We start from the raw sequence: 144,179 nt of genomic DNA on the forward strand, positions 1-144,179 counted from the left end.
AGAAACAGCAGAAGTGCCAAGACAGTGCCTTGGGGCACTGAGCTTTTGACCTCGCTGATGCTGGATCTTGCCCTGTTCACTACTACGTTTTGTGTTGTGTTAGGAACCCGAAAATCCATCTGCCTACCTTCCCCGTAATGCCATGACACTCATTTTGTGCGATATCACTCCATGATCGCATTTGTCAAACGCCTTTGCAAAATCCGTGTAAATAACATCTGCGTTTTGGTCGTCTTCCAGTGCCTCCGTAATTCTGTCATAATGGTTCAGCAGCTGTGACAGGCATTATCGTCCTGCTCTAAAACCATGATGATTCGGGTTATGCTGGTATTTGTAATCTGCCGTCTCTTTACTTTCGAAGATTTTTATGATGTGAGAGATTAGGGCTACTGGTCTAATTTTTAGCTAGTGCTACCTTCCTTATGCAAAGGAGCTATGTCTGCACTCTAAGGCCTCCGGTAACTCACCTCCAAAGAATGCTGAGTGCTCGTGCTAATGGTACTTTGCACTTCTTTATAAATAGAACATTCCATGAATCTTGTCCAGGTGCTGAGTGGGCATGTTGTCCATTTCTTGTTCGAAATCAATGGGATTTATACTAATGTCAGTCTGCGAGGCCTTCTGCTGGAGTGAAATTTTTTTCTGCATTTTCTACCTTGCTGTCATTTAGTGGGTTGCTGAACACCTACTTTTCAGGATTTCACTCGCTTCCTTTTCATCGTCAATATATGAATCTCCTCTCAATAATGGTCCAATTCTACAGGTAGTTCTTAGCTTGGATTTTACATATGAATAGAAATATTTTGGGGTTTTTGCAATTTCCTGTATGGCCTTTTGTTCCCTTTGTACTTCTGTGAGGTGTGACATCCTAAGTTTTTGCTCTAATTCAGTGATCTCTCGGCAAAGCCTATCTTTCCTCTGTTGCAACATGTGTGTTTTTAAGCAATTCAGTAACCAGTTTTCCTTTTCTGTACCATCTCCTACGCTCTCTATCTATCTAATCTTCTGGGTTTCCTCAATGGTAGGTGCTTCATACATACTTTGTATGTTTCTGTATTCAGCTTCTCTAGGCACTCGTGGAAATTTAAGGCGCTCATGTCTGATTCCCAGGATACGTCTGATAGCTCTTGGTTTATTTTTTCCCAGTCAATTCTATGGTTGTTAAAATTAAACTTCTGAACATCCCGTCTCTAACATTAGTGACGCAGTTTCCTAACCCTGAGTTAATACTCGTTTGAACTTCTATGATGTTATTATCCGAGTATATTGTTTTTGTAACTTGTGTCTGATTAGTTCCTCGTTATTTGTGAACATCAAATCCAGGGTATTTTCATTCCTAGTGGGATCAATTATACCTGTTGGTTCAACGAGTACTTTTCAAAGCCTCATTGGTTCCCTGGCATGTGCCTGTTGAGCCAGGGTGCTTCCCGAGGATACTTCTGGTATAACACTATGTTGCGCCATCTTCCATTTTAAATGAGGGAGATTAAAATTTCCAAGGAATAAAATATTTAGCGTGGGATTTTCTAGCCTATCCACACAACTATCTATGTTCCTTAGCGGATCTGTGAATTCCTCAGCAGTTGCTGATGGAGGTTTGTATACTAGGATAATTACCAAATTCCTATTTTCAACTTTAATGCATAGGATTTCTACTATATCATTCGTAGAGTTCAGCACTTCTATGCAACAAGTATCTTTTACATAGAGCCCTACTCCTCCCTGTGACCTATTAATTCTATCATATTTATACATGCTATAGTTTTCTATCTGTATGTCTACGTCCAAAACATCCCTTGTGTGTGCTTCTGTAAATGCTCCAAACATGGCCTTCGCTTCCTATAGGAGCCCACTGACATAACTAACTTTGTCGTTCTTATTTTATTTCAGACCCTGAATATTTGCAAATATGAAGCAGGAATTACCATTTTGGATGTTTTGTCTTGCTTTGTGTTTCGTTAGTACCACTGGTGGTGAACCATTTGGTATGTCCCCTGATGTACATACCCTTGGTTTCTCCAGTGCTGACTGCATTTGATTGTTCATTCGGCCCTGATGGGCTGATGCTTGGTTTGGTATGTCCCACTGTGCTGCCCACATGTTCCCTCTGTACCATTCCCCCTTTTTGTATCATTGGTCCGATCGTTTCTCTATGTCTAAAAAAGATTGCTGTTCATTTTCCCTTTCTCTGCTTTCTCTGTAGCGCCGCGTTCCTTTCATACGATGGTCTGGGCAGCTCAGGTCAAAACATTCTCTGGACTGAGTGGAAGTACCTGCACTCTGTCAAAGCAACACTTTCCCTTTCTCATGTTCACACATTTTTTGTTGCGTTTATTCCAGCAAGCTCTGCCATATAAGCACATACCTTTTGCATAGTATCTGCAAATGTTCTGACTACCTATATTTACTGATTTTGTGTCTTTCCCAAGTTCTGCCACCTGATCAGAGTTCTGTTCTTTCATCTAGGCGTATTTCTTCCTATTTTTTCATTTTCGTTTGTCCCTGCTCCAGCTTTCTCTTCCTCTCTTTCCCTTTTCTCTATGTTATGTACCCATGTTTTGTTCTTTTCCGACTTGCTGTGAATGACGTTCTCCACTCTATTTCCATTCCTTGGTTTTCACCTTTATCGGCGCTTTCCTCCTTCCCATAAACAACTGATCAGCCAGGTTGTGAAGGCTATACGGGCCTGCATGCCACTAGTACCAATAGCCTGGATGACTAGGTAGTCAATAGGAAAGCCACGTAGAATTGTCAAATCGATCACAGGTAGGCATGAAGAATGAGGCACTTGTGCAACGTTAGGAAATCTCTGTTGAGGACACGTTTCGCCACACAGTGGCTTCATCAGTCCAGTACTAAGAATGGTGGAAAAGAGTATGATGTAATCAGTCCCTCAGCCTGGAATCGATGTATTCAGTCCAAAGGGGTGTGGTGGGGGGCATTGAAAGGCTACAGGTAGGTAGACCGTAAGCGTGATCCGGTCTCAGACCTGCCTCAAGTGGAAAGTAAATTACACAAAGATATTAAAAAAACACGAAAGTGAAGGTAGCTAAGTGTATGCTAAATGTAAGTAAGAGTTAAGAGCGTGAGTTGCCATCTTGCATGTTCATGAGCCGTAAAGAGCAGCAATCCTGTCAGTGTAAAACATTAATAACACCATTCACTTTAATATTTGCTGCATATGAAGGTAGTACCCGTCAGTGTCTCCTCGCCTATATATATTAGCTCCCTCACTCTTGTCTGTTAGTGTGACTTAAATGGTCACAGGTCGGACCGAAACGTTGCCATAAGTTTCTCCACTATGTGCAAGTTATTTGTGCATGGTAGGACCTTCATTGTACGGTTGCTACCTACCAACCTACACATGACGAAGACTAATATTTGAAAGCATGGTTGTTATGCCTGGGGTATACTTGAAGGACGTTTCCGGGGGGTCAATGGCCCTCCAGCGGCCCGGTCCCATATCAGACCTCCTGGAGGATCAAGACCTGATCAACCAAGCTCTTGCTGCTGGTCGCACGCAGTCCAACGTACGAACCACGGTCCGGCTGGTCAAGCAGTGATTTGAGAAACTTGTCCAGTTCCTTCTTGAAGACTAACCTACTACCTATATTTCACTCAAATGGCAGGAGGGTAATACCTTCATGGAGAGTCGCTTTCTACACGCCTACATACTACGTAATGGGGTAAGATGAGGTAGTAAATGCTACAACCACAAGTACAGAATGACGTGGGTGTATAAGGAAAGTACTGGCAGAGGTAGTAGCAAGTGTTACCTCACGATGTGCTCACGTGATGCACACACATACACCACAGTTAACCACACCTGCACCTGTGATGCTAGGGAAGGGGAGGGAGGCGGGAGGGAGGCGGGAGGGAGGCGGGAGGGAGGCGGGAGGGAGGCGGGAGGGAGGCGGGAGGGAGGCGGGAGGGAGGCGGGAGGGAGGCGGGAGGGAGGCGGGAGGGAGGCGAGAGGGAGGGGAGGGAGGCGGGAGGGAGGGGAGGGAGGCGGGAGGGAGGGGAGGGAGGCGGGAGGGAGGGGAGGAAGGCGAAAGGGTGGGGGGAAGGGAAGGGAAGATAAAGATATACCTTTGTGTTTGTGTTCGAGTCACTACTCTCTGAACACAAACCGACTGTATTATTTAGAGTCCAGGAGAGATAAAGGAAGCAAATTCATAAATGAAATTAGAATAAATCCATATACTAATACTACGATGCAAAATCCAGGCTGATAACCACATCTAATATAGGATAGTTACTTCAAGACAGAACATACACTGATGGCAATAAAGCAAAGAGTGTAATACTGAGGCCACAGTACAAATGTGTTCTGCGAACCTCTCATCATTCTGCAGATCGAGGACCCAAACAAATTTTTCAAGAAGACTCAAAGCGCTGCCAACATTTCCACAATTTCTGGTGTAGCCTTCTCTACAGTTGACTTTGAAAAAGCCATCGACAGCATGCCCATGCATTCTGCTCTAGGTCCAAACTCGTAGAATTCCATATTTATCAAAAATTGTAAGAAACCACTATCTCAGACCTTAAGTACTTTATGGAGCAGCAGCCTGGAACACAGGCGTCATCTCACGGTCCATCTCACTGATGCTGCCCCACTTCACAAAGGTGGCAGTAGAGCAATTGCAAGAAACTAGACTAATTGCTCCTAACCTCCCGTATTATCAAAATCTTCGAACTGGTCCTAAGCAGCAAGAATGCCAATCACGTTGAATCACAACTGCACAATGCAGAGCAGCATGGGTTTAGGGCAGGTCTGTCCTGTTTTTCACAACTGCTAGATCATTACGCTTGTCCTGGGTGCTCTGGAAAACAAGCTAAAAACTGTTAAAAGGACACGTGAAACTAATGATGACTTTATTGTGGCAACGTTTCGCTCTCCAGGAGGGCGAAAGGTTGTCAAAAAAATGTCGCATTAGTTGCATGTATGTCCTTATACCTAACATTGTCGGTAATTATCCCAACACTGTTATAAGCTAAAAGCTGATGATGGGTACACTGATTTTGCTAGTGTTCGATATGTGCGGCTATGGTGTGATTGCGAAAAAAGGGGTTCGAAAGGAATAAAGGGAAGAGTGGGCAGATGGATATTTAACTTCTTAATACACAGAACCCATAGTAGTAAACAGCGAAGTCTGAGATGCCACAATGAAGAGCGCTGTTCAATGCACGATACTCTGCCCACTTGTTTCTCGTTCTTATAGCTGACAGACAAGGACATACACTATAGCACCGCAATATTCTTTGCTCCTGACGCCAGAATCTCAATAAAAGTGGCGTACTAAACATCTCTCGGCCTGCTTTTAATTTCCAGCTGTGCCCTTGGGTTCCCCCCCCCCAATCTCTCTAACAATCTCCCTCTCTGTTTTGTATGTTATCACCCCTAGTCCTTCTGTCCTTCAATGTCATCACGTTTAGCTCTCTTAATCTCTCCTCACAGTACAACCCCCACCCCACTTTAGGACTAATCTCGTTGCAAACTTTCTCCAATGTCATGAAATGTTTCAGCAGGTGTAGGTTCCAGCCTGGTGCTGCATACTTCAATATGGGCCTAACTACCTTCAAAATTATTCTCATCTGATTTGAAAAAAATCCCCTTAGACTTTTAAATCATTAGATAGCGCAAATCAAGAAACAAAATTCTCCACATACTCATAAGAGAAATCACGGTACGGGCGGGAATTGAACTCGTGGCGAGCTCAATTCCCGCCCCCCGCCTGTACTGTGGTTTGCTTGCAAATTGTGTTGTTATGAATTCGCGAGTCATAACAGAGAATATCACATTAGCCACACCACAGTTAAAAACATCCTCACAGAATACAAGAAAATACTCAACAGAGAACATACTACCCACAACACAGGTAACAACATCCTCACAAAATACAAGTTAAGAAACAATACTCACAATAGAGGACATCATATTGGCCATCGAAGGCAGACCCAGAGCTGTGAAGGGATGCTGGGACCTGGCCCGCTGCGTCCTGGCGGAGGCCCCCGCCGCAACCAAGGCGTTGGAGTTGAGGGCGTTAACGGCACTGAGTGCGTTAACGGCAGGCCCGGCGGTGAGGGCGGGGAACCCAGCCAACAGACCACCACAGCCACCACCACCTCCGCCGCCACCAGCACCGCCCCCCGTGCCGAAGAAGGGGTCTTCCTCGAAAGGGTCACGGATCATGGAAGCCATCATCTGGTCCACCTGTCGCATGATGCTGCGGTGACCCCTGTTGAAAACACGACATTACATTTCAAAAAAAAAAAATTATTATTATTATTATTAAGTAAAACGTTAAGGCAGTGTCTTGCAGCAGTGGAGGTTCAAACCTCCGTCCGCTAATAGCTAGACAAAGTAATGTGGCAGCCAGCTTGTGTACCTGGAATATAAAAGATTCCAACATCCTCCTTTGCTTCAGTTGTGTTTTGTACTTCATTTATTCTAACTTTTTCATTGCGAAATAACTGAGTATATGCACTCGATGAACAAGTTTTATGGTACAATAACAAAAAAATTTATTCTCATACCAATTATGTTCTTGTCTGCTACGGGAAAGAACTTTTTTTTTTTATCAGATATGACAGTGAAAACTCTAATGTTGAAAATGGTATTGAATACCGACAAGTTGACGATTAAGACGTGTGCAACACGTAACTTTATTGTTGAAACGTTTCGCCTACACGGTAGGCTTCTTCAGTCAAATACAGAGGCAGCAGTGTAGTAGTGAAGTGAAGATGATGTACTCAGTCCAACCTTGGAAAAAAATGAGTTGAAGTACACCACCACGGCACTGCTAACACCACCGTCACCACCACGGCACTGCTAGCACCACCGTGGCACTGCTAACACCACCGTCACCACCACGGCACTGCTAGCACCACCGTCACCACCACGGCACTGCTAACACCACCGTCACCACCACGGCACTGCTAGCACCACCGTGGCACTGCTAACACCACCGTCACCACCACGGCACTGCTAGCACCACCGTCACCACCACGGCACTGCTAACACCACCGTGGCACTGCTAACACCACCGTCACCACCACGGCACTGCTAGCACCACCGTCACCACCACGGCACTGCTAACACCACCGTCACCACCACGGCACTGCTAGCACCACCGTGGCACTGCTAACACCACCGTCACCACCACGGCACTGCTAGCACCACCGTCACCACCACGGCACTGCTAACACCACCGTGGCACTGCTAACACCACCGTCACCACCACGGCACTGCTAGCACCACCGTCACCACCACGGCACTGCTAACACCACCGTCACCACCACGGCACTGCTAACACCACCGTCACCACCACGGCACTGCTAACACCACCGTCACCACCACGGCACTGCTAGCACCACCGTCACCACCACGGCACTAACACCACCGTCACCACCACGGCACTGCTAACACCACCGTCACCACCACGGCACTGCTAACACCACCGTCACCACCACGGCACTGCTAACACCACCGTCACCACCACGGCACTGCTAACACCACCGTCACCACCACGGCACTGCTAGCACCACCGTCACCACCACGGCACTGCTAGCACCACCGTCACCACCACGGCACTGCTAGCACCACCGTCACCACCACGGCACTGCTAGCACCACCGTCACCACCACGGCACTGCTAGCACCACCGTCACCACCACGGCACTGCTAGCACCACCGTCACCACCACGGCACTGCTAGCACCACCGTCACCACCACGGCACTGCTAGCACCACCGTCACCACCACGGCACTGCTAGCACCACCGTCACCACCACGGCACTGCTAACACCACCGTCACCACCACGGCACTGCTAGCACCACCGTCACCACCACGGCACTGCTAGCACCACCGTCACCACCACGGCACTGCTAACGCCACAGTCACCACCACGGCACTGCTAGCACCACCGTCACCACCACGGCACTGCTAACACCACCGTCACCACCACGGCACTGCTAACACCACCGTCACCACCACGGCACTGCTAGCACCACCGTCACCACCACGGCACTGCTAGCACCACCGTCACCACCACGGCACTGCTAGCACCACCGTCACCACCACGGCACTGCTAGCACCACCGTCACCACCACGGCACTGCTAGCACCACCGTCACCACCACGGCGCTGCTAGCACCACCGTCACCACCACGGCATCGCTACCACCACCGTCACCACCACGGCACCGCTAATACCACGGCACTGCTAGCACCACCGTCACCACCACGGCACCGCTAACACCACCGTCACCACCACGGCACCGCTACCACCACCCCGACGGCACAGCTAACACCACCGTCACCACCACAGCACCACTAACACCATCGTCACCACCACTAACACCATCGTCACCACCACGGCACTGCTAGCACCACCGTGGCACTGCTAGCACCACCGTCACCACCACGGCACTGCTAGCACCACCGTCACCACCACGGCACTGCTAACACCACCGTCACCACCACGGCACTGCTACCACCACCGTCACCACCACGGCACTGCTACCACCACCGTCACCACCACGGCACTGCTAGCACCACCGTCACCACCACGGCACTGCTACCACCACCGTCACCACCACGGCACTGCTAACACCACCGTCACCACCACGGCACTGCTAGCACCACCGTCACCACCACGGCACTGCTAACACCACCGTCACCACCACGGCACTGGTAGCACCACCGTCACCACCACGGCACTGCTACCACCGTCACCACCACGGCACTGCTAGCACCACCGTCACCACCACGGCACTGCTAGCACCACCGTCACCACCACGGCACTGCTAGCAACACCGTCACCACCACGGCACTGCTAGCAACACCGTCACCACCACGGCACTGCTAGCACCACCGTCACCACCACGGCACTGCTAACACCACCGTCACCACCACGGCACTGCTAGCACCACCGTCACCACCACGGCACTGCTAACACCACCGTCACCACCACGGCACTGCTAGCACCACCGTCACCACCACGGCACTGCTAACACCACCGTCACCACCACGGCACTGCTAGCACCACCGTCACCACCACGGCACTGCTACCACCGTCACCACCACGGCACTGCTAGCACCACCGTCACCACCACGGCACTGCTAGCGCCACAGTCACCACCACGGCACTGCTAGCACCACCGTCACCACCACGGCACTGCTAGCACCACCGTCACCACCACGGCACTGCTAGCACAACCGTCACCACCACGGCACTGCTAGCACCACCGTCACCACCACGGCACTGCTAGCACCACCGTCACCACCACGGCATCGCTACCACCACCGTCACCACCACGGCACCGCTAATACCACGGCACTGCTAGCACCACCGTCACCACCACGGCACCGCTAACACCACCGTCACCACCACGGCACCGCTACCACCACCCCGACGGCACAGCTAACACCACCGTCACCACCACAGCACCACTAACACCACCGTCACCACCACTAACACCATCGTCACCACCACGGCACTGCTAGCACCACCGTGGCACTGCTAGCACCACCGTCACCATCGCACTGTTAGCACCACCGTCACCACGGCACTGCTAGCACCACCGTCACCACCACGTCACTGCTACCACCACGGCACTGGTACCACCACCGTCACCACCACGGCACTGCTAACACCACCGTTACCACCACGGCACTGCTAACACCACCGTTACCACCACGGCACTGCTAACACCACCGTCACCACCACGGCACTGCTAACACCGTCACCACCACGGCACTGCTACCACCACCACCACCACCACGGCACTGCTAACACCGTCACCACCACGGCACAGCTAACACCACCGTCACCACCACGGCACTGCTAACACCACCGTCACCACCACGGCACTGCTAACACCACCGTCACCACCACGGCACTGCTAACACCACCGTCACCACCACGGCACTGCTAGCACCACCGTCACCACCACGGCACTGCTAGCACCACCGTCACCATCACGGCACTGCTAACACCACAGTCGCCACCACGGCACTGCTAGCACCACCGTCACCACAACGGCATTGCTAACACCACGGCATTGCTAACACCACCGTCACCACCACGGCACTAACACTACAGTACTAACACCACTATCAGCATCAAAGTACTGCTAACACCACTATCACCACCCCAGTACAGCTAACACCACTATCACCACCATAGTACTGCTAACACCACTATCACCACCACAGTACAGCTAACACCACTATCACCACCACAGTACAGCTAACACCACTATCACCACCACAGTGCAGCTAACACCACTATCACCACCACAGTGCAGCTAACACCACTATCACCACCACAGTGCAGCTAATACCACTATCACCACCACAGTGCAGCTAACACCACTATCACCACCACAGTACTGCTAACACCACTATCACCACCACAGTGCAGCTAACACCACTATCACCACCACAGTGCAGCTAACACCACTATCACCACCACAGTGCAGCTAACACCACTATCACCACCACAGTACAGCTAACACCACTATCACCATCACAGTACAGCTAACACCACTATCACCACCACAGTACTGCTAACACCACTATCACCACCACAGTACTGCTAACACCACTATCACCACCACAGTACTGCTAACACCACTATCACCACCACAGTACTGCTAACACCACTATCACCACCACAGTACTGCTAACACCACTATCACCACCTACTGTGAACTGTCATTCCTAATATTGATTTCCTATACGTGTGCAATATGCATGTTGCGAGTCACACCAAACCACGGGAGGCGGGGCGGAGTGCGGCGGGGAAGGGTCTGGAGCGGTGAAGGGGCGCGGTTTGAAAGGGTCTAGGGTGGTGAAGGGGAGCCGTGGGGAAGGGGCGGTAAAGAGGCTGGGGAAGGGTCACAGACAATATACTGGTAATACACCTGTGATCAGTTTTGAGTTTTGTTCCGCCCTGGTACCGACATGGGTGGAACACTTCTGCTGATTATCTGTTCAACCAGACTGTTGCTCTTGCTGTTAGCAGCCACTGGCCCCCGCACACTCACGGGTAAGTGAGAGGAGAGCAAGGAGACGAAGAGGGAGGGGGACGGAGGGAAGAGCTAGGGGAAGGGAGGGAAGAGGGAGGGAGGAGAGAGGAGGGGGAAATGTGATGGGTGAACAGGGGAAAGGAATGATAATAGGGGAGGATGAGATTTGGAATGGAAATATTAGGAGGCGACATTATGGTAGGAGGGGGGTGAGGGAAGGGGTGAGGGAAGGGGTGAGGGAGGGGGGAAGGGGTGAGGGAGGGGGGAAGGGGTGAGGGAGGGGGGAAGGGGTGAGGGAGGGGGGAAGGGGAAGGAGGCTAGAGGTCGGGGGAAAAGCAGCTGAAAGGGCATCCTCAAGACAAGCCTCGAGATGAAGTATCAACACTATCTTGACGCTCCAGCAGCAGCACACAGCTGTGAGAGCGAGAGACAACAGAGAGAGAACCGTCAGAGCGCGAGAGAACCGTCACAGAGCGAGAGCACGAGAGGAAACAAGAGCGAGAGAAAATAGAGAAAGCGAATGAAAAAAGTGAGAGCAAGAGCGCGGGATAAATGCTGGAACTATATTGTTGGAACTTAAGACGAGGAAGATGATCCATAATTCACACCTGGAAAATGCAGTACATCTAACTCACTGGGTATAAAAATGCAAAAGCTAACATACAGTGCCAAGTACCTACAATAAAAAGCAGTTACGAGTAACAATTACATTAAAGTACCATATTTTCCCACCCCCTCTTGTGAACAATGGGAATTACCAATAAACCTCTTACTGTGTTGAAGGAGTAAACTTGATGGGTTCCTCACATCAGCTCCTGATCAGCCGGGCTGTGGTGCATACGTTGGATCGAGTGCAACATACGGAAAAAGTCTAGTCGATTAGGCCAGTAATCGCGAGGGCTGGTCTAGGAATGGGACGTGGGGAGGGGGATGACCCCTACAAAGCGGCATAAGCTAAATACAGGGTAATTAACATCATTTGTGAATTATCAGTTTATGACGACTCGCTGGACCCAGAGTCATACTGCGACTTCAATACTTCACTTGTTTCTTCGATGTTGTCAGTGCAAGTTCAGTCTCCTTGAAGCAATTAGTCGATACATGTTTTCGCCCAAGATTCTGCATGAGAACGTGACTTGCAAGGCGTTCCTGGTACACAATACACTCACCAGAGTGCTCATGCTGACAGACCTTCCTCGTGTGACCTAGACTTATTTCTGTGAGCTTTACTACTGTTGCGACCCTTTCCCCCTCTTCCCCCCCCCCCAGAATAAAAAAAATGTAATCTGAAAAACTGAACGAGGTGGTCAATAATGTTATGATCTTAGAAGACCATTAACTAGGGGGGGGGAGGGAACAAACGAACTAAGCAGCGACAGGACAAGGAGATGAATAATATATATATAACCATCCAAAGAAATGTCGAATTGCTCGGGTCCTACAGGCTCAACCAAAACAAGTGTCGTAGTTCAGTAAATGAAGGATAATGATACGATTTAAACTGTACTGACAGCCAGAGGAAGGGTACGAGGACTACAAAGTCATGAACGTCAATATGACCATGCGATGGAGATAGACGGTATAAAATACCGATACAATGAAAAAATAGTGTTTGTGACTTAAAGCTCACTGTGTTGGCGAAACGTAGTCAATAAATGATAGCGTTACTTTACATTTGTATGTATTTGTCCATGACCCTGCAAACTTTAATCAAACAGGGATCATTTAATATCGGGAAGCAAAACAAAATGGCAAGAAATTTTAAGCATGTATCACAGTTTAGGAGCCATGCTGGACTGGAAGTGAAGCCAGTGGCTGGCTCATCACAGCCACAAATACTGAGTCCAACCAACAGGTCCCCAGCACAACTAGCATGCATCATCTTTTTCATTTGCAAAAGGACAAGGTTTCAATCCGAGGACGCGAATGCCTTCACGAAGATTTGCGTAATAGACTATTCTGATAATAAAATATGAACTCCAGAGTACATCCTATTTAGATGCGACTGAAAAAGGCGGGCAACAAGAGGGATACCGGTCTGTATGTGGAGTCGCTCATGTGCATTAAGTTACTGATCAAAGTTTTGGCAGTCAAAATCGAAAAACCTGAACCTAAATGTGTTGGATATGTAACGTCAGTACCAGTTATTAGAGGTCGATCATTGTCTTTATAACCCATCAAACTCGCCCCCAAATATCCAGATAACTGGAGACTTAATTTGAGACATCTTATATTATAAACTTCAGCCATGACTGATTTCACTAATTGCAGTATGTTCCTGGAGCTAGCCTGGAGGCAGTCTCGCATAAATACAAATAATTTTCCTCCTTTTCTGCAGTATACAGATACTGCAGTTTACTTATAATAAAATATTGTTAGGCACAAAGTCACTAGCATGCGGTGCACTTCGGGCAGACAGAACTATTAAATCTCTGTACTAAATTCCCCTTAAGCCAGCAGACTGCTGAAAAACCAGACTGGGGAAATGCCCTTTTATCCTTACAAACAATGAGGACCTAGACCTTAACGTAACTATCGAAGACTGCGATCTCAGACCACAACAATCTAGTTACAAACCTGCGTGCACAGTGGTGAAACACGATCAGGAAGGAGAGTATAACAAATGATACTTCAACTGGGACCAAATAAATAGTAAACTTAACGAGACATGATGGTATGACATGACCACCCAAGCTCTAATCCAGTTTCTCCGGAGGATGAACTCTTTGGCACTAAGTACTATACAGGTCCAAACACTATGATAAGCTCCAGAGTGGCGCTCCCTCTACTGGTGAAGGTGACCAATAACATATCTTCATAAAGGCAGCAGACTTTCTTTCTAAACTTTACCTAGATAAATGGAGAACATCAAACAAATTGACTGCATCCTAGTCCAGGAAAGGCGGGGAACAAAAAATAAATGAAATTATTAGAAACCCCAATACTTCCAGGGAGAAAATCACATCCAGTATAGAGCCTTTACCTAGAAGTGACGAAACATACATTAATGACAATAAGGAAACTAATGAAATGCTTAAGTCACAATACGACTTAGTGTTCAGTGAACCACTCTTATCAGTCTACAGACCGATAGCCTAAACGAGTTTTTTATGAACAGATGTAACCTGCCCAGGAGGCCAAGGGCTATGGCACTGTACATACCATTACTGCTTATATCAAAGCCTATGAACTGACCCCTGCAAGACCTAGTGAGCACTTTTAAAACCACGACGACCCATTATACTACTGCTACCTACATACACACACACACACACACACACACTGTGGTTACCTGGAGATTATTCCGGGGATCAACGCCCCCGTGGCTCGGTCCATGACCAGGCCTCCCGATGGATCAGGGCCTGATCAACTAGGCTGTTACTGCTGGCCGCACGCAGTCCAACATACGAGCCACAGCCCGGCTGATCCGGCACTGACTTTAGGTATCTGTCCAGCTCTCTCTTGAAGGCAGCCAGGGGTTTATTGGCAATTCCCCTAATGCTTGATGGGAGGCTGTTGAACAGTCTTGGGCCCCGGACACTTATGGTGTTTTCCCTTAGTGTACCAATGGCGCCCCTACTTTTAATTGGGGGCATTTTGCATCGCCTGCCCAGTCTTTTACTTTCGTAGGGAGTGATTTCTGTGTGCAGATTTGGGACCATTCCTTCCAGGATTTTCCAAGTGTAGATTATGTTATATCTCTCCCTCCTGCGTTCCAACGAGTACAAGTCAAGTGCTTCCACGCGTTCCCAGTAGTTCAGGTGCTTGACAGAACTTATACGTGCAGTAAAGGATCTCTGTACACTCTCTAGATCTGCGATTTCACCTGCTTTGAATGGAGATGTTAATGTACAGCAGTATTCCAGCCTAGAGAGAACAAGTGATTTGAAAAGGATCATCATTGGCTTGGCATCTCTCGTTTTGAACGTTCTCATTATCCATCCTATCATTTTCTTTGCACGTGCGATCGTGGCACTGTTGTGATCCTTGAAAGCGAGATCCTCAGACATTACTACTCCCAGGTCCCTTACATTATTTTTCCGCTCTATTGTATGGTCAGAGTCTGTAGTATACTCTGTTCTAGTTATTATATCCTCCAGTTTTCTATAACGTAGTAGTTGGAATTTGTCCTCATTGAACATCATATTGTTTGCCGTTGCCCATTGGAAAACTTTGTTTATATCTTCTTGGAGGTTAACCGCGTCCTCACCAGATGACAGCCTCATGCAGATCCTAGTATCATCCGCAAAGGATGATACGGTGCTGTGATGTATATTTCTGTCTATGTTTGATATGAGGATGAGGAATAAGATGGGGGCAAGTACTGTGCCTTGTGGAACAGAGCTCTTCACTATGGCAGTCTCCGATTTAACTCTGTTCGATTTGTTAGGAAGTTGAAGATCCATCTCCCCACTTTCCCAGTTATTCCTTTAGCACGTATTTTATGGGCTATTACGCCATGATTGCATTTGTCAAATGCTTTTGCAAAGTCTGTGTATATTACAACTACATTCTGATTTTCTTCCAGTGCATCCAAGGCCATATCATAGTGATCCAGTAGTTGTGAGGCAGGAGCAATCTGCCCTGAACCCATGTTGCCCTGGATTGTGCAGATTTTGGGAATCCAGGTGATTTGCAATCCTGCTTCTTAGTACTCTTTCAAAGATTTTTATGATGTGGGACGTCAGAGCTATTGGTCTATAGTTCTTAGTTAATGCTTTGCTGCCACCTTTATGGAGTGGGGCTATATCCGTTGTTTTAAGTGACTGGAATTTCACCCATGTCCAAGCTCCTCCTCCATAGTGTACTTAGGGCACATGAGAGGGGTTTCTTGCAGTTCTTAGTGAAAACAGAGTTCCACGAGTCTGGGCCCGGGGCTGAGTGCATGGGCATGTTGTCAATGGCTTTTTCGAAATCTATCGGAGTTAGGGTAATGTCGGAAATCTGGCATACATTTATGGAGTTTTGAGGCTCATTCATGAAGAAATAATTTGGGTCGTAGATCCTCAGACTGATTAGTGGTTCACTAAACACAGAGTCGTACTGGGATTTCAATATTTCACTCATTTCCTTGTTGTCATCTGTGTAAGTCCCATCCTGTGAGTAAGGGCCCGATACTAGATGTGGTATTTGCCTTGTTTTTGGCATATGAAAAGAAATATTTTGAATTTCTTTCAATTTCACTAATAGCTTTAAGCTCCTCCTGTCTCTCCTGGTTCCTGTAAGAGTCATTTAGCTTAAGTTCGATAGTTTCCACTTCCCTGGTCAGCGCCTCCTTTCGTGTATCAGATATTCTAGCACTCCTGAGGAGCTCAGTGACTCTTCGTCGTCTTCTGTAGAGGGACAGTCTCTCTCTCTCCAGTTTACTCCTGCTCCCCTTCTTTCTTAGGGGAATATGCCTAGAACATGCTTCAGCTGCCAGGAAGTTGATCCTTTCAAGGCACTGGCTTGGATCCATGTCATTTAAGATATCTTCCCAACATGTTCCGTTTATGACATGGTTTACCTGGTCCCAGTTGATGTTCTTGTTGTTGAAGTTGTATTTTGTGAAGACACCTTCACAGGTACATGCATTCTGCTGATCAGGACCCCTATGCATGTACGTCTGGACTTCGATCAGGTTGTGATCAGAATTAGTTGTTTTTTATATTGTTATGTCTCTTATTTTCACAAATAATGAGGACTTGATAAGGTCAAGTGTGTTTTCTAGTCTTGTTGGCTCCACTATCTGCTGGCTTTAGGTGTGTTTTTCGCAGAGACTTAATAGCTCGTGTGTGTGACTTTTCATCTGCGCTACCTCCGGGGATTGTTTCAGCTATAACATTATTTGCTACATTCTTCCATTTTCTATGCCTTAGGTTGAAATCACCAAGCAGTAAGATGTTTGGGGGTGGAGCTGGAAGGCTTTCCAGACAGTAATCAATTTTCAGTAGTTGTTCCTTGAACTGTTGGGAGGTTGCATCTGGTGGCTTATATACAACCACAATGACTAGGTGTTGGTTCTCGATCTTTACTGATAGAACTTCAACTACCTCATTTGTGGTGTTCAGCAACTCCGTGCAGATGAGGGACTGACATACAGGCCAACCCCCCTCCCCTTGTTGCCTGTTCTTTCTGTCGCATCTAAAAAGGTTGTACCCACTTATCCATATTTCACTGCCAAAGTGATCTTTTGAGTCTCTGTGAAGGCTGCAAACATTGCATTAGACTCCTCTAGAAGTCCACCGATAAAAGGTATTTTGTTGTTGGTGGATGGCTTAAGGCCCTATATATTAGGTTGTATTCTGTGTTTGTTGGGTTGATTTTGTTATTGGCATCAGTAGTTGTAATTCTGGAGGGCCATGGGTGGCCAACAAGGCTCCAAGGTGGTGGACTATTTTTGTTATTTCCTTCCATTTTCTTTTTCCGTTTCCTGCCACTAAAAAATCACCTGGAGTTGGGTTGTCGTAGCTACTATTGTTTGTCTTGTGGGGTCTGTGCCTCCTGGTCCCTTTTAGATGGTATGCAGGGCAGTCGATGTTGTAACTGCTTCTGGAGGCCCGAGGAGTGACACATTTTTGGGTGAAAAAAAAGTACAGGAAGAAGAACGACACACTCCTTTAGACAGTATTTTTTCAGCCGGAGAGTTGTCAGTAAGTGAAATAGTCTGGGAAGTGATGTAGTAGAGGCAGAAGGCAGGATGCATACATAGCTTTAAGAAGAGGAATGAGAAAGCTTAAGGAGCAGGAAGAGTGACCTAGTAGCGGCCAGTGAAGAGGCGGGGCCAGGAGCTGTGAATCGACCCCTGCAACCACAACTAGGTGAGTACACACACAGGTTCTTTTAAGAAAAGTTATGGAAGTGATGTCGAATGGCAGCAAATTTAAACCAAAGGATACACATAAGAACATAAGAAAGGAGGAACACTGCAGGAGGCCTGTTGGCCCATACTAGGCAGGTTCTTTACAATTCATCCCACTAACAAAACATTTGCCCAACCCAATTTTCAATGCCACCCAAGAAATAAGCTCTGATGTGAAAGTCCCACTCAAATCCAACCCCTCCCACTCATGTACTTATCCAACCTAGATTTGAAACTACCCAAAGTCCCAGCCTCAATAACCCAACTAGGTAGACTGTTCCACTCATCAACTACCATATTTCCAAACAAATACTTTCCTATGTCCTTTCTAAATCTAAACTTATCTAATTTAAATCCATTACTGCGGGTTCTCTCTTGGAGAGACATCCTCAAGACCTTATTAATATCCCCTTTATTAATACCTATCTTCCACTTATACACTTCGATCAGGTCTCCCCTCATTCTTCGTCTAACAAGTGAATGTAACTTAAGAGTCTTCAATCTTTCTTCATAAGGAAGATTTCTAATGCTATGTATTATTTTAGTCATCCTACGCTGAATGTTTTCTAACGAATTTATGTCCATTCTGTAATATGGAGACCAGAACTGAGCTGCATAATCTAGGTGAGGCCTTACTAATGATGTATAAAGCTGCAGTATGACCTCTGGACTTCTGTTGCTTACACTTCTTGATATAAATCCCAGTAATCTATTTGCCTTATTACGTACGCTTAGGCATTGCTGTCTTGGTTTAAGGTTGCTGCTCACCATAACCCCCAAGTCCTTTTCGCAATCTGTATGGCTAAGTTCTACATAATTTAACTTATAAGTACTAGGGTTATGGGCACTCCCAAGCTTCAGAACCTTGCATTTATCAACATTGAACTGCATCTGCCACTTTTCTGACCAAGAATAGAGTTTGTTTAAATCCTCCTGAAGTTCCATAACATCTACGTTTGAATCAATTATCCTACCCATCTTTGTGTCATCGGCGAATTTGCTCATATCACTAGTAATTCCCTCATCAAGATCATTGATATATATTATAAAAAACAACGGGCCCAAGACTGATCCCTGTGGAACGCCACTTGTTACAGATCCCCACTCGGATTTAACCCCATTTATGGACACACACTGCTTCCTGTCATTGAGCCATGACTCGATCCACGAGAGCACTTTTCCCCCAATGCCATGAGCTGCCACTTTCTTTAACAGTCTATGGTGCGGAACTGTATCAAAAGCCTTACTAAAATCTAAGTAAATAATATCAAATTCTTTATCGTGGTCAACAGCCTCAAAAGCTTTACTGAAGAAAGTTAATAAATTAGTTAGACAAGACCGGCCTCTTGTGAATCCATGCTGAGTATCATTAATCAAGCTATGCTTATCGAGATGGCTTCTTATAATCTCAGCTATAATTGACTCTAGTAATTGCCTACAATTGAGGTCAGGCTTATTGGGCGGTAATTTGACGGTAACGACTTGTCCCCTGTTTTAAAAATAGGAATTACATTAGCCATTTTCCACATATCTGACACTACACCTGTTTGAAGAGATAAATTAAAAATATTAGTTAATGGTTCACAGAGTTCCATTTTGCATTCCTTAAGAACCCTTGAAAAAACCTCATCAGGACCCGGCGACTTATTTTGCTTCAGTCTGTCTATCTGCTTCACAACCATATCACTAGTGACTGTGATGTTACATAATTTATCTTCTAGCCCACTATAAAAATTAATTACTGGAATATTGTTAGTGTCTTCCTGTGTAAAAACTGAGAAAATAATTATTTAAAATCGAGCACATTTCATTCTCTCTGTCAGTAAGGTGCCCATAGTTATTTTTAAGGGGACCTATCGTATCTCTAACTTTTGTTCTATAGAACTGGAAAAAACTTTTTGGGTTAGTTTTAGAATCCCTAGCAACTTTAATTTCATAGTCCCTTTTAGCTTTTCTTATCCCCTTTTTAATGTCCCTCTTAATGTCAATATACTGATTCATAAGATGACCCCTCACCTCTTTTGATACTCCTATAAATTCCTTTCTTATGCCCTAGTAGATATTTGAGCCTATTATTCATCCATTTTGGGTCATTTCTATTTGATCTAATTTCTTTATATGGGATAAACGTTCTTTGAGCAGCATGTATAGTGTTCAGAAAACTGTCATATTGATAGCTCTCTTCGTTACCCCAGTCAACAGGTAAGTGTTCTCTAAGCCCATCGTAATCTGTTAAGCGAAAATCTGGGACTGTTACTGAGTTATCGCTACTATCGTACTTCCATTCAATGCTAAATGTAATTGATTTGTGGTCGCTAGCACCCAGTTCCTCTGAAATTTCTAAATTATTAACAAGGGATTCATTGTTTGCCATAACTAAGTCAAGCAGGTTATTTCCCCTTGTAGGTTCTGTCACAAACTGCTTCAAAAAACAATCCTGAACTACTTCCAAGAAGTCGTATGATTCTAAATTCCCAGTCAAGAAATTCCAATCAATATGACTAAAGTTAAAGTCTCCTAGAATTACTACATTATCGTGCCTTGTGGCCTTAACAATTTCCTCCCATAGTAGTCTCCCTTGGTCCCTATCTAAGTTTGGGGGACGGTACATCACTCCTAAAATCAGTTTTTCATGCCCCTCTGAAAATTCTATCCAAACTCTGTATGTGTTACTTCAGACTTAATACCCGTTTTTATGCAACAGTTCAAGCGATCTCGGACATGCAATGCCACCCCACCCCCCTTCCCGATACTTCTATCTACTTGGAACAATTTAAAGCCATTTACACCGTGAGAGATGCTGGTTTCTTATGTAAATACACTGTGGGCAAAAACTGGCACAGAAAGAGATCCATACTCTTAAGCATCAACCAGTTAAAATTTACAGCGTTAAGATGACCCGGTGTCTGGGAGGAAGGTATGGGGAGAGCGGAATGAAAGCTCCCTCATTGCTGGCGAAATATTCCCATGTCCCCAGGGCCTGTACAACCCCTACGGGTTTAGCGAACTGCGTTTCTCATCATGCTCATCTATTTTCAACCTTTCTTACCATACATACGCTTCTAAAACAATTCTAAAATTAACTCAAATGGCGAATTGGTATCCAACGTCCTCTATTGAGGTGCTCGTACTCAATTGGTAGCGGCCCTAACTCGCGCACGGAGGGACAAGGACTCGACCCCAGACGAGTGGAAACCTTGGGCATATTTCCTCGCACCTGTTACCCCTGTTTACCTAGCAGCAAGTAGGAGCCCCGAGTGTTTGCCGACTGGTATGGGCGGCAACCTGGATGAGAGGATTAAAGGATCTCCGTGGCAGTCAGTCAGTCTGATGACATGGCATTACTGGTTTTTCCCGGATGTGCCAAAGTATGGCTATTGGTGGGTATCAGTTAATTTAATGCCATCGGTATCGGGTTAAAATAAAGTATCAATATCGGGAAAAGTTTTGGAATCGCCCCATCACTATTACCAGCCCTAAGGGTTAATAATGCCAACAAAATCATCTACGAGAGGAATTACCAATAGACTTGTGTTTTAGGCGCAACATTCGAGTTTTCCCAGACCATTCCTGCTCAGCCGGGTTGTCCAAGCCAAACTGCGTGCCGCGAGTACCAACACCTTGACAAAGTCACCACGAACGAGGCGGCGGCCTGCTTTGAAGACCTAGTAAGGGGGGGATGGCAATGATTCCAGCAGTGGCGCCGTCAAGGGGACTAACCCATCCCCTTCCATAATCTTCCCGGGCCCCCAAATAGAAATAATCATGCTCCGCCAGGCATCTCTCTCAGTTTCCTCGAGGCCTAGGGACATGCAGACGGATAGACTGGGATCTACCATGTATTACCAATACATCACCTCAACAACTTACCATCGGTATACTTATAACCTTAATTTTTATAGTAGTGGACCTGTAAGCCAGCGGAAAGCTTTGGTCAGATGACCAAAAGCTCCAACGGCGGATCATCATATAGCTAAGACCCGCGTCGGGAAACACGTTTCCCGTTTCCTGATAAATCTTACCTAACCTAACCTAGACCATAGGTGTTTTCCTTGCCACCATCTCCCGTTTACAACTCCAGCTTCAAGCCAAGTCCCCACAGCTCTGAAAGTTAAGACACATGTGCAACATCTGGATATCTTTATTGTAGTAGACGTTTCGCCATCCAGTGGCTTTATCAATACAGATTCTAGGACATAATAGGAAGACAGTAGAACTATATACAAAAGATGAGGTAATCAGTCCCTCGGCCTTGGAGTTAGTGTTCACAGCATCGTGGTGGAGGAGAGTCTGGAGCAAAGGCAAGAAGACTGGCGCTTTTTATAGGCGTCAGTGAATGGGACGGGCAGCAGACGAGGGCAGTCACTGGTAGGTGGGATTCCCCAGTGGAAGTAGGTCCTTCCCAAAGAGATGGGTTAGTTGCAGCAGCCGTGAAGAAGGTCTTGTAGATGTCCTCTGAACCAAGATTCCATGATGTTGCAGTGTCTGACAAGTTGTGCAAGAAAGGTATAAAATACCGACAATATGAAAGTTAAGACACATGTGCAACATCTGGATATCTTTATTGTAGTAGACGTTTCGCCATCCAGTGGCTTTATCAATACAGATTCTAGGACATAATAGGAAGACAGTAGAACTATATACAAAAGATGAGGTAATCAGTCCCTCGGCCTTGGAGTTAGTGTTCACAGCATCGTGGTGGAGGAGAGTCTGGAGCAAAGGCAAGAAGACTGGCGCTTTTTATAGGCGTCAGTGAATGGGACGGGCAGCAGACGAGGGCAGTCACTGGTAGGTGGGATTCCCCAGTGGAAGTAGGTCCTTCCCAAAGAGATGGGTTAGTTGCAGCAGCCGTGAAGAAGGTCTTGTAGATGTCCTCTGAACCAAGATTCCATGATGTTGCAGTGTCTGACAAGTTGTGCAAGAAAGGTATAAAATACCGACAATATGAAAGTTAAGACACATGTGCAACATCTGGATATCTTTATTGTAGTAGACGTTTCGCCATCCAGTGGCTTTATCAATACAGATTCTAGGACATAATAGGAAGACAGTAGAACTATATACAAAAGATGAGGTAATCAGTCCCTCGGCCTTGGAGTTAGTGTTCACAGCATCGTGGTGGAGGAGAGTCTGGAGCAAAGGCAAGAAGACTGGCGCTTTTTATAGGCGTCAGTGAATGGGACGGGCAGCAGACGAGGGCAGTCACTGGTAGGTGGGATTCCCCAGTGGAAGTAGGTCCTTCCCAAAGAGATGGGTTAGTTGCAGCAGCCGTGAAGAAGGTCTTGTAGATGTCCTCTGAACCAAGATTCCATGATGTTGCAGTGTCTGACAAGTTGTGCAAGAAAGGTATAAAATACCGACAATATGAAAGTTAAGACACATGTGCAACATCTGGATATCTTTATTGTAGTAGACGTTTCGCCATCCAGTGGCTTTATCAATACAGATTCTAGGACATAATAGGAAGACAGTAGAACTATATACAAAAGATGAGGTAATCAGTCCCTCGGCCTTGGAGTTAGTGTTCACAGCATCGTGGTGGAGGAGAGTCTGGAGCAAAGGCAAGAAGACTGGCGCTTTTTATAGGCGTCAGTGAATGGGACGGGCAGCAGACGAGGGCAGTCACTGGTAGGTGGGATTCCCCAGTGGAAGTAGGTCCTTCCCAAAGAGATGGGTTAGTTGCAGCAGCCGTGAAGAAGGTCTTGTAGATGTCCTCTGAACCAAGATTCCATGATGTTGCAGTGTCTGACAAGTTGTGCAAGAAAGGTATAAAATACCGACAATATGAAAGTTAAGACACATGTGCAACATCTGGATATCTTTATTGTAGTAGACGTTTCGCCATCCAGTGGCTTTATCAATACAGATTCTAGGACATAATAGGAAGACAGTAGAACTATATACAAAAGATGAGGTAATCAGTCCCTCGGCCTTGGAGTTAGTGTTCACAGCATCGTGGTGGAGGAGAGTCTGGAGCAAAGGCAAGAAGACTGGCGCTTTTTATAGGCGTCAGTGAATGGGACGGGCAGCAGACGAGGGCAGTCACTGGTAGGTGGGATTCCCCAGTGGAAGTAGGTCCTTCCCAAAGAGATGGGTTAGTTGCAGCAGCCGTGAAGAAGGTCTTGTAGATGTCCTCTGAACCAAGATTCCATGATGTTGCAGTGTCTGACAAGTTGTGCAAGAAAGGTATAAAATACCGACAATATGATTATGGAAACATCTCAGTTCTGGGACCCTGCTCACTCCACACATAGGCAATGTGGATAAATGGTTCAGAGAACAAACAAGTTTATAAATTAGACAAGCGCAACATTACTGTGTAAGCGAAACGTTTCATAAATATACCCAACTGTTGCACATGTGCCTTAATCTTCAACCTAGCGGTATTTTATATCATTTTCAACAACACTTGGGTATCTTTTTTGAGACGACGTTTCGCCACACAGTGACTAATTAGTCCATCAATTTGGAAGTAAACAGTTTTGCTCCTATGTCCCCCTACAACTTGGTATCTCATACCAGGTTGTTGGCCCCTAGCTCCCAGGAACCATTACCAGATTGTAATAAAGTTGGTAGAATTACCGACAATATGTAAAGTAAAAGGACACAAGTGAAACTAATGTGACATTTTATTGTGGCAACGTTTCGCTCTCCAAGAGCTCTGTCCTGGAGAGCGAAATGCTTGATAAAACTTCTGGAGAACGAAACGTTGTCACAAAATGTCACATTAGTTGCACTTGTGTCCTTTTACTTTACACACAACCATTACCAGAGACAAGCTTTCGTTAGATAAATGGACACATGCAACTAATGTAACATTTTATCGAGACAGCGTTTCGCTCTCCAGGAGCTTTGTTAGTTGCATGTGTGTCCATTTACCTAACATGTTGTCGGTAATTCTACCATTATTACTAACAAACCTCTCACCCCTTCCCCTCCTACCTAGCAACTCTGGATACAATATCGGACATAACGGATCATTACCTTCCCTCGTTAAAGAGAGAAACTCTCAAACAAGAGTACACTAGCGCCTCTCAACATGTACACCGCACACTCAGGAGCTAGGACTCGACCCTCGCAACCAAAATTAGGTAACGGTGCACAACAGGGTATATGTATACGTGTATCTCTTACGTGTAAATATTTAAACATGTCAGTATATATACGAGTTATACATCAGTATATATGCACTTGATGCATCATGTGCAATACACTTGATACGCATCTCAGCTAGGTGCGTCTCTTAAGTGTATATGCAGTGAGGTGTGTAGTAATTATATATATATATATATATATATATATATATATATATATATATATATATATATATATATATATATATATATATTATATATATATAATATATATATATATATATATATATATATATATATATATATATATATATATATATATATATATATATATATATTTCCACTATGTATTCCTGTGTATATCTGTTCTACAGGTATAAACGCAATCTAGTTTAACACCTGTTTTAGAGATTATAATGTTGTTAAATGTTAGTACACAATTGATATGCAGCCTTACTGAAACACGTGCGGTTAGGCCTCATTTAGATTATGCTGCACAGTTCTGGTCACCGTATTATAGAATGGATATAAATGCACTGGAAAACGTACAGAGGAAGATGACAAAGTTGATCCCATTTATCAGAAATCTTCCCTGCCCTTTCTTGAAAGGCGTAGAATTAGGGATGATGTGATCGAGGTGTATAAATGGAAAACAAGAATAAATAAAGGGGATGTAAATAGCGTGCTGAAAATTTCCAGCCAAGACAGGACTCGCAGCAATGGTTGCAAGATGGAAAAATTTAAATTCAGGAAGGATATAGAGAGGTTTTGTGTGCGAGGGGCTTGGACTTCCAGCAGGCATGCGTGAGCGTGTTTGATAGGAGTGAATGGAGACAAATGGTTTTTAATACTTGACGTGCTGTTGGAGTGTGAGCAAAGTAACATTTATGAAGGGATTCAGGGAAACCGGCAGGCCGGACTTGAGTCCTGGAGATGGGAAGTACAGTGCCTGCACTCTGAAGGAGGGGTGTTAATGTCGCAGTTTAAAAACTGTAGTGTAAAGCACCCTTCTGGCAAGACAGTGATGGAGTGAATGATGGTGAAAGTTTTTCTTTTTCGGGCCACCCTGCCTTGGTGGGAATCGGCCGGTGTGATAATAAAAAAAAATAAAAATATAGAAAAGCACTGGTTTGGTAATAGAGTTGTGGATGAGTGGAACAAACTTCCGAGTACAGTTATAGAGGCTAAAACGTTGTGTAGTTCTAAAGATAGATTGGATAGATACACGAGTGAGTGTGGGTGGGTGTGAGTTGGACCTGATTAGCTTCTGCTACTAGGTCTGATGCCGTGCTCCTTCCTTAAGTGGCAGTGACCTGACTAGGTGGGTCATTGGGCTAAGCCAAAGGGTAACATGGACCTGCTTAGCATGGGTCAGTAGGCCTGCTGCAGTGTTCATTCTTTCTTATGTTAATTGTCAGTGTTTATTTAGTGGCGTGGAGGTGGAGTAGTAACTGCAATATGTTGTTCTAGTTCAACCTGATACCAGAAGACATCAAGCACTGACGATACAAGTTAAGAAGTCTTCAAGAGGAAACGAGGTGCTGGCACTGATGAGTGTAAAGAGGCTCCCCGACTCTTCAACGCGCCCTCTCCATGAATAAGGGGAACTGCCAACAAATCTCTGGCTGTCTTAAGTTAGAAGTAGCCAAGTTCCTCAAATAAGTGGCTGGCAAGCCGGGTTGTGGTTTGTACGTTAGACTGCGTGCCGCCAGCAATAATAGCCTGGATAATGAAGTCCTGATGCTCCAGAAGCCTGGTCAGGGACCGGCACGGGGGGGAAGGGGGAGATGATGCCAGGAGATGTCCTTCAGGTACCGTTACCTTGAAATCCCTGTCATTCTTCTTTCACTACCAAGTAAGGTGTGTGTTTTATATTGTCTTATTCCTTCACTTTTTCCCCATAGTGATGCATAACTGTTCTTGGTGACCCACTGGAAAAAAGTTTTCCTAAGCTTAGATATGTAAAGTAAAAGGACACGAGTGCAACTAATGTGACATTTTATTGTGGCAACGTTTCGCTCTCTCCTGGAGAGCGAAACGTTGCCACAATAAAATGTCACATTAGTTGCACTTGTGTCCTTTTACTTTACATATTGTCGGTAATTCTACCAACATTATTATAAGCTTAGATATTTGTGTGCTAGATAAAGACTACGCTCGTGTAAATTTTAATATGGTTTGCAATGAATGCTAGTTAGGTGATTTGCTGTATCTCATTAAATTCAGAAAACCTGTTAGATTTCCTTAACAAAATTCATCCCCACCTATTTCGTACATATTCACTGATTTGTGTTTGCAGGGGTCGAGTTTTAGTTTCTGGCCCTGATTCAGCATTGTCGACCGGTGTTTTTGGTTTCTGGTCTCTGAACCCTATCACACCTAATCTTAAAACTGCACGAAGTGCAGTTTTAAGATTAGGAATGGAATCTTAATTCTGAGGACATGTACATAACCTTCACGGCTACGACAATTACTACTACAACTAACCCATCTCTTTGGGAAGGACCTACTTCCACTGGGGAATCCCGCCTACCAGTGAATATGCCCTCGTCTGCTACACCTGACGTTACTATATAAGCGCCAGGATCCTGTCTTCTGCTTCAGAATCTCCACGACTATGGTGCTCTTCGCACCTACTCCTAGGTTGAGGGACTGATTACCTCATCTTCTGTACATAGTTCTATTGTCTTCAAGTTATGTCCTAGAATTTGTATTGATAAAGCCACTGGATGGCGAAACGTCTACAATAGATACCCAGATGTTGCATATGTGTCTTAATCTCATCATGTGTCTTAATCTCATCAAAACTGCACGAAGTTAGGCATCCACTACTTCCACAAAGATCCTTCCATGTAATTGCCACCCTCAAACTGAGAAAGAAAATACTTGCCAGCATACCTGCAACTTTTTATATTTAACTTCACTCTTTGCCTTATCCTTGGTCCTGTCATTTGAGCTATATCTATTAATATATGTTAATATCACACTCGTGTGGCCCGGTCTTAGACCAGGCTTCTTAAAATGAACTGAAACATTACAGGACTAAGAGACACTGATATACACACAGGAAATATATACTTAATGTAAGTAGAAATTTATAAGATTTACCAGACATCCTTGATTATAAACGAGACAGAAGACCAGCAATACCACCAGTGCGTACAGTGTTTAAAAGACTTTAGTTTCCCCATTCGTATAACAGGAGAGTACATAATACATATCCCTGGATGACTGCTGCTGTCTAGCTTACTTGTGTCCTTATCCGTCCTACCCGTGACCACATAGGTGCACTCGCTTGCTCTCATATTTGTGGCTGCTGGGGTCGAGTCAGTTCGTGACCTCAACTAGGTTCACTTTAGCAAAGAAATTTCCTAATGTGTTGTGCAAGGTATAAAATACCGACAATATGAAAGTTAAGACATGTGCAACATCTGGATATCTTTATTGTAGACGTTTCGCCATCCAGTGGCTTTATCAATACAGATTCTATTATGTCCTAGAATCTGTATTGATAAAGTCACTGGATGGCGAAACGTCTACAATAAAGATATCCAGATGTTGCACATGTGTCTTAACTTTCAAATTTCCTAATGTTCATCATGTAACTTGTCTATTTTTAACTTCCAGCTGTGCCCTAGTTAACCTGTTCCCCCGCTAAAACACTGTCCCTATCCACCTTATCAATTCCTCTCGGTATTTTTGAAAAATAACAGTACTCTTCTCCAGTTCTCTCATTTTTTATAACTGACCTAGACAGACTATGTAGCTTTTGAAGATGATATAGTAGAATACGTACGCGTGCAGCATCCACTGAGGGCACAGCAAGTCTACAGGATGAAATTAACCAGGTTTTCCAATGGGACAAAATATTTTGTTCAGCGAGGACAAATTTCAAATAATCCGCTATGGAAATCTGGAATTTAAGACGATACAAGTGTAAAGTAAATTTCAATCAGTCAATTCAGCGGAAGACGAATATAAGGGAGTTAGTGATAAAATCAGATCTTACTTGGGGAAATCTTACACAAGGAAACTGATAGGTTGCATAATTAGAACCTTCAAAGCAGATACACTATAATAATGGTGATATTCAACGTCACCTATGCTCTCTAGACTGGCATACTGATGTACACTAAAAGCCCCTTTTGTGGCTGACACAAGAGTACAAAGTACCTTTACTACTGTAAATTTAGTCAAGCACTTTAGGAATGATTAATTACCACGAACTATACATCTTGGAATGTAGGAGTGAAAGATGAGCTTGACAGACGGTGTTAAATGTCCCTTATGCAAAGCACAGGTGCAATTAGTATACCAAGAGAACTTAATACAAGTAACAAAAGGTGACAGACTTAAATATCCTATCTTCATACCCAAGTAAAATTATCAGTAGACCTCTACCTGGAGTCCACCTGGAGGCTATTCCGGGGATCAACGCCCCCGCGGCCCAGTCCACGACCAGGCCTCCCGGTGGATCAGGGCCTGATCAACCACGGCTGTTACTGCTGGCCGCACGTAGTCCAACGTACGATCAGCCCGGCTGATCCGGCACTGACTTTAGGTATCTGTCCAGCTCCCTCTTGAAGGCAGCCAGAGGCCTATTGGTAATTCCCCTTATGTTTGGTGGGAGGCTGTTGAACAGTCTTGGGCCCCGGACACTTATGGTGTTTTCTCTTACTGTACCAATGGCGCCTCTAATTGAGGGCATTTTGCATCGCCTGCCCAGTCTTTTACTTTCGTAGAGAGTGATTTCTGTGTGCAGATTAGGGACCATTCCTTCCAGGATTTTCCAAGTGTAGATTATGATCTCTCTATCTCTCTCTATATCTCTCTCTATATCTCTCTCTATATCTCTCTCTATATCTCTCTCTATATCTCTCTCTATATCTCTCTCTATATCTCTCTCTATATCTCTCTCTATATCTCTCTCTATATCTCTCTCTATATCTCTCTCTATATCTCTCTCTATATCTCTCTCTATATCTCTCTCTATATCTCTCTATATCTCTCTCTATATCTCTCTCTATATCTCTCTCTATATCTCTCTCTATATCTCTCTCTATATCTCTCTCTATATCTCTCTCTATATCTCTCTCTATATCTCTCTCTATATCTCTCTCTATATCTCTCTCTATATCTCTCTCTATATCTCTCTCTATATCTCTCTCTATATCTCTCTCTATATCTCTCTCTATATCTCTCTCTATATCTCTCTCTCTCTATATCTCTATCTCTCTCTATCTCTATCTCTCTCTATATATATCTCTATCTCTCTATATCTCTATCTCTCTCTCTCTATATCTCTATCTCTATCTCTCTATATCTCTATCTCTATCTCTCTATATCTCTATCTCTCTCTCTCTATATCTCTATCTCTCTCTCTCTATATCTCTATCTCTCTCTATATCTCTATCTATCTCTCTCTATATCTCTATCTCTCTCTATATCTCTATCTCTCTCTATATCTCTATCTCTCTCTATATCTCTATCTCTCTCTATATCTCTATCTCTCTCTATATCTCTATCTCCTCTATATATCTCTCTCTCTATATATCTCTCTCTCTATATATATCTCTCTCTCTATATATATATCTCTCTCTCTCTATATATCTCTCTCTCTATATATCTCTCTCTCTCTATATCTCTCTCTCTCTCTCTCTCTCTCTCTCTCTCTCTCTCTCTCTCTCTCTCTCTCTCTCTCTCTCTCTCTCTCTCTCTCTCTCCCCCCTGAGTTCCAACGAGTAAAAGTCAAGTGCTTCCAAGCGTTCCCAGTAGTTAAGGTGCTTGATATAACTTATACGTGCAGTAAAGGGTCTCTGTACACTCTCTAGATCTGCAATTTTACCTGCTTTGAATGGAGATGTTAATGTACATCAGTATTCCAGCCTAGAGAGAACATTTGAAAAGGATCATCATTGGCTTGGCATCTCTCGTTTTGAACGTTCTCATTATCCATCCTATCATTTTCTTTGCACTTGTGATCGTGGCACTGTTGTGATCCTTGAAAGTGAGATCCTCAGACATTACTACTCCCAGGTCCCTTACATTATTTTTCCGCTCTATTGTATGGCCAGAGTTTGTAGTATACTCTGTTCTAGTTATTATCTCATCCAGTTTTCCATAACGGAGTAGTTGGAATTTGTCCTCACTGATCATATTTTCCATTGCCCACTGGAAAACTTTGTTTATATCTTCTTGGAGGTTAACTGTGTCCTTAATAGACGAGTCTCATGAGAGAATTTGCTAATTTTCTAGTCACTTCCAGATGAGCTGGACTATGGTGCCTACGTTGGACTGTGTGGTTAACACCAACAGCCTCATTCATTAGGCCACCAACAAGGAGCTTTGTCAAGCCGTAATGGCGTGACAAAGCTCTTGGAGCGCGAAAGGTTGCCACATTAAATGTCGCATTAATTGCACTTGCGCCCTTTTACCTAACATTGTTAGTAATTCTACCATTATTATTACAAGGTGGTTTGGTCTGGGGCCGGGAATCATCTTCAGGTAGTTCTTACCTCTGGTACAAGTGTCATTACAAACCGCTGTATTTTTTCCCAGTTAACATACTTGATCAGATGAGTTGCATGTTGGTGCTGCACACTTCAAGATGAGCCTGAGTGCAGTATCGAGAATGATGTCAGTGTGTAGCATGTATACTTTGTATTCACATAACAGTTTGACTATGTTCACGTAACCACATGTTCAAACATTGCACAAGATGCTAGGCGCATCTCAGCCAACCAGTCTAGGCACGGCGGCAGAGCAGGACAGACGTACTGGGCACAGGCAGAGTTCTTCAATAAACTCATAACAGGCCAAGTATATTGTGTCTGCTACCCAAAATCACTCATCCGAACCCATCTCAACAATGACTTGACATTTCTGAAGGCTAATCTTGAATTTGTCAAACCCACATCTGCTACGGAGGTTATTCGACTAATCTGCGCTTCAGGCGACACGCTTGGTACTATGCTTACCCTAAGGTCCTTCTCCTTGATTGAGATTTGGAACCTTTGTCCCCTGTGCCTGTTCTTATAGTTAAGAATATGCAGTGCCCCCCCCTCTCCCTCGTGTCTCACTTCTGATACTGTCATTAAACTAAAGCAGTTTGGCGAGATGATTTATCATTTCTAAAATTGTGCTGGTCTTTGTTTCTGAACTTTAAGAACTTGATGTTGCCCAAGTTCTTCACCATTCTTAATTAATCTTTCACATTATACATGTCAATGTCACTGTCCTGTAGTTTAATGCTACCTGCGAGTCCACTGTCTTGAATACTGAGACTTACACACCTCTAGTAGTTGATATTATCAGTATACGGCACGAGTTTAGCTAGCAGTGTACAGTGCTGCTGCTGCTCCCTCATTCACAATAGTACATGGAGATGAATGGTGTGTGAGATAGGAGGGAGGGGAAGAGAAAGGGGAGAGGAGAGAACAGAGAGAAAGAGCATGAACGTACTTGAGAGAATGTGAGAGCGCCTGTACACTACTCTCTGCAGTATGATTGGTATCATTTAAGTGTTGTGTTTCCGGGTGAGGCAAGTGTTAACACTGCTACCATCTCTCCTCCAGCTGACCGTAGCCAACCATATAGCTAGTACAGTGTCTTCACCACACAACCCTATGATTATCTTTAACTACCTATCAGTCATACACTGCCCACACAAACCGCCACTCACTGCCATACCTTCACCACCCCCACTATAAACTACCGCCCACCAAATCGCCCTTGTCCTTGTGGTAGGTACAGTGGGCAGGAGGCAGAGTTATTAATAACTATGAGAAGATCAGCAAAACTAGACACAGTGCCATAGTGGATTCTATATTGGCACTATAGCAAGTGCCAGATGCACCACCACCACCACCTGTACAACCAAACATCGACATAACCATCCCATTACACCATCACATTCACTATGAAACACCTGCGTCACTACCACCACTACCACTGTCAACAATCTGCACCACCGCCATCACAGACACCTCTTCCCTCTCTTCAACCTCCTCTTACTAGTACTTCTATTCCTCTTGCTGCTTCTCCTCCCCACCTCAAGCTCGTGGTCACACTACTGGAGCAGTACAGCTCTAGCTCTTGGTTCCACTTCAACTCCCTACCCACTCACGTGAAACTACTATACCCAAACGAAAGAATGAAATAGTTTCCGAGTTTACCACCCTCTGCATATGGCCGGCGTTAGGAAGAAACAAGTCTAGTGTTCTCGCCAGACACCCAATGTCCCACGGCATGGTGATGCAGCGGTCTACGGAGTCGAGAGTAGATATCTTCCTTAGAGACTGCATAAACTACACGGGTGCTGGTAACAAATACTTGCCAAACAGTGGTGCTGGTAACAAGTCATAGTTGCCATACTCCAGGACTCCTGAAGGACCAAGACAACAACATAATGCAGCTGTCACATAACTAAGATAACATCTCACTGAATATTTATATTGTCCACAGCAGTTTTGATTCATTTTCCAGTGATGATAATCAAGCTTGTCCTCTAAAATCGGGCCGTGTTCGAGGGTTACCTTTGAAGGCTTACAGCTTTCCTACTCTCGCAGCCCGGCCAGGTTTGCCTGGTGCTTTCCTGGCAACCAGGCTGTTGCTGCTGGCATCCCCCCTGGCCCCCACATCCATCACAGCCGGCCGGTGAGGCGTCAGCCCCACCGGCCGGCCTCGGGCCAGGCTTTCCTGTTGACTACCTTGTTAACCAAGCTAATGGTGCCAGTGACCGCAAGGCCATACAGCAATCAATCCGGCTGATCGGACACTTGCAGCAGATATTGGAAATTTATGCAAGTTTCTCTTAAGAGCTCTAAACAAGGCAACACTACACCGTATGTTTACGAACGATGAGGACCTGGTCCAGGACAATGATGAAGGCTGCAATCTCAGACCACATTATAATAGATACAGACCTGCGTGTACAGATGTCTGGGGCAGATCAATCATGAGGATGATTTCAACAGATAAAACAACAAGAACATCAACAGCTGCTCTTACTACGACACCACGCACGTCTTGCTACGTCATAGTTACCAAAAACTTATCACTACGTCACACATGCCAGCAGCAGTTACTACACCTCTGATGAGGTGTAGTAACTTTTCTACTCTCGAAGCCCGGCCTTGGGCCAGGCTCGACTGGTGCTTGGCTGATCAACCAGGCTGTTGCTGATGGTGGCCCACTGGCCCATATATACATCATATCCTGGATGATATAGCATTTGAAGATACTTGTCAAATTTCCTCTTGAAGACTTCTGCACTTATCCCAGCAGTTTGATATAGTCTGGCAAGATGTTAAATAGTCTAGGACCACAGACACTGATACAGTGTTGTCTTATAGTGCCCAAGGAGCTTCTACTTTCCACTGGGTTAATTCTGCACGTCCTCCCGTTTCTCTCGCTCCAGTATGTTATGGTATTGTGAAGATTTGGGATTAGGCTTTCAATTTCTTTCCATATATCTCTTCCCCTCCTCTCCAGTGATACATATTTAGGACTGAGGGGTTCCAAGTACTGTAAATGCTTTATATATTCTATGCGGGCCGTAAATGATCTGTATTTGTTCCAGCTTTAATCTCTCTCCTGAATGGGGCCGTCAACACTGAATACTCCAAATGTGAGAACACAAGTGATTAGAATAGTGTCACCACTGGCACTATTTCCCTTGTTTTGAAAGTTTTCATTATCCACCCCGTCTTTCTGGGTTGTCGTGACATTTTCCTTATTGTATTCTTTGAAAAACGTTTAGATTATGTTCCTCTCGTTCTATTTCATCATCCTCTTGGGTTTTGTATATAGTGTCCCTTTGAGTTCCTCATTCTTTCCACATCTAAGCAGCTGGAATTCATCAATGAACATGATGCTCTCCACTGGAAAATCCTGATTATGCTTTCTTGCAATTTTTCAGTGTCTTCTGCCGAGGTGATTTTCATGCTTATTTTAATACCCGCAAATGTTACAAAACTGTGCTAAGCGTGTTTATCTGTATCTGCTATGAGGATAAACAGCAGAGGCGCCAAGACTGTGCTTTACATCTATATCACACAGTTGCCAAGAGCTGTTCTTAGTCCAACGGCACACAGCTGTCAAAAGACCATAATGTCACACCGTTGCTAACTGGTGTTGCCATCGGACATCACACCATTAACAGACCAAGACGAAGCACCGTTGCTAAGAGATACCTTCTGACATATCGAGGTCCTGCCACTACAGTTAACACTGCTTTTTCCCCACCTGGCCTGGACGGATGTCCTTTCATGAAACTGATATCACTTCCCCGTTAACTGTGCCCTCTACCTATTAATGGTTCCGGGAATAATCGCCCTTGCGGCCCGGTCTCTGACCAGGCCTACAATGGTAAGGAAATGTTGCCGCTTTTCTGTCCAGGTAGGACAGAAAAATTGTCAAAAGGTTCCTCTAAGTGCTTTTTTTGTGAATTCTCTTTTACCGGGTTCTCTTGAACGTAGTAGTGGTAACTTCTCGTATGTTGAAAGGTTGTAGAAAAGCCTTAGACACTGGGCATCTCTGCTCTAACTCTACCATTCTCACAAACTGGACACAGTGCCAAAGTGGATTCTATATTGGCAATATTGGCAGGTGCCAGATGCACGACCACCACCAGGACAACCAAACACCAACATAACCATCCAATTACACCATTACAGTCACTACGAAACTTGCGTCACTACCACCATCACTAACCCCTGGCTTGCCACAAGTTAGAACACCCTTTCCCCCCCCGTCCCTCCCCATCTGTTCAAGTGTTAAGAACGGTGTTATGACTCACGAGTCATCAGCTATCATCTCTACCGCCCAAAAATAAGGAATCTGCTAATACAAAAAAAAAATGATTATAATAATCATAATTTTTAAAGGGGCGGAGGGGTAAGCCAGCGGAAGGCCTCTGTCAGATGACCAATAGCTCCACTTGCAGATCATATGACCAAGACCCGCGTCAGGAAACACTTATCCTGTTTATTGACAAACCTTACCTAACCTAATCTACCGCCCTCCAGGAAGATATTCAAGCAGATTGGAAACCAGTCCTTCCATATCGTCCACCTGTACTTTCTAATACATCTTTCTCGCCTGCATTTCGGGAAGTACACTTTCAAGAACATTATATTTCCAAGAACTTAATGATTGACATAATTTGTGACACAAGGTTGGCATTGTATACATTCTCCCGATCTGCAATTTCGTCTACCATAAATGTTTAAGTGTGCAGTAGTATCACCGTCTAGGGTGCAGGTGATAGTAGCACTATCTAAGCATTGGTTTTAAGGATTCTTATCCAGAAAGGGTGAGGAAAAAAAAAGAAAGGAAAGAAATAAGGTAAGAAATATGGGAGAAATAAAAAAGGAGACAATAGAGTGAAATAAGAGAAAAGAGTAAAAAAATGAGGGTGGTGATGAAAAAGGAAACAAACAAAAAAAGGAAAATAAAGACAAGTAAAATAAGTAGAAGAGAGCCAGGAGAAAAATAGCTACGTCTAGAACAGTGTGGAGAAATACCAGAAGCCAACAATAGACCCCCAAGCCAGTTAGCCTTCACTGACCACCACCACTAACACCCCAACCATCGCCACCACTACAAGCACCACTACCTCCACATCCAGCAAGCAGGGATAGGGGTCAAATGCATACGTCGATTCTTTTTTAACACACCGACCATCGCCTACCGAGGTAGGGCGACCCGAAAAAAGAAGGCACACTTCACTTATTCAATCAGTGTCTTGCCAGACATCACAGTTCAGATGACCCTCTGAATTGAAATACCCCTCCCACCCTTACTTCAGAGTGCAGGCACTGTACTTCCCACTTCCAGGACGGTGCCTCCTTGAATGTCCTACCTGGAGTATACCTGGAGGGTGTTTCAGGGGGATCAATCCCCCAGCCCGGTCCATGACCAGGCCTTGCGGAGGATCAGGGCCTGATCAACCAAACTGTCACTGCTTGCCGCATGCAAATCGACGTACGAACCACAGCCCGGCTGGTCAGGTACCTGGATTACCTGGAGGTTATTCCGGGGATCAACGCCCCCGCGGCCCGGTCCACGACCAGGCCTCCCGATGGATCAGGGCCTGATCAACTAGGCTGTTATTGCTGGCCGCACGTAGTCCAACGTACGAGCCACAGCCCAGCTGATCCGGCACTGACTTTAGGTATTTGTCCAGCTCCCTCTTGAAGGCAGTCAGGGGCCTATTGGTAATTCCCCTAATGCTTGATGGGAGGCTGTTGAACAGTCTTGGGCCCCGGACACTTATGGTGTTTTCCCTTAGTGTACCAATGGCGCCCCTACTTTTAATTGGGGGTAATTTGCATCGCCTGCTCAGTCTTTTACTTTCGTAGGGAGTGGCTTCTGTGTGCAGATTTGGGACTATTCCTTCCAGGATTTTCCAAGTGTAGATTATGATATCTCTCTCTCTCTCCTGCGTTTCAACGAGTACAAGTCAAGTGCTTCCAAGCGTTCCCAGTAGTTAAGGTGCTTGATATAACTTATACGTGCAGTAAAGGATCTCTGTACACTCTCTAGATCTGCGACTTCACCTGCTTTGAATGGAGATGTTAATGTACAGCAGTATTCCAGCCTAGAGAGAACAAGTGATTTGAAAAGGATCATCATTGGCTTGGCATCTCTCGTTTTGAACGTTCTCATTATCCATCCTATCATTTTCTTTGCACTTGTGATCGTGGCACTGTTGTGATCCTTGAAAGTGAGATCCTCAGACATTACTACTCCCAGGTCCCTTACACTATTTTTCCGCTCTATCGTATGGCCAGAGTTTGTAGTATACTCTGTTCTAGTTATTATCTCATCCAGTTTTCCATAACGGAGTAGTTGGAATTTGTCCTCATTGATCATCATATTTTCCGTTGCCCACTGGAAAACTTTGTTTATATCTTCTTGGAGGTTTAAGTGCCTGCCCAGCTCCCTCTTGAGGGCAGCCAGCGGTCTACTGGTAATCCCCCTTATGTATATTGGTGTTACTCTGCTCACACAGCGCGATCCGGTCCCAAACCAGCGCTAACTTTAGCACTCTCTTCCTCCACCCTTGATTCATATATCCTCAGTCATCCTATTTTGATCCATCCTCTATAAATGCTCAAATCCTCTCCTCAGACCTCTCAATAACAGTTATGGTAACTCCACACGTTCTAAACTACAAACGTAGAATTCTATGCATAATATTCACATCACATGGTGCCCTGAACACTATACCTCACTGCAACGTTTAAAACCCATACCTAGAACCCAAACAGGCTCAGTATAAATTCCCACATCAAGACAGTTAACTTAGATATTATGCATATACTTATCATAAGTTGCCAAATTAAATGAAGGTCGGAGATAACCATATCTTGGATAAAGCAAAATAATTATGCGACTGTATTTAAATTTATCTGAAGCAAATATAGCAGATACATCAAATATAAATACCAATTTTTCTCTATTTACCAATAAAAATATGTATTTAGGCCCCTCCGTGTCAGCAACACCCCCTTCCCCCACACCGCTACCACCAGCACCACACCAGTCAACACCACGGTCACCACCAGCGTCAGCAACGTCTCTTACAGCAAGAAGAATACGAGGTACTTAGGAATGATAATGTCAGATCTTAAGTTCAAGGATCACAACAGTGTTGCAATCACATCAAGGAAACTGAAAAGCTAGTAAACTAGGACCTTCAAAATAAAAGATGCTTAGCCGGTGACTTTTCTTTAAGTCACATTCTCCCTAGATTGGAATAATTGCATACTAACAACTCCTTTTAAAGCAGGCTAAACCGTAGAACCGGAAAATAAGCATAACTTTCAATGCCCGTACAGATTGTCAAGCACCTAAATTATTGGGAACGCCTGAAGTTCGTTGACCAGTACTTCCTTCAACGTAAGCTAAGATTTATCGTAAGTTACACCAGGAAATTTTTTTGAGGCACTGCTCCAAAATAGGAGCACCAGCAGCAGTACTACAGGAGTAAGCAAGAAGCTCGGCAGACACTGTAAACAACCACCAATGAAAAACAGGTGCAATGAAGGCAGTGTAAAGGTACTTACGAACCCCTTACACCAGTGTACGGACATTCACCAACACACCCCCAGCGGCTTTCAAGAGAAAACTGGCAAGTTCCTCAAGTCAGTTCCTCATCAGCAGGGCAGTGGCGCATGTTGGACTGCATGCGGCTACGAGCAACACTCTCAATGATCAAATCATATACCAGGAGACCTGGTCTAGGACCAGACCGCAGAGACTAAAACTCCCCAGAATAGACTACTGGTAGAATGAACGCCATATCGGTGAACGGTTTGCTGCCTAAATGACGCTACCCCCAATCGAATTTCAATGAAAAAAAAAGACATTACTCGAATATATAGATGAAATTGCTATTATATGGAAACAAACCCCATCAAATATGAACTGACACACGAAACTTAATTTAAAATCATAATAATAATTATATTTTTATAAATACATGTTTAATAATATTTATTTCTCCAAGTACATGTACAGCATATTGACTCAGATGACATCAATGACAGGCAGGCCCGCTTTACAGTGTTTCGCTAATACAGCAGTTATTAATTATACCCATTCTTCATTTATTCAGACTTCCTACAATAAATATATTCACCACTCGCTAAGCTAAGGATGGAAATATTTTAAGGTAAGTAATGTGTGTGTACTGTATGTGCATTTTTTAGGCCTAGCTCTATTGCTCACTTAATATAGTAGTGTAAACATGTTATCAGGCTTTTATATGCATTTAATATGAATTTACAAGTGAAAAAGGCTATGGTTCACTTTACAGCAATTTTCTCTTTACAGTGGTAGCCTTGAACCTAACCTGCTGTATAAGCGGGGCCCTCTTTTACTATATAGAATGTAGTTTTGCAAATGTAACAAGTGCTTCTATACGAAGACTACACTACTGAACATAATGCGGCCAGCAGTAACAGCCTGGTTGATCAGGTCCTGATCCGCCACGAGGCCTGGTCACGGACCGGGCGTAGGGGCGCTTACTCCCCGAAACCCCCTCCAAGTATACCATGGTTGATGTCATCGCTGCCTCCACCATACCTTCCACCAGCACTACCATTGCAGTCACCCTCACCCCCGCCCTCTAGTAACTGCTGGCAGAAGGCTGTACTTTGAAATATGTAGCGACTTTGGAAGATGGAGACGGTGGAAGGGGTGCGGCAGTCTACAATTAAAGTCGAGTTTCCAGTGTGACCTTAAGGTGAGATGCATGTGGAAGCATGGAGAAGGGAGGTGGTGAAGCCAGAAGGGAGGTGGTGAAGCCAGAAGGGAGGTGGTGAAGCCAGAAGAGAGGTGGTGAAGCCAGAAGGGAGGTGGTGAAGCCAGAAGGGATGTGAAGAGAGAAGAGATGAAGAGAGATAAAGATAGGTGAAGTGGTGAGAATGGAGAACAAGCGAAAGTGTCAAGGTGAGAACAGGACTGTAAGGAGTAGGAAGGAGTAATAAAACAAGAATGTAGGGAGTAGGAAGAATTAATAAAACATGTAGGGAATAGGAAGGATTAACAGGAATGTGGGAAGCAGGAAGGAATAATAAAACAGGAATGTGGGAAGCAGGAAGGAATAATAAAACAGGAATGTGGGAAGCAGTAATAAACCACTGTTTATTTATTGTTGAAGTCAAAACAATCACAAGGGCTCCACACAGTGTACGATATATTAACCTGCCATGGAGGATCATCGCCCCCGCGACCCCGTCTCAGACCAGCCCTCAAACTGGCCAGGTCACATCACAGTAACAAGAACTATTACACGAAAGTGTCAGCTGAACGTATGACAGGAAAGTGTCAGCTGAACGTATGACAGGAAAGTGTCAGCTGAACGTATGACAGGAAAGTGTCAGCTGAACGTATGACAGGAAAGTGTCAGCTGAACGTATGACAGGAAAGTGTCAGCTGAACGTATGACAGGAAAGTGTCAGCTGAACGTATGACAGGAAAGTGTCAGCTGAACGTATGACAGGAAAGTGTCAGCTGAACGTATGACAGGAGAGTGTCAGCTGAACGTATGACAGGAAAGTGTCAGCTGAACGTATGACAGGAAAGTGTCAGCTGAACGTATGACAGGAAAGTGTCAGCTGAACGTATGACAGGAAAGTGTCAGCTGAACGTATGACAGGAAAGTGTCAGCTGAACGTATGACAGGAAAGTGTCAGCTGAACGTATGACAGGAAAGTGTCAGCTGAACGTATGACAGGAAAGTGTCAGCTGAACGTATGACAGGAAAGTGTCAGCTGAACGTATGACAGGAAAGTGTCAGCTGAACGTATGACAGGAAAGTGTCAGCTGAACGTATGACAGGAAAGTGTCAGCTGAACGTATGACAGGAAAGTGTCAGCTGAACGTATGACAGGAAAGTGTCAGCTGAACGTATGACAGGAAAGTGTCAGCTGAACGTATGACAGGAAAGTGTCAGCTGAACGTATGACAGGAAAGTGTCAGCTGAACGTATGACAGGAAAGTGTCAGCTGAACGTATGACAGGAAAGTGTCAGCTGAACGTATGACAGGAAAGTGTCAGCTGAACGTATGACAGGAAAGTGTCAGCTGAACGTATGACAGGAAAGTGTCAGCTGAACGTATGACAGGAAAGTGTCAGCTGAACGTATGACAGGAAAGTGTCAGCTGAACGTATGACAGGAAAGTGTCAGCTGAACGTATGACAGGAAAGTGTCAGCTGAACGTATGACAGGAAAGTGTCAGCTGAACGTATGACAGGAAAGTGTCAGCTGAACGTATGACAGGAAAGTGTCAGCTGAACGTATGACAGGAAAGTGTCAGCTGAACGTATGACAGGAAAGTGTCAGCTGAACGTATGACAGGAAAGTGTCAGCTGAACGTATGACAGGAAAGTGTCAGCTGAACGTATGACAGGAAAGTGTCAGCTGAACGTATGACAGGAAAGTGTCAGCTGAACGTATGACAGGAAAGTGTCAGCTGAACGTATGACAGGAAAGTGTCAGCTGAACGTATGACAGGAAAGTGTCAGCTGAACGTATGACAGGAAAGTGTCAGCTGAACGTATGACAGGAAAGTGTCAGCTGAACGTATGACAGGAAAGTGTCAGCTGAACGTATGACAGGAAAGTGTCAGCTGAACGTATGACAGGAAAGTGTCAGCTGAACGTATGACAGGAAAGTGTCAGCTGAACGTATGACAGGAAAGTGTCAGCTGAACGTATGACAGGAAAGTGTCAGCTGAACGTATGACAGGAAAGTGTCAGCTGAACGTATGACAGGAAAGTGTCAGCTGAACGTATGACAGGAAAGTGTCAGCTGAACGTATGACAGGAAAGTGTCAGCTGAACGTATGACAGGAAAGTGTCAGCTGAACGTATGACAGGAAAGTGTCAGCTGAACGTATGACAGGAAAGTGTCAGCTGAACGTATGACAGGAAAGTGTCAGCTGAACGTATGACAGGAAAGTGTCAGCTGAACGTATGACAGGAAAGTGTCAGCTGAACGTAAATGGAAGTGCAAAAAAAAATTGTGCACGAGACAAAACCACCATCATCCTGCCAGCCAAAGTACAAAACGTTTAGCAGCCTTCCGTTTCACACGCTCTTATGAGGAAGGTTCCCCTTTTTTTCCGCACAATTCAATTTCATAGGCCAAGAGCTGTTGTCTTAGCTCATTTCAAAGCCTAACACTATCTAGGATATACTACCCTCCCACCTACCTAGGATGTGATCCACAACAGTTAACACTCAGGTACCTACTTACTACTAAGTGAACAGGGACAGCAAGTGTAAAGAAACATGCCTGAAGTTTCCACCCGTGACGGGGATAGAATCTACCGACTATTAGCAGGAGGTACTGGAACTGTACTAGTCAAGAGGCACACATGACACCTGGTAACCCACTCTGCGTATTGAAGGCAAAACCAGAATTATACCTGAACAAAGAGATGTTACCGAGGGGTCAGTACTAGCGCTTGTGTTGTCCACAATATATGAGGGGATTAATATTAACAAGCATGCTGAAGATAACTGGTTTAAAAAAAAAAAAATATTGTATCATGGAACTTCATCATTTAGATTGGGTAAACAGGGTTTGAGATTATAATTCGAAACAAATGACCATGATATTTCTCTTAATTTAAAAAAGCAACTACACCAGAGAAAAAAAAAAGCGCGTTTCCTGTCAGAGTGCCTCGATACCGGTGAAAGGCTCTTGATCCAAGCAACTGGAGCTACTACTATAATTAAACCTGATTATCTGATTAACCTGAAGGTTATACAAGGCCTCAGTTGCATAATGCTGCGCCAGTGCTGCTGTTGTTGTTATCAGCAAACTGATATACATGTGCTAGAAGATGGCAGCCTTACTGACTAGTATTAGAAATATTTCATAACAAGAGTAAGAGTACTCACCTTACATTGATTTGAAGGTGACTGAAGTAGTGTGATACAAGTGTACAAGTGAAGGATGAAGGAGAGTGATACAAGTGTACAAGTGAAGGATGTTGAAGGAGAGAGTGGTACAAGTGAAGGATGTTGAAGGAGAGTGTGATACAAGTGTACAAGTGAAGCATGTTGAAGGAGTGTGGTACAAGTGAAGGATGTTGAGGGAGAGTGATACAAGTGTACACATGAAGGATGTTGAAGGAGAGTGTGATACAAGTGTACACATGAAGGATGTTGAAGGAGAGTGTGATACAAGTGTACACATGAAGGATGTTGAAGGAGAGTGTGATATAAGTGTACACATGAAGGATGTTGAAGGAGAGTGTGATATAAGTGCAGAAGGGTGATGGACTGGCCACATCACACACTCCACTTCCTCATCTAACAATATTAATGTCTCCAAGAGATTCATTCATCACTGCATTCGACTGATGAAGCCTGCAGCACAGGTGAAACGTCTCCCCAATAAAAAAAATCCCAGGTGTTGCACGTGTATCCACTTATACTTGTCCGACACTGCAACATGATATCTTTACTAGAGATGTCTTGAGCAACTATGGCTAACAAGTATTTAAGATGGCCCACTTCCACTAGACTCTAGAGGGTTCAGCTCACCTGTGACCAGGTCAATCACTGTTGATGCTGGCCGCACGCAACCCGGGTCATCAGGAACTAATTTTACAAACTTGCCAAGTCACTGATGTATTCATTCTTGAAACCTACCCAAAGTAGTCAGATCACTTATCACATTTCTTCCGCAGCCACAACGTTTTTCTTAAGATACACTGCCTTGTTGTTAAACTAGGGTATAAAACCTAGTTCAGGTACGCCAGAGGATACTTAATTTGTAGCGGGGTCATCACCTGATTAAGACCAGTCTCTGCAGACTTTCATGACGAATAAACTACCATCACAACCACAACTACAATAACCAGCGACGACGGCACCACCACAACTTTTCCACTTTTTTAACCTACCCCAGTCACTCCCCTCATTCTTCTCATCCCTCTTATACACCAACAACAAAAAAAAGTCTTGTACCAATAGAATGGTAGACGGGTTCAACACAATGTGGATTAGCGCCACAAACAAAGACTTGGGAAATCTTCACAAAGAATTTTGAATATATAAAAAAAAAGGTTTAGGTGTAAATATCACTTGCGTGGTACAGAACAATAATGCTTTTGTCTTATTGTTGACACTGAAACATGGCATCAGCTAACCCAGCGTGAGTGTGCACACCTACTCGGGATTACCCAGCCAACACTACACCTCCATCCCTCGCAAATCTGGACAAGGACATGTGCCGACTCCTCTCTGGCGTCCGGGGAGGGATGGTGAGGCCCCCCCCCCCTCTCAGTTGGTACTTGGGGCGATTACCCCTTCTCTACCGGCAGCAGAGGATGAAGCTCTCCTCAGTTGGGCAAGATACTCTCCACCACACTGACAGCTGGGAGTGGAAGAGAAACCATTAACTGGTAGGGCTCGTAAAAGTGCTTACTATTTAGTTCTGAAAACACAGACTAAACAGCAATAATGTCGGTAGAAGTACCGACAATATCTTGTGTAAAAGGACACCTGCGACTAATGAGAGGCTATTGTGGCAACATTCGCTCTCCAGGAGCTTTGTCAAAGCTCCTGGAGAGCAAAATCGTTGTCGTAATGTCTCATTAGTTGCACATCGGTACTATAATGAAAACAAAGGCTGCCCGGGCGACCGTGGACAAGCCTCGGCAACGATTTCTCGAGAGGTGGACACCACCTAGCTATCAAGATCCATGAAGCCTACGCCGGTTAACCCTTAAACTGTCCAAACGTAGATCTACGTTTTTTCAACATTTGAAAGTATGTAAAAAAACGTAGATCTACTTTTGGAGCACTACGCATGTGAACATAGATCTGTTTGGACAGTTTAAGGGTTAAACTATGGCCGAATCTGTCTTCATCAAAATCCCTCAACCTGCCCTGGTTAAACTTAGGTAGAATCAACCTATAAGATCCGTAAAACCGACGTCAACCATCAAACAAACACCAGTCCCCCACTGGCCCATATATCACATCCTGGTTGATCTGGCATTTGAGGATTCTTGTCCAATTTCTTCTTGAAGACTACACTTGTTCCAGCAGCGTTTCCGATATTTTCTGGTGATATGTTAATAATCTGGGGCCGCGGACGTTGACAGTGTTCCATTATTGTGCCCATCGCACCCTTGCTTTTCACTGGGCTTATTTTGCACTTCCTCCCATAGCTCCCGCTCCAGTATGTTATGGCAATGTGCAGATTTGGGATCAAGCCCTCGAGGACTTTCCAGGTATATCTTATCTCATATTTCTCTCTCCTCCGCTCCAATGAGTACATATACAAGACGTTCCCAGTAATGCAAATGCTTTGCTGGCCCTATGCGGGCCGTAAACGATCCATCTGCTCCAGGTCTGATATTTCTCCAGCCCTGAATGGGGCCGTCAACACTGAACAATATTCCAAATGAGGTGCACTAGCGATACGAAAAGTGTCACCATTGGCATTATTTCCTCCTCTTTTGAAAGTTCTCATTACTCACCCTGTCATCCTCCTGACTGTCGTGACCTTTGTCAGCTGACAGTTATTCCCAAGTCTTTCACGTGTTCCTTTCGTTCTATTTGACGAGCCTCGGAGACAGCCACGTCGGGAATAGTTTGTGTAATTTCGAAGGTATACCGAAATCCACTTATGTAAAGTAAAAGGACACAAGTGCAACTAATGTGACATTTATTGTGGCAACGTTTCGAGGAGCAAAGAAAAGCAGCGAAACGTTACAATAAATGTCACATTAGTTGCACTTGTGTCCTTTTACTTTACATATTGTCGGTAATTCTACCAACTTTATTTGAAATCCACTTAGTTGGATTTGGGCCGTGACAAGAACAGCGTTATCACAGTGTTAAGCCCAGGAATTTCTTGAGATGAAGAATGCCTGAGGATGGAAACTGGTGTAAAATTCTATTTTGCATAACCACATTAGGAAATATATAATCTTAGGACACTAAGTTTTGTTACATACCCGTGAAAACTGACGTTTCGAATGTTCTTCATTGTGTAAAAATATGAAAGAATCGTCAGAATACTTTTTGCAAATTACAGAATTTCACGACATATGAGGCACGCTCCCCCCCCCCCCCCCACAGTCTTGAAAAATAATCCTGGGCCTTGTATACAATGCCAGGGTCAAGGGTAGACTTTGGGTTACGTTTTAGCAGCTGCTTACTAACGTTACGTTACAACTGCCTGGAAACATTCTTTCTCATGTCTCAAGATTGTGCGCCTTATATGCCGAAAAATACGGTAAATTATAAACCAAAATTTCAAGTTTCACCCTTTAGACTCTACGCCGTTACTCCAAGTGTTGCCACGAGGATCTTTAAAATATTAAAATTACAAACTACTCTTGACGAGTGGCACTCCGGCCACCACCGAAGCACGCAGGCATCCGGCAGAGATGGTGCACGTCCATAAAATAAATTCATGAACCAAACAGCGTGTGGAGGAATATCAGGCGGGAGACGGGCAAACCTGAAGGACGCTTCAGGGGTCAAACCCCCGCGACCCAGTCACAGACCTGGCCTCCCAGTGGATCAAAACCTGATCAACCAGGCTGTTACTGTCAGCAGTACTGATATCAGCTTGGAGGTTTGGCGCGTCCTCAATGGATACCAACAGTACATCGTCTGCAGAAGGATGATGCAGTGCTATGATTTATGCTTCTGTCTCTGACGAACAAGATGGAGAACAGGGGCTAGTATTGTGCCTTGGGTAACAGAACTTTTTACTGTGGCAGCCTCCAACTTCATAAGAACATAAGAAAGAAGGAACACTGCAACAGGCCTACTGACCCATGCGGAGCAGGTCCATGTCCCCCCCCCCCGGATTAGACCAATGACCCCACACCGGATTAGCCAATTGACCCACCCAATCTGGTCATCTCCACTCAAGGATGGAGCACTGCACCAGACCCAGCAGCACAAGCTAGCCAGGTCCAACTCACCCCCCCCACACCCACTCATGTATTTATCTAACCTATTTTTAAAACTACACAACGTTTTAGCCTGAATAACTGTACTCGGGAGTTTATTCCACTCATCCACAACTCTATTACCAAACCAGTGCTTTCCTATATCCTTCCTGAATTTGAATTTTTCCAACTTGAAACCATTGCTGCGAGTCCTGTCTTGGCTGGAAATTTTCAGCACGCTATTTAATCCCCTTTATTTATTCCTGTTTTCCATTTATACACCTCGATCATATCCCCCCTAATTCTACGCCTTTCGAGAGCGTGCAGATTCAGGGCCCTCAGTCTATCCTCATAGGGAAGATTTCTGATACATGGGATCATCTTTGTCATCCTCCTCTGTACGTTTTCCAGTTTTTACTCTACAACCCAACTCGGTTTCAGATCCATTCTTCACCTGAGCATTTATTTCCATTCTGTAATACGGTGACCAGAACTGAGCAGCACAGTCTAAATGAGGTCTAACCAAAGATATATAGAGTTGAAGAACAACCTGAGGACTTCTATTATTTATACTATTACACTTTGGGCTCATTAGTTAGAAAATTAAATTTCCATCTCCCACTTTTTATTTTGCATGCATTTTGTGGGCTATTACATCATGGTCACACTTGTCAAATTATTTTTCACTACATCTGTATTTTGCTCGTCTTTCACTGCATCGAAGACCATGTCGCAAAGGTCAACCCTACAAGGATCACAACTGTCACAACCACAAGAAAAATGATAGGCTGGAGAACTAGAACCTTCAAAGCAAGGGATGCCTAGCCAAGTCCCGTTTTCTCTCCAGGATGGAGTACTGCAGACCTGGAGAAAATGCAGAGAATTCTACAAGTTTTGGTCATAAATCTGCACACAAGTTATTCTCCATGAAATTACGAAAATTGGAAGATAGTGCAAAATGCCTACAATCAAAAGCAGGGGTGCAACGAGTACACTAAGGGACCACGACTTTTGAACGTCCCCTCTTCTCACATAATGGCTGTCTTCAAGAAAATTGGAAAAGTTTCCGAAGTCTGTACCTCATTAGCCGGGCTGCGACTTAGTGCTGCGACTTAGTGCGGCAAGCACAATCTGGTCACTCAGGTTATAAAGTATAAACAGAGAATCCTGGTCTGGGAACAAACCGCGAGGGTGTTGACCCTCTGAACACTCCAGGAAGTTGTGGGAAGCATACCTCTAGTGACACTGCTCATCCTCCCGTTCAAATCCACGTTAATCATTTTCTTCCCAGTATACGTCACCGAGGTCATGATTTATTTGATGGTAGGTAATTTATTTGTTGCTGACATTGAATTAGTTAAATACACCCTCGTGGTTAATTACAAGGATTCCAACGGAAACAAGTCACTTTTTTTTTTTGGAGGGGGGGGGTATCCTAGGTATCTACACACATGCTGCTATGTATGATAATTTATATAACTATTTATGTGTACCTGCACATGAATACACTTACTAATGGCATTTTGCTGAAGACTAGCGTGTATGGAGGTATTAACCTGGAATAAGTTGTCTTGATTAGTTGTTTTTGACACTACTGCGTTTCATACATCTTCATTGTTGGTAAAAATAAGTTCAAAGGTATTTTCTAGTCAGGTCGGTTCTGCTATTTCCTGAATAAGAGCAAATTTATTGCAGTCTTAACAGTTCGATTGTGCTAGTGGCTTAATTCTCAATCCTACAGTCAGTTCGATAGACCAGCTGCCACAATGATTTCTTGAGTCTACGGCAGACTATTCGTCATCTGAAAAAAACTTGGCTCTTATTATTCTCTATCCTACAGTCTATGCTACATACTTCCATTTTAGAAGATGGAAATTGAAATCACGAAGCAAAAGATATTTGGGGCTGGGTCTGAAATATTTTAAGACTACTAGATTTGCAATAGTTGATCCTGGAACTGCTGGGAAGTTGTATCTGGTGGCTTATAGACAAGTATAATAACTAGCAGAGATCTACCTACCTGGAGGGCATTTCGGGGATCAACGTCCCCCGCGGCCCGGTCCACAACCAGGCCTCCCGATGGATCAGGGCCTAATCAACCAACTGTTACTGCTGGACACGCAGTCCAACATACGAACCACAGCCCGCCTGATCCGGCACCGACACCATTTTTTTTTATCAATACTGATATTAAAATTAATCTAACCCCCTGCCCCCCGATACTGGTACCGATACCTCCAAAATTCGCCGATACCGATACTTTTTTAGGCTTATACAGACATCATGACTCACGAAATCGTAATACGATTACAAACAACCACGGAACGCGTGGGGCTTGCATCCATGGCAAGTCTTAAAATTCCAGGTCAAAGCGTAAGCCACTCGGTCAGCTGGAGTTTTACGACTCGCTCACCATAAGTTCAAACCCTACCTGTTCCGTGGATCGATACGGATACTTTGGCACACCCCTAGTAAGTGTATTCAGGAATACACAAATATAGTTACACAGATTATCATACATAGCAGTATGTGTAGAGAACCTGGGATAACCCAAAAAAGTCAGACGGAGTGACTTATTTCCATTGGGGTCCTCGACCCCACTAGATTACGAGTTTTATAGTTTGCCGCTAAAATTTCAACTACATTATATGTGAATAATTAGACATGTGCAACATCTGAGAATCTATCTGGATGGCAAAACGTCTACGAAGAAAGACACCCAATGTTGCACACGTGTCTAATTCTTCATCTTGTCTGTATTATATACCATTCATTATTTGTTGTGTTAAGTAATTCAGTGCAAACCAAGAGACTGTAGTACAAACCAACCCCTCCCCCTCGCACCTTTTTTCTGTCGAAACAGCAGATTGTAACCAAGTATCCATATATCGCTGTGAAAATAATATTTTACACGAGTCTCTGTGAAAGCTACAAACAATGCATTTGATTTTGCGAGTCCACTTGTTTTAAGACATTGTATGTTTGCAAATATAAAAGATATATTTTTTTGCTGTCTTTTTTTTTATGTTGGTTTTAATATCGGTGGCTCTGAACCAGCCACTGGTTTCGTTTCCAGTCAGTGATGGCTCCAAGGTAGTGGTGCATTCTTAACAATTCTTTCCATTCTTTTTCGCTTCCTGGCACATGTACACAGACACAGTATTGTGTGCTTGTCCCATGCAGCTGGCGGTTCATAAGGTCTTATTTGCATCGTTCCCTTTCAGTGGACTGTAAGACAATTTGTATCACAATACTGTTTCTTATTGAACTACGACTTTTTGCATGGAAGCATTTGGAGGCCTTGACTCGACATGTTACAGTTAATGGTTCCTGGGATCATCGCACCCCCACAGCCCAATCTCACACTAGACCAACAGGAATATGATCTATTAGGAAATGAACAAAAAGAAGTTTGTAATGAATGCAAGCAGGAGTTTTTAAGATTTATCTCATTTTACGTCTTCATGAGAATCCAACAATCCTCGCAGAGTGCCTCCTTTCACCAAACCATAAGCGTCTATGTGGATTTCTCGCATATGATTTGCAGCAAATTTATCGGTTAGATGATGTTGACCTTTATCCATAAAAAAATAACCAACTGTAAAATACCACGACAGGAAAAAAATACAAGATAACGTTGATAAGTGCTTCAGTGCAAACAGAAAACGGACACTCGGTCAGCGTGGTGCACATGCCTGTCAGTCTTCCATTGGACTATCTTTACAACAGTGAAATGATATCGAAGATGATCTGGTTTCACACTTATCTGGAAGTTCAGTAATATTTACATGGACGACTGCCGTTTAACAACCTGCATGCGACATGACCGGGAAAATGACTACTGAATACAAATCTGGTTAAGGGTAGGGAGAATAGGAAGTGAAAACACCGGATGCCAAACATGCTGTAGGAATGGAGTAAACATAAAACCTGCCACTGGAAGCACTGCTAATAAACTTCAGCAAAACATGCAAAACTAGCATGGAGTCTACAAAAGAATATGAAAAATAGAAATCAGCACTGGACTTGAGAGGAATGCACTAAAAAGAAAAACTTAATGGGATTCAATAACCATGGAAGAGGAAGATCAGATGGAACACGACAAATGACATACAAGACAACTAGATATTGTAGATAGCAACAAGGCCGTGATGCGAGGAGAGGGAGCCACAGAACACAGCAACTGAAGATGAGCCACAAAGTCCTTTGAGAAAACCTTTGTAGTCCAAGAACAGTGAAAAAAAAAAAGTTTAACGAAGGGGAAAGGCAACGGTCAGAGTTTCCCCAGAGGTGGTATAGGCTCCGGGAACCAGGACTCGCTAAAACAGGATAGTAATAAGACGGAGCCAGAAACACTGATTCGACTTCGACAAACAAAACTAGTCGAGTTCAACAAGTTTGTATACTATGAATGTACAGTATACACAGTGATGCTGACAATGCTATAAAATATCGACAAGTTAATGATTAATACATGTGCAACAATTGGGTATCTTATTGTTGAAATGATTCGCCTACGCTGTAGGCTGCTTCAGTCAAATACAGAGGCGGGCAGGTGTAGTCTGGAACGATATCGTTCCAGACCATGGAGCTGAACTCTTCTCCGGGCTGAGGGACTAACCGCTTCAAATATTATTTCTTCAAGGCTGATGGACAAATTACATCTTCATTTCACTACTACACCTTCTGCCTGTGTATTTGACTGAAGCCTGCTGCGAGGGCGAAAAGTTTTAACAATGAAAATACCTAACCGTTGCACATGCGTCTTATTCACCAATATACACAGTATACACTTCAATGTGTGTGCTCTTCAACAGCGAGTCTATTGATTGATGATATTAATGGGAAAGAATCAGAGGGAGGGGGAGGAGGAAGGGGAGGGGGATTGTGACTGACCTGGTGACGTCAGGAAACAACTGTCGTCTCCCATCCCCTCTGACGCCACAGCAACATGTGTTTCCCCTCACTGACGTCACACACAACCCAGTCTCCCCTCCTTGACGTCAATCTTGGTCTATGGTGAGACTGCCTCTTCTCACCCCCCCCCCCGCCCTCTATCCCCTCCCCTATGGCAGCAATTGCCAGATCAACTAGGACGCAATGACTAAGCCTACAGGCAGCAACAGCCTAGTTGTTTAAGCTGTCAACAAGGCCGTCCGATCTCAGGCTGGGCTCCTAGCATAAAACCCTCGAAATGTCACATCAAACCAACACCTAACTGACTTGTCATCTATATTTACTCAACACAATTCTATCAGGGCAAGATATACCATCAGTGCAAAAATTGCAGTTTAAAAAACACAGAAGCGAAATCTAAACCTGGATTCAACAGCGCAGTGGCGACTATATGGCATAAATCCTGGTAGTGGATACTGATTAGTAGTAATGAGAGAGACAGACAGATTTATTACATTAGTCTTACAATACCGACAAGCTGATAAAGGACTGGGTATCTTTATTATGACCTGTTGCCAACCAGTGGCTTCTTTAATGAAATGCAGACTAAACTAAAAATTGGATAGAAATCGAACCCGAGGGTGCACGCGCGTGAAACTTAGGATGTGTCAATGCCCTACTCAAACAATTTGTCGGAAATTTTATAACATGTCAAGTGTCTAAAAGATCTTTCCAGTTCAAAAACAAATTGTCAAGAATAGGCAAAAGGGCAGCTATCTGGAATCGAGAACAGTTTTTTGTAGTCAATTGCAAGATGCCTGGTTGACTTTCTTGGGACAAGAATAATTAGAATATTCTAAGGGAAATACTTCTAAAAAACTATTACAAAGAATCTGCGAGATAAACTCTTCTATTAACACGTTATGCACGAGGCAGTGTGCTTAGTTCCTTTCTCCAAAGAAATATCATATGAAATCAGTGGAGTAAATCCCATAGATTCGCCATGTAATGAGAGCGATGCACGAGTTCAGTTGAGAACGTCTAGAATTCGAGGGACTTCATCATTATAGCCTGTTGGTGCTAGGTCACCCAACATAGGTTGGGTGCTGAAAATGTTCATTCTCCTGGAAGAACTGCACTTACAAGCTGGCTGGATAAATAGTACGTTGCCTTTAACTCTTACTCAAGGAGAAAAGGGGACAAAATATACCGGCGAAGTCTGCTATGAGCATTCACAGACTTGCAGCTTACCTCTGAACATCAAAATGGTATATAATACCGACAGGTTGTTAGGTAAGACACATATGCAACAGTTAGACAACTTTATTCCGAAACGTTTCGGAATAAAGTTGTCTAACTGTTGCATATGTGTCTTACCTAACAACCTGTCGGTATTATATACCATTTTGATGTTCATCTTGTCAGACACTGCAACACGTGGCATCTTGGTACAGAAAACACCTTGAACAAGCTTTTCAAGTGAGAAGGGTTGGATCTGAGAGGGACATGACCTCTCAGTTGCCTCTCACTACTACTATTACTACTACTACTACTACTACTACCCTGCACCTCTCCTTCCGACAGTATTTAAGTCTCCGCACTGTCGCTTGATCTTCAGATAGTTCCTGACTATGGAACTGAACTTCTCCAGGCCGAGGGACTGACAACCTCAAATTCTACGACTTTAAGGGTGATGGACTGATTACATCGTCTTCACATCTCTTCTGTTCCTGCCTACTTTCTGTATTCGACTGAAGAAGCCTACTGTGTAGGCGAAACGTTTCGGAATAAAGTTGTCTAACTGTTGCATATGTGTCTTACCTAACAGCTTACCTCTACAGATTGTGTACAAGGACGGTTCAACAAGCATACCCCTTCCCTCTGCATGACTGTCCACAAACGTACTCTCTTTCGAAAGCTGTTTAAGAACTGGTTTGCCTCCAGTGTGATGTCTTGCTGTATACCGACAGTCTTCTCTGAATATCAGTGGTCATCACAAACGGATTGAGAGCTAAAGTTTAGGTTTGAGAGTCCTCTGATTACCTTCTCTTAGCGCTTCACTCTAATCAAAAGGTATTGCAAAGCAAACTAGCGAGGTACAAAGCGACTAGCGCCTGTACTGTGGGAATGAATGCTTCTGAATTGATACTCTCGAAAGTATGCTGAGCTCAGTATAAAGCAAACTCCACCTCTACCATAGATGTTAAATCAATATCACCTGGGTATGTGGTCTATTACTAAGAATATGGCAATCATTTTACTTCTCGCTAACAGCTCCAAAGGTAGTCTTTCCCAGTACCCTCATAAGTGCCACACGCCAAACGCATGGTTAACACACATTTAAGCTTATGTCGTGGAACTACTATCGTATCGAGAAACAGTTCTACAACTTAGTCATGAGCGGTACCAAAAATGAAGGGATTCAATATGACATTGTATGAATGTGGAGCCTGGATGTCTTTCACAACAGTCTTTAGTCTGCAGAGCAACGATGGGTGCTAAGACACTATCTCCTACGATAGTGAGCATCACCGTTTATATAGTGTATAGCAGTACCTATCTGTAGGTCATTGTTCAAGGCGTTACACACATTGCAGATGGGGAAAGTTAGACAGCGACTTTTTTATCATCTTGGGCGATTTGTCTGCATAGAAATCTCCCCTCCCTCCCCCCCCCATACTATGAAGCTTGCATCTCTGCAGTTTCCACCCCTTGAGGCATCCCTTAAGTGTGACCTATGACCGCAGCTCTCATGCTGGACAATTTCGGTCTTGAGGAGTTCAAGTAGTCAAGAAGTCACGATCAAGTGGTAACGGTGATAATGATTTCTGGCAAAGATCTTGAAAACACTAGCATGGGGGTGGGGGAAATAACACTTACTAGTTGTGGTCTATCACTGGGACAAGTCTTAATGCTGATGGGCGACACATGGTGAAGATCTAGGTTGAATTTGTCTCAGCTTGCTAGGTCTTTACCCTTAACATAACTACAGCTGTGAGTACCATCAAATTTACACGGGTATGCGGTGTTGGTAAATTTAAAAGTTAGTTTAGTTTAATATTTTTATTATGCACCCCTTATTTAAGAGGTCAAGGCAGTATTGAGAAATGTTTGCAAGTCCTTGGTGGCAAGCAGTAATTTGAGATGACAATACAGAGCATGGCGTGTGGTGTAGTCATGCCTGGGCCATGACCTACAGGAGAGTGACAAACCCTCATGCTGAGTCAACGTCGGAAGGGCAATGGAGAAACATCACGAGCTACGCTCAACCTACATCAGTCTACTCGAGTGCAGCACAGTTGCAAGATGGCAGCTAGGCAGGCATGAGATAAAACATCAGCCTGGCTATACTCACATCGTTTTGTAACGTGCCCTCATTTCGTCAGGAATACTCCTTCCCCCCCCCCTAACCTCTCAATAATATGGAGGCACCTTCATTTTTTTTTATTAACGCTGTCTTGCCAGAGGCGTGCCTTCACTACAGTTATAAAACTGCAACATTAACATCCCTCCGTGTATGGAGGCTAATTCCTCTGCACTAGCTTTTGTCCCTTCAACATCAGTGTCCATGCACTCTTAGAATTGTAATGAATGACCACCTAAATTCTCTATAAACTGTAAGGAAATCGAACCTGGACCAAAAAAAAAAAAAGGCAACAAAACGCAGGAAAAATAAAGCCATTGATGGTGAAAAATAATAAAGCAAGAAAATGCAATAATAAACACGGGACAGGGCACCAAAACAGTAAAAAGGCAGCAAAACGAAGACAAACCCCCAAGAAAATGAAGAAAAGAATAAGAAGGGAAACCAAGGGGTATAACCATGCCGAGAGTGGAAGTTTAAACTCAAGAATTCCAGTGTCTGGGAATGCTGGGCGAGAGGGTAATGAGAACCCGGTGACGAGGCACACCAAACTAATTACAAAAATACCTTAGTCCCGATATTAAAAAGCAACCACGCACCTCCCAACCCACTCACCAACACCGTCCCCACCACCACCGTCTCCATCACAGACCATCCACAAAAATCACCAGCCTCGATACTTGATACACCCACTCTTCACCTACACCATACTTACAAATTCATTCAGTTCTCTAATAACACGAGTATTTTAAATTCCTGAAAGTCTTCTAAGTGGGAATATAAAACAAATGGCGAACTCCATAGCTGGAATACACACGAACACTTACAAAGATACTGCAGGCAAATACATCACATACTGCCATACTCGAATCAAATATATCCAACTGACATTACCTGTGACTGATGCCGCGACGTTTTTCCACCCTTCCGGCTTGACCTGGGAGCCAGGCTTTTCTGCCGAATCCTGGCGAAACCAGGCTGTTGCTGCTGGCAGCCCTCTGGCCCCACGCATCCATCACAGCTTGTTTGATCTGGTGCCTTGCAAAAGTTGCGATCCAGTTTCCTCTTAAGAGTCAAAACTTCTACACTCGTTTCGGTAAGGTTTCTGATACCTGCTGGTAATAGGTTGAATAGTCTTGGACCACGGATGTTGATGAAGTGTTCTCTCGTTTTGCACATGGCGCCCCTACTTTCACCTGGTCCATTTTAAATTTCTTTCATCCAGTACGTTATGGTATGCCGATTTAGGCCTAAGCTATCATTTAGGAAATAATAGCTATAACGGAATATACAACAAGCTAATCACATAATAGACAAAAATATATGTGAAATACTGGGGAGTGATAATGTCAAGAGAACCTCACATTCAAGGATCACAACTGTCATCACATCTGAGAGGAAAATTCTAGGATGGGTAATGAGATTATCATGGAGGAGCGTTAAACCCGTATGGATAATGAGAACTTTCAAAACAAGGAATGCCGTGCCAATGATGATCCTCGTTAAGTCACTTGTTCTCCCAAAGCTAAAATACTACTGTACACTAACACCCCATTCAAGGCAGGTGAAACTGCAGATCTGGAGAATGTAGAGAACCTTCACTGCACGCATATGTTCAGACAAGCACCTTAATTACTGGGAACATTTGAAGTTCTTTGACCCGTACTCCCTGGAAGGCAGGCGAGAAAAATTAATCATAATCTACACCTGGAAAATACCAGAGGGACGGATTCCGAATCTGCACACATAAATATGAAAGCAAAAACTCGGCAAACGGTGGTTCGTACGTTGGATTGTGCGCGGCCAGTTCCTAGGTCTTTTGTGTATCCATATGCTCTTCGTTATCGTCCACAGGATGGAAATGGAGCATACGACCAACTACCAGCTTAGAAAATAAAACCTATTATCTACTCTGTCCTTTTTCTGACATTCGCGGCATTTTTGCCTATTTTATTCTTTAAATGAGGTCATATATTATACCAGTCTTATATATTCCTTTCGATCCATGAGATGGTATTTGTTTATCCAGGGCTCCTCTGAATTCTTTATTCTAAGCAGTCAGAATTGTTCACCACCGAACATCTTTTCACTGCCCACACGAGCTCGCAATTTCTTTCTTACAGAAAACAATTTTACAGGTTAAGAGCTGTTATCCCATCCCAGCTTATGTCGAAGGCCAGTCCTATCTACAGGTGCCAAAACCATGCTTCCGACTACTTTTTATAATGCTAAGGCTAGATTTGGCTTTGTTTACTGCTGATGTTGTATGTTGTAGAAACTAGTATTTCACGAAATTTCCTGTTATACATTTTGCCCTTATTTTATGAGCTGTTGCTCCATGAACACATTCATCAAATGCCTTAGCAAAGTCCTCGCCAACCACATCTTCCATTTGTTCCAAAGCCTCAACTCCGTTAATGATTTAGTAGATATGACAAGCATAATCTTTCTACTCTAAATACACGCTGACTTGGGTTGTGTACATCAAGCATGTCCATACAATTTATAATGTAGCACTCTCCAACATTTCTTAGATATTTTTCGATTTAAGTGTATTTGCCAGAGCTCTGCTGCCTCTTGTGCAGACGAGCTATTGCTCTTTTTAAGGCCTCTACGATTTTACCTAGAACTAAGCGATTTTCCGAAAGTCCTTATGCTAGTGGTATTTTGCATTTTATATAATTCCACCTATCAGGCGTTGGTGTTGCATTGTGGGGGGAAGGATTTTTTTTATTTCCTTTTTGGATTCTGGGGAAATTGAACGTATGTCAGTTTGTAGCTAGGGATGCAACAAACTGTCTCATCAACCCTCCTGTCCATTTAGCGAGCTGCTGAACACAGTCACACTGATCTTACAGTTTCATTTTCCTCCTTGGTGTGAGAACCTCTTGCGAGTAGTGGGGAAAATTCTAGAGGTAGTTTTAGACAGATTTTGAATATGGGTAGAAATAGGATTGGTTGCAATTTCCTGAGCAGCTTTTTGTTCAGTTTGAGCTTCCTCTGTCGAGTATTAATGACAGATTTTAGATAGCGATTTTGCCACCTAAGTGGCTAGTTTATTGTGCACCCCATATCCATCCTGTGGACGGTAGCGCTAGAGCATATGGATACACCAAAGGCCTGGGATCTAGGCCCCAAAAGGGTTAACAGGTGTACATATGGTTCTTTTTTTTTTAGCTGTATATCAAGAGTTCACTTATCTGTTACAAGCAAATTTAGGAAATTTGCTTAGTATATCTGGTATCTTATTTTCATAAATAAGATAACATGACATGTCACATAATTATACACTATATATTCCTCCATAAGTGGACAATTAAGCAAAGTGTTCAAGACAGTGACCATATGCGTGACCTAATAATTTGCATTTGGTTTGATCATCAGTGTGTCTCCCAAACTGCCAGAAGTACTTGTAACCAAGCCTAAGCCTGGCCACTACGTCAGTCAGTCTGTTTACATTGCAAGTTGCTCCATAAACATACTTATCTACGTTCATGTTATCATAGTGGGTTATAAATCTACTTAGGCTTATAATTGCATTCCTATAACATTCATTTTCATTATTTACTTCTCTCCTAATATTAATCCTAATGCTAGACACAGATATACCAAAGTTATATTCTACATTTTCCTTCAGTGTACTTTATCATGAAGTAATCCAATGTATGATGGGATCCATAGCAATTCTACATTAATTCCTTTTTTCCCCGAATTTTTGAGTATATGTACCTGGCTTCTCCAATGAGCATGTTGTTGGAGTCATTATGCAATTAAAGAGCCTTCAATGATGACACAATCATTAATGATTATAGTCAAGCTCAGTGTCACAAGTTAGCTTTAGCGCCATTAGGATTGCAAACAATTCAGTTTGCAGTGTAGACGCCCAGTTGTTAATTCTTATGCCTAACAAATTTATTACAGTTCTTAACTAGGGAGGTGGCAACAAGAGCAGATGCAGCCCTGCCAAAAGACTCCTGTTCAGATCCATCAGTGTATATAACTTGTGATAACTTATTACTTCCAGCTAGGCAAGAAATTTCTTGAGTAGTTGCTTTAACAAGTATTTTAAGGAAGGGATTACCAGCAATGAGCTTGGGAGGGGCTTGCAGGTATGTGATATTAAATGAACACGTCTTCCATGGAGTGAAATGTTCTTGTCTACAGTGACAGTTCATGCAGGTTATAAAACTTAATATAATTGTATGTTTCCACAATCTATTTAGATGTGTGTGTGTATTTACTTTAGATATTTAGTAAGATTCACAATGACTGGTTCATTTGTTAACATTCTAATACAGAATACAGTGTTGAGTCTGTTCTATATCACTATTGTGTAGATTATCTTTCCTTTGTTATGAAGTGCCCATTTTTAAGCAGTTTTAGAACATTTTCTTTTGTACATGCTTCTATATTCTTTCATTTTTTTATATACTTTTATATTTTCTGAAAAAAAAAAAAAAAAAAAAAAAACAACAGACGTTTGTAAGATTCTGTATCCAGCTTTTCCATGCACTACTGTGGGTTAATGGTGCTTAGGCCATGATTCGCTTTAAGGCGATATTCGCTTTACGGTGGTGGTCTGGAACCTAACAATACGAGTCTCTTACAGTCCTATTCCTTTGACTTAATACTAACTTGTATATAATAAATACATACACATAAATTTTGCACTTATACCTCATGATCCAAAACATTCATTGCATCTGCTTCTGAGAGGAGTCGACTTGTATACGACAGTCAACGTTTTATTTTGATTTTTTTTTTTAAACCCTGAGGATCTGTTGTTGTTAGTAGTAGAAGTATTAAGAACTTGTGAAATGTATTATTTTACACAGCGGAGTCAGTGTTGTATACACACCAAACTTAGCTTGGCACTGTTAGCAAGTGCAAAATTGGCCAATCCTGAAGGGTGCATATTTTCCCTGCCTCTTACATCTTAAAATAACCCTGGGGAACACCTACACAGAACCTGAGGTGACTAACACAGTGTCTCCTAGCCTGTAGTACCCTCTTGGCTCTGAATACAGCCATGCAAATATTTACCGGTTATGGATTCCTGGGTTCAGGGCCACCCCTTCCTCCCCCACTCCTACGCGGCACGGTCCTAAACCAATTTCCACCTTTAGCCCCATCAGTGAGGCTGTCGGTGGTACACTACCATTCCAACGTAAACACCAGAGCTGTATGAGCAGGGGGAGATTGAATAATGCCAATTACAAATCGTGACAGTATAAATGGAAGAGAACATTTATCATTAATGACAAATGTTAGGATAATACAAACACTGCTGCAGGCCTGACCCATTCTACACGGAAATAGCTATTTGACAAATTTTTCATGAAAGCTTGACCACAGGCCTGGCTGCGAGGGTAGAAAAACCCTTGTAAATCGGTCGGTTACGCCAATGATAGGTAGGTGTGCGAATATATATATATATATATATATATATATATATATATATATATATATATATATATATATATATATATATATATAGATATATATATATATATATATATATATATATATATATATGTATGTTCATACTGGCAAATTATTTTTGGTAAATCACGTCTAATTTATTTTTGAAGCTACCCAAAACAGATTTCTTCTTGAAGCTGTTTGAATATTTTACTTCTGTCGTGCCGAGGCAGTATGTGCCTAGCTGTGCCAGTGTTGCTACAAATAGTTAATCCTACTCACTCGGTATTTAGTAGCCAGGCCTCAGCTGTCTAAAACTGGACTACCTCACTAAATATGGACACCATCACCCTTCTCAGAAACTGCATACCTTTACCACACCGCATACACCATATCCATTGAGAGGCACTAAATCAATAGCGGTCATAGAGCCTAGAGATTGGAAGGTAATCCGCGTCTATCCAAAATAGTCCAATTCCTTGGAAGAGGAGCCCTCCAGCACCATCATTGGGAAAGGATGGGGGTAACAGTAACAAGCACTGCATGTCAACAGTGTCCTGCCGTGCATGACGAGCGTCAGGTTTCCAACGCATTACTTCCCCCTCCCCCTACCAAACCAACTCCCTCTGCCCTCCCTCCCCTTCAAGGGAGGTGCTTCGCTGTCAATGAATGACTGTTGATCCAACGAACTAGACCAGCACCTTCCTTTCCTTGGATCCAATCTGTCTCGCATTGCCCAGACGCACCATGACCTCTACGGATTCAAGCTCTCTCCCTTCAATGTATTAGTAATAATAATGTTAGTTAACTAATAATGTTATGGTTAACTAATAACTAATGGTAATAATGGTAACTATAATAATGTCAAGTGCAAAGTCATGAAGATTGGGGAAGGGCAAAGAAGACCACAGACGGAATACAGCCTAGATGGCCAAAGCTTACAAACCTCACTCAAGGAAAAGGATCCTGGGGCGAGTATAACACCGAGCACATCTCCTGAGGCGTACATCAACCAAATAACTGCCGTAGCATACGGGCGCCTGGCAAACTTAAGAACAGCATTCCGACATCTTAATAAGGAATCATTTAGGACCCTGCACACTGTGTACGTTAGGCCCATACTGGAGTATGCAGAGCCAGTTTGAAACCCTCACCTAGCGAAGCATGTAAGGAAACTAGAGAAAGCGCAAAGGTTTGCAACAAGACTAGTCCCAGAGCTAAGGGGTATGTCCTACGAGGAGAGGTTAAGGGAAACTGACCTGACGACACTGGAGGACAGGAGAGAGAAGGAAGATATGATAACGACATATAAAATACCGAGAGGAAACAAGGTGGAGAGAGAATGTTCCAGAGATGGGACACAGCAATAAGGGGTCACAGTTGGAAGTTGAAGACTCAAATGAACCACTGGTATGTTAGGAAGTATTTCTTCAGTCACAGTTGTCAGGAAGTGAAATAATCTGGGAAGTGATGTAGTGGAGGCAGGATCCATACATTGCTTTAAGAAGAGGTATGATAAAGCTCATGGAGCGGGAAGTGTGACCGGGTAGCGGCCAGTTGAAAAGGCGGGGCCAGGAGCTGTGAATCTACCCCTGCAACCACAACTAGGTGAGTACACACAGTGTAATAATCATTCAATATCACCAAGTTACTGCTCTCATTTACTTTAGGTTGGAAGACACTGAGCCGTATGGAAACTACGAGGACGTTTTGTTTTATAAATTAAACTTAAACTTTAAGAAAATATTTACATCAAACTGAAATTTCTTCCCTTACTTGTACACTAATATACAATATTTACGTAAAATGACTAATATACAATGCATGTACGTTATCCTACACAATGAATTAAGTAATATACAATGAATGTTGAGCAATACGACTGCTGACCTATATCAATAATGTTGACCAATATATTATAAACTGAAGTAGGTCAAGTTCAACTTACATCACGAGATGTTTTCTGAATAGTGTTAAGTTCAACAGGCGTCGGTTTCACACAACAGAACGGTGGTAGTAACAACCTGACTGGTCATGCCCTGATCCACCAGGCGGCCTGTTCGCGGGGGTGCTGACCCCCGGAACACCCTCCAGGTAGGCAGGTACTCTGGATGATGATCCATTAATGAACCTAGTAACTTAATGACATTTCTTCATGCAGCACATTAGTCCTGAGAATAAAAATTATAGCGGTGACGATTATACCAAACATAGCTTTTAATCTTGTCCTACACCATATCTACCTTCCAGTATAACTGACATTTAATTATAATTACTCCAAAGGCAATTTATTTACTTCGAAGATACTATAGCGCGACTCGTGATTTGCGAAGATCGAATCTTAGAAGTTCATGCTCTGACTCGCACGGGTTTAGCACTTCACAATATATTCTAGAAGAACCATTCCCTGGTGCAACACCATCCCTGCACACACACAGAGCAATAAAAACACGGCGGCTCGAGTCTCCACTAATTGATGTACTGAATGATCCATATGGATATAGGTAAAACCGTGTAGAGGCAACAATCCCTGCTCCCCCCCCCCCACACACACACCATCACTGCACTCGGGGAAACCGTCTCCCTGAGCAGAATGAACCACACATGTTAAGCGCTTCACAAATGAACCATTCTCAGGCACCTATCACCTGCCTCCACATCAACACTTGTTTCACCAGGCATGTGCGTGACGCCAGCGTCTTTATCAACTTCCAACCTTCACAAAACCACTCGCCATAATCCAACAAAATAGCAGGGAGGCAAAGTGAGCAAAACATATTGGAACACCCGCAGTGGGGGGCCACCCTATTATATAACCGTAATTTTTAAAGGGGTGTACCGTTAAGACAGCGGAAGGCCTCGGTCAAATGACCCAAAGCTCCAGCGGAGGGTCATCATATGACTAAGATCAGCGTCAGGAAACGCTTGTCCTGTTTCCTGACGAATCTTACCTAACCTATTATATACGAGGGGGCGGGGGAAGAGCGGCTAGACAAGGAAGAACAACACTGTTGGAAAAAAAAATAGAGCAGTTAACAGGGAGCAGGAACTACTATTTATTAGAACTAAGAACTATTGGACAGAGGAGCTATTAAACAAGGAAAAGATATTGAATTAGAAAAAAAAAGCTGGCAAGGACGACGAGAAGGAAGTTAGTGGAAACGGAAGATGAAAGAGAAAAGGCAACTAGACAAGAATCAAGAGCTATTAGGCATGACACCATGAACTCCCCAGCTTCCATCACTAACCATCCTCAACACCAGCATCAGAACCCCCCCCCCCCCACGCCATCCCTTTCAAACCACCACTGACAACCCACACCACTATCTTCCCCGTGCATATTTCACCCACATCAACCCCCCTCCCTTTCAAACCACCTTAACTCTCGCCATCTACACAGCTCCCCGCCCTTGCATTATTGTTCACCATCACAACAGATTAAAACATCTTATTGGTCAAAAAGAGGCATATATAGGCGTATCAAGAGGGGATGGGCAGTTAAGAAATCAATATATTCAATTAAAGAGATATAAACAAAAAAGGAATAAGAAAAGCAAAAGGGATTATGAGGCTAAAGTCGCAAGGGATTCGAAGACTAACCCAAAAGGGTTCTTTCAGGTATACAGAAGCAAGATTAGGGACAAGATAGGCCCACTTGAGTAATTCAGGTCAGATCACTGACAGTGATAAGGAAATGTGTGAACTTTTCAATACCTACTTCCTCTCAGTTTTTACTCCGGAAGATACTAGCGAAATTCCAGAAATAAATTATGTAGAACAGGACGATACTAAACTATGCACGATTGGGGTAACTAGTGACATGGTCCTCAGACAAATAGAGAAATTAAAACCTAACAAATCCCCAGCCTCTGATGAAGTGTTTGCAAGGGTTTTAAAGGAATGTAAAGAGGAACTTAGCATACCTTTGGCTAATCTTTTCAATGTATCACTACAAACTGGCATAGTGCCAGACAAGTGATAATACAGTTGTGGATGAGTGGAACAAACTCCAGAGTACCGTCATAGAAGCTAAGATGTTGTGTTGTTTTAAAAATAGGTTAGATAAATACACGAGTGGGTGTGGGTGGGTGCAAGTTGGACCTGACTAGCTTGTGCTACTAAGTCAGATGCCGTGTTCCTGAAGTGAATGTGACCTGACCTGACTAGGTTAGGGCTTTGGCTTAAGCCGGAAGGAGAATTGGACCTGCCTCGCATGGGCCAGCAGGCCTGCTGCAGTGTTCCTTCTTTCTTATATTATCACCCCTTCAAACCACCATCACTAAGCGCACATCACTGTCCACTAGCATAAACCATACCACGGGTGGGATTTGAACCCGCGGTCAGAATCTCAAAATTCCAGACCGTCGCGTTAGCCACTGGACCAGCTAGCCAGGGGTTCAAATCCCGCCCGTGGTATGGTTTGTTTGCAATCGTGTCATTACAATTTCGTGAGTCATGTCCACTAGCATCATTTTTCTGCACTCCACTCAATCATTGCCCACCCATACCAGCATTACTTTCCCAACCCCATAATTGCTCATCCACACCAACCCCCCCCCTATTCCAACCACCACCCCCACTGACAACCCACATCACTCCCTCTCCACGCTCATGACCATCACTTCCCCACTGCATCATTACTTATCCATACTACCAGCATCAATCCCCCCTCCCCCTTCAAACCACCGTCACTGACAATCCGCACCACCAGCATCACGGACCACTACCTAGGGGTGTCTTGCACCTCACATACAAGCTTATTTGACTGGCAACTGCATAACCCAGGGTTCGTTTTTGGAATGGATAAACTTATAGGCCGGTTTCAAAACATCCACACATGCTGCTGTTTGCTTCTACTTTAAAGTAATACATGATTCTGAAAGCCCTAAATCAATGTAACTAAAATAATATATAAAAAAATTTAAGTAAATGCAACCATGCTACACGAAAGTTAAGACGTGTGCAACATCTAGGTATATTTATTGTAGACGTTTTGCTATCCAGTGGCTTTATCTATACTGATTCCAGGACATAACCTCAAGACAGTAGAACTATGTACAAAAGATGAGGTTATCAGGCCGAGGGACTGATCACCTCATCTTATGTATACAGTTCTACTGTCTTGAAGTTATGTCCTGGAATCTGTATTGATAAAGCCACTGGATGGCAAAACGTCTACAATAAAGATACCTAGATGTTGCACATGTGTTTTAACTTTCACCTTGTCGGTATTGTATACCTCTCTTGCACTGCCATGCTACATTATATACCAGTACAGTTTTGCTGAAATTTCTGATGCAACTATAAACCTGTCTGCATGTTTCAGTAACAGTCGTATGCATGTCCTAAATGTCACCACTTTTTCTACTCAAACTTTTCTATTTTTAATTTAAAACATTCAAGCATCTTGATATCTTATTAATCAAGATAACTAATCCAAAACTATTTCTGTATAATTCACATATTTTTGTTGCTTTGAATTAGCATGTTATTCTGTTGCATGTAATTCTAATTACAGTACTATTAATGTAGGGTAATGCAACTTCTTGTGACTTAATATTCATTACTCACCCATTACAACTTAAATCATGCATAATCCTATTTAGCAATTATAGCCCTAGTTAAGTGTCATTGAAATACTGTCCCTATTAGCCCGTGGGTCACAGTTAACCCAAATTTGTAAAACTGACAACTTTAACAGCATATGTAAAAATTCCACACATGATCAAGCATACGACTAGAAATGCAAAGGCTCACAGCGATGTTAGTTCTGTACCAAAATTAAGGGGATTGGCATATAAAAGACTAAAGTTAGGAATTTTTTTCAGTGGTTAGTAATATACCATCATGGATAAAATGTATTAAAAGTTTATTGAACATTTGTGAGTAAACTGTCTCTGAATTCATTAATTTGATCACATTTCAGCACATGACGATGAAGGGGGTTCCAGAAGCCAATCTGGCAAAGTTTAAATTTAGTCATGTGCACATCTTGGTGCATACTCTCCTCAACTCTCACACAGTGAGACCAGGGATCGCACCCCCAACACGAAAGAGATGTTAAGTGTGTCTCCTTACACCTGCTGCCCCCTGGTCATCAGCAGTAAGCAGGACTGGGTGTTAGTATACTGTTGTGGGTAGCAACGTGGAGGGAAGGGAAGAATTAAAGGACCCGTTTGAACAAGACAAGGCTGTCCCTGACAACGCTGGTTATATTTATCGGATTATCCTGGGTGACTAACTCTCCAGGACAAAAATCCAAACAAAATCTTGTCTTACATCAGCTAAAGATAATGACAGTTCAGTTTTGGATGCATTAGTATTTTAATTCAACGTCAAAGACAATGGAACTAGTGTAAACAGCACAATCTCTTATGGTGTGTGTGTCCAGGAAACCATGTTTTCAATAAATCATGGATAAAATGTTACACAAATTAATTGTATGCAAGACCTGTTGATAGTGCCATAAAGTTTGGAAAAGTAAGCACGTGTCCTCGGCAAAATCCAAGCGATTGTACAGTGGGATATTTCCCCTTCACACTTAGGGCAAAGGTGCTGTTTTAGAAAAGGCCTACCATTACTCCTCGCCATAAACAGCCACCCACCCTGCCATTTGCCTATGTTTATCAAACAACCTTAGATGTTCTCATCACCCTATCTCATCTCAGGATATCAACCACAGCCTCCAAGAGGAATACCAGTGATACTGGAAGTCTCGAAGAACACGTGTGAAACTGATGGCTTGAAAATATAGGCGACAGATATGCTTAAAGGTGGTGCAAGTGTGATGGAAATGGCCCACTTCTTTGGTATCAGAATAAGTAATTCTTACAGATGCAGTAATTTAAGGTCTTGTGCAATGTGTAATCCAGATTGTGACCTAGTGAAAAGAACGACAGGAAAGCAATACAGGGGAATAAGAAAAATTATAGACTGAATATGTGGCCTTTCAAGAAACGAGGAAAGGTACCACACTTGGTGCTCAGATAAGAGAGAAAGATTTAAGGAATACTGTAGCTGTCAATGGTCAAAGTCAAACCGAAACATTGTCAGAACTTTCCCCTCTCCTAAGTGCGGGTTATTTGTGTATGGAGAAAGCCTTATGTACTATAAAACCGAGCAAGGAAGCCTTCACAAGAGGGTTTATTTATGGATGGTTTAACTGTTTTAAAATGTGCAATCAGCTGCATAATATAAAGTTGAGTAGGAAAAGTGAATTTGCCAATCACTCTGCGGGAGGCAAATTTCCCCAAAAAGTGTTTAACCCCATTAACTGTCCAAACAGATTTACATTTTATTTTTCCTGCCTCCAAATTTGGTACGACTGACCCGAGATGCCTGGTCAGCATAGAATGGGTCTTAACCCTCGGTGTGTATGCAGTATTAAAAAATCTGGGACCACTTAGTACATTGGACCCCTGGTTATTGGCCGTAATCCGTTCCAGGTCGGCCTAAAACCTAAATGGCCGAAAACCGAAATAAGATTTCCCATAAGAATTAATGTAAATAAAATTAATCCGTTCCACATACCCAAAAATATTAACAAAAAAATACATTTTTTGAAGATTATAGTTTTATATACACAAAACAATGAGAACTAAATAAAATACATGAACAATTAATCACTATTACATACCTCTACTGAAGACTCTTTTTGGCTTATGGAAGATAGGGAGGAGGAGTTAGGGTTATTGTTTGGAAGCAGAATCCCCCTCCATAAGGACTTCAGGTAACAAGTCCCTCTCTGGGGTTACTTCCCTTCTTTGTCTTTTAATGCCACTAGGACCAGCTTCAGAGTCACTGGACCCCTGTCGCACAAAATAACTGTCCAGAGTGCTCCGTTTCCGGCGTCTCTAAGATTTCCCTGAAGTGGGACAAGGTTTTGTCACTGAACATGTTGCAGATATGGCTTGTTTCAGCTTGGTCAGGGTGATACTTTTCAACAAAACTTTGCAACTCATTCCACTTTGCACACATGTCCTTAATCACTGAAGAAGACACCTTCTCCCCTCTCTCTTCCTCCTCCTGTGAAGCAATTTCCTTAGCTGCAGTCTGTTGCTGTTCCAGTTGAAGGTCTTGCAGCTCTTCAGTGGTTAGCTCTTCCCTGTGGTCCTCAAACTTTTCCACATCCTCGCCACTCACATCCAACCCCCATGGAATTCCTCAGTGCCACAATAGATTGCACAACAGGCATAGGGTCCTCAGGGTCAGCCCCAAACCCTTAAAAATCCTTTTCTTGGACACAATCTGGCCACAATTTTCTCCAGAGTTCAAAGTCCTGGAAGTCACTCCCTGCCAAGCCTACCTATAAGGCTTATGCAATGGAGGATACTGAAGTGATTCCTCCAGAACTCTTAGGGTCAAAGGAGTGTCCGAAGTCACTTCAAAGCACCTTTGAAACACTGCTTTTGTGTAGAGTTTTGTTAAGTTAGAAATGACCTGCTGGTCCATGGGCTGGAAGAGTGGAGTGGTGTTGGGAGGCAAGAACCTCACTGTTATAAAACGTAAGTCCCTAAACAATTGGTCTTCCAAGTCTGGAGGATGAGCAGGAGCATTGTCCAGTACCAGGAGGCACTTATGTAGCAATTTCTTTTCCAGGTATTTTTTTTCACACTGGGGCCAAATACATCATTGACCTACTCTTTGAAAATGTGCCTTGTGACCCATGCCTTATTAGCTTTCCACATCACACACAATCTATTTTTGATGACACTGTTTTTCTTGAACACACTGGGGTTTTCAGAGTGATACACCAGCAGCACTTGTTCCAGGCATTTTCTTTACTACAAGATCCGCATGCAACTGCCTTGCCTTCTCACAAATCGACTCCACAACACTATCTTCCGCTAACTGTTTTACGGTGATCCACAAAACCAACAACTTTTCCATATCTTCCATTATCGGTGACCTTTGTTTGGTTAGCACATTTGCTTTCACCACATCAGCTTCCTTGATTTGTTCTTTCTTTGCCAGGACAGAAGTGACTACTGATTTGTTTTTCCCATACATCCTGGCAAGTTCTAGGACCTCTACACCACTCTCATACTTTTCAACTTCTTTCTTAAATTCCATTGTTCCTCACTTATTTTATGAAAGGAACTTTACTAGGAACTGTCTTTGGGGCCATGGTCACTTATTTCCAAGTTGCACTTAATCGATAACCACGAAAATCAATTAATTATAGCGAAATGTTTGGATGAATGAGCAGAAGCTTCCTCACTCGCCCAGAAACAAAGCCAGATTGACGCGCGAGCGGCTGGCGGTGGTGGGTTGATGTGTACCATACGGCCGATAACCGGGAGCCGAAAACCTGACCAATAACCGAGTTGGCCAATAAGTAGAATGGTCAATAACCAAGGGTCTACTGTACCTTGTGGGAGCACCAGTTCAATTGAGCGCCAGCTAGAGCAAACAGCACGGCAAACACCAAGGATTCACTGATGTCATGTCATGTCATATATTAACACTCCCCTTTTAAGAGGAAAGTGATCTTGACCCCGAGTTTAATGGCTTTGAGGTGGCTGTGGCCACAAGTGGTCGCGAATATATCAAAAACCTTGATGATAACCCATGTGCAACATTTGTGCAACACCCTTTCGATTTTGATACCACTGGTAGTGTCATCCTGCCAGGATGTCCTATAACCTATGCCTTAACCCTTAAACTGTCCAAACGTAGATTTACGTTTGTGCACGTAGCGCTCCAGATGTAGATCTACTTTTTTTTTTACACAAGAGTATGTAAAATCGAACGTAGATCTACGTTCAGAGTGCTATGCGTGCAAATGTAGATCTACGTTTGGACAGTTTAAAGGTTAAGTAAAATAAAAAAATTCTGGAACATGTAATGTGTGTTCAGCAGGCTGGCTGGCTTGCTGGCTTTCTGGTTGGTGACTGGCTGACTGATTAGCTATCTGTCTCCATCTGTCTGTCTGTAACTATCTGTCTCTTTATTTATCTATCTATCTCACAGGAACACATACGTAAATACAATTGTACAGAGTGCAAATTACCTATGATAACCCAAAAAATCTAGACAGTCCTATACTGTGCTTTTAGATATCATGTAATGCATAATAAACATGACTGGCAACTGTCAAATAATATGCATTTTCACTGGTTCAGGAAGCAGATGTGATCATGTGTAAAATGTGTAATACCAATTGGTTCATGAGCAACTCTGAGACAAGAGACAAGCAGACAAAGACACACACACACAGCTAGACAGATACAGACATGTTTATTTGTAACAGTGAAAACCAAGCGATGGCAGTGTATGTTCATCAAATGTTACCATTAGATGCACTGTCAGCAGTGGAGTAACACGCATCTTACATCATGCTTCAAGGGAAATTTTTATTATATACTCCTGCATATCCAAAACATTGCTGGAACCTATAAATACTATGTATATATTTCTAGACAACAGTATGTGACTAAGGTAGGTAAAAATGTTCACCTGTCACTGTGCAACTACAGCCTTTCCTCACTTAGCGACATACAGTGATACCTCGATTTTCGAACGGCTCCCAACTTGAACAATTATGTAAGTGTATTTTTGGGGGTCTGAAATGGACTAATCAAATTTACATTATTCCTTATGGGAACAAATTCATTCGGTATTGGCACTTGAACAGCCTTCTGGAACGAATTAAGTTTGTAACTCAAGGTACCACTGTACTTGTTTACCGACGAATGACTTACAACGGGCTCTCTGACCAGTATACATACCTAAATAATGTATATTAGAGCTGATTTCCTTTATTCTGTTTATTACAATATACAGTGGACCCCCGCCTTATAAACGCATCACGTTATGTTAAATCTGCCATACGAAGCATTTGAACGCAAAAATTTTGCCTCACCTCACAAACTCGCCTCACGTGATTCGTCTGGGACGCGTTCCACGCATGGCCTCAACTGCCCCGTGTGTGCCAGTGTTTACAAGCCAGCCAGTGCAGTCGCATCTAAGCATACATTTGGTACATTTCATATCAGTGTTTTTAGTGCTTGTAGCTGCAAAATAAGTCACCATGGGCCCCAAGAAAGCCTCTAGTGCCAACCCTGTGGTAAAAAGGGTGAAAATTACTATGGAAATGAAGGAAGAGGTAATAGCCAAGTACAAAAGTGGAGTGGGTGTCTCGGAGCTGGCCAGGTTGTATATCAAACCCCAATCAACCATTGCTACTATCTTGGCCAACAAAACGGCAATCAAGGAAGATGTTCTTGCAAAAGGTGCAAGTTTGTTTTTGAAACAGAGATCGCAAGTGATAGATGTTGAGAGACTGTTATTGGTGTGGATAAACGAAAAACAGATAGCAGGAGATACCATCTCTCAAGCGATCATATGTGAGAAGGCTAGGAAGTTGCATGACTATTTAATTAGAAAAATGCCTGCAACTAGTGGTAATGTGAGTGAATTTAAGGCCAGCAAAGGTTGGTTTGAGAGATTTAAGAATCGTAGTGGCATACATAGTGTGATAAGGCATGGTGAAGCTGCCAGTTCGGACCAAAAAGCGGCTGAAAAATATGTGAAGGAATTCAAGGAGTACATAGTGAGGAATTGAAACCTGAACAAGTGTTTAATTGTGACGAAATAGGCCTGTTTTGGAAGAAAATGCCAAGCAGGACCTACATTACTCAGGAGGAAAAGGCACTCCCAGGACATAAGCCTATGAAAGACAGGCTTACTCTTCTGATGTGTGCTAATGCTAGTGGTGATTACAAAGTGAAGCCTTTATTGGTGTATCACTCAAACTCCCAGAGCGTTCAGGCAGAACAATGTCGTCAAGGCTAATTTGCGTGTGCTGTGGAGGGCAAACAGTAAGGCATGGGTCACTAGGGACTTTCTATGACTGGTTACACCATGCATTTGCCCCCCAATGTGAAAAATTACCTAATGGAAAAGAAATTGGACCTTAAGTATCTCCTGGTATTAGACAGTGTTCCTGGTCATCCTTCAGACTTGGCAGAGTGACTTTCTGGGGACATGAGCTTCATTAAGGTCAAGTTTTTGCCTCCTAATACCACTCCTCTCCTGCAGCCCATGGACCAGCAGGTCATTTCAAACTTCAAAAAACTCTACACAAAAGCTATGTTTCAAAAGTGCTTTGAAGTGACCTCAGACACTCAATTGACTAAGAGTTTTGGAAAGATCACTTTAGCATCCTCAGTTGTGTAAACCTTATAGGTAAGGCTTGGGAGGGAGTGACTAAGGACAACCTTGAACTCTGCTTGGAAGAAACTGTGGCCAGAATGTGTAGAAGAAAGGGATTTTGAAGGGTATGAGGCTAACCCTGAGAAGCGTATACCAGTTGTGGAATCAGTTGTGGCATTGGGGAAGTCCTTGGGGTTGGAGGTTAGTGGGGAAGATGTGGAAGAGTTGGTGGAGGAGAACAATGAAGAACTAACCACTGAAGAGCTGCAAGATCATCTTCAACAGCAAGAGGCCAGACCTGAGGAAACTGCTTCAGAGGAGGGGAGAGAGAAATTGAGGAAGTTGCCTACTTCAAAGATTAAGGAAATGTGTGCAAAGTGGGTTGAACTGCAAACCTTTGCGGATGAAAATCACCCTGACACAGCTACTGCAAGCTGTGTTGGCAACCTGTACAATGATAATTTTATGGCCCATTTTAGGAAAGTCTTAAAGGAATGGGAGGTACAGAGCTCTATGGACAAATTTGTTGTGCGACAGAGGTCCAGTGACTCAAGCTGGTCCTAGTGGCATTAAAAGAAGGGAAGTAACCCCAGAAAAGGACTTGCTACCTGAAGTCCTAATGGAAGGGGATTCCCCTTCTAAACAATAACTTCCACACTCCCCTCCTCCCATCCCATCAATCACCACCAGATCTTCAATAAAATTAAGTGTCATGTATTCTATTCTTAGTAGAGCAGTAATTGTGCATGTCTTCAGTTTGTGTGTATTAAAATTAATATTTCATGTGGGAAAATTTTTTTTTTTCATACTTTGGTGTGTCAGGAATGGATTAATTTGATTTCCATTATTTCTTATGGGGAAAATTAATTCGCCTTATGATGAGCTCTCAGGAACGGATTAATATCCTAAGGCGGGGGTCCACTGTACAGTACGCAACTGTATAGACATTTAAAAATATACCAGAGACACTATAAATGGTGCGAAGATAACATTAAAACAAAATCAAAGATGGCTGACACAAACCCACTACCATTATAGTATGCTCCTCACTTAGCGATGAATTCGTTTACTAATGTGGTCTTAGGAACAGAACTCCGTCGTTAAGTGACGAGAGGATGTACTTGAGTACTATTTCAGTACCTAATATTAGTATCAGAACAAAGATTAACTATGAAATCAGAAAAACTACTACAAATTGTAATTATCAGAGCATAAAAATTACACAAAGAAAAAAATGAGAGAAAAAAAAAGGTATATCAACACTTCTGCAAGCGGCAGCACTTCTTGTTGCTATTGAGTGAGTGACAAATGCAGACTTTGCAGCCTTATATCTCCTTAATATTGACTTAAGAATTATCTTTTACATTACTTTATGTAAAAGAATGTCTTCACTTAAATTTTTTTTTTTCAAAACATTCGGAGCGCTGGGTGAGTGAACGTAGATCTACGTTTGGACAGTTAAGAGGTTAATGCTGACGTGACAGGATTATTTTAAAGAAAGATGCTTCTGTGTGCTAATGCTAGTTTATCCCTCGCAAAATCCTTGTGCTTTAAACGGCAAAACCACTGTTATTTGACAGTCTAACAAGGCAGAAGGGATGAATGAGGCAGTTTGTTGAGTGGTTCAAGTATTTCTTTGTTCCTTCAGCCACAATTTAGTTGTTCCAAAGGAATTTTCCACTCAAGCTTCTCACTCTTGGGACTTCTTGTAGCCAGTCTTAGATCTATATATGTGCAATGTAAAGGTTGTGCTGTTACTATCAAATATGACACCTTTGATACAACCACTGGTTCAAGGAGTGAATAATCCATTTAAGTGTCACTATAGACACAAGGTCGTGCAGAATCTAATCACAGAAATGGATTACAACTCTCTGAAGTGCCAGAGTTCTGGCATTACTAACACTGCAGATGCAATAACCCATGTAAAAGTTTCATGGGATGAAATTCCCCACTCAACAATAAATGCAGGAAGGGGAAAAAATTATGGCCTAGTATGAATAATTTCACAGATTATACTTCAATACTCAGGTTCAGGAAATTGTCAGTCTGGCAATGAGACTGCCTGGTGAGGGTTTTGGAGATGTGCAGGAAAGAAAGTGTAAATGAACTGTCAGATGAAATTAAAACACCAAGTCATGGGAGATGCTACAGTATTGGGAAAACTGCAGAATCCAAGACCCTAACAACCAGACAACTAGAAGCAGGGCTATGAAGCAGAGTGGGAACCAAGCAATAACCACAAAGCAACAGATGAATTATAGGATACCCAAGCACTCCAATACAACCATCAGCTACTGATAATCCTGCATCAAGAACCACAGCCACCCATCTCAGTTCAGTAGGGCCACATGAGCACCATCCATACAAAGATCAATAAGCATCAGCATTCAGAATTTAAGGTAGAGGTAAAACTGGTTTATGTAAATTTTAGCTGAAGGTATTTTAATGCATATACATACTGTATAAACTTCCCTAAATCCAGGTAAGTTAGTAAGCCACACTTCCAGATTAACAAGCAATGAAAGCCACAATGTAAGTTATGAAAAACTTATTTTTGGCAAATTACAAAATTTAAACTTTTGGTTTTTCTTGGTGTCCAGAATGTAACCCTATTTTTCCCCATGTTCTTTAGTCTGCTTAATGCTATTTTACATAAAGAGCAGGTTATCTGGAACACAACCTATAAATTGTTTCTACTGTATACTGTACAGGTTTAATACATCATTTCAACATACAGAACATTTAAAAAAAATTGTGGAAAAAAAAAAAAAGTTATGCTATTTTTGCAAAAGTAAAACTAGAGAAATTAAAATGCCACTGGGCCAGAAAAACATTGGTCAGGTTAGCTCAAGCCAGTGATGTAACTTACAACACTAAAGTATGCATGAAGCAGCTGATTTAAGGAAGATTTCACCATTATAATAATTTTGTGCAACATAGGTTAGGATACTATTGGTTGTATACCAATGTTTGGGACAAAACATGCTGCTTCCCTATGTCTCCCTAGCACTGGGAGTATGTCAACTAGGTCATCCATCCAATTACTGGCCAGGTGCAATGATGCCTAGCCTTACTAAGTAATATGAATATCCTCTACAGGTTCAAGTTAGGTAATATTAGTGTACACAATGTGGAATTTTTCACACCCATGTACTTGCAATATATTTTTTGCAAATTGCTTCATGAAAGCACAAGCAACCCATGATTTGGCCAATCTGAGAGCTTCACTTAACCTATTGCACACTTCAATCACAGCTTTTCCCGAAAAGTTATTTTTTGTTAATACGAGTTTGCTTTTTTACTCTAAATTTTCGCCTACTGATGTATTTCTGCAGATAAATTATTTCATTGTTAAGAGCTGAATGAAAGGGCTGACGTCATACAACAACCAATCAGTGTGCTGGCCAGTCCAATAATGTTTCTGCAGTGTATTGTATGCTAGGCAGGGCATAATAACTGATAAAAAAAATCCTTTTATTATGTGACAAAAGATTGCCTAGTCCAAAACTGATAAAAATTGCTTTTATTATTTGAGCAATGTACAGGACTTTAAAAATGGTGTGAAATATCAGTTTTAATTACTGGTACTGTAACCAAATACATAATTAGAAAATACATAAGCTGTCTACAATAATTTCAGTGTATAAACTCTGATGGTACTATATATACACTGCATATACTACCATACAACTATGCACTGCTCTTGCACAGAACCAGTTTGAAACTACTCGAGAAATCCCTATTAACTTAAGATCACTAAATCAATTTAAAGTATTAATACACACTTAAAATTGTACTATTGTAAATTGTACTAATTATATTGTTTTGGACCTCTCTACTATAAATTTTATTAATTATAAACTTTTTCTTCCTCTCTTATTATAACAATGCACAATTAAAATCTGCTAGTCCATAACCTATGTCTAGTTTTTAGTAGTCTGTAAGCATTAGGATTAGTCTGCCTGAAATGCTCACACACATTAATGGCTTTCTTTGTGGTTAACAATATTTTATTACATGTAAACTACACATTGTATACTACAAAGAAATAAAATTTTTTATTTGATTCTGAAAGCCACTTAACAATACAAATTCCCAATAGAAGGAAAAAAAATGAAACTAGAAAGTATACAAAAAAAAAAATCACTACCATACTGTACCATCAACAGTTATAAGAAATACTAGTACCTTAGTCTATATAAACAAATCAAGTGTTAACAGAAATAATACCTGTATACTGTATAAATCAATCAGATCAGGATACCTAGTTTAGCTTACAACCTTGGAAATCATAACGCATTGCAGAATTTGCCAAAATACGAGTCAGCAACAAAGTAAACTCAGGCAAATACAGTAACTGCCAAGTCTGCTCAACCAAACTGACCATTAATAGTGATCAAACTTAAATCATGAGTGTTGAATACACTTAACTACAGTGTGATGTTACCCCTTTAAATACTTTGAGCACACTTACATGAGAGCCATGTGCTGCTTTTACTCTTGTGCCAGTAATGTGCACATCACCTGCAAAATTTTTTTTTTTATATTATTTTTTTATTATCACACTGGCCAATTCCCACCAAGGCAGGGTGGCCCGAAAAAGAAAAACTCGCCATCATTCACTCCATCACTGTCTTGCCAGAAGGGTGCTTTACACTACAGTTTTTAAACTGCAACATTAACACCCCTCCTTTAGAGTGCAGGCACTGTACCTCCCATCTCCAGGACTCAAGTCCGGCCTGCCAGTTTCCCTGAACCCCTTCATAAATGTTACTTTGCTCACACTCCAACAGCACGTCAAGTATTAAAAACCATTTGTCTCCATTCACTCCTATCAAACATGCTCACGCATGCCTGTTGGAAGTCCAAGCCCCTCGCATACAAAACCTCCTTTACCCCCTCCCTCCAACCTTTCCTAGGCCGACCCCTACCCCGCCTTCCTTCCACTACAGACTGATACACTCTTGAAGTCACTCTGTTTCGCTCCATTCTCTCTACATGTCCGAATCACCTCAACAACCCTTCCTCAGCCCTCTGGACAACAGTTTTGGTAATCCCGCACCTCCTCCTAACTTCCAAACTACGAATTCTCTGCATTATATTCACACCACACATTGCCCTCAGACATGACATCTCCACTGCCTCCAGCCTTCTCCTCGCTGCAACATTCATCACCCATGCTTCACACCCATATAAGAGCGTTGGTAAAACTATACTCTCATACATTCCCCTCTTTGCCTCCAAGGACAAAGTTCTTTGTCTCCACAGACTCCTAAGTGCACCACTCACGCTTTTCCCCTCATCAATTCTATGATTCACCTCATCTTTCAGAGACCCATCCGCTGACACGTCCACTCCCAAATATCTGAATACATTCACCTCCTCCATACTCTCTCCCTCCAATCTGATATCCAATCTTTCATCACCTAATCTTTTTGTTATCCTCATAACCTTACTCTTTCCTGTATTCACTTTTAATTTTTTTTTGTCGCAAAATTTTTTTGTCACAGTTATATACATAAAATATATGCTGTGTATGCTAAGAACATCTCAAAAACATGCAGACTATGGTATTTGTTCTCTGGATCTTTTTTTTTTTTTAACAGTACATTCACAAATCATGATTATTCTGATCCCAGAACTAAAAACAATTATCAGTATAGATTAACATTTAAATAATACCAATTTGTTTTTATCCCATTACAGATGATGGGGGTCATGGCAATCATATTCTTGCACTGATGGGTAGTCTGGCAATTAGTTGCAATACATACTGGCACTGCCATAAATTTTAAAGCCATACAAAATTACAATAATTAGATGTGATTATATAAAATTTGGATTCATAGAAACTATTTTTAGCAGTTTGTATTTTTTTTTACTGTATGTCATAGATTTTCTTTTGTTAAAATCTTTTGACTGCTTGTTTATTTTGTGTTAATACTACAGACTAACTGTATATGCAACTGGTACACCAAAGGGAAATACTATGTAAACTTTGCTGTAAGCTCATAATTTGTTGCACTTCCTGACAACCAAAAACAGAAAGATAGAAGGAATTAGTATAAAATTCCAACACTGTGGAGGACTCTCTGCCAAAAAATCAGTGTGTTCTTCTGCTTAACATTAATCCACTGTCACCTTTATCTAAACACCAACATCTTGGTAGCTACTACATATGTCGGTGGTAGCACGTTTGGCTCAACCTGGGCTCAAGCTTTGGAAGGGGGCAAAACATCTGGATAACCTTCATGCACTGCCGTGCATCTACCATGATGTTCTCATACTATACAGACACTCCTCACTTAATGACAGAGTTCTGTTCCTAAGACCACGTTAACCCTTTGACTGTTTTCGACGTATAAATACGTCTTACGAGCCAGTGTTTCTGACGTATATATACTCAATAATTCTAGCGGCTTCAAATCAAGCGAGAGAAAGCTGGTAGGCCCACATGTGAGAGAATGGGTCTGTGTGGTCAGTGTGCACCACATAAAAAAAAATCCTGTAGCACACATTGCGTAATGAGAAAAAAAAACTGATCGTTTTTTGGGAATAAAACGCCGACTTTGAGGTGTATTTTCGTATAGTATTTATCGTTGTATTCGCGTTTTCATGGTCTTAGGTGATAAAATGGAAAACATATTACAGAAATAGAGATGATTTTAATTACTTTGACGATGAAAACGACCTTGAAACTGAGCTCAAAGTAGCGGAAATGTTCGATTTTCACCAATGTTCAGGAGTAAATAAATCACACCACACGTCCAATACATGTCAACTGGGGAGTCTAATATTCTTTCACTAGTGCACTGATATTATTTATACCATTTTTACAATAGTGCAGTAGCCTGCATAACAGTAAATTTTTTATTTTTTTTGTATGAATAAAAAATCAAAATAGAAAGCAATAATAATATAAGAGGGGCCTAGAGATGTGACTAATGAACAGAGCATATGTTATTTTAGTGCCACAATTGTCTACTTTGTTTATTCTGGACCCTATTTTGAAATTGGCATCTTTTTTAGTTTGCGTGAAATTGGCCAAATTGCCAATTTCTGACCACCATATTGGGTAGTCCAAATTAGTAAATGGGAGGTTTCTTGTACTCAGCTGATAGATAAAATGGAGTTCTAAAGAAATAGCTATGAGTTTGGTCAACTGGAACAAAGGAATTGGCTGAAAATAGGGCTCAAAGTCGGCGAAATCGCCGATACGCATATGTCGCCGAGACCGCTAAATTCGCGGGAGCATAATTCCATGAGTTTTCAACCAAATTTCGAACTTTTGGTGTTATTACCATCGGGAAAAGATTCTCTATCATTCCATAAGAAAAAATAATTTTTTTTTTTAAAAAATTGAGCGACATAGAATGACAGTTTCAGAGAGGGGCCTGAAACAGTCAAAGGGTTAACCAAATTCGTCGCTAAGTGAGGAGCACACTATAATGTTAATGGGTTTGTGTCATCTATCTTTGATATTATCTTAATGTCACCTTTGCACTATTTATAACATTTCTGGTAATGTACTGTATATTGAAATAGAGGAAATCAGCTCTAATATACATTATTTAGGTATAAATACTGGTCAGAGAGCCTGTCTTAAGTCCGGAGAGGCTGTATACTTATTACTTGTCCGTGTGCAACTACTGTACTACAGTGGACCCCCGGTTAACGATATTTTTTCACTCCAGAAGTATGTTCAGGTGCCAGTACTGACCGAATTTGTTCCCATAAGAAATATTGTGAAGTAGATTAGTCCATTTCAGACCCCCAAACATACACGTACAAACGCACTTACATAAATACACTTACATAATTGGTCACATTCGGAGGTAATCGTTATGCGGGGGTCCACTGTATTACTATTTTTGTAAGGTAGTAAGTTTACTCCTTCCTTAGGTGTCTTAGTTCTAGGTGACCTCATCAATAGACCACCCCTATCCTAATGACCTCTATAACATTTCTAGTCAGGCCTAATAAGCCACAGTTTCTTATTCTTGTGGAAGTGAGCTTTGTGACAATCTTAATAAACCGAGGACTGCACAATTTATTTTTATTTATTTATTTATTATCAATTTGAGCACACATACAGAGGTACAAAAAAATACAGATAAGAGCAGCATGCCAAAGCCACTTATACTATGCATAGCATTACGGGCTGGCTTAAAATTAACTTAAGATTAACTAAGCAATGATGAAATCAGTGATAAAACATTAATGTAAACAGATTACTATAAAGCACAAGTGAGTATTACAAAGACAGGTCATATGGTTGCATTCAGTCATATGAAGGATTCTGTTAGGTAGTGTATTTAAAAAATAATAAAGTTAGATTCAGTTTTAGGTTTAACATTTATGTGATATAATTGTGAGAAACATTTAAGATATACAATTTATAAGGTTCAGTTATTCAGTATTTATTTGGTTTTGGGTGAGTAAGTGATCTTTGAGTAGAGACTTGAATTTATAAACAGGTAGTGTTTCTTTTATATTTACAGGTAATGAATTCCAGATTTTAGGGCCTTTTATGTGCATTGAGTTTTTGCATAGTGTGAGATGGACACGAGGAACATCAAAGAGTGATCTGTGCCTTGTGTTATGGTCATGTGTTCTGTTGAGGTTGGCAAGGAGATGTTTGAGGGGAGGGTTAATATCAGAGTTAAGTGTTCTATGTATGTAATAGGTGCAGTAATAAGTATGGATGTTTTGTATGGTGAGTAGGTTTAGTGTATTGAATATTGGTGGAGTGTGCTGCCTGTAGTGAGAATTTGTTATCATTTACATAAAACTAAGAGGAACACTGCAGTAGGCGAGACCAATAGTGAGCAGGGCCTGCTCGCTTCCTATTATTCCCCACTAACGTACAGCATTTGTCTTAATCTATTTTTAAAGCTATCCAAGTATTCAATACAATGCTACAGTACTTGGCACCTTATTCCACTCTAGAAACTTCCTTGCCAAATCAGTGTTTTCCTATAGCCACCTTCAATCTAAATTTAATTAATTGATTTGCATTTAATTTTTGACATACCACAAAATGTGCTGTGGTTCAATCCCCTGGGAAGGCAAGAAAGTAATGTCTAAACCTGATGCCCCTGTTTGCCTAGCAGTAAATGTAATACCAATGATCTTGCCAACATTACAAAGTCAATCTGTCAGGACTGATTTTCCCAGTGGTGAAGAGCTTTCCCATAATGGAGGAGGGGGGGGGAGATTAATCAAACAATAACTTAACCTAATCCTAAACTACATTAGATAACCCTAGTTTATATTTTAACAAGTCACCAAAAATGCTGTCTGGATAACTTTCTGACACCAGTGATTTGAAAAGCTACTGACCCTGCAGATACCAGACACCTAAGAGTTAGACTACAGTTGTGGGTAGCATTAATAATAATAATAATACTAATAATAATAAATAATAAAAAATAATAATAATAAAATAAAATAATAATAAAATAATAATAAAATAAAATAATAATAATAATATTTTTATTTACTACAAGTACGTGGTATACAGGCCTAGCTGATATCAATGACATACTACTACTATATAGAAATCCCCTTATGCTGAGCATTTTGGGCAAATTAGGTCAGTTTTGTCCCAGGATGCAACCCACACCAGTCGACTAACACCCAGGTACTCATTTTAAACTGATGGGTGAACAGGGACAGGGACAGCAGGTGTCTTATGGAAACAGATCCCTAATGTTTTCTAGCCGGAGGAGATTCGAACCCCGGACCTCAGTGTGTGAGCTGAGTGCACTAGTGATCGAGCTGCAAGTACAATACCCAAATGGAAATGCAGTAAGAAACATTACTGGGATGGCTCGAGTTCTCCTTGGATATTAATCCTTTGATGTTAATTCCAAGTCATTGTCTTCTCTTTATACTATGAGCTTTTCCAAAAGTATTATCCCTTATGTTTATCTGAAAATAAAAAATTTTCCTGTATTAGTTCAACTTATGGTGCCTTGTGGCTCAGTTTGCAAAGCACTTGCCTCACGTACTGAGTGCCCATGATTCAATCTCCAGCATGGGTGGAAACATTGAGCACATTTCCTTACACCTGCTGTCCCTGTTCACCTAGCAGTAAGTAGGTACCTGGGTGTTAGTCGACTTCTGTGGGTTGCATCCTGGGGGGACAAGATTGAAGGATCACAATGGAAAGAGTCCCTGATGATACACTGATATTATTGGGTTATCCTGGGCAACTTACCCTCTGCATTAAAAACCCAAACAAATCTCAACTTTCATTATTTTGCACTGAATCTGTATAATAGTTTGATGTCAAGTAAGTTTTTACCAGTCTTATTCGACACTGTTCTTATCACTATCTCAGACTATCTTGGCAACTTCTGAACATTTTACTATAATAGTTATTACAGTATTTAGACTTTGGGTGCATAAATTTTTAACTATGGGCTTTGGGACACATGTTAAGGTACTGTACATAAAATGGATATGTAGATTTAGCCTAGGATAACCAAATAAAGTCAAAACTTTTCCACTGGTGTCCTTATTAATTTACATAGGTACTGTATATGTACATGCCATAAATTGTACAAAGATGAACATATTACAGCAGATCAATAAACAAATTTTGACGATTAACAATACTGTACAAGAAATTGCTATCTTCACTTTCTGCATCTTAATAAATTTATTCAATACATTTTTAATACTGACAATAAAAATTAGTACACATGACTGTATGAGATCAAGGTTATTTTGCAAGTGTATGACCAGCACAGGTGGCCGGTGGCCTGGTAGGCAACGCTCTTGGCTTCACGCAGTGTGTGTGGTTCAATCCTCGACAAGGGTAGAAACACTGGGCATTTCTTTACACCTATTGTCCGGTTCACCTAGCAAGTAGGTAGGTACCTGGGTGTTAGCCCACTGGTGTGGGTCGCATACTGGGAGGACAAAATTAAGGACCCCAATGGAAATGAGAGTGTCCCTCTATTTCACACCGACTTTCTTGGGGTATCTTAGGTGGTTAATCCTCTGGGGGTTAAATAATAATAAAAAAAAACTATTTGACACACTTATACAGCACGTTAAATTCTGGGCTACTACTGTAAACCTAAAATCGCTGTAAAGTGAATCAGCCTATTCTCACTTTCAAATATAGTATATATAAAAACCTGATACTGTAATGTGTTTACACTATCACATTAAATGAGCAATACAGCTAGGCCTAAAAAATGCATAGTATACAGTACAGACATTACTTAAAATATTTTTGACCTTCACTCAAAGTGGTGAATATAATTATTGTAGGAAGTCTCAATAAATGAAGTATGGGAATAACTGAAAAATGCTGTAAAGTGAAATGCTGTAAAGCAGGGCCTGCTTGTACATGAACTCGCTTCTACCTCTCTGCTGCTTCATCCCTTATGTATTCATTAGTTCTAGTCTCAAGACTGACTTATACAAAGACTGGCATTGACATGATCAGACAACCTATTCCACTCCTTTATAACTTTGATAGGTGTCCTTTGTTTTATGCAGTAAATGAGCTTCAGGCCCAAGACTGTTCAACTGCCTCCCAGTACATATAAGGGGGATTACCAATAGACCCCTGACTGTCTTCAAGCAGGCACTGGACAAGCACCTAAGGTCGGTACCTGACCAGCCGGGCTGTGGTTCATACGTTGAATTGCATGCAGCCAGCAGTAACAGCCTGGCTGATCAGGCCCTGATCCACCATGAGGCCTGGTCACAGACTGGGCCGCAGGGGCATTGGCCCCCAGAACTCTCTCCAGGTAAACTCCAGGCCCATAGCAGTTGTACCAGGCTTTATCATACCATCACCAATTCCACAATATGAAAGTTTTCATAGTGAAATGCAGCAATCGCATACAGAGGATTGTGTTGGCTTTGTGGATCCATACAGAGGATTGTGATTACCATGTGGATCTGCAGGCCACCAGCACAGACTGGTTGACCAGGTAGTCAACAGGGAAGCCTTGCCCCATGCTTAGCTGCAGAGATAGAAGAGCCCTTGAAACTGCATAAAATACCAAACTACCTTAAAGCAAACCTGCACCAAGTCCCACAAACCTTTTTTCATATTCTCCCATACCCCAAAGTGCATTAAATTTAAAGCCTGATAGAAATCAGTACTAGTCTCTCCCAAAAATATTACACCCTGAAAAACACATTGATAACAAAAGCCACAAGTCACTAGTTCAATTCACATCACAGATATACGAGCCTTGGTTAATACTTTGCAATTCGTGATAACATAAAAAGGAGCACTATGGTAGATCTACTGGCCTACACTATATATTGCCCAACATTCCTACTTGTACACTTTAAAACTATTTTTATAGCTTCCCAAAGTACTGAACTTAACGATACCTTGCATTATTACACTTTTCTACAACATATTCCTAAATCACCACTTTTATATCCTTTCTAAAGGGAAAGTCACATTCAATTTCGGGAAAGAGGTTAACACTTAATTCTTTGAAGCAAGGATCCTTCACCAGCATCAAGGCACCCCTCATAAGGAAAACCATCTTAAAACACTTGGAGAAGGAAAAAAATCAAGAAACTAAACCTGTTGTGCTAGAAATTTCTGCAAGTCACTACAGTAGTTAAAAATTGCTCCTCTTTTATTAGGCATATCTTGCTTGTCAAAACACTGAAAAGTGGAGCAGAACAAAGCCATGAAGGCCACTTTATTTATTTTATGTCTTTGCAAACAGTACATTGAGATTTTGTATTTACAATAGTGGGTTGCAATGCAAAGAGCCGCTATTATGCCTTGGCATTATGGGCCAACTTAACATTATTGGCTTACAGACTACTTAACACTAAGGATTATATCACAGTTGTACAGTAGGATAGTAATTATTTCATAGTTGTACAGTAGATTATTAATTATAAGTGAATCTTATTTGTATAAGACAAAAGATACATTCATATATTCAAAAATGCTTTTTGTGAAAACAATGATTTAATTATATTCCTGTCAACAATGGATAAAAGGTTCAAAGTGATTGTTGAAGTTATGATGGAGTACATAAGTGAGTATTTAGCATTTAATCTTAAAGAGTGAGCTTAGCTATTAGGGTTAAAGATTAACTTTTTAGCTATTCCTATGCTCAACATTTAGTCTTTTACATAGTAAATTATGTAGCATTTAATGAAGGATAATCCAATAGTCATCCAACAGGGCATTTCCACTGAGCTACCTTCATGGGGAAACACTAGACCCAAAGGGGTACTGTGGTTTGGCTGACAACTCACTCGCATTACAGTGTCTGTGCTTCGATCCCAGCATGGGTGGAAATAGGAATGTTTCCTGACACCTGCTGCCCCTGTTGAGCTAGCAGTCGACTGGTGTGGGTCGCATCCTGGGAGACAAGATTAAAGGGTCCTAATGTATTAATAGGACAGATCCCCATGACACAATTTTGGGTTATCCTGGGTTAAAGCACTTCAGGAATCAGAGGCAATTAAGTTCAAGAAAAACAAGTGTAGTTCTAGTTCCTTGAATCAAGAGCTATTCACCAGCATCAAGGTACATCACTTGAGAAAGCGTCATCAAATCCTGGACTTCAAGCTTATAATTAAATTAAAAACTCTGTCAAGTAAATGCTCGCATGTCTGATTTACTCTAACTTTCCTACTTATGTCATTCCATGTGAAAACTGAAATTTTAGTTCACGTATGAGATTTATTGGGTGATTAAGGGTACTGGAGGGAGGTTTGAGGTCTATCGACTACACTAGGGTCATTAATACATGGACCTCAATGGGTTATCCTCCTAGGTCATTTACACAATTTTACTATGATGACTGTCCTAATAGGACCCCAATGGAAACAAGTTACTGACTTTTTTGGGCTCTCCTAGGTAATTTACACATGTTAACTGGTACGATAACTGTACTTATGTGGACCTGTAACTAAATAAACTTAAATGTAAAATGTACTTAAATGTAAAATGTGATTTTATCGACAAGAACTTCAGGCTGAAAATATCCTTTTCATCACCAAACAATGTCAGTCCCTAAAATAGGGATTTAACTTTCAGCCTATATACGCTGAAAGAAATACACCAAGCTATAGATATATTCACCAGACATATATTAAACAAGATATCAATTACCATGAGAATAACAGGCAATAACGTGACATCTTACCTGCGCCTTTGATCAATAACTAAAGCAAAAATAATTCCACCTTTCGAATATAATCCAAAAAAAATAATACTTTTTTAAATTCCCAGTTATCGATCGCCAGAGCCTGAGAAGATGTCAGCGACCATGGTAGAGTAATTCCAATCATCCGCCATTGACACTTGCACAGTTGCCCTCCATCCACACAATTATTACCCATTTTTATCCCCTCCTGCAGAGGTGGTGCTCCCGCCCACTCCTCACACCCACCCAGGTCACCTACCCGAAGAAGGACTCGTCGTCGAAGCCCCTCATAAGGGATCCAAAGAGTGACATAGTGGAGGGTAGATCAATAATTGTCCGTGGTGCGTGTTGGGTGGAGGCAGCCAGCAGCACCAACACGTCTCGCCCACACACTCTCTCACACTACACTGGCCACCCCAAGATGGCCGCTTTCCCACCCTCTCTCTCTCTCTCCCACCCACCAGGCTGCCTAACAAGGCAAAACCATCCTTTCTCTACCCTTCCAGAAGAGCTATACTTCCTCCACAACCCATATATAAAATCCCTCCCACCACAAGTTCTTGCAACAAGATGCAACCGCCCTTCCTTCATCACTACAGAAGGACTAAACTTCTACAACCACCCACCCCTCCATCCCGCCCAACCGATCAAAACATCACGTGATCCGCACTCCACCCTCCCGCTCTATTTAAATGGTCCGATACAAATAAACTACACAGGATACATACCCTGAGGGGTGTGTTTCTCTCAGTATATATAGTGGCAGTTTACTTTAATCCCAGTTTCAGGGATTAAAGTATGCTTGTCTGGTGGTCAAAAGGTTGCCATGCGGCCTTAATGACCATTGTGTAGTCGACAGGCTTGAAACCCAATTAACCAAACAACCATAAAACAAAATGTACAATATGTACCTGAAGTTTACCTGGAGAGGGTTTCGGGGGTCAACGTCCCCCCCCCGGCCCGGTCTGAGACCAGGCCTCATGTATATATGTACTCACTTATATGTGGTTGCAAGGGTCGATTCACTCACTGTAAGACAAAATGAGGGAAAAATCTTAGGTTTATACCTTGACAGCAAATCACCCAGAACAAAATTGTGAGATTCATCCTGGACCTGGGTCCAAGAGAGCATGTAGACCAGGATGAATTACAAATGGATATGCTGAATGTTGAAGACAAGAGTAAAGCGACTGAAGCTAAATCATGCTTATAAAACTGATCACAAGTAGTGTCTACAATATCTTTCTGTCTAGTTTGTCAAGGCTGGGAACTAAAATAGGTATGGCATTAGGGAAAGTGACCACCTGCTGTAGTACCCACAGTAGGTGGTCAGGCTTCAAGCACCTTATATTGTACAGCTATAAAGGAATGGAACGGGCTGCCTGCACATATGAAAGCCTGTTCTAGCATCAGCCAGTTCAAGAAAAGAGCTATAAGGTACCTAATGAATAAAGCTACAAAAGGGAGGAGAGTGATTTCTTACATACCTAATATTCATGTTCCTATTATTGTAAGCTGATCCTCTCTTTAATGTTAATGTAAATAACTCATTTACCTTATTCCTTTTACTGTAATTGATTTTCACACAGTTGAGTTACTCAGTTGTTTTAACTTTAAAGGTTTATATAATAAGATATTACAAGGACCCCAATGGAAATAAGTCACTTTGTCTGGGTTATCCTGGGTAATTTACACATATATTACTATGTATGTTAAATTGTGTAACTGTATTTATATATAGCTGCACCTAAATAAACTTACACACACACACAAGAGGCCTGAGCTTGCTACCATCTGCAGCTCATAAGACTGCCATCCCCACGAGCCCCTTTGAGGCGGGGTAGATGGCAGACCAGAGGCCTAGCTTCTCCCTACGAGCCCCGTGAGGGCGGGGAATGTGGCTAGGCCTGGGGACACTTGGTCCCAAAGATGAGGAGGTACTTGTACCTCCTCCCATGGGAGACTTAAGTCTCGAGACACTCCCCAGATAGGGAGCCAAGGCCGGGTCACCACTACTTGGAAAAGACCCGGGCCGGGAGAATACCGGCGAAAAAAAAAAAAAAAAAACTTACACAAATCCAGCATATATCCAAGGTTTCCCAAAACAGTGAGCATCATATATATATATATATATATATATATATATATATATATATATATATATATATATATATATATATATATATATATATATATATATATGTCGTGCCGAATATGTAAAACTGGCCACTTAGCAACAACTCATTTAAAATTAAGTCCTTTCTAAAGTTTTCTCTTTAAGGTTTAAAGATATATTTTTTCATTAATGTTGATGTAAAAATGTATAATTTTGCACCAAAAGGAACTTAGAAAACTTACCTAACCTTATTATAACAAGCTCAATTTATTTTAGCCTAACCCAGCTAAATATATTTTAGATTTGTTTACAATAATTTAATACTAAACAAACACAGTGAAATATATTTTTTCGTTAGGTTCAGAATGATTTTGGCGAAATTATTGCATACACAAATTTTCACTTGTCCTACATGGCAAGATGAGCGTTGCTATTTAAGCCAAGATCGCAAGTTCTGCCTATTCGGCACGGCTGATATATATATATATATATATATATAAATATATATATATATATATATATATATATATATATATATATATATATATATATATATATATATATATATATATATATATATATATAATATATATATATATATATATATATATATATATATATATATGTATATATATATATAAATATATACACATATATACATAGATATATATATATATATACATATATATAAATATATATATACATATATATAAATATATATATACATATATATAAATATATATATACATATATATAAATATATATATACATATATATAAATATATATATATACATATATATAAATATATATATATACATATATATAAATATATATATATACATATATATAAATATATATATATATATATACATATATATAAATATATATATATATACATATATATAAATATATATATATATATATATATTTATATATATGTATATATATATATTTATATATATGTATATATATATATATATATAAATATATATATATACATATATATAAATATATATATATACATATATATAAATATATATATATATATATACATATATATAAATATATATATATATATATACATATATATAAATATATATATATATATATAATGTATATATATATATATATATATATATAATATATATATATATATATATTATATACATATATAATGTATATATTTTTTTTTCAACAAACCGGCCGTATCCCACCAAGGCAGGGTGGCCCAAAAAGAAAAACGAAAGTTTCTCTTTTTAAATTTAGTAATTTATATGGGAGAAGGGGTTACTAGCTCCTTGCTCCCTGCATTTTAGTCGCCTCTTACAACACGCATGGCTTACGGAGAACGAATTCTGTTCCACTTCCCCATGGAGATAAGAGGAAATAAACAAGAACAAGAACTAGAAAGAAAATAGAAGAAAATCCAGAGGGGTGTGTATATATATGCTTGTACATGTATGTGTAGTGTGACCTAAGTGTAAGTAGAAGTAGCAAGACATACCTGAAATCTCGCAAGTTTATGAGACAGAAAAAAGGACACCAGCAATCCTACCATCATGTAAAACAATTACAGGCTTTCGTTTTACACTCGGCAGGACGGTAGTACCTCCCTGGGCGGTTGCTGTCTACCAACCTATTAATTTAATATATATATATATATTATATATATATGCAAAACAACCACTCTGAAAGAATAGAGAAATTCCAAGCGCTTTCGTGACTACTCACATTATCAAGGAACTATGATAGTTCCTTGATAATGTGAGTAGTCACGAAAGCGCTTGGAATTTCTCTATTCTTTCAGAGTGTTTGTTTTGCATATTCTGAAATCACCTGTTTACTGTGATCTTATTGCATATATATATATATATATATATATATATATATATATATATATATATATATATATATATATATATATATATATATATATATATTATTTAAAAACATTGTGTACAACATACATAGCATCACTTATATATTATCTATTAACATGAAACAATACAAAGAAACGTTCACTACCCAGACAGCCTGACGCCATCCGTCCAATATGACAGAAATCTTAACATAAATTATCTCATACTGAAAATAACAATAAACATGGTCAAACTTTACATAGTCAATCCCAACACAACCATCAGATGTGCACAAAGTGTGAAATATGGAAATAAAATACATATACAAACTATTTTTTTTTATTTAAAAACTTGCAGAATACAAAAATGTATACACGTGGCGACTTATTATGGATGACTGTAGGTAATAAATCGTGCAAAATATTATTATTATAATCAAGGGGTAAGCGCTAAACCCGGAGGATTATACAGCGCCTAGGGGGGGGGGGTATGTGGAAGGCATTCAGGCTTAATTCGGGGAACTGGAGCACAGATCCAATTCCCTAAATCAAGAGCCCCTCACCAACATCAAGGAACCTTCCTTGAGGGGAAAATCGTGCAAAATAGCCGACATAATTATAATCGTGGGGGAGCGCTGAACCCATAGGATTATGCAACAAAATAGCCGACAGCTTCTTAGTGTAGGTTGTTAGGTTACGTAAGGTTTGTCAGGAAACAGGACAAGTGTTTCCTGACGCGGGTCTTAGATGACCTGTCACTAGCTTTTGGTCATCTGACCGAGGCCTTCCACTGGCTTACCGGTCCACCCCTTTAAAAATTATTTTCAAAGTTATAAACATATCTTAATGTTCTTATTGTGTATATCTTGGGACAATTAATATTATAATCAAGGGGGTAGCACTAAACCCATAGGATTATACAGCGCCTGTGGGGGGATATGGAAGGCATTCAGGTTTAATTCAGGGAACTGGAGCACAGATCCAATTCCCTAGATCAAGAGCCCCTCACCAGATCTTGGGACAAACCACGGAACGGGTCGTACAACTCCAGGCCAGTGCGCAAGACACTGGGCCAACTGGCTACAATACGATTAATCCAATTAGGTGTATTTACACACCACAGGATTTTTACGGCTCATTCGCCACGAGTTCAATCTTCATCTGTTCCGTAGTTTGCAGTAGTGTTACGAATTCGTGAGTCACTGGACAATACATCTCCACACGAAACCCAATCTAGTGCTTATTCCACAGGCTATCATAATCATGGGGAGCGCTAAACCCGTAGGTTTATACATTATTATTATAATCAAAAAGAAACGCTAAGCCACAAGGACTATACAGCGCTGCAGGGCAGGAAGGAAGCGAGGGCATCAGGTGGCAAAAGGGAGATGGATGAGTAATAGGTTACGGATAACAGCGGGGTAGTGGATGGTGAAAGGGTAAAGGGCAGCAAGAGACTGAACTAGAAAGGGCTGAGGGGAGTGCGAAAAGTATCATCAGAGTTTGTGGAGTAAATCAGTCGTTGTCAAGAAGTCAATGAGAGAGTCAGGATTAAAGGAGGGTCCATCAGCAAGAAGGGAAGGTAAAGAGAGAGTAGTAGAACGAAGACGACGTTGGAGGTAAATTCTGCGTGCTCGTTGATAGAGAGGGCAGTCTAACAGAATGTGGCTAATCGATACTGGAACTTGACACTGCTCACAGAGAGGAACAGGGTGCCTCTCCATGAGATACCCATGAGTAAGACGAGTGTGGCCAATGCGAAGGCGGGAGAGAGTGGTTTCCCAACCTCGGCACTGATGACAAGAAGACGGCCAGTAACCTATGCTCGGTTTAATAGAATGAAGTTTGTTACCGAGCAGAGTTGACCAACGTTGTTGCCAACGGGTGCGAAGGTGGGTAGCTATTGCAGCAAAATAGTCCAGAAATGGAACACCTCGATAGGAAATCGGTAGGTCATGTACTGCTGACTGCGCAGCAGTGTCTACCTGTTCATTGCCCTGTACGTCGACATGACCAGGGACCCAACAAAAAACAATATCTTTATGTTTGGTAGAGATACGGCATAGCCAAAGTTGGATACGGAGAACTAGGGAATGAGATGTATCAAATTTTCGTATAGCCTGTAGAGCACTAAGGGAGTCTGAGACTACTACAAATGATGACACAGGCATAGATGCGATACGAATAAGTGCTGCAAGAATGGCATACAGTTCAGCAGTAAAAATGCTAGCTGAAGATAGTAAATGCCCCCGCACGACGCTGTCCGGAAACATCAAGATGAGCAAGGGTTTTAAGAAGGTTTAGCCGGCTGTGACAAGTTGCCTTCAGAGAGGTAATGTGAGGTTTCCAGGATAACCGACGGTCAAAGAGAAGGCCTAGAAACCTGACTGTATCACGTTCGGGGATACGGGAGCCATAGAGATACAAAGGATGATCGGAGATAACAGCGTCTAGTGAAAGTAATTTGGTGAGTTTTGGTACTTGAAAATTTAAACCCATGCGTGGTGGCCCAAGTGGAAACACGGTCGACCGCATGCTGGAGAGAAACTGCAATAAGGTGACAGTCAGCGCCTGCACAAGCAATAGCGAAGTCATCAACATAGAGTGATGACCAAATATTGGGTGGAAGAACAGAGGCCAAATCATTTATAGCAAGGAGAAAAAGTGTTGTGCTTAGAACACATCCCTGAGGGACACCTTCAGCTTGGACGAAGTCCGGGGAAAGAACATTATTGACTCAAACACGGAAATGTCTGTCAGTTAAAAAGTTCTTAAGGAAGGATGGTAGATTGCCTCGGAGGCCTAAGGAATGGGCCTGGGCCAAAATATTATACCTCCAAGTTGTGTCATATGCCTTCTCAAGGTCAAAAAATATGGCAATAACTGAGTGATTATTCGCAAAGGCATTACGAACATACGTAGCCAAGCGTAGTAAAGGGTCTATGGTAGAACGACCCTTACGAAAGCCATATTGACTACTGGAGAGACTGTTGTGTGTCTCTAAATACCACATTAAACGTCGATTTACGAGACATTCCATCACTTCGCAAACTGCACTAGTAAGAGCAATGGGGCGATAGTGGGAGGCATCATGTCCTGTAGTACCCGGTTTGCGGAAAGGGAGAACAATGGCAGATTTCCACAGCTGGGGAAGAACTCCTTGTGCCCAAATAAGATTGAAGAGGTGTAAGAGGACTACAAGGGCTGACCGATGTAAATGTTGTAACATACGAATATGAATGTCGTCAGGCCCAGCTGCCGATGATTGGCAAGCTGAGAGCGTTGCCTCCAGTTCTTGAAGTGTAAAAGGCACATTATACTGTTCTTCTCTGAGAGAAGAAAAGTCCAAGGGTACTAACTCTCTGGCAGACTTTGAGGAAAGAAACGAGGGGCATAGATGGAGCCCTCGGGAAATACGGACCAGATGTGTGCCAAGTTCAATGGCAACGTCGAGAGGGTTTGCTACATCAACACCAGCGACCCGTAGAACAGGAGCCGGGTCAGGAGAGTATTTACCACTCAATTTCCTCACTTTTTTCCAGACTGCACTCATAGAAGCAGAGGTGATGGTGGAAACATAGTCTCGCCAACAAGTGCGTTTAGCTTCACGGATGACACGGCGAGCGATCGCACGCTTCTGCTTAAAATCAAGAAGTCTCTCAGCGGTTCTATTGTACCGGTACCTGCCCCATGCAGCACGTTTCAAACGTACTGCACGAGCACAAGCAGGAGACCACCAAGGCACGCACTTCTGAGAATGCCTGCCTGAGGTTTGGGGTATAGAATGAGAAGCTGCGGTATAAACTGACGTCGAGAAAATGTGTAGGAGCTCATCAATGGAGGATGAAGAAGGAACCTCACTAAAAGCAGTGAGGTGTGAGTAAAGATCCCAATTTGCCCGATCAAATTGCCAGCGAGGGCTACGGAAAGGTGGTGAATAGGAAGGAGAAGTAAGAATGATCGGAAAATGATCGCTGTCATGTAAGTCTGGTAGAACAGACCAGGTGAAGTCTAGTGCAGTGGAGGAAGAGCAGACTGATAGATCGATGCAAGAGAGAGTATGAGTACGAGGATCAAAATGGGTGGGAGTACCCGTATTTAAAACATGGAGGGGGTGAGAGGCGAGAAAATTATTATTATTATAATCAAGGGGGAAGCACTAAACCCGGAAGATTATACAGCGCCTGGGGGGGGGATGTGGAAGGCATTCAGGCTTAATTCGGAGAACTGGAGCACAGATCCAATTCCCTAAATCAAGAGCCCCTCACCAACATCAAGGAACCTTCCTTGAGGGGAGAGGCGAGAAAAGCCTCCAACTGGATGCCACGTGAGTCACAATGAGACCCCCCCAGAGGAAATGGTGGGCATTAAAATCACCAAGTAACAGAAGTGGTAGCGGTAAGGATGAAACAAGAAAGGCAAAGTCTGGGATAGAAAATGCCCGAGAAGGAGAGAGATATAAAGAACATATTGTAAACCACTTATTCAAGTGGATACGGGCTGCAGTGTAATGCAGCGAGGTATGGACAAATAGTTGACAGTACGGAATATCATTGCGTAGAAGAAGGGCACTTTCATTAAAGGTCCCATCTGAGAAAGGATCTGAAGAATACAATAAATTATAGCCTGAGATAGGTTGGAAAACAGCCGAGTGTAATTTTGGTTCTTGTAAGCAAGCACAAACAGGGGAAAACCTGGAAAGCAACATCTGAAGCTCACCCCGATTACCCCTGAGGCCGCGGATATTCCACTGTAAATAGGCCATGATTGGCGATGAAGAAAATACCAGGAATCTGTAGGTAAAGGCACCTATGGACTAGAGGGGTTAGAAAAATCAACGTGTGGTGGCATTGGAAGACGTTCAAGTAGCGAAGGAATGGAGCGTTGCGAAGAATGGGGTTGTGAAGATGGAGGAGAGGGAAGAGAAGGAACAGGAAGTGAATCAGTGTCCATGGAAGGTTTAGTCTCTGCAATATATTCTGAAATGGCTTCAAGTGTTTCTGAATTCAAAGATGTATGGGGGACCATATTGGAGATAGGAGGAGGGTGAGTAAAGATTGGGACAGTAATGGACTGTACCAAAGTAGAGGGGGAGGGAAGAGTGTAAGGGACTGGAGAAGAAGTGTGGGGGGGGACAGAAGAGGCAGAAACCTGGGAGGTGGCAGAAGAGGGAGAAACTTGGGAGGGGATGGGGGTGGAAGGCATAGTACGAGGAGGAGGGTGAATCTCCAACACTTGTAATAGAGCCAGAGAGAGGGGAAGAACTAGGTACAGAGACTGGAAAGGTAAAGTGTGGAGGTGGAAGAAGGGAAGGAAGGGGCAAAGAAGATTTGAGCAATGTGGATTTTTTGGACTTCTGAGTAGAGGGGCGATTGGTAGTAGGTGTCGTACGGGGTCTTGTCGATACTGGGGCTTGTCAGGAAGGACACGAAGATGTGAGAACAGACTGAGTTGTAGTCGGGACGTCAGAGCCAAGGACAGCAAAAGGATTAGATGCCATAGTGGCTATGAGAGGGGTAATAACAGAGGAGGCTGCAGAAGATGAGACCCCAGAAGTAGGGGGATGTTTGGAAACACGAGAATAAGAAACACGGGGTAGTCTCCCTTGGAGGCGGAGATGAGTAACTGCCATAGCATAAGGGAGACCTTCTGCCTCTTTGAGGCAACGGATTTCACGTTCATTTAAGTAGACCTGGCAACGGCAGGAGTACAAAGGGTGAGCTTCATTACAATTAAGGCAAGATGGAGGTTGACTGCAAGATGTATTAGAATGGTCGTCGGCACCACAGACTGGGCATTCGGCCATAGATCTGCAATATTTCGCTGGGTGACCAAAACGCCAGCAATTTCTACATTGTTGCGGTGTAGGTATCACCTTTCGAACTTGTAACCGATGTCCCGCGACATATACAGAGGATGGGAGTTCTCGGCTATCAAAAGTTAAACGAGCCACATTGCAAGGGTAACGTCTCCGCCCCCAGGCAGGAAGGACATAAGTGTCTACTTTGAGGATTGGGAGATCCTGGAGTTCCAGCTGTTCAAAAATGTCATTGCCACATGACTGGAAATTATGTTGGACTATGGTATGGGGCAGAATGACAGTACCACTACAAGAATTGAGAGAAAGATGTTTTTCAATAGTGATAGGAGTAGTATCGATATTCGAAAGGAGAGAAAGATCATGAGCTTGGGTAGCATTCTGGACAGTGACGATGCACATACCGCTCTTGAGAGCATGAAATGAAATATCTCTACCAACATGACGCAGGAGCGCTTTGCCAATACTATGGTCAGAAAGGTAGGCAGAAGAAGTCGGTCTTAAAGTAAAGAATTTAGTCCATTGTGTGGTCTGAAACTGAGCGTGGAGAGGGAGTGCTTGACGTGTCGGTCTTTTCCGAGTAGAATGGGAAGGTAACGAAGGAGCATCATCAGGAGATTGACGTTGGCGTTTAGGAGTAGGACCGGAGTTGGTCTGGCGTGAAATGGGCGGGCGATTCGAAAATTGCCGTACCGTAGAGGGAGAAGCCGGAAGCATAGTCAAAGGAGAGCGGAGTTCAGACAAATCAAAGGAGTCAGTCGAAGCCCCGGTACCTGAAGCGGGTGAGGAAACAGCACCAGCAAGAGGTACAGGGGCATCAGGAGTGTCCGAAGAGTGGTCTAAACACAAGGCAGGGTCAGAATGGGGTGCGGTATCAAGAAGGGGCCTGGGGGTAGTGGGTTCATGGACTAGGGCTGCCATGGTTAGGTTACTCCTTTGCTTTTTGTTTTTAAGAAAAAAAAGAAAGAAGAAAAGAAAATAAAAATAAAAAAAAGAATAAAAAAAAGGGGGGAGCGGGAAGGAATAGTTCCCAGGAGGGATGAAAGGGCCGGAAATCTCCCTCCGCGCCCAAGAGGACCTCAGCACCGCTAGTAGCGCAGATGCAGCATGGAACCCGTGCCATACCCTACCCTTCATGCCAGTAAACCAGCAATCCGGGATAGCAACCTCACATCTGCCGAGCTACCTCAGTGGACAAAAGAGAGGGCGGCCGGATATCCGCCACAAAGCATACCTCCTTCGGCCACCACCCCCGGAATCTGAAAGGTGGCTTCCAGAGATACACCCGTCGCCCGAAAGACACCCAAACCTACTCCGGGATACCGGAGAGGGATCGGGACATCCCCAGGCAATCCAGATTCCACGGCAAACTACGCCACCGCCAAGAACCTCAACGGAATGGGATGGACCCCGGTGTCCTTTCCCCTACCTAGGAACTAGCGCGCCTGTGGGAGAAATCCCAAAGGCCAAAAAGAGGAAGGGCAAAAGGGAGGGGTGAGGAGAAGGAAGAGGAATGGAAAAAGGGGAGGGGAGAATGGGGGGTAATTAATTTCGGTCTGAGGAAGAAGACCGACAGGGCTAATTCCTCAGACCAAGAGCCTCTTCACCACGCCAAGGAGCCCCCCTTGTAGAGGAGCGCAAGGGTAGGTTAAATTCTTACAATGAGCATTAAGCGCTAAACCCATAAGGGTCATACTGCGCCGTCAATTCCTTGAATCAAGAGCTCTTATTATCCCTCGGCATGCAAGAGTTGTTGCTAGTCCTGGAGAGCAAGAACTCACTGGTGCTGACCAGCCAAGTGAAACCTATATATACAGTTTTATTTAAACCCATCAGTTTATCCAGGTTAATAAAACGATCACTAAGATTCTGAGGTTTTATTTCAGTGTTTTTTTTTCAGAAAGAAATGATCGCATGTCAGCCTTGAAGTAGCATTTATCAGGCAACAAATAAAAAGTATATTCAAGATACGGTTACTGCTTTTAACAGATGTATATGAATGGTATACAATATCTTCAAGATGAATTAAGACACGTGCAACATCTGGCCATATTAATAGACGTTTCGCCAACCAGTGGCTTTATCAGTACAAGGAAGAGTGCAAAAACGTTTACAAAGAGGTAATCAGTCCCTCAGCCTTGTAGTGAACGGCACCGTAGTCTTGAATACAACGGTGATCTTCAACTCCAATGCTGAGGGACTGATTATCTCATCTTTTGCATATATTTCTACATTCTTCACATTATGGCCTTGTATTGTACTGACAAAGCCACTGGCTGGCGAAACATCTACAAATAAAGATACCCAGATGTTGTACATATGCCTAATTCACCATATTTTAAGAGATAAATGCAGCTCCACCATGAGGTCTGCGATCTTTGAGCCGGACCAGGGCTACTCGTCCAAAGGTTCTCATAGAGAACCTTTGGGTGGGGGAAGGATAAGGTTAGGAACCTCAGCAAACACCACATAATTTACGCTCTAACAATGCTGCGTCAACATCACAATGTGGACATTACCAATTATGATGTTTAGGCAACGTCGATACAACGAAAAACTATGAAGCATAAATGCTGGGAAGGATTGCAGTGACATATGGGACACAAAGCAACATTACTGCACACAGTCCAGTAACATTACAGACAGTTCCACATAAACTGATATGGGACACAATGCAATATTACTGGACGAAGTCCAGTAATATTGCAATCCCATATAAATTGAAGTACATACGAGCCACAACGCAACATTACTGGACACAGTCCAGTAACATTACAGACAGTTCCATATAAACTGATATGGGACACAATGCAATATTACTGGACGAAGTCCAGTAATATTGCAGACAGTCCCATACATAAATGGAAATATATATAAGGGACACAGTGCAATATTACTGAACAGTTCAGTAATATCGCAAAGTCCCATATATATAGAGTATGGACAAAGTCCATGGTATTTAGTCTCTAGACTGAATGATAGCAGTGGTATTCACTCTTTAAAAAGCTCAAGGAAGTTGAGTGGTGTTCACTCTGAGAAAGCTCAAGGGAGCCGAGCGGTGTTCACTCGGAGAAAGCTCAAGGGAGCTGAGCAGTGTTCACTCTGAGAAAGCTCAAGTGAGCTGAGCAGTGTTCACTCTGAGAAAGCTCAAGTGAGCTGAGCAGTGTTCACTCTGAGAAAGCTCAAGTGAGCTGAGCGGTGTTCACTCTATAAAAACTCAAGGGAGCTAAAAGTGGTCACACTCCAACACAATGGACTCAAGGTTTATGGCTAACACTAGGCCCATTCTTAGGTAAATAACAGAACACTGGGCAGTATTCAGTCTCCACTGATTCCTGCTAGTGCTTACACTCCAACACCAGTTGACTAGGATCCACCCTCCAACACCAGTGGACTAGGACCCACCCTCCAACAGCAGTGGACAAGGGTCCACCCTCCAACAGAAGTGGACTAGGATCCACCCTCCAAAATCTGTGGACTAGGGTCCACCCTCCAACATAAGGGGACTAGGGCTCACCCTCCAACACCAGTGGACTAGGTTCCATCCTCCAAAACAAGTGGACTAGGTTCCATCCTCCAACACCAGTGGACTAGGATCCACCCTTCAAAACCAGTGGACTACGTTCCATCCTCCAACACCAGTGGAATAGGATCCTCCAAAACCAGTGGACTAGGTTCCACCCTCCAAAACCAGTGGACTAGGTTCCATCCTCCAACACCAGTGGACAAGGATCCACCCTCCACAAGGGGACTAGGGTCCATCCTCCGACACCACTGGACTAGGTTCCACCCTCCAACTCCAGTGGGCTAGGGTCCACCCTCCAAAAAAATACTAGGGTCCATACTCCAACACCAGTGGACTAGGTTCCACCCTCCAACACCAGTGGACCAGGGTCCACCCTACATCAGTGGACTAGGATCCACACCCCATAAGGGGACTAGGGTCCATCCTCCGACACCACTGGACTAGGTTCCACCCTCCAACACCAGTGGGCTAGGTTCCACCCTCCAAAAAAGGACTAGGGTTCATACTCCAACACCAGTGGACTAGGTTCCACCCTCCAACACCAGTGGGCTAGGGTCCACCCTCCAAAAAAGGACTAGGGTTCATACTCCAACACCAGTGGACTAGGATCCACCTTCCAAAACCAGTGGACTAGGGTCCATTCTCCGCAAGGGAACTAGGATAAACCCCCCAAAACCAGTGGACTACGGTCCATCCTCCAATACCAGTGGACTAGGGTCCACTCTCCAAAACCAGTGGACTAGGGTCCACCCTCCAACACCAGTAGACTAGGGTCAAACCAGCAAAACAAGTGGACTAGGGTCCACCCTCCAACACCAGTGGATTAGGATACATCCTCCAACACTAGTGGACTAGGGTCCACCCTCCAACACCAGTGGACTAAGGTCCACCCTCCAACACCAGTGGACTAGGATACACACTCCAAAACCTGTGGACTAGGGTCCACCCTCCATCATAAGGGGACTAGGATACACCCTCCAAAAAAAGTGGACTAGGATCAACCCAGCAACACCAGTGGACTATGATCCACCCTCCAACACCAGTGGACAAAGGTCCATCCTCCAATACCAGTGGACTAGGGTCCGTCCTAAAAAAAAGTGGACTACCTGGAGTTTACCTGGAGAGAGTTCCGGGGGTCAACGCCCCCGCGGCCCGGTCTGTGACCAGACCTCCTGGTGGATCAGAGCCTGATCAACCAGGCTGTTGCTGCTGGCTGCACGCAAACCAACGTATGAGCCACAGCCCGGCTGATCAGGAACCGACTTTAGGTGCTTGTCCAGTGCCAGCTTGAAGACTGCCAGGGGTCTGTTGGTAATCCCCCTTATGTATGCTGGGAGGCAGTTGAACAGTCTCGGGCCCCTGACACTTATTGTATGGTCTCTTAACGTGCTAGTGACACCCCTGCTTTTCATTGGGGGGATGTTGCATCATCTGCCAAGTCTTTTGTTTTCGTAGTGAGTGATTTTCGTGTGCAAGTTCGGTACTAGTCCCTCTAGGATTTTCCAGGTGTATATAATCATGTATCTCTCCCACCTGCGTTCCAGGGAATACAGGTTCAGGAACCTCAAGTGCTCCCAGTAATTGAGGTGTTTTATCTCCGTTATGTGCGCCGTGAAGGTTCTCTGTACATTTTCTAGGTCAGCAATTTCACCTGCCTTGAAAGGTGCTGTTAGTGTGCAGCAATATTCCAGCCTAGATAGAACAAGTGACCTGAAGAGTGTCATCATGGGCTTGGCCTCCCTAGTTTTGAAGGTTCTCATTATCCATCCTGTCATTTTTCTAGCAGATGCGATTGATACAATGTTATGGTCCTTGAAGGTGAGATCCTCCGACATGATCACTCCCAGGTCTTTGACGTTGGTGTTTCGCTCTATTTTGTGGCCAGAATTTGTTTTGTACTCTGATGAAGATTTAATTTCCTCGTGTTTACCATATCTGAGTAATTGAAATTTCTCATCGTTGAACTTCATATTGTTTTCTGCAGCCCACTGAAAGATTCGGTTGATGTCCGCCTGGAGCCTTGCAGTGTCTGCAATGGAAGACACTGTCATGCAGATTCGGGTGTCATCTGCAAAGGAAGACACGGTGCTGTGGCTGACATCCTTGTCTATGTCGGATATGAGGATGAGGAACAAGATGGGAGCGAGTACTGTGCCTTGTGGAACAGAGCTTTTCACCGTAGCTGTCTCGGACTTTACTCTGTTGACGACTACTCTCTGTGTTCTGTTAGTGAGGAAATTATAGATCCATCGACCGACTTTTCCTGTTATCCCTTTAGCACGCATTTTGTGCGCTATTATGCCATGGTCACACTTGTCAAAGGCTTTTGCAAAGTCTGTATATATTACATCTGCATTCTTTTTATCTTCTAGTGCATTTAGGACCTTGTCGTAGTGATCCAATAGTTGAGACAGACAGGAGCGACCTGTTCTAAACCCATGTTTAGGATCCACCCTCCAAAACATGTGGACTAGGGTCCACCCTCCAACATAAGGGGACAAGGGTCCATCCTTCAACACCAGTGGACGAGGATCCACCCTCCAAAACCAGTGGACTAGAGTCCATCCTCCAACACCAGTGGACTAGGGTCCACCCTCCAAAAAAGTGGAAAAGGATCCACCCTCCAACACCAGTGGACTAAGGTCCAACCTCAAACACCAGTGGACTAAGGTCCATCCTCAAACACCAGTGGACTAAGGTCCATCCTCAAACACCAGTGGACTAGGGTCCACCCTCCAACAGCAGTGGACTAGGATCCTCTCTCCAAAACCTGTTGACTAGGGTCCACCATTAAACACCAGCGGACTAAGGTCCACCCTCCAACACCAGTGGACCAGAGGCCATCCTCCAACACCAGTGGACTAATTTCCACCCTCCAACACCAGTGGACTAATTTCCACCCTCCAACACCAGTGGACTAATTTCCACCCTCCAACACGAGTGAACTAGGGTCCATGCTCCAACACCAGAGCACTAAGATTCCCCATCCAAGACCAATGGACTAGCGTCCATCCTACAACACCAGTGGACTAGGGTTCATCCTCCAACACCTAGTTACCACCCTCCAACAACCGTGGATTAAGGTCCATACTCCAACACCTGTGGACTACGATCCATTCTCGAACACCTGTGGACTAGGGTTCATCCTCCAACACCAGTGGACTGTTGTCCACAGTCGGACAGCTGTGGACTTGGGTCCACGCTCGCAAAGGTGTGGACTTGGGTTCACGCTCGGGCAGCCGTGGATTTGGGTACACACTCGGAAAGCTGTGGACTTGGGTCCACACTCGGACAGCTGTGGACTTGGGTCCACTCTCTGACAGCCGTGGATTTGGGTCCACGACCGAACAGCTATGGACTTGCGCCCTCGCTAGGATAGCTTCGGACTTGCGCCCTCACTAGGACAGCTTTGGACTTGTGCCCTCACTAGGACAGCTTTGGACTTGCGCCCTCACTAGGATAGCTGTGGACTTGCGCCCTCGCTAGGATAGCTTTGGACTTGAGCCCTCACTAGGATAGCTGTGGACTTGGGCCCTCGCTAGGATAGCTTTGGACTTAGGTTCTCGCTTGGACAGCCGTGGATTTGGGTCCACGCTCGGACAGCTGTGGACTTGGGTCCACGCTCGGACAGCTGTGGACTTTGGTCCACTCTCGGACAGCTGTGGACTTGGGTCCACGCTCGGACAGCTGTGGACTTGGGACCACGCTCGGACAGCTGTGGACTTGGGTCCACGCTCAGACATCTCTGGATTTGGGTCCACGCTCGGAAAATTGTGGACTTGGGTCCACTCTCGGACAGCCGTGGATTTGGGTCCACGACCGAACAGCTATTGACTTGGGTCCTCGCTAGGATAGCTATGGACTTGCGCCCTCGCTAGGACAGCTTTGGACTTGTGCCCTCGCTAGGATAGCTGAGGACTTGCGCCCTCGCTAGGATAGCTGTGGATTTGGGCCCCCGCAAGGATAGCTGTGGACTCAGGTCCAAGCTCGGACAGCCGTAGATTTGGGTCCACGCTCGGACACCTGTGGACTTGGGTCCACGCTCGGACAGCTGTGGATTTAGGTCCACACTCGGACAGCTGTGGACTTGGGTCCACGCTCGGACATCTCTGGATTTGGGTCCACGCTCGGAAATCTGTGGACTTGGGTCCACTCTCGGACAGCCGTGGATTTGGGTCCACGACTGAACAGCTATTGACTTGGGTCCTCGCTAGGATAGCTATGGACTTGCGCCCTCGCTAGGACAGCTTTGGACTTGTGCCCTCACTAGGATAGCTGAGGACTTGCGCCCTCGCTAGGATAGCTGTGGATTTGGGCCCCCGCAAGGATAGCTGTGGACTCAGGTCCAAGCTCGGACAGCCATAGATTTGGGTCCACGCTCGGACACCTGTGGACTTGGGTCCACGCTCGGACAGCTGTGGATTTGGGTCCACACTCGGACAGCTGTGGACTTGGGTCCACGACCGAACAGCTATGGACTTGTGCCCTAGCTAGGATAGCTACGGACTTGCGCCCTCGCTAGGACAGCTTTGGACTTGCGCCCTCACTAGGATAGCTGTGGACTTGTGCCCTTGCTAGGATAGCTTTGGACTTGTGCCCTCGCTAGGATACCTGTGGACTTGGGTCCTCGCTAGGATAGCTGTGGACTTAGGTCCACGCTCGGACAGCCGTAGATTTGGGTCCACGCTCTGACACCTGTGAACTTGGGTCCACGCTCGGACAGCTGTGGACTTGGGTCCACAACCGAACAGCTATGGACTTGTGCCCTAGCTAGGAAAGCTACGGACTTGCACCCTCGCTAATAGAGCTTTGGACTTGCGCCCTCGCTAGGATAGCTTTGGACTTGCGCCCTCGCTAGGATAGCTTTGGGCTTGCGCCCTCGCTAGGATAGCTGTGGACTTGGGCCTTCGCTAGGATAGCCGTGGACTTAGGTTCACTCTCGGACAGCCGTGGATTTTGGTCCACGTTCAGAAAGCTGTGGACTTGGGTCCACGCTCGGACAGCTGTGGACTTGGGTCCACGCTAGGAAAACTGTGGACTTGTGCCCACGCTCGGACATCTATGGGTTTGGGTCCACGATCGGAAATCTGTGGACTTGGGTCCACTCTCGGACAGCCGTGGATTTGGGTCCACGACCGAACAGCTATGGACTTGGGCCCTCGCTAGGATGGCTATGGACTTGTTAATTAGTTAGTTTAATATGTTTATGCACCCCATACCCATCTTGTGGGCGGTAGTCAAAAGATTACAGAGGTACATAATTGGTCCAGGGACTGGACTCCAAAGTTTTGATAGCTGAGCAAGTTACAGAGGTAATGAACTCACAGTTTACAAAGGTAATGAACTCACAATTTACAAAGGTAATGAACTCACAATTTACAAAGGTAATGAACTCACAATTTACAAAGGTAATGAACTCACAATTTACAAAGGTAATGAACTCCAGGTAGGTCTGGTCACAATCATGACAAGTTACAAAGGTATTTACAGATTACAGAGGTACGTAATGGGTCCAGGGACTGGGCCCCAAAGTTTTGATAGCTGAACTAGGTACAAAGGTAATGAGCTCACAACTTACAAAGGTAATGAATTTTGTAGGAATGGTTACTTACGTTTATACATGGCTACAATCATGAACAAATTATAGTGTAATGAGCAATTCACACTTCCACACCCGGTCACAACTGTAACGAGTTATTGGTGCAAATACTGTTTGTTGAGATACACACACACACACACACACTGACACTGACACACACATACACACACACAGCATTCCGATACCTTAGTAAGGAATCATTCAAGACACTGTACACCGTGTATGTCAGGCCCATACTGGAGTATGCAGCACCTGTTTGGAACCCGCACTTGATAAAGCACGTCAAGAAACTAGAGAAAGTACAAAGGTTTGCGACAAGGTTAGTTCCAGAGCTAAGGGGAATGTCCTATGAAGAAAGATTAAGGGAAATCGGCCTGACGACACTGGAGGACAGGAGGGTCAGGGGAGACATGATAACGACATATAAAATACTGCGTGGAATAGACAAGGTGGACAAAGACAGGATGTTCCAGGGAGGGGACACAGAAACAAGAGGCCACAATTGGAAGTTGAAGACACAAATGAGTCAGAGAGATAGTAGGAAGTATTTCTTCAGTCATAGAGTTGTAAGGCAGTGGAATAGCCTAGAAAATGACGTAGTGGAGGCAGGAACCGTACACAGTTTTAAGACGAGGTTTGATAAAGCTCATGGAGTGGGGAGAGAGAGGGCCCAGTAGCAACCGGTGAAGAGGCAGGGCCAGGAGCTAAGACTCGACCCCTGCAACCACAAATAGGTGAGTACACACACACACACACACACAACCACAAATAGGTGAGTACACACACACACACACACTTTAGTTTAATATGTTTATTATGCACCCCATACCCATCCTGTGGGCGGTAGTCAAAAGATTACAAAGGTACATAATGGGTCCAGTGACTGGACCCCAAAGTTATGATAGCTGAACTAGTTACAAAGGTAATGAACTCCAGGTAGATCTGGTCACAATCATGGCAAGTTACAGAGGTAATGAATCAGCCTCACTCCTATACATGGTTACAGTCATGAACAAATTACAAAGTAATGAACCACTGATACGTCCACACCTGGTCACAATTGTAATGAGTTATAAATACAAATATTTATAACTCCGCACTAGCGCGCACGCACACACATACACACACGAGGGCGCACGCACGGACATGTGCACACGAGCGTACAAATATATGCATACACACAAGGACGCACACCCACACACACACCCACACCCTCACACACCCACACACACACACACACACGGTAATGCATTATTTACAGCTAGCAAAGTCAGGGTATTTCTCCAGAATGGTCTGTAATATACCACTGTGGATAATTATTATAATCAAAAAGAAGCACTAAGCCACAAGGACTATACAGCGCTGCAGGGCAGGAAGGAAGCAAGGGCATCAGGTGGCAAAAGGGAGATGGATGAGTAATAGGTTACGGATAACAGCGGGGTAGTGGATGGTGAAAGGGTAAAGGGCAGCAAGAGACTGAACTAGAAAGGGCTGAGGGGAGTGCGAAAAGTATCATCAGAGTTTGTGGAGTAAATCAGTCGTTGTCAAGAAGTCAATGAGAGAGTCAGGATTAAAGGAGGGTCCATCAGCAAGAAGGGAAGGTAAAGAGAGAGTAGTAGAACGAAGACGACGTTGGACCACTGTGGATAAAATACTTTGCCATTTCTTGAACATTTCTGAGTGAGTTGTTTCTAAATTCATTAATTTGATCACACTCCAGTACATAATGACGCAAGGTGTGACAATAGTCCATCTGGCAAAGTTTACATTTCGTTTGGTCTACATCTGGTGGTGGTGATTTAACCTGCCATAGATACTTGTAACCCAGCTGGAGCCGGGCAGTAGTGACATCCAAGAGTCTGCTTATCTTGTTGGATGCACCATAGACATGTGGCTCCTCCTGCATGATGGAATGATGATAGATGGACTGACTTGTGTCAATCTCCCTAAGTCTTAAGTCAATAAAGTTCATTTGAAGTTCTTTTCGTATTGTTCTCAAACTGCTAACTGACAACCCAAGATTGTAATCTACCCCCTCTTTGAAAGCATACAGCTTAGCCAATTTATCAGTTCTATCATGCATCTGAAGACCAATGTGAGATGGAATCCACAGCATGTGCACTCTGACTCCACTGTCCACAATCTTACCATACCTGTGTCTGCGCCCTCGCTAGGATAGCTGTGGACTTGGGCCCGCGCTAGGATAGCTGTGGACTCAGGTCCACGCTCGGACAGCCGTAGATTTGGGTCCACGCTCGGACACCTGTGAACTTGGGTCCACGCTCGGAAAGCTGTGGACCTGGGTCCACGCTCGGACAGCTGTGGACTTGGGTCCACGACCGAACAGCTATGGACTTGTGCCCTAGCTAGGATAGCTACGGACTTGCGACCTCGCTAGGACAGCTTTGGACTTGCGCCCTCGCTAGGATAGCTGTGGACTTGCGCCCTCGCTAGGATAGCTTTGGACTTGCGCCCTCGCTAGGATAGCTGTGGACTTGGGCCTTCGCTAGGATAGCTGTGGACTTAGGTCCACGCTCGGACAGCCGTGGATTTGGGTCCATCCTCCAACATCAGTGGACTAGGGTCCATCCTCCAACACCAATAGACTAGGGTCCATCCTCCAACTCAAGAGGACTAGGGTCCATCCTCCAACACCAATGGACTAGGGTATATCCTCCAACACCAGTGGAAGAGTGTCCATCCTCCGACACCACTAGACTAGGTTCCACCCTCCAACACCAGTGGACTAGGGTCCAACCTCCAAAAAAGGACAAGGGACCATCCTCCAACACCAGTGGACTAGGTTCCACCCTCCAATGCCAGTGGACTAGGGTCCACCCTCCAACACCAGTGGACTAGGATCCACCCTCAAAAACGTGTGGACTAGGGTCCACCCTCCATAAGGGGACTAGGGTCCATCGTCCAACACCAGTGGACTAGGATCCACCCTCCAACAGCAGTGGGCTGGGATCCACCCTCCAACAGCAGTGGACTAATATCCACCCTCCAAAACCAGTCTACTAGGGTCCATTCTCCAGAAGGGAACTAGGATAAACCTCCCAAAACCAGTGGACTACGGTCCACCCTCCAACACCAGTGGACAAGGGCCCACTCTCCAACACCAGTGCACTAGGGTCCACCCTCCAACACCAGTAGACTAGGGTCCATCTACCAAAACAAGTGGACTATGGGTTCATTCACCAGAAGGGAACTAGGATAAACCCCCCAAAACCAGTGGACTAGGGTCCACCCTCCAACACCAGTGGACTAGGATCCACCCTCCAAAACCAGTGGACTAGGGTCCATTCTCCAGAAGGGAACTAGGATAAACCTACAAAACCAGTGGACTAGGGTCCACTATGCAACACCAGTGGACTTGGATCCACCCTCCAACACCAGTGGACTAAGGTTCATCCTCCAACACCAGTGGACTAGGGTCCACCCTTCAACAGCAGTTGACTAGGATCCACCCTCCTAAACCTGTGGACTAGGGCCCACCCAACAACATAAGGGGACTAGGGTCCACTCTTCACCAGTGGACTAGGGTCCACCCCCCAAAACCAGTGGACTAGGGCCCACCTTCCAACACCAGTGGACTAGGGTCCATTCTCTAGAAGGAAACTAGAATAAACCCCTCAAAACCAGTGGATTAGGGTCCACCCTCCAACACCAGTGGACTAGGGCCCATTCTACAACACCAGTGGACAAGGTTCCATCCTCCAACACCAGTGGACTTGGATCCACCCTTCAAAACAAAGGGACAAAATCCATCCTCCAACACCATTGGAGTAGGGTCCACCCTCCAACACCAGTGGACTAGGGTCCACCCTCCAACATCAGTGGACTAGGGTCCACCCTTCAACTCCAGTGGATTAGGTTCCATCCTCCAACACCAGTGGACTTGGATCCACCGTTTAAAACAAAGGGACGAAAGTCCATCCTCCAACACGATTGGACTAGGGTCCATCTTCCAACACTAGTGGACTAAGGTTCACCCTTCAACACAACTGGACTAGAGTCCGACCTCCAACATCAGTGGACTAAGATCCACCCTCCAACAGCAGTGGACTAGGATCCACCCTCCAAAACCTGTGGACTAGGGTCCACCCTCCAACACCAGTGGACTAGGGTCCACTCTTCAACACCAGTGGACTAGGGTCCATCCTTCAACGTCTGTGGACTAGGTTCCATCCTCCAACACCAGTGGACTAGGTTCCACCCTCCAACACCAGTGGACTAGGTTCCACCCTCCAACACCAGTGGACTAGGTTCCACCCTCCAACACCAGTGAATCAGAATCAACCCTCCAACACCAGTGGACTAATTTCCACCCTCCAACACCAGTGGACTAATTTCCACCCTCCAACACCAGTGGACTAATTTCCACCCTCCAACACCAGAGGACTAATTTCCACCCTCCAACAGCAGTGGACTAATTTCCACCCTCCAACACCAGAGGACTAATTTCCACCCTCCAACACCAGAGGACTAATTTCCACCCTCCAACACCAGAGGACTAATTTCCACCCTCCAACACCAGTGGACTAATTTCCACCCTACAACACCAGTGGACTAATTTCCACCCTCCAACACCAGTGGACTAATTTCCACCCTCCAACGCCAGAGGACTAATTTCCACCCTCCAACACCAGTGGACTAATTTCCACCCTCCAACACCAGTGGACTAATTTCCACCCTCCAACACCAGTGGACTAGTTTCCACCCTCCAACAGGAGTGAACTAGGGTCCATCCTCCAACACTAGTGGACTAGGATCCATTCTCGAACACCTGTGGACTAGGGTCCATCCTCCAACACCAGTGGACTAGAGTTCATCCTCCAACACCAGTGGACTGTTGTCCACGCTCGGACAGCCGTGGATTTGGGTCCATGCTCGGACAGCCGTGGATTTGGGTCCACGACCGAACAGCTATGGACTTGTGCCCTCGCTAGGAGAGCTGCGGACTTGCGCCCTCGCTAGGACAGCTTTGGACTTGCGCCCTCGCTAGGATAGCTGCGGACTTGCGCCCTCGCTAGGACAGCGTTCGACTTGCGCACTCGCTAGGATAGCTTTGGACTTGCGCCCTTGCTAGGACAGCTTTGGACTTGCGCCCTCGCTAGGATAGCTGTGGAATTGCACCCTCTCTAGGATAGCTTTGAACTTGCGCCCTTGCTAGGATAGCTGTGGACTTGGGCCCTCTCTAGGATAGCTGTGGACTTAGGTCCACGCTTGAACAGCCGTAGATTTGGGTCCACGCTCGGACAGCTGGGGACTTGGGTCCACGCTCGGAAAGCTGTGGACTTGGGTCCACGCTCGGACAGCTATGGACTTGGGTCCAATTTCGGACAGCCGTGGATTTGGGTCCACGACCGAACAGGTATGGACTTGTGCACTCACTAGGATAGCTGCAGACTTGCGGCATTGCTAGGACAGCTTTGGACTTGCGCCCTCGCTAGGATAGCTGAGGACTTGCGTCCTCGCTAGGATAGCTTTGGACTTGCACCCTCGCTAGGATAACTGTGGACTTGGGCCATCGCTAGGATAGCTGTGGAATTAGGTCCACGCTTGGACAACCGTAGATTTGGGTCCACGCTCGAACACCTGTGGTCTTGGGTCCACGATCGGACAGCTGTGGACTTGGGTCCACGACCGAAGAGCTATGGACTTGCGCCCTCGCTAGGATAGGTACGGAATTGCGTCCTCGCTAGGACAGCTTTGCACTTGCGCCCTCGCTAGCATAGCTTTGGACTTGCGCCCTCGCTAGGATAGCTTTGGACTTGCGCCCTCGCTAGGATAGCTGTGGACTTTGGTCCCCACTCGGACAGCCGTGGATTTGGGTCCATGCTTGGACAGCTGGAGACTTGGGTCCACGCTCGGACAGCTGTGGACTTGGGTCCACGCACGGACAGCCGTGGATTTGGGTCCACTCTCGGACAGCTGTGGACTAGGGTCCATCCTCCAACACGAGTGCACTATGGTCCATCCTCCAACACCAGTGGACTAGGGTCCATCCTCCAACACCAGTGGACTAAGGTCCATCCTCCAACACCAGTGGACTAGGGTCCACCCTCCAACACGAGTGGACTATGGTCCATCCTCCAACACCAGTGGACTAGGGTCCACCCTCCAATGGACTAGGGTCAGTGGACCACCCTAAGGTAGAGTCCACCAAACAACATAAGGGGACCCACTCCAACACCAGTGGACTAGGGTCCACCCTCCAACACCAGTGGACTAGGGTCCACCCTCCAACAGCAGTTGACTAGGATCCACCCTCCTAAACCTGTGGACTAGAGTCCACCAAACAACATAAGGGGACTAGGGTCCACTCTCCACCAGTGGACTAGGGTCCACCCCTCAAAACCAGTGGACTAGGGCCCACCCTCCAACACCAGTGGACTAGGATCCACCCTCCAAAACCAGTGGACTAGGGTTCATTCTCTAGAAGGGAACTAGAATAAACCCCTCAAAACCAGTGGACTAAGGCCCACCCTCCAACACCAGTGGATTAGGATCCACCCTCCAACACCAGTGGACTAGGGCCCACCCTCCAACACCAGTGGATTAGGATCCACCCTCCAACACCAGTGGACTAGGGCCCACCCTCCAACACCAGTGGATTAGGAACCACCCTCCAACACCAGTGGACTAATTTCCACCCTCCAACACCAGTGGACTAGTTTCCACCCTCCGACACCAGTGGACTAATTTCCACCCTCCAACACCAGTGGACTAATTTCCACCCTCCAACACCAGTGGACTAATTTCCACCCTCCAACACCAGTGGACTAATTTCCACCCTCCAACACCAGTGGACTAATTTCCACCCTCCAACACCAGTGGACTAATTTCCACCCTCCAACACCAGTGGACTAATTTCCACCCTCCAACACCAGTGGACTAATTTCCACCCTCCAACAGGAGTGAACTAGGGTAAATCCTCCAACACCAGTGGACTAGGATCCATTCTCGAACACCTGTGGACTAGGGTCCATCCTCCAACACCAGTGGACTAGGGTTCATCCTCCAACACCAGTGGATTGTTGTCCACGCTCAGACAGCTGTGGACGAGGGTCCAAGCTCGGGCAGCCGTGGATTTGGGTCCACGACCGAACAGTTATGGACTTGCGCCCTCGCTATGATAGCTGCGGACTTGCGCCCTCGCTAGGACAGCTTTGGACTTGCGCCCTCGCTAGGATAGCTGCGGACTTGCGCCCTAGCTAGGACAGCGTTCGACTTGCGCACTCGCTAGGATAGCTCTGGACTTGCGCCCTTGCTAGGACAGCTTTGGACTTGTGCCCTCGCAAGGATAGCTGTGGAATTGCGCCCTCTCTAGGATAGCTGTGGACTTGGGCCCTCGCTAGGATAGCTGTGGACTTAGGTCCACACTCGAACAGCCGTAGATTTGGGTCCACGCTCCGACAGCTGGGGACTTGGGTCCACGCTCGGAAAGCTGTGGACTTGGGTCCACGCTCGGACAGCTATGGACTTGGGTCCAATTTCGGACAGCCGTGGATTTGGGTCCACGACCGAACAGGTATGGACTTGCGCACTCGCTAGGATAGCTGCAGACTTGCGCCATTGCTAGGACAGCTTTGGACTTGCGCCCTCGCTAGGATAGCTGAGGACTTGCGCCCTCGCTAGGATAGCTTTGGACTTGCGCCCTCGCTAGGATAACTGTGGACTTGGGCCATCGCTAGGATAGCTGTGGAATTAGGTCCACGCCTGGACAACCGTAGATTTGGGTCCACGCTCGAACACCTGTGGTCTTGGGTCCACGATCGGACAGCTGTGGACTTGGGTCCACGCTCGGAAAGCTGTGGACTAAGGTCCATGCTCGGACAGCTGTGGATATGGGTCCACGCTCGGACAGCTGTGGACTTGGGTCCACGACCGAAGAGCTATGGACTTGCGCCCTCGCTAGGATAGGTACAGAATTGCGTCCTCGCTAGGACAGCTTTGCACTTGCGCCCTTCCTAGCATAGCTTTGGACTTGCGCCCTCGCTAGGATAGCTTTAGACTTGCGCCCTCGCTAGGATAGCTGTGGACTTTGGTCCCCACTCGGACAGTCGTGGATTTGGGTCCACGCTTGGACAGCTGGAGACTTGGGTCCACGCTCGGACAGCTGTGGACTTGGGTCCACGCACGGACAGCCGTGGATTTGGGTCCACTCTCGGACAGCTGTGGACTAGGGTCCATCCTCAAACACGAGTGGACTATGGTCCATCCTCCAACACGAGTGGACTAGGGTCCATCCTCCAACACGAGTGGACTAGGGTCCATCCTCCAACACGAGTGGACTAGGGTCCATCCTCAAACACGAGTGGACTAGGGCCCATCCTCAAACACGAGTGGACTAGGGTCCATCCTCCAACACCAGTGGACTTGGGTCCATCGTCCAACACCACTAGATTAGGGTCCATCCTCCGACACCACTGGACAAGGTTCCACCCTCGAACACCAGAGGACTATGGTCCACCCTCCAAAAAAGGACTAGGGTCCATCCTCCAACACCAGTGGACTAGGTTCCACCCTCCAACACCAGTGGACAAGGGTCCCCCGTCCAACAAAAGTGGACTAGGGCCCACCCTCAAAAACCTGTGGACTACGGTCCACCCTCCATAAGGGGACTAGGGTACATCGTCCAACACCAGTGGACTAGGATCCACCCTCCAACACCAGAGGACTAGGATCCACCCTACAACACCAGTGGACTAGGTTGCACCCTCGAACACCAGTGGACTGTGGTCCACCCTCCAAAAAAGGACTAGGGTTCATCCTCCAACACCAGTGGACAAGGGTCCACCTTCCAACACCAGTGGACTAGGATATACCCTCCAACACCAGAGGACTATGGTCCACCCTCCAAATTATTATTATTATAATCAAGGGGGAAGCGCTAAACCCGGAGGATTATACAGCGCCTGGGGGGGGATGTGGAAGGCATTCAGGCTTAATTCGGGGAACTGGAGCACAGATCCAATTCCCTAAATCAAGAGCCCCTCACCAGCATCAAGGAACCTTCCTTGAGGGGTCCACCCTCCAAAAAAGGACTAGGGTCCATCCTCCAACACCAGTGGACTAGGTTCCACCCTCCAACACCAGTGGACAAGGGTCCCCCATCCAACAAAAGTGGACTAGGATCCACCCTCAAAAACCTGTGGACTACGGTCCACCCTCCGTAAGGGGACTAGGGTACATCGTCCAACACCAGTGGACTAGGATATACCCTCCAACACCAGAGGACTAGGATCCACCCTCCAACACCAGAGGACTAGGATCCACCCTACAACACCAGTGGACTAGGTTCCACCCTCGAACACCAGTGGACTGTGGTCCACCCTCCAAAAAAGGACTAGGATCCACCCTACAACACCAGTGGACTAGGTTCCACCCTCGAACACCAGTGGACTGTGGTCCACCCTCCAAAAAAGGACTAGGGTACATCGTCCAACACCAGTGGACTAGGATCCACCCTCCAACACCAGTGGACTAGCATCCACTCTCAAAAACCTGTGGACTAGGGTCCACCCTCCTTAAGGGGACTAGGGTACATAGTCCAACACCAGTGGATTAGTATCCAACCTAAAACACCAGTGGACTAGGATCCACCCTCCAACACTAGTGGTCTAAGATCCACCCTCCAACACCAGTGGTCTAGGATCCACCCTCCAAAACCAGTGGACTAGGGTCCATCCTCCAACACCAGTGGACAAGGGTCCATCCTCAAACACCAGTGGACTAGGGCCCACTCTCCAACACCAGTGGACTAGGGCCCACCCTCTATCACCAGTAGACTAGGGCCCATCCACCAAAACAAGTGGACTAGGGTCCACCATCCAACACCAGTGGACAAGGACCCACCCTCCAACACCACTGGTCTAAGGTCCATCCTCCAACACCAGTGGACTAGGGTTCACCCTCCAACAGCAGTGGACTAGGATCCACCCTCCAAAACCTGTGGACTAGGGTCCACCATCCAATATAAGGGGACAAGGGTCCATCCTGCAACACCAGTGGACTAGGGTCCACCTTCCAAAACCAGTCGACTAGAGTCCATCCTCCAACACTAGTGAACTAGGATCCACCCTCCAACACCAGTGCACTAGGGTCCACCCTCCACCACCAGTGGACTAGGGTCCACCATCCAAAAAAGTGGACTAGGATCCACCCTCCAACACCAGTGGACTAGGATCCACCCTCCAACACCAGTGGACTAGGGTCCACCCTCCAAAACCAGTGGACTAGAGTCCATCCTCCAACACCAGTGGACTAGGATCCACCCTCCAACACCAGTGGACTAGGGTCCATCATCAAACACCAGTGTACTAGGGTCCACCCTCCAACAGCAGTGGACTAGGATCCAACCTCCAATACCTGTGGACTAGGGTCCACTTTTCAACACCAGCAGACGAAGGTCCACCGTCCAACACCAGTGGAGTAGAGTCCATCCTCCAAAACTAGTGGACTAGAGGTCATCCAACACCAGTGGACTAGGGTCCACTCTCCATAAGGGGACTAGGATCCACCCTCCAACACGTGAACTAGGTTTCATCCTCCAACACCAGTGGACTAGCATCCACCCTCCAACACCAATGGTCTAGGATCCACCCCCCAAAACCAGTGGACTAGGGTCCATCCTCCAACACCAGTGGACAAGGGTCCATCCTCCAACACCAGTGGACTAGGGCCCACTCTCCAACACCAGTGGACTAGGGCCCACCCTCCATCACCAGTAGACTAGGGTCCATCCTCCAACACCAGTGGACTAGGATCCACCCTCCAACACCAGTGGACTAGGGTCCATCATCAAACACCAGTGTACTAGGGTCCACCGTCCAACACCAGTGGACTAGGATCCACCCTCCAAAACCAGTGGAGTAGAGTCCATCCTCCAAAACTAGTAGACTAGAGGTCATCCAACACCAGTGGACTAGGGTCCACCCTCCATAAGGGGACTAGGATCCACCCTCCAACACGTGAACTAGGGTCCATCCTCCAACACCAGTGGACTAGTATCCACCGTCCATCACCAGTCAACTAGGACCCACTCCAACACCAGTGGACTAGGATCCACCCTCCAAAACCAGTGGAGTAGAGTCCATCCTCCAACACTAGTGGACTAGAGGTCATCCAACACCAGGGGACTAGGGTCCACCCTCCAGAAGGGGACTAGGATCCACCCTCCAACACGTGAACTAGGGTCCACTCTTCAACACCAGTGGACTAGGGTCCACCGTCCATCACCAGTCAACTAGGACCCACTCCAACACCAGTGGACTAGGATCCACCCTCCAAAACCAGTGGAGTAGAGTCCATCCTCCAACACTAGTGGACTAGAGGTCATCCAACACCAGGGGACTAGTGTCCACCCTCCATAAGGGGACTAGGATCCACCCTCCAACACGTGAACTAGGGTCCACTCTCCAACACCAGTGGACTAGGGTCCACCCTCCAACATAAAGGGACAAGGGTCCATCCTCCAACAGCAGTGGACTAGGATCTACCCTTCAAAAGCAGTGGGCTAAGTTCCACCCTTCGACACCAGTGGACTAGGATACACCCTGAAAAACCTGTGGACAAGGGCCCATCCTCCAACGCCAGTGGACTAGGGTCCACCCTACATCAGTGGACTAGGGTCCAACCTCCAACACGAGTGGACTAGGGCCCATCCTCCAACACCAATAGACAAAGGTCCATCCTCCAACTCCAGTGGACTAGGGTCCATCCTCCAACACCAGTGGACTAGGATCCACTCTCCAAAAAATGACAAAGGTCCATCCTCCAACACCAGTGGATTAGGTTCAACCCTCCAACGCCTGTGGACTAGGATCCACCCTCCAACACCAGTGGGCTAGGATCCACCCCCAAACAGCAGTGGACTAGGATCCACCCTCCAAAACCAGTCTAAAAGGGTCCATTCTCCAGAAGGGAACTAGGATAAACCCCCGAAAACGAGTGGACTAGGGTCCACCATCCAACACCAGTGGACTAGGGCCCACTCCCCAACACCAGTGGACTAGGGTCCACCCTCCAACACCAGTAGACTAGGGTCAATCCACAAAAACAAGTGGACTGTGGGTCCATTCTCCAGAAGGGAACTAGGATAAACCCCCAAAACCAGTGGACTAGGGTCCAACCCCCAACACAAGTGGACTAGGATCCACACTCCAACACCAGTGGACTAGGATCCACCCTCCAAAACCAGTGGACTAGGGTCCATTCTCCAACACCAGTGGCCTAGGGTCCACACTCCAACAGCAGTGGACTAGGATCCACCCTCCAACAGCAGTGGACTAGGGTCCACCCTCCAAAGAAAGTGGACTAAGGTCCATCCTCCAACACCAGTGGCCTATGGTCCACACTCCAACAGCAGTGGACTAGGATCCACCCTCCAACAGCAGTGGACTAGGATCCACCCTCCAACAGCAGTGGACTAGGATCCACCCTCCAAAACCTGTGGACTACCTGTGGACTAGGGTCCACTCTCCAACACCAGTGGACTAGAGTCCACCCTCCAACACAAGTGGACTAGGGTCCACTCTCCAAAACCAGTGGACTAGGGTCCATCCTTCAAGACCAGTGGACTAGGCTCCACCCTCCAACATCAGTGAATTAGGATCCACCCTCCAACACCAGTGGACTAGTTTCCACCCTCCAACACCAGTGGACTAATTTCCACCCTCCAACACCAGTGGACTAATTTCCACCCTCCAACACCAGTGGACTAGTTTCCACCCTCCAACACCAGTGGACTAATTTCCACCCTCCAACACCAGTGGACTAGTTTCCACCCTCCAACACCAGTGGACTAATTTCCACCCTTCAACACCAGTGGACTAATTTCCACCCTCCAACACCAGTGGACTAATTTCCACCCTCCAACACCAGTGGACTAATTTCCACCCTTCAACACCAGTGGACTAATTTCCACTCTCCAACACCAGTGGACTAATTTCCACCCTCCAACACCAGTGGACTAATTTCCACCCTCCAACACCAGTGGACTAATTTCCACCCTCCAACACCAGTGGACTAATTTCCACCCTTCAACACCAGTGGACTAATTTCCACCCTCCAACACCAGTGGACTAATTTCCACCCTTCAACACCAGTGGACTAATTTCCACCCTTCAACACCAGTGGACTAATTTCCACCCTCCAACACCAGTGGACTAATTTCCACCCTTCAACACCAGTGGACTAATTTCCACCCTCCAACACCAGTGGACTAATTTCCACCCTCCAACACCAGTGGACTAATTTCCACCCTCCAACACCAGTGGACTAATTTCCACCTTCCAACACCAGTGGACTAATTTCCACCCTCCAACACCAGTGGACTAATTTCCACCCTCCAACACCAGTGGACTAATTTCCACCCTCCAACACCAGTGGACTAATTTCCACCCTCCAACACCAGTGGACTAATTTCCACCCTCCAACACCAGTGGACTAATTTCCACCCTCCAACACCAGTGGACTAATTTCCACCCTCCAACACCAGTGGACTAATTTCCACCCTCCAACACCAGTGGACTAATTTCCACCCTCCAACACCAGTGGACTAGTTTATACCCTCCAACACCAGTGGACTAATTTCCACCCTCCAACACCAGTGGATTAATTTCCACCTTCCAACACCAGTGGACTAATTTCCACCCTCCAACACCAGTGGACTAATTTCCACCCTCCAACACCAGTGGACTAATTTCCACCCTCCAACACCAGTGGACTAATTTCCACCCTCCAACACCAGTGGACTAATTTCCACCCTCCAACACCAGAGGACTAATTTCCACCCTCCAACACCAGAGGACTAATTTCCCCCCTCCAACTAGAGTGGACTAATTTTCACCCTCCAACACCAGAGGACTAATTTCTACCGTCCAACACCAGTGGACTAATTTTTCCACTCTCCAACACGAGTGAACTAGGGTCCATCCTCCAACACCAGTGGACTAGGATCCATTCTCGAACACCTGTGGACTAGGGTCCATCCTCCAACACCAGTGGACTGTTGTCCACGCTCAGACAGCTGTGGACTTGGGTCCAAGCTCGGGCAGCCGTGGATTTGGGTCCACGACCGAACAGCTATGGACTTGCGCCCTCGCTAGGATAGCTGCAGACTTGCGCCCTCGCTAGGACAGCTTTGGACTTGCGCTATCGCTATCGCCGTAGATTTGGGTCCACGCTTGGACACCTGTGGATTTGGGTCCACGCTCAGACAGCTGTGGACTTGGGTGTATGCTCGGAAAGCTGTGGACTTGGGTCCACGCTCGGAAAACTGTGGACTTGGGTCCACGCTCGGAAAGCTGTGGACTTGTGTCCATGCTCGGATAGCTATGGACTTGGGTCCAATTTCGGACAGACGTGGATTTGGGTCCATGACCGAACAGGTATGGACTTGCGCCTTCGCTAGGATAGCTGCGGACTTGCGCCCTTGCTAGGACAGCTTTGGACTTGCACCCTCGCTAGGATAGCTGAGGACTTGCTCCATCGCTAGGATAGCTTTGGACTTGCGCCCTCGCTAGGATAGCTGTGGACATAGGTCCACACTCGGACAGCCGTGGATTTGGGTCCACGCTTCGACAGCTGTGGACTTGGGTCCACTTTCGGAAATCTGTGGACTTGGGTCCACTCTCGGACAGCCGTGGATTTGGGTCCACACTCGGACAGCTGTGGACTTGGGTCATCGACGGAACAGCTATGGACTTGCGCCCTCGTTAGGATAGCTTTGGACTTGCGCCCTCGCTAGGACAGCTTTGGATTTGCGCCCTCGCTAGGATAGCTGTGGACTTGTGCCCTAGCTAGGATAGCTTTGGACTTGCGCCCTCGCTACGGTAGCTGTGGACATGGGCCCTGGCTAGGATAGCTGTGGACTTAGGTCCACACTCGGACAGCCGTGGATTTAGGTCCACGCTCGGACAGCTGTGGACTTGGGTCCACGCGCGGACAACTGTGGACTTGGGTCCAAGCTTGGACACCTGTGGACTAGGGTCCATCCTCCAACACCAGTGGACTAGGGTCCATCCTCCAACACCAGTGGACTAGGGTCCATCCCCCGACACCACTGGACTAGGTTCCACCCTCGAACACCAGTGGACTATGGTCCACCCTTCAAAAAAGGACTAGGGTTCATCCTCCAACACCAGTGGACTAGGTTCCACCCTCCTTAAGGGGACTAGGGTACATCGTCCAACACCAGTGGACTAGGATCCACCCTCCAACAGCAGTGGACTAGTATCCACCTTCCAACACCAGTGGACTAGGATCCACACCCCAACACCAGTGGACTAGTATCCACCCTCCAACACCAGTGGACTAGGATCCACACCCTAACACCAGTGGACTAGGGTCCACCCTCCAAAAAAGTGGACTAGGATCCACCATCCAACACCAGTGGACTAGGATCCATCCTCCAACAAAAGTGGACTATGGTCCACCCTCCAAAACCAGTGCAATAGGGTCCATCCTCAAACACCAGTGGACTAGGGTCCACCCTCCAACACCAGAAGACTAGGGTGCATCCACCAAAACAAGTGGACTAGGGTCCACCTTCCAACAGCAGTGGACTAGGATCCACCCTCCAACACCAGCGGTCTAAGATCCATCCTCCAACAGCAGTGGACTAGGGTCCACCCTCCAACAGCAGCGGACTAGGATCCACCCTCCAAAAGCTGTGGACTAGGGTTCACCATCCAACATAAGGGGACAAGGGTCCATCCTGCAACACCAGTGGACTAGGATCCACCCTCCAACACCAGTGGACTAGGATCCACCCTCCAAAACCTGTGGACTAGGGTCCACCCTTTAACACCAGCGGACGAAGGTCCACCCTCCAACACCAGTGGACTAGGATCCACCCTCCAACACCAGTGGACTAGGATCCACCATCCAAAACCAGTGGACCAGGGTCCACCCTCCATAAGGGGACTAGGATTTACCCTTCAACACGTGGACTAGGGTCCATCCTCCAACACCAGTGGACTAGGATCCACCCACCAAAACCAGTGGACTAGAGTCCATCCTCCAATACTAGTGGACTAGGATCCACCCTCCAAAACCAGCGGACTAGAATCCACCCTCCAACACCAGTGGACAAGTATCCACCCTCCAACACCAGTGGACTAGGGTCCGCCCTCCAACACCAGTGGACTAGAGTCCATCCTCCAACACCAGTGGACTAGAGTTCATCCAACATCAGTGGACTAAGGTCCATCCTCAAACAGCAGTGGACTAGGGTCCACCCTCCAACAGCAGTTGACTAGGATCCACCCTCCAAAACATGTGGACTAGGGTCCACCCTCCAACATAAGGGGACTATAGTCCATCCTCCAACACCAGTAGACTAGGATATACCCTCCAAAAGCAGTGGACTAGGGTCCTCCCTCCAACACCAGTGGACTATGGTCCATCCTTCAACACCAGTGGACTAGGTTCCATCCTCCAACACCAGTGGACTAGGCTCCGCCCTCCAACACCAGTGAATTAGGATCCACCCTCCAACACCAGTGGACTAGTTTCCAGTCTCCAACACCAGTGGACTAATTTCCACCCTCCAACACCAGTGGACTAATTTCCACCCTCCAACACCAGAGGACTAATTTCCACCCTCCAACACCAGTGGACTAATTTCCACCCTCCAACACCAGTGGACTAATTTCCACCCTCCAACACCAGTGGACTAATTTCCACTCTCCAACACCAGTGGACTAATTTCCACCCTCCAACACCAGTGGACTAATTTCCACTCTCCAACACCAGTGGACTAGTTTCCACCCTCCAACACCAGTGGACTAATTTCCACCCTCCAACACCAGTGGACTAGTTTCCACCCTCCAACACCAGTGGACTAGTTTCCATCCTCCAACACCAGTGGACTAGGATTCATCCTCCAACACCAGTGGACTGTTGTCCACGCTCGGACGGCTGTGGATTTGGGTCAACGATCGAACAGCTATGGACCTGCGCCCTCACTAGGATAGCTGCGAACTTGCGCCCTCGCTAGGACAGCTTTGGACTTGCGCCCTCGCTAGGATAGCTTTGGACTTGCGCCGTCGCTAGGATAGCTTTGGACTTGCACCCTCACTAGGATAGCTTTGAACTTGCGCCCTCGCTAGGATAGCTGTGGACTTGCGCCCTCGCAAGGATAGCTTTGGACTTAGGTTCACGCTCGGACAGCCGTGGATTTGGGTCCACGCTCGGACAGCTGTGGACTAAGGTCAACGACCGAACAGCTATCGACTTGCGCCCTCACTAGAATAGCTTTGGACTTGCGCCCTCGCTAGGGTAGCTGTGGACTTAGGTCCACGCTCGAACAGCCGTAGATTTGGGTCCACGCTCGGACACCTGTGGACTTGGGTCCACGCTTGGAAAGCTGTGGACTTGGGTCCACGCTCGGAAAGCTGTGGACTTGGGTCCACGCTCGGGCAGCCGTGGATTTGGGTCCACGACAGAACAGCTATGCACTTGCGCCCTCGATAGGATAGCTGCGGACTTGCGCCCTCGCTAGGACAGCTTTGGACTTGCGCTATCGCTAGGATAGCTTTGGACTTGCGCCCTCGCTAGGATAGCTTCGGACTTGCGCCCTCACTAGGATAGTTGTGGACTTGGGCCCTCGCTAGGATAGCTGTGGACTTAGGTCCAAACTCGGACAGCTGTGGACTTGGGTCCACGGTCGGACAGCCGTGGATTTGGGTCAACTCTCGGACAGCTGTGGATTAGGGTCCATCCTCCAACACCACTGGGCTAGGTTCCACCCTCGAACACCAGTGGACTAGTGTCCACCCTCCAACACCACTGGACTAGGATCCACCCTCAAAAACCTGTGGACTAGGGTCCACCCTCCGAAAGGGGACTAGGGTACATCGTGCAACACCAGTGGACTAGGATCCACCCTACAACACCAGTGGACTAGGATCCACACTCCAACACCAGTGGACTAGGATCCACCGTCCAACACCAGTGGACTAGGATCCACCATCAAAATCCTGTGGACTAGGGTCCACCCTCCTTAAGGGGACTAGGGGCCATCGTCCAACACCAGTGGACTAGGCTCCACCCTCCAACACCAGTGGTATAGGATCCACCCTCCAAAACCAGTTGACTACGGTCCATCCTCCAACACCAGTGGACTAAGGCCCACTCTCCAACACCAGTGGACTAGGGTCCACCCTCTATCACCAGTAGACTAGGGCCCATCCACAAAAACATGTAGACTAGGGTCCACTCTCCAACACCAGTTGACTAGGGTCCATCCTCCAACATAAGAGGACTAGGGTCCACTCTCCAACACCAGTGGACTAGGGTCCACCCTCTATCACCAGTAGACTAGGGCCCATCCACCAAAACAAGTGGACTAGTATCCACCCTCCAACACCAGTGGACTAGGGTCCACCCTCCAACACCAGTAGACTAGGTTCCATCCTCCAACAGAAGTGGACTTGGATCCACCATTCAAAACAGAGGGACAAAAGTCCATCCTCCAACGCCAGTGGACAAGGGTCCACCCTCCAACACCAGTGGACTAGGGTCAACCTTGCAACATCAGTGGACTTGGATCCACCCTTCAAAACAAAGGGACAAAAGTCCATCCTCCAACACCATTGGACTAGGGTCCATCTTCCAACACTAGTGGACTAAGGTTCACCCTTCAACACCACTGGACTAGGGTCCACCCTCCAACACCAGTGGACTAGGGTCCACCCTCCAAAAAAAGTGGACTAGGATCCGCCCTCCAAAACCAGTGGACTAGGTTCCACCCTCCAACACCAGTGGACTAGTTTCCACTCTCCAACACCAGTGGACTAGTTTCCACTCTCGAACACCAGTGGACTAATTTCCACTCTCCAACACCAGTGGATTAATTTCCAGCGTCCAACACCAGTGGACTAATTTCCACCCTCCAACACCAGTGGACTAATTTCCACCCTCCAACACCAGTGGACTAATTTCCACCCTCCAACACCAGTGGACTAGTTTCCACTCTCGAACACCAGTGGACTAATTTCCACTCTCCAACACCAGTGGATTAATTTCCAGCGTCCAACACCAGTGGACTAATTTCTACCCTCCAACACCAGTGGACTAATTTCCACCCTCCAACACCAGTGGACTAATTTCCACCCTCCAACACCAGTGGACCAGTTTCCACTCTCCAACACCAGTGGACTAATTTCCACCCTCCAACACCAGTGGACTAATTTCCCCCCTCCAACACCAGTGGACTAATTTCCACCCTCCAACACCAGTGGACTAGTTTCCACCCTCCAACACCAGTGGACTAATTTCCACCCTCCAACACCAGTGGACTAATTTCCCCCCTCCAACACCAGTGGACTAATTTCCACCCTCCAACAGCAGTGGACTAGTTTCCACCCTCCAACACCAGTGGACTAATTTCCACCCTCCAACACCAGTGGACTAATTTCCACCCTCCAACACCAGTGGACTAATTTCCACCCTCCAACACCAGTGGACTAATTTCCCCCCTCCAACACCAGTTGACTAATTTCCACCCTCCAACACCAATGGACTAATTTCCACCCTCCAACACCAGTGGACTAATTTCCACCCTCCAACAGTGGACTAGTTTCCACCCTCCAACACCAGTGGACTAATTTCCACCCTCCAACACCAGTGGACTAATTTCCACCCTTCAACACTAGTGGACTAATTTCCACCCTCCAACACCAGTGGACTAGTTTCCACTCTCCAACACCAGTGGACTAGTTTCCACTCTCCAACACCAGTGGACTAATTTCCACCCTCCAACACCAGTGGACTAGTTTCCACTCTCCAACACCAGTGGACTAATTTCCACTCTCCAACACCAGTGGACTAATTTCCATCCTCCAACACCAGTGGACTGTTGTCCACGCTCGGACAGCTGTGGACGGGGGTCCACGCTCGGGCAGCCGTGGATTTGGGTGCACGATCGAACAGCTATGGACTTGCGCCCTCACTAGGATAGCTGCGAACTTGCGCCCTCGCTAGGACAGCTTTGGACTTGCACCCTCGCTTGGATAGCTTTGGACTTGCGCCCTCGCTAGGATAGCTTTGGACTTGCGCCCTCGCTAGGATAGCTTTGGACTTGCGCCCTCGCTAGGATAGCTTTGGACTTGCGCCCTCGCTAGGATAGCTTTGAACTTGCGCCCTCGCTAGGATAGCTGTGGACTTGCGCCCTCGCAAGGATAGCTGTGGACTTAGGTTCACGCTCGGACAGCTATGGATATGGGTCCACTCTCCGACAGCCGTGGATTTGGGTCCACGCTCGGAAAGCTGAGGACTTGTACCACGCTCGGAAAGCTGTGGACTTGGGTCCACGCTCGGACAGCTGTGGACTTGGGTCCACTCTCGGACAGCCGTGGATTTGGGTCCACGCTCGGACAGCTGTGGACTTAGGTCAACGACCGAACAGCTATCGACTTGCGCCCTCACTAGAATAGCTTTGGACTTGCGTCCTCGCTAGGGTAGCTGTGGACTTGGGCCCTCGCTAGGATAGCTGTGGACTTGGGCCCTCGCTAGGATAGCTGTGGACTTAGGTCCACGCTCGAACAGCCGTAGATTTGAGTCCACGCTCGGACACCTGTGGACTTGGGTCCACGCTCGGAAAACTGTGGACTTGGGTCCACGCTCGGATATCTATGGACTTGGGTCCAATTTCGGACAGCCGTGGATTTGCATCCACGACCGAACAGGTATGGACTTGCACCCTCGCTAGGATAGCTGCGGACTTGCACCCTTGCTAGGACAGCTTTGGACTTGTGCCCTCGCTAGGATAGCTGAGGACTTGCTCCATCACTAGGATAGCTTTGGACTTGCGCCCTTGCTAGGATAGCTGTGGACATAGGTCCACACTCGGACAGCCATGGATTTGGGTCCACGCTTGGACAGCTGTGGACTTGGGTCCACGTTCGGAAATCTGTGGACTTGGGTCCACTCTCGGACAGCCGTGGATTTGGGTCCACACTCGGACAGCTGTGGACTTGGGTCATCGACGGAACAACTATGGATTTGCGCCCTCGCTAGGATAGCTTTGGACTTGCACCCTTGCTAGGACAGCTTTGGACTTGCGCCCTGGCTAGGATAGCTGTGGACTTGCGCCCTAGCTAGGATAGCTTTGGACTTGCGCCCTCGCTACGATAGCTGTGGACATGGGCCCTGGCTAGCATAGCTGTGGACTTAGGTCCACACTCGGACAGCCGTGGATTTAGGTCCACGCTCGGACAGCTGTGGACTTGGGTCCACGCTCGGACAGCTGTAGACTAGGGTTCATCCTCCAACACCAGTGGACTAGGGTCCATCCTCCAACACCAGTGGACTAGGGTCCATCCTCCAACACCAGTGGAGTAGGGTCCATCCTCCGACACCACTGGACTAGGTTCCACCCTCGAACACCAGTGGACTATGGTCCACCCTCCAAAAAAGGACTAGGGTTCATCCTCCAACACCAGTGGACTAGGGTCCATCCTCCAACACCAGTGGAGTAGGGTCCATCCTCGGACACCACTGGACTAGGTTCCACCCTCCAACACCAGTGGACTAGGGTCCACCCTCCAACACCAGTGGACTAGGATCCACTCTCAACCTGTGGACTAGGGTCCACCCTCCTTAAGGGGACTAGGGTACATCGTCCAACACCAGTGGACTAGGACCCACCCTCCAACACCAGTGGACTAGGATCCACACCCCAACACCAGTGGACTAGGGTCCACCCTCCAAAAAAGTGGACTAGGATCCACCCTCCAAAACCAGTGCACTAGGGTCCACCCTCCAACACCAGTAGACTAGGGTCCATCCACCAAAACAAGTGGACTAGGGTCAACCTTCCAACAGCAGTGGACTAGGATCCACCCTCCAACACCAGCGATCTAAGATCCATCCTCCAACACGAGTGGACTAGGGTCCACTTTCCAACACCTGGAGTTTATCTGGAGAGAGTTCCGGGGTCAACGCCCCCGCGGCCCGGTCTGTGACCAGGCCTCCTGGTGGATCAGAGCCTGATCAACCAGGCTGTTGCTGTTGGCTGAATGCAAACCAACGTACGAGCCACAGCCTGGCTGGTCAGGAACCGACTTTAGGTGCTTGTCCAGTGCCAGCTTGAAGACTGCCAGGGTCTGTTGGTAATCCCCCTTATGTATGCTGGGAGGCAGTTGAACAGTCTCGGGCCCCTGACACTTATTGTATCGTCTCTTAACGTGCTAGTGACACCCCTGCTTTTCATTGGGGGGATGGTGCATCGTCTGCCAAGACTTTTGCTTTCGTAGTGAGTGATTTTCGTGTGCAAGTTCGGTACTAGTCCCTCTAGGATTTTCCAGGTGTATATAATCATGTATCTCTCCTGCCTGCATTCCAGGGAATACAGTTTTAGGAACCTCAAGCGCTCCCAGTAATTGAAGTGTTTTATCTCCGTTATGCACGCCGTGAAGGTTCTCTGTACATTTTCTAGGTCAGCAATTTCACCTGCCTTGAAAGGTGCTGTTAGTGTGCAGCAATATTCCAGCCTAGATAGAATAAGTGACCTGAAGAGTGTCATCATGGGCTTGGCCTCCCTAGTTTTGAAGGTTCTCATTATCCATCCTGTCATTTTGCTAGCAGATGCGATTGATACAATGTTATGGTCCTTGAATGTGAGATCCTCCGACATGATCACTCCCAGGTCTTTGATGTTGGTGTTTCGCTCTATTTTGTGGCCAGAATTTGTTTTGTACTCTGATGAAGATTTAATTTCCTCGTGTTTACCATATCTGAGTAATTGAAATTTCTTATCGTTGAACTTCATATTGTTTTCTGCAGCCCACTGAAAGATTCGGTTGATGTCCGCCTGGAGCCTTGCAGTGTCTGCAATGGAAGACACTGTCATGCAGATTCGGGTGTCATCTGCAAAGGAAGACATGGTGCTGTGGCTGACATCCTTGTCTATGTCGGATATGAGGATGAGGAACAAGATGGGAGCGAGTACTGTGCCTTGTGGAACAGAGCTTTTCACCGTAGCTGCCTCGGACTTTACTCTGTTGACGACTACTCTGTGTTCTGTTAGTGAGTAAATTATAGATCCATCGACCGACTTTTCGTGTTATTCCTTTAGCAGGTATTTTGTGCGCTATTACGCCATGGTCACACTTGTCGAAGGCTTTTGCAAAGTCTGTATATATTACATCTGCATTTTTTTTGTCTTCAAGTGCATTTAGGACCTTGTCGTAGTGATCCAATAGTTGAGACAGACATGAGCGACCTGTTCTAAACCCATGTTGCCCTGGGTTGTGTAACTGATGGGTTTCTAGATGGGTGGTGATCTTGCTTCTTAGGACCCTTTCAAAGATTTTTATATGGGATGTTAGTGCTATCGGTCTGTAGTTCTTTGCTGTTGCTTTACTGCCCCCTTTGTGGAGTGGGGCTATGTCTGTTGTTTTTAGTAGGTTCTCTACACATATGCTGCTATGTATGATAATTCTATGTAACTGTATTTGTGTATACCTGAATAAACTTACTTACCCCCGTGTCCATGCTCCCTCTCCATAGGATGGAAAAGGCTCGTGATAGGGGCTTCTTGCAGTTCTTGATGAACACGTAGTTCCACGAGTCCGGCCCTGGGGCAGAGTGCATGGGCATGTCATTTATCGCCTGTTCGAGGTCATTTGGCGTCAGGATAACATCGGATAGGCCTGTGTTAACCAACAGCAGTGGACTAGGATCCACCCTCCAAAAGCTGTGGACTAGGGTCCACCATCCAACATAAGGGGACAAGGGTCCATCCTGCAACACCAGTGGACTAGGATCCATCCTCCAACACCAGTGGACTAGGGTCCATCCTCAAACACAAGAAGTCTAGGGTTCACCCTCCAACACCAGTGGACTAGGATCCACCCTCCAAAACCTGTGGACTAGGGTCCACCCTTTAACACCAGCAGAGGAAGGTCCACCCTCCAACACCAGTGGACTAGGATCCACCCTCAAACACCAGTGGACTACGGTTCACCCTCCAACAGCAGTGGACTAGGATCCACCCTCCAACACCAGTGGACTAGGATCCACCCTCCAAAACCAGTGGAGTAGAGTCCATTCTCCAACACTAGTGGACTGGATTATTATTATAATCAAAAAGAAGCGCTAAGCCACAAGGGCTATACAGCTAGTGGACTAGAGTTCATCCAATACCAGTGGATCAGGGTCCACCCTCCATAAGGGGACTAGGATCCACCCTCCAACACGTGGACTAGGGTCCATCCTCCAATACCAGTGGACTAGGATCCACCCTCCAAAACCAGCGGACTAGAATCCACCCTCCAACACCAGTGGACTAGTATCCACCCTCCAACACCAGTGGACTAGGGTCTGCCCTCCAACACCAGTGGGCTACAGTCCATCCTCCAACACCAGTGGACTATAGTTCATCCAACATCAGTGGACTAAGGTCCATCCTCAAACAGCAGTGGACTAGGGTCCACCCTCCAACAGCAGTTGGCTAGGATCCACCCTCCAAAACCTGTGGACTAGGGTCCACCCTCCAACATAAGGGGACTAGGGTCCATCCTCCAACACCAGTAGACTAGGATAAACCCTCCAAAAGCAGTGGACTAGAGTCCATCCTCCAAAACCAGTGGACTAGGATTCAACCTCCAACACCAGTGGACTAGGGTCCACCCTCCACCAATGGACTAGGATCCACCCTAACCACCAATGGACTAGGGTCTGCTTCCAACACCAGGGGTGGACTAGAGTCCATCCTCCAACACCAGTGGAACAGGGTCGCTCACATCCATGGACTGAAAGTCCAAAATCCAACCCTGGACTAGAGTTCCATCCAATACCGAAAAGCAGATCCATCCTCCAACACCAGGTGGACTAGGATTCCACCCTTCCAACACCAATGGGGACTAGGATTCCACCCTCCAAACCAAGTGGACTAGGATCCACCCTCCCAAAACCAGTGGACTAGGATCACCCAACATATCCAGGGTCCAAAACCTCCAACACCAGACTAGATCCACCCTGAAAACCAATGGATAAAGTCCATCCTCCAACACCTGACAGTGGTCCATCCTCCAAGATATTGGACCAGGTTCACCCTCCAAAAACCTAGTGGAACTAAGGTCTATCCCAACCCACCTGTGGACCAGATCCACCTCCACAACCAGTGGACTAGGGCCATTGTCCACAAAGGAATCCTAGATAAACCCCTAAAAACCAGTTGGACTAGGATCCACCACTCCAAAACCACCAGTGACTAAGCTCCAGGTTTTCAAACAGCAGGACTGGGTCCACTTTTCCAACAGCCAGTGGACTAGATCCGCCTCCAAAACCTGTGGTAGGGTCCACCCCCCCAAAGACCCTAGGGCCATCCTCCAATCAGTGATAGATAAACCTCCAAAAGCAGTGGATTAGAGTCCATCCTCCAAAACCAGTGGAATAGGGTCCACCCTTCCACACAAATGGACTAGGATCCACCCTCCAAAACCAGTGGTCTAGGATCCACTCTCCAACACCAGTGGACTAGTATCCATCCGTGGACCCTGGATCCACCCTCAAAAACCAGCTGGACTAGGCTCCATCCATCCAAAACCAGTGGACCTAAGATCCATCCTCCAACCAGTGGAACTAGGATCCATATTAGCCTACGTTAAACCAAATAGATATCCTTGGTTAGTGGTACTAGGAAATACTATACCCTCAACAAACCAAGAAATGCAGCTAGGCCAAATGTCAAAGCTCCTTACCCGGCACTCCCCAACAGGGCCATGTGATCGTGGAGAATGATGCATTGCCATGTTGGTCCTTAATTGATTATGCCTGCTATGTTGATTTACAGAGAAATCTCATTTGGAGTAATGCAAACAAGCTCCAGGATTATTCCTTTGGCTGTTCCAGATTCACAAAAGTTCTTAACATGAGGAAGGCCGTTTGGTATTTCCCTCCGTAAAATCCATGATAGGATTCTGAAATTAACACCCTCTTAATTAGAATGTTGAGAAACACCAGACACTGGACTAGTGAATCACCCTGGTCAGAGGTAAATACACACAGATCTAAAGGATTGGCTGCAATTGGATAAGTTTTATAACCAGAACTACTCCAGAGGCCAACAAGTGGCACTCACCCCTCCATGGAAGATGTCATTTAATCCACATACCTAAAACCAAGTCCCTCCCAAGGAGCTACAGGTAATCCCACCCTTCCTTAAACTCTTGTTATAATGGAACGTAAGGGAAGAAATTTCTCACCAGCTGTAATGCTATCAACGTTATAACCAGATGGATCTAAACAGGAGTCCTTCTGGCAGGGCTGATCTGCTCAATTCACCAGTTAAGGACGTATAATTTGGGTGGAGCAGGCTAAGTTAACCCAATCCAACGGGTCCTACCAGTGGACTGAATTTATTTATTTATTTAATTACCATCCACCACGCAGTAGTACTATGAGAGTTACAAATCCACTTATACTATGTGTAGCATTACGGGCTGGCCATAAAATTAACCTTAACCATTAACAAGCAATGATGGAAATCAGATAAAACATTAATGGGTAAACAGATTACTATAGCCCATAAGGAGTATTACCAAGCACAGTATGGTTGCATGTATTATTGTACATCCAGTAGGAGAATTCCCTTTTAGGTAGTTTATTTAAAAAAATAGTAAAGTTAGCTTAGGGTTTAACATTTATGGATATAATTGAGCATTTAAGGATCCTAAATTTTAAGGTTGAGTTATTCCCTTTATTTGGCTTTTGGGTGAGTAAGACTTTGAGAAGACGAATTTATAAACAGGTAGTTTTATATTTACAGGTAATGGGAATCCAGATTTTAGGCCTATGCAAAATTGAGTTTTTGGACTAGGTATACAGGAACCACTCCGATCGCATTACCATGTGGTTCTGTTGAGGCTGGCAAGGATGTTTGGAGGGCCACCCATCAGAGCAAGTGTTCTATGATGGTAATGGTGTAATAAGTATGGATGTTTTGTATGGTGAGTAGGTTTATGTTTGAATATTGGATGCTGTAGTAGTCCATTTATCATTCTAACCTCAATTTTTGGTTGGGTAATTAGTCTGAGGATGGTTGTTGTTGAGCCCCATGCCACAAATCCATAGGTGAGATAGGGAAATAAGCATGATATACCAGAGGGTGACTGTGGAGGCATAACCATCCCTCCAATAGTATGCACAGTCTTGGAAATTTTTTTGAAATTTGTTACTATGTGTATGGGAAATTGAGTCCTATTATCCAAGGTGGATTCCTGGCACCTTTCCTCTGTTAGCTTTGTGATAGGTGATCCGTTTATCATTATGTTAAGAGGGATCTGTATCCTACCAACAGAACAGGTTTAATTGGAGTGAAGTTTTTAGTCCTCATCCAGGTAGATATTTTCCTGTATCTGGCCCATTTACAGCATTGGCAGTGACTGGGTCGGGAAGGAAACTAGGGTATGCTATGTGGGTTTGGAGTAATTCGTACATTTAGGTCATTTATGTATAGGAGTGAGGAGAGGGCCAATGGACCACCCTGTGGGACAACCAACTGTGATTGGTTGTGCAGAAGTTTGGGTCCCCATTTGCGAAATCATATTCTTCTGTTGCTGAGGTAATGACTTGAGGTAGTTAAAGGGCCCCTCCCTTAAAAATACCATGTGTGACAAATGGGAGAAGTCATGGTCCAACTGCATCCAGCTGGATAAGTCAATGAGGATCACAGTACTCCTTTTTCTCATTGCCAGTGGTATATATGTTCTAGCTGTACCAATTTTAGCAAATCATTAGTATTTTTATTAGGCCTGAATCCAAATTAGGGGTTGGAGTGGGAGAAGGAGGAGTAGATTCTGTTTATGAATTAATTTTTAAGATTTTTGAGAGTGTGTTGGACCATTCCTATGAGTACAACTGTTTGGTCTCCTGTGGATCAGACCCTTGCATTTTGAGTACTGTAGGGAAGGTGGAGGATTCCAATGGATTTGTTAAAGGTGCCCAATGATTGGTGATAGCAAAACCTTGTGGCCTATTTTTTTGTATATAAAGGTGGAAGGCATTTAAACCTCCTCCTTGTTTTTAGATAATAAGGGGAGACTAGGGTTAGTCCATAGCCTAGAAACCAGTGTGTTCAGGGTCCGTGAGGTAGTCATTTGGTGGGGGTATCTGAAAGCCCTTGGGATTTTATTGGCAAAAGGCTTTTGTCCTAGTGGAGAAATTCATTGAGTCCTGTTTCTCCTTTCCTGAGGGAGTTGAAGGTTCATCTGGGATTTGCTAATTTTATTTCCATTTCGTGACAAATGGTTTTTTCTCCCAGGAATTTGATAGGGTTTTCCAGGTCCCTTTTTTTATATCCAAAACCTAGTAAGGATAATCTAGGATCATAATACAATTTTTTTTGCCTCCTTATCAGGCCTGGTTAGATTGGACTAGTAAGCTTTTGTTTGGTCTCTGGTTATGTGACCCATTCCTGTACTGTTTTTCATATTGGTGTTTTTTACTATGGATCCAGAATGCCCTGGGCCAAAAAGCCAGGGACTTGACTCAGGCTCCTTAGCTGTCAAAATCCTGTTTAGTTTTTTTAGGCAGTGCTATTATAGAGTCTTTTTAGAAAATTATTAACATCCAACATATCGTATAGATTTAGCTCAGTGTGCCAGTCCATGTACTTGTGTTGAGTTATTAATGGCTGCCTCAAAATTGAAGTCTTGAGGTGACTTTAGTAGTGTCTTGGGGTAGTTACCAAGAGTTGTAGGGAAAGTAGGGAGTGGTCCCTTTGTGGTATTATCTGTAAATCCTGATTTTAAAGGGGATAGGTGTTGGTCAGATGTGGTCAGTAGGAAACCACTAGTCTCTGTAAACTGTAGGTTTTGAATTGTTCAAAGCAAATACAGTTACTCATTGTGTTTAATTCAGTAACGAAAGATCTGGTTCTTGCAGGAGATTTATGGGTCACCTGAAGTGTGACTTTTGTTCAACCCCAAGCAGTTATCATACTTCCTAGGTTTTGACTAAATTGCTAAGTTTATGTGGAACTCTGTAGATGTTTATCAATGCATTTTTGTAGTATTTGGATTTGAATTTAGGCATTATATATTCCCCTTATGTTCATCCCTGCAATGTGATACATTCCCTAGTTGGTTCTGAGTATTATAGCCACCCCCTTTGGTCTGGCCTACAGTTATGGCAAAGTAATGTAATATTAAATAATTGAGCAGTTTATTGCACAATAAAAAGTAAAAAAAATGAGGTAGTTGGTACTAGCTAGCAAAAGATGGTTTTGGTACTTGCAAAAAAGTAATTGGAATATATACTAATTGCATACACAATGAAAAGTGACTAAAAAACAAGTAGTGATAAACAAAATTAAATGGACAGGTAAGAATAATGAATATTATTAATTTGGAGTAAGATTTGACTTGTAATTTAAAATTATGAACAATTAATAGCAGTAAGAAAGAAGTATAGAGTATTGGAGGTAGTTGGCATTAGCTAGTGATGAAAAATAATAAAAATAATAATGCACAATATAATAGTAACGTACATTATATGCACCACACGTATATATGTATTAAGGGCACTTATCTAATCTGTTACAGAAATGTCAGCTTTTCTAAGGAAGGTAGAGAAATCATGTTCGTTTGAGATGGTATATTGTTGTTTGCAATCCTAATGGCGCTAAAGCTAACCTATGACACTGAGCTTGACTCCATCATCATTGCTGATTCTATGTCATCATTGAAGGCTCTTGACTCATATAATGACTCCAACAACATGCTCATTGGAGAAGCCAGGTATAGATACTCAAAAATTAGGGACAAAGGAATTAATGTACAATTGCTATGGATCCCATCACACATTGGATTACTCCTTCATGATAAAGTTGATATGTTACCCAAGAAGAGTACCCAGAAGGAGAATGTAGAATATAACTTTGGTATAACTGTGTCTAGCATTAGGAATAATATTAGGAGAGAAGTAAATAATGAAAATGATTGTTATAGGAATGCAGTTAGAAGCCTGAGTAGATCTATAACCCACTATAACATGAACGTAGATAAGTATGTTTATGGAGCAACTTGCAATGTGAACAGACTGACTGATGTTGTAGTGGCCAGGCTTAGGCTTGGTTACAAGTACTTCTGGCAGTTTGGGAGACACACAGACGATGATCAAACTAAATGTAAATGATGTGATCAGGCATATGGTCACTCTCTTGAACACTATGTGCTTAATTGTCCACTTATTGAGGAATACAGAGACAGACAGTATAATAACCTATGTGACATGTCAAGATATCTTATTAATGAAAATAAGATAACAGATATACTAAGCAAATTTCTTAAATTTGCTTGCAACAGATAAGTGAACTATAGATATGTAGATATAAATCCATATGTATTCCTGTTAACCCTTTGGGGCCCAGTTCCTAGGCCTTTTGTGTATCCACATGCTCTTGCGCTACCGTCCACAGGATGGATATGGGGTGCACAATAAATTAGCCACTTCGGTGGCAAAATCTACTCTAATCCATCACCAGTGGACTAGGATCCACCCTCCAAAACCAGTGGACTAGGATTCACCCTCCAACACCAGTGGACTAGGGCCCACTCTCCAAAAAATGTGGACTAGGATCCACCCTGCAACACCAGTGGACTAGGATCCACCCTCCAAAACCTGTGGACTAGGGTCCACCCTCCAACATAAGGGGACTAGGGTCCACCCTCCAAAAGCAGTGAACTAGGGTCCATCCTCCAACACCAGTAGACTAGGATAAACCCTCCAAATGCAGCTGACTAGGATCTACCCTCCAAAAGCAGTGGACTAGGATCTGCCCTCCAAAACCAGTGGACTAGGATCTACCCTCCAACACCAGTGGACTAGTATCCACCCTCCAAAACCAGTGAACTAGGATCCACCCTCCAAAACCAGTGGACTAGGATCCACCCTCCAACACCAGTGGACTAGTATCCACCCTCCAAAACCAGTGAACTAGGATCCACCCTCCAAAACCAGTGGACTAGGATCCACCCTCCAACACCAGTGGACCAGGATCCACCCTCCAAAACCAGTGAACTAGGATCCATCCTCCAACACCAGTGGACTAGGATCCACCCTTAACACCAGTGGACTAGGATCCACCCTCCAAAACCAGTGGACTAGGATCCACCTTCCAAAACCAGTGGACGAGGATCCACCCTCCAACACCAGTGGACCAGGATCCACCCTGCAAAAAAAAAGTGGACTAGGATCCACCCTGTAAACCCAGTGGCCTAGGGTCCACCCTGCAATAACAGTGGACTAGGGTCCATCGTCCTACACCACTAGACTAACATTCACCCTCATAAACCAGTGGACTAGGGTCCATCCTCCAACCCCATTCCTAATTTCATAACATTCTAGCTCCATTCCTAGTTTAACATACTAGGTACACTCCAGGTAAACATTCCTAGTTTCCTAACATACTACATACATTTGTACTAGTTTCACAAATAAGACAAAGTTCATTCCTAGTTTCACAATAGACTAGGTTCACTTCTTGTTACAAAACTAGGAGACTAGGTTCACTCCGTTTCACAACTAATAGACAAAGTTCACCCCAGTTACAAAACTAGCAGACTAGGTTCACTGCTAGTTTCACTAACAGACTAGGTTCACTCCTAATTTTACAATAGACTAGGTTCACTCCTAGTTTTACAATAGACCATGGTCGTTCCTGGTTTCAAAACTTTAGACTAGGTTTATTACCAGTTTCAAAAGAAACATTAAATTTCTTTATTCTTGGCAACTTAAGATAAAAAAAAAATAAAATTTCTACCACAAATAAAATATGATCATTGCCAGTTAAAATAATTAACATTTGATATTATCAAAGTCAAAAACCTCTCCTGAAAATTCCCACAGTCTTTTCAGGCAGCCCAGTATTTGTAACAACAATGATGTAGACTACAACTTTGGTTTCAGAACTTACAAAGTGCATTCAGTGATTTCACAATAATTCTTTTATGACAAACTGGTATGCCTCTGTCTTTACATTATACTGCATTCCTGGCTTTACATTAAACTGCATTCCTGGCTTTACATTAAACTGCATTCCTGGCTTTACATTAAACTGCATTCCTGACTTTACATTAAACTGCATTCCTGGCTTTTCAGCAAGTAACCTTGTACAAAACAACAAAATATTTTTGTATTCCACACAATCTTGCACTGCAGCTTAGCAATTGCAAAAATTTAATAAGCGTGTTGAACATTTCAGCCCATAAAACTGAATTCCATGAAAAATATATCAGCGTTAGATGTACGTCTTTATACAATTAGGCAACTCCTCCGCCTCATGATAGACAAGAGTATCGAGCCTTCCCCACTTCTCACATTAAATATTTTAAACACAAACTGATACAATAATTTAGGAATTACCATTAAAGTTACAAGATGTACGAGTTTTGAACAGGAAGCTAAACGTACTAAAAATAAGAGATCAGCGAGTCAATTGCTCCATCATTGCATATTAAAAAAAATACCTAGTTTCGGTAGCCTCATGCACCATGTACATTGAAATTACTTCTAAAATTCTGTATTTGAGTTTAAAAAAAACTTACCTGGAGTTACCTCTGTCAAGTTGCCGTTGAAATGTGTGGACACAAGTTACCTGTCAAGTTGATTACCTGAGAAACACATCTGTATAAAACAATCTAAGTGGGGAGAAAAAAAAACACACGGTGATTGTTGTTGTATCGAATTGTTACAGATTGTTGGCAATTGTGGTGGTGGTGGTTACTGCAGTGCTGACTGGTGGTTTTTAAGTGCCAGGTTAATTACAGAGCAACGTAAAAGTTTGAAAAAGAATATACAACAACAATTAAACTGCGTTAATACACCAATGCAAGTCAATAAAAAAAATTAAAAGCACATAAAACATTAGGTAAACATAGGGTAAATAACATTAGATATAAAACATTTGCTGGTGTGCAGCCAGCAGTAACAGCCTGGTTGATCAGGCTCTGATCCACCAGGAGGCCTGGTCGCAGATCGGGCCACGGGGGCATTGACCCCCAGAACTCTCTCCAGGTAAACAGAAGATATAAAACATTAGAAAATATATAATAGGATATAAAACATGAGAAAATAAATATGTAAAACATTAGGATATAAACGTAAGACATAAAACATTAGAATATATAAAACATTAAAATATAAAACAGGTATAAAACATTGTAAGATAAAACAAAAAAACATTATAAATATGAAACATTAGGAAATATAAATATGAAACATTAGAAAATATAAATATGAAACATTAGGAAATATAAATATGAAACATTAGGAAATATAAATATGAAACATTAGGAAATATAAATATGAAACATTAGGAAATATAAATATGAAACATTAGGAAATATAAATATGAAACATAAAACATTATAAATATAAAACATAAAATACATGAAACATTAGAACATTATATAAAACAGAAAATATAAACATTAGAATGTATAAAACATTGGGTATAAAACATTAGAAATAAAACATTAAAATATAAAACATTAGATGGTATAAAACAAAATATAAAACATTAGAAGGTATAAAGCAATCAGAAGATATAAAACATTAAAATATAAAACATTAGATATAAAACATTATTAAATATAAAATATTAGAAGATATAAAAGAGAAGATATAAAATATTAGAAGATATAAAACATTAGATATAAAACATTAGAAGATATAAAACATTAGATATAATACATTAGAAGATTAAAACATTAGAAGGTATAAAACATTAGATATAAAACATTAGAAGATATAAAACATTAGATATAATACATTAGAAGATTAAAACATTAGATATAATACATTAGAAGATTAAAACATTAGATATAATACATTAGAAGATTAAAACATTAGAAGGTATAAAACATTAGATATAAAACATTAGAAGGTATAAAACACTTGGCAGTATAAAATGGTTTAAAACAATATGGTTGGCAGTTTAAATAATTGCAAGAGAGAGTTTCATACATTAAGCAGGACAGTACTACCTAGGGTGACAGTAGCCTCAGGCTGATAGTGCCCCAGTGCTACCCAGGCTGATAGTGCCCCAGTGCTACCCAGGCTGATAGTGCCCCAGTGCTACCCAGGCTGATAATAGCCCAAGTGCTATCCAGGCTGATAATAGCCCAAGTGCTACCCAGGCTGATAATAGCCCCAGTGCTACCCAGGCTGATAATAGCCCAAGTGCTATCCAGGCTGATAATAGCCCAAGTGCTATCCAGGCTGATAATAGCCCAAGTGCTACCCAGGCTGATAATAGCCCAAGTGCTACCCAGGCTGATAATAGCCCAAGTGCTACCCAGGCTGATAATAGCCCAAGTGCTACCCAGGCTGATAATAGCCCAAGCACTACCCAGGCTGATAGTGCCCCAGTGCTACCCAGGCTGATAGTGCCTCAGTGCTACCCAGGCTGATAGTGCCCCAGTACTACCCAGGCTGATAACCCAAGTGCTACCCAAGCTGATAATAGCCCAAGCACTACCCAGGTTGATAGTGCCCCAGTGCTACCCAGGCTGATAGTGCCCCAGTGCTACCCAGGCTGATAGTGCCCCAGTACTACCCAGGCTGATAGCCAAAGTGTTACCCAGGTGTGAGCAGCACCCAGGTATAAACAGCCTAAGTATGAGCAGCACCCATGCACTGGACAAGCACCTAAAGTCGGTTCCTGACCAGCCGGGCTGTGGCTCGTACGTTGGTTTGCATGCAGCCAGCAGCAACAGCCTGGTTGATCAGGCTCTGATCCACCAGGAGGCCTGGTCACAGACCGGGCCGCGGGGGCGTTGACCCCCGGAACTCTCTCCAGGTAAACTCCAGGTAAACCCAGGTGTAGCACCTGGATGTGAGCAGCACCCAGGTATGAGCAGCACCCAGGTGTAGCACCCGGGTATGTGCAGCACCCAGGTGTAGCACCCGGGTATGTGCAGCACCCAGGTGTAGCACGTGGGTATGTGCAGCACCCAGGTGTAGCACGCGGGTATGTGCAGCACCCAGGCATAGCATCCTGGTATGAGCAGCATGCAGGTATGAGCAACACTCACACACAAACATATTCCCAAAATATAAATCTTATAAACACCAGTTTTATATGAAATAAGTATAACAGAAGGTAAAGTACACAGCAAGGAATACATGAAGAAATATTAACTTACTTCATGTTAGTTGTCTTGGTTTAACTAACTACTTGCCCAATATAAGTGTTATGAGGTTACTGCTGAAATCATCCAGGGGTTGAGAAGTTCAAATATCTTGCCGAGGTTGAGAAGTTCAAATATCTTACTGGGGTTGTGAAGTTCAAATATCTTGCTGGGGTTGAGAAGTTCAAATATCTTGCTGGGGTTGAGAAGTTCAAATATCTTGCTGGGGTTGAGAAGTTCAAATATCTTGCTGGGGTTGAGAAGTTCAAATATCTTGCTGGGGTTGAGAAGTTCAAATATCTTGCTGGGGTTGTGAAGTTCAGATTTCTGGAATGATAAAATGCCCATTTCACTTGACTAATATGAAGCCTACCAAAAGGTAAATACTGGAAATACATAAGTAGCACAGGATTGTAGATGAATGGTTCAGAGAACCGACACAGTTGATAAATTAGACACGTGCAACTCTTGGGTTTACCTGGAGTTTACCTGGAGAGAGTTCCGGGGGTCAACGCTCCTGTGGCCCGGTCTGTGACCAGGCCTCCTGGTGGATCAGAGCCTGATCAACCAGGCTGTTACTGCTGGCTGCATGCAATCCAACGTACAAACCACAGCCCGGCTGGTCAGGTACCGACTTTAGGGGGTATCTTTATTGAGGAAACGTTTCGCCACACAGTGGCTTCATCAGTCCATACAAAGGAGAAACGTGAAGAACAGGAGGAGAATGAGGTAATCAGTCCCTCAACCTCGAGTCGATATGGTCAGTCCATCAATCTTGAATAGAATGCAGCATATGTGTGGAAAAGTAGCTTATAAACCGTAGGCAGGAGAGGTGCAGCAGTCGTAGGTGGTGTCACATTTGTACAATGTGGAAGTAGGTCATGCCCAAGGGTTAGGTTGGGAAAAGGGGGGCAAAAGGTCGAAGTTCCTAAACCTGTACTCCCTGGAATGCAGGCAAGAGAGATGATTATATACACCTGGAAAATCCTAGAGGGACTAGTACTGAACTTTCACACGAAAATCACTCACAACGAAAGCTAAAGACCGGCAGACGATGCAACATCCCCCAATGAAAAGCAGGGGTGTCACTAGCACGTTAAGAGACAATACAATAAGTGTCAGGGGCCCGAGACTGTTCAACTGCCTTCCAGCATACATAAGAGGGATTACCAATAGACCCCTGGTTGTCTTCAAGCAGACACTGGACAAGCACCTGAAGTCGGTACCCGACCAGCTGGGCTGTGGCTCGTACGTTGGATTGCATGTAGCCAGCAGTAACAGCCTGGTTGATCAGGCTCTGATCCACCATGAGGCCTGGTCACAGACCGGGCTGCAGGGGCGTTGACCCCGGGAACTCTCTCCAGGTAAACTCCAAGTAAGATTATACAGCGTGTGTGGGGGGGGGGGATGGAAGGTATTCAGTCAATTCAGAGAATTGGAGCACAGATACAATTCCCTAGATCAAGAGCCCCTTACCAGCATCAAGGGGTGACACTAGACAAGGTGTGCTGCTCCACCACAAACTAATATGCTCAATAGCCCATCAACATTCCTAACACCCTTACCATCATGATTCCTAACACCCTCACCATCATTCAAAGTTTATTCTCTATAAAGATTACAATGTTGAATTTACAGAATTTGGTTATGTGGTTTACATGTAGTTAAATAATGATTACAGAGTGTACCACTAGAACGCCTAGCATGGCTAGGCATTTCGGGCAGACTTAGTTTAATTCTTTATTTTAAAATATTACAAATTATGAGGTAAGTTGGTATTATGGCTAAGTGACTAAATACTAGTTTGTGAGTTTAGCAATGTGAATGCTTTTGTTTTGGCACAGTACATAGTTTCAGTATTGGAGTATCATAGGATTCATTATTTTAAGATTGAGATTAATATTTCTGTTTATGGTCAAATGGGTGAGTGAGTGTAAGTGTGAACCACCAGGTGGTATTCGTGTAGTTAGTTGATGGGGTTTATCAGGGAGGTAAGATGTTTTCTAATGGTAGTTTTGAAGGTGATGAATGTGTCTGCAGTTCTAGAGTTCTCAGTTAGTGTTCCAGATTTTAGGGCCTTTGACATACATTGAATTTTTGTAAAGGTTTAGTCGGACATGGGGAATGTCGTAGAGATGTTTGTGTCTGGTGTTATGCCTGTGGGTTCTGTCACAACTATCAAGAAAGCATTTTAGGTCAAGGTTGATACTGGAGTTTAAGGTCCTGTAGATGTAGATTGCACAGTAGTAAGTGTGGATGTACTGAACAGGGAGTAAGTTTAGATCTATGAAGAGTGGGGGGGTGTGTTGCCAGGGATGGGATTTAGTGATTATTCTTACTGCAGCTTTTTGTTGGGTTATTATTGGCTTTAGGTGTGTTGCTGCAGTTGATCCCCAAGCACAAATAGCATAGGTGAGGTATGGATAAATAAGTGAGTGGTATAGTGTGAGAAGGGCATTTTGCGGCACGTAGTATCGTATCTTGGAGAGGATCCCAACTGTTTTGGATACTTTTTTGGTTATGTGTTGGATATGGGTGCTGAAATTCAGGTTGTTGTCAAGGTATAGGCCTAGGAATTTGCCCTCATTATGTCTGGTAATTAGAGTGTTGTCGATCTTAATGTTAATTTGTGCATCTCCTGCTCTGCTACCAAACATAATATAGTAGGTTTTGTCAGTGTTAAGCGCAAGTTTATTGGCTG

The 144,179-nt window shown here is 44.5% G+C and overlaps 1 protein-coding gene and 1 long non-coding RNA gene across 3 annotated transcripts in view; both read right to left on the bottom strand.

The window, feature by feature from the left end:
• Positions 1-5,890: 5,890 nt before the first annotated feature.
• On the bottom strand, positions 5,891-87,836 carry LOC128698066 (uncharacterized). The gene is made up of 2 exons (XM_053790151.2): positions 87,667-87,836; positions 5,891-6,239 (listed from the first exon to the last, which is right to left on the bottom strand). Exons 1-2 carry the CDS (start codon positions 87,717-87,719, stop codon positions 5,906-5,908), a joined length of 387 nt encoding a protein of 128 aa, XP_053646126.1. The 5' UTR covers positions 87,720-87,836; the 3' UTR covers positions 5,891-5,905.
• Positions 87,837-138,050: 50,214 nt separating this feature from the next.
• LOC128698071 (uncharacterized) overlaps positions 138,051-144,179 on the bottom strand; it is a 50,881-nt gene continuing 44,752 nt past the window's right edge. For both annotated transcript variants that reach the window (XR_011393625.1, XR_011393624.1), the window contains one exon: positions 138,051-141,805. This is a non-coding gene — a long non-coding RNA (uncharacterized lncRNA). The remainder of the gene's footprint in view (positions 141,806-144,179) is intronic.

The sequence above is a fragment of the Cherax quadricarinatus genome, chromosome 58 (assembly GCF_038502225.1).
Source record: "Cherax quadricarinatus isolate ZL_2023a chromosome 58, ASM3850222v1, whole genome shotgun sequence".
Lineage (NCBI taxonomy): Eukaryota > Metazoa > Arthropoda > Malacostraca > Decapoda > Parastacidae > Cherax > Cherax quadricarinatus.

Coding starts and splice junctions, on each gene's coding strand:
- LOC128698066 (XM_053790151.2), bottom strand. CDS start 87,719: ATGTCACTCTTTGGATCCCTTATGAGGGGCTTCGACGACGAGTCCTTC. Junction 6,240..87,666: donor GACGACGAGTCCTTCTTCGG/GTAGGTGACCTG, acceptor TGTTTTCAACAG/GGGTCACCGCAGCATCATGC.